General features: G+C 38.5%; 5 protein-coding genes and 1 pseudogene across 21 annotated transcripts in view; 2 read left to right on the top strand and 4 right to left on the bottom strand.

Moving 5' to 3' along the window:
* Nucleotides 1–6,779: 6,779 nt before the first annotated feature.
* Nucleotides 6,780–9,471, top strand: LOC103700824 (cyclin-A3-1-like). The gene is made up of 8 exons (XM_008782702.4): nucleotides 6,780–7,225; nucleotides 7,320–7,552; nucleotides 7,646–7,721; nucleotides 7,824–7,900; nucleotides 8,105–8,138; nucleotides 8,249–8,398; nucleotides 8,509–8,643; nucleotides 8,751–9,471. The coding sequence occupies exons 1-8, from the start codon at nucleotides 6,866–6,868 to the stop codon at nucleotides 8,823–8,825; spliced, it is 1,140 nt and encodes a 379-aa protein (XP_008780924.1). The 5' UTR covers nucleotides 6,780–6,865; the 3' UTR covers nucleotides 8,826–9,471.
* An 8,268-nt stretch (nucleotides 9,472–17,739) lies between these two features.
* LOC103700825 (TIP41-like protein) lies at nucleotides 17,740–28,332 on the top strand. Its single transcript, XM_008782703.3, has 9 exons — nucleotides 17,740–18,043; nucleotides 21,148–21,333; nucleotides 21,487–21,577; nucleotides 25,562–25,666; nucleotides 25,755–25,814; nucleotides 25,916–25,957; nucleotides 26,255–26,389; nucleotides 27,093–27,193; nucleotides 28,020–28,332. The coding sequence occupies exons 1-9, from the start codon at nucleotides 17,898–17,900 to the stop codon at nucleotides 28,039–28,041; spliced, it is 888 nt and encodes a 295-aa protein (XP_008780925.1). The 5' UTR covers nucleotides 17,740–17,897; the 3' UTR covers nucleotides 28,042–28,332.
* A 10,051-nt stretch (nucleotides 28,333–38,383) lies between these two features.
* Nucleotides 38,384–73,376, bottom strand: LOC103700826 (annotated as a pseudogene). Its single transcript, XR_005506596.1, has 10 exons — nucleotides 73,092–73,376; nucleotides 72,443–72,816; nucleotides 72,315–72,324; nucleotides 71,970–72,213; nucleotides 64,132–64,219; nucleotides 60,187–60,243; nucleotides 58,083–58,142; nucleotides 57,768–57,986; nucleotides 56,082–57,683; nucleotides 38,384–39,429 (listed from the first exon to the last, which is right to left on the bottom strand). The product of XR_005506596.1 is annotated as an uncharacterized LOC103700826 (transcript).
* Nucleotides 73,377–79,283: 5,907 nt separating this feature from the next.
* On the bottom strand, nucleotides 79,284–90,785 carry LOC103700828 (putative pre-16S rRNA nuclease). 16 transcript variants are annotated; one of them, XR_003384488.2, is made up of 10 exons: nucleotides 88,279–89,583; nucleotides 85,373–85,521; nucleotides 82,588–82,645; nucleotides 80,909–80,980; nucleotides 80,740–80,835; nucleotides 80,572–80,661; nucleotides 80,372–80,461; nucleotides 80,079–80,181; nucleotides 79,889–79,953; nucleotides 79,284–79,794 (listed from the first exon to the last, which is right to left on the bottom strand). XR_003384488.2 is itself a non-coding variant. In XM_017841295.3 (10 exons), exons 2-9 carry the CDS (start codon nucleotides 89,608–89,610, stop codon nucleotides 80,125–80,127), a joined length of 582 nt encoding a protein of 193 aa, XP_017696784.1. In that variant the 5' UTR covers nucleotides 89,611–89,672; nucleotides 90,594–90,785; the 3' UTR covers nucleotides 79,284–79,953; nucleotides 80,079–80,124. The 16 variants fall into 16 exon arrangements, 9 of the variants coding, with proteins under 9 accessions (XP_017696784.1, XP_026657928.1, XP_038970369.1 ...); XR_003384484.2 differs by having other exon boundaries at nucleotides 80,405–80,461; XM_017841295.3 differs by lacking the exon at nucleotides 88,279–89,583 and adding exons at nucleotides 89,608–89,672; nucleotides 90,594–90,785 and having other exon boundaries at nucleotides 79,284–79,953; nucleotides 80,405–80,461.
* A 1,188-nt stretch (nucleotides 90,786–91,973) lies between these two features.
* On the bottom strand, nucleotides 91,974–94,208 carry LOC103700909 (pentatricopeptide repeat-containing protein ELI1, chloroplastic). The gene has a single exon (XM_008782809.4). The coding sequence runs from the start codon at nucleotides 94,007–94,009 to the stop codon at nucleotides 92,093–92,095; it is 1,917 nt and encodes a 638-aa protein (XP_008781031.4). The 5' UTR covers nucleotides 94,010–94,208; the 3' UTR covers nucleotides 91,974–92,092.
* A 5,234-nt stretch (nucleotides 94,209–99,442) lies between these two features.
* Nucleotides 99,443–107,270, bottom strand: part of LOC103700829 (WD40 repeat-containing protein HOS15-like) — a 13,230-nt gene continuing 5,402 nt past the window's right edge. Inside the window, exons 8-14 of the mRNA XM_008782708.4 lie at nucleotides 104,948–105,106; nucleotides 104,722–104,843; nucleotides 102,774–102,848; nucleotides 102,111–102,164; nucleotides 101,965–102,038; nucleotides 100,040–100,114; nucleotides 99,443–99,945 (exon numbers count right to left, since the gene is read on the bottom strand). Coding sequence (XP_008780930.1) covers nucleotides 99,726–99,945; nucleotides 100,040–100,114; nucleotides 101,965–102,038; nucleotides 102,111–102,164; nucleotides 102,774–102,848; nucleotides 104,722–104,843; nucleotides 104,948–105,106 — 779 coding nt within the window. The 3' untranslated portion in view covers nucleotides 99,443–99,725. The remainder of the gene's footprint in view (nucleotides 99,946–100,039; nucleotides 100,115–101,964; nucleotides 102,039–102,110; nucleotides 102,165–102,773; nucleotides 102,849–104,721; nucleotides 104,844–104,947; nucleotides 105,107–107,270) is intronic.

Raw genomic sequence — 107,270 nt, 5'->3', positions numbered from 1 at the left:
GAGCAAGGGGATGCCGCCATCTTGGTTCAATCTTTGGGCCTCTCCTTTGTTTAGAGGATTTCATGGTTTGAATCTTCATCCAGTGATTGTTGCATGTGGAGTGTTATTGAAGCCATTCAATATCGGTTTGCAGGCTTTTGTGTCAATTCTTTAGAGCGTATCCTTCTTCTGGCATCCTTTCGGGGCTGCACATATACTTTATAAAGAGTCCGGTGGTACGATGGGTGGTCTCATATGTCGCTAGATATGCAGGCTCTGAGATTTCGGATTCCTGTCCATCCATTTCTATGCAATTCCATGATATCTTGTTGTACTAGTTGTATTTATTATGTGAAAATTGCTGCCAAAACACGCACAGACAGCTTGTTCTTCTTGCTAGGACTATACACTTTGTCCAGTGCATTACGTGCTTTTTCAGCTCTATCAGTTGATCAGAAGGCACTGGTTATAGACTTATTTGTCCATCAAATCAAACATTACGAATTCTTCTGCCTCAACAAAAGAGGATTTTGAAAATTTTGGTTCGTTTTGGAAGTTTTTGTATCTAAGCTTCAAAGCTTGTTCCCCTTGCGAGGATAATTCCGTCGTACGCACAGACAGTTGTGAGGCAGCTCTCTTCATTGATGAAAAAGGGCATTGGTTGTCAATTAATTTGCCAATTGGGTTGGATGATATGGAATCCATCTTAATAGAGGACAACATTTTTGGATCGGCTTGGAGGTTTTTTGCATCCACACCTTAAAACTTACTCCCTTATGAAGACAGTTAATCTCCCATGCAGGTAGCTGTTGGATGCATGATGTGCCACGTCTTCGTTGACCAAAGGGCATTGGTTGTCAACTGGCTTGTTGCATAGATTGGATGATATGGATTCCATTAGCCCAATGAAGAGGACTGTTTTGAGAAGAAAGATGGCAATAAAGCTCATCGGCAATTCATTTAATCAAGATCATGAAATAGATAAAGAGTTTATGTCATGCCTCGAACCCGCCGCCTGGGTCGGGCACATGACACGGCCGCACACTTTCTAAGGCAGAGCTTCAGAGGATATGCAAAGCTTAAAAATTTATCGCAACCTCAATATCACTAAATAATAATATATAACAAATTTAATCATTCAACCAGTATCAATGATACACTATCCATTCATCCCTTTTCAGGTGATCTCAACCATAATCAAGTACCATACAACCTACAACTCTAAAAAAAAAAGAGGAAAGAGGTTGTGAGCTTTACAACCTAGTAAGAATCTTGAATCACTACACCATAAGTAATAAAAAAATAATCAATTAGCAATACTAGATAAAATGAATATCATATCAATACTTAGAAAGCTTATACAAATAACTTGTACATAAATACTCATTATCAACTTTTCAAAGAAGCATATATATATATATACACACACACATACATACATACATACATACATACATACATACATATATATACACACACACACACATATCTCAAATGCAACTAATAATTCGACAACTTCTTAAGATATTTCATTTATTTCTCATTAATCTGATTTTCATGTTTCTCATTGATGAACTTTTGGCTTTGGACTAAGCAAGATTATGACTCAGTCCAAGACTGACAAAATTTCACGCGTAAGTCTATGAAGGCTATCCTACGCAGTTACAATACTACCAATCCACACCTAATATGTTTAGTCAATTTAATATCAATATAACACCAACTTATCCCTTATCAATAAATCACCATATTAATGAATCAATTATTCAGTAATTACTTAATTTTAGAGTTTGAATATTTGAATTACCCATATTCTCTATTCTCTTTTAATTGAAAATTAAAAAAAAATGGTCAGGGCCTTACCCAAATTTAGAACTAGAATACAAGATTTCGTTGGACTTTTTTTCTGCCCGAATGAACGTAGCCTCATATAAAATCAAGGCTAACTATGAAAAGATTGGTATAGAAAGATATACAAGGCCACCTTTATGACAATGCTCAATTGTGTTCGAATCAGTCAGTGCATCGTAACTCAATACATCTAATCGAAAAAGATATATCAAATTCAAAAAAAGTAATATATCAGGGGTTATCGATTATGGGTCCAATGGTAGCTGACAAAATTCGGTGCAGGATGGATATGGTCGACTAGGTCTGCTCTGGCCAATCAAATTAGTTAACTTATGAAACAAGAATCATACTATGGTATAGGTAATACAATAAAGATTAATGATGATAGAGTCTAACAATACTCGACGATATTCGGGCTAAAGCTAGCACTATAGATGGTCAAAGCGACATTAGTCCTGAACCCTTTATTGGGGTCAACCTTGGGTCCACAATGAGAATATCTGGGACCGTCCTGTTAGGTCTATAGGACCATATGAAGAGAGAGAAATAGAGAAAGAGAAAACCAAGAGAGAGAAAAGAGAAGGAGAGAGAGGAGAGAAGGAGAGAGAGGAGGAGGAGAAGACTCTCTTCTTTTTCTCCAAAATAGGGAAGAACCATTCTCTCCCTCCCTTCTTGGAACAGGGGTGATTGGCCAAGGCTGCCCAGCCCCGGCGATGGCAATCATGGGCGGCCTTCCACTGCAGCACCACTAGAGATGGTGGTCAGCCGGCGCAAGGAAGAAGCGAGGAAGAACTAAGAAAAATCAAAAGAGAACTCGGCCTAGATCATAGTTGATCTCCCTAGGGATTTTCTAAATATCTTACTACTTCATTCTCTCCAAACTCTAATTAGCTAGCAGAATAGATGCAAGTAAAATTCCCAAACTAGGTCTAGAGGATTCAAACATTTTCATATCTATATAAGCAATGATTTGAAGAACAAAATATGATTAAGCTTTGATGAATTTCTAGTGCTTGAACATCCAAGAAGAGATAATTTCGAAAGCTAGTAGTTGGATCGGTTTGGCCCTACATTTAAAAATTCTAGCATTTCTGTCCTTCCATAATTTCCACCAAATTGCAACAAGTAAGATCCTACCCAACTCCAAACTTTTTCTTACTTCTCTTCCTTCTCCAAAGAACCATCCCAAGTAAGCCGCGTGAAACTAAATCAAGTCCAGATGATCCTAGTTTGACGTGTTCGCGGTCTAGGTTTAACAATTATTGAAAAGAAGCGGTCTTTATAATTTCCAGAAGCGAAAGGGATAAGAAATGAGGTATGTTAATGATACAAAGATGCTACTTTTAGTATTTTTGAACAAAAAGAAGATCCAAAGTACAAAGAAGAAACTTTTGTTGCAATGTATGTTTAGAAACAAGGCTAACAAAAGAATAATACTTCCCAACAAATTGAACCTCCATTACAGCTTTCATGGAAGATGAATGACCTACTAAAGCAGGTCGGACCTCCATTCCATAGAGACAAATCAAAGTGGTTTACTAGTTATCTGTTGAGGAGCATGTTGGACCTTCACTTTTCTTGATTCAGACGGATTACAATAGAAACAATTGGGTCCATTAGTAAGTGCTAGTGGCTGTGAATAGGTGTTATGTTGAAAAGGTAGCCTCTTGCCATCCTATCCTTAGTGACTTCTATAGGTGAGCAATAAGATTTCATGTATTAAATGTGAAGATCCTCATAAATAATGATGATCTTGGACTATTTGAATCAACTCTTCTCAATCATTTTTTTTGCAATTTTGGTTCTCTCCACCAAGATGCTGATTGTGCCCTCCTCTAGTGCTTCATCTCTCAAGTCGAAAATTAGGGTAGCATATTCCATTAGAGGTGGCAATTTATGACTCGACCTATCAACTCTATCCGCAATCAATTTGTTTTAAGTAGGTTTTAGTTTAAAATAAATAGGTTCTGGTCATAAATGGGTCAACCTACCTATAAACCTTTGACCTGTCTAATAATTACATTGAGTGACCCTACCCTTTTAACCTATTTAAGACATATTTAATCTATTCAAAACCTACTTAACTGATTTCAAACCCTTTTAGCTTGACATGCTTAACTTGTTTAATCCGTTTAAATCTATTTGACATGTTAAAATCCCACTTAACTTGTTTAACCTATTTAACGTGATTTGTCCTATTTAGTAAATGTGTTATGCAGATTAGTGCAGGTTACCTGTTTAATAGAAAGATAGATTTGGATTTGGATGTTTGACTTGTGTAATAAATTGATCAGGTTCAGGTCGACAAATTTTTACCCAACTCATATTTGATGCAACTAGACCCGACTCAATTGCCATCCTTACTTTCAGTTAATCATTCCTTCATTAACCAAGGACCTCATATCCGTATTTCTAGGTACTTGCCAACATTGCCTTGATATCTAACAAGCTATCTTTTGTTGTCTTTCGGTTATCTTTTTCTATATTGGAATGCTTGGAGTTCAAGATCTTGACAGCATTTAGCCTACTAATTTCGGTATCTCCTTGCTTGATGGCACTAGAAATTGACGCGAGAGTGGCTTGTAACTTTTGATATTTAATACATCATTCCCGACATCAAGATCATATACTTGGTTAGTAAAGAAGTGTATTAATAAGATGTTGTAATTATCTCCAAGCTATGGCTCATTAATTATCTCCAATGTAGCCAACATTTGTTGCCACCTCTGGCTGTTGATGCCTCAATTTATTTTTGGAATGACAAGAGTTTATTATAAAAATGAAATTACAAAAAAAAAAACTAGGTTCATTAACCTAAAACTTAAGTTGCTGATAATATGATAGTGTCAACCATCAAGCTCCAACCATTAGGGACCATTTGGACAAAATAAAACATACAACCTAGGCATCAATATTGCCATGTGGGCTATATTAATTGAAAGTCGTCATGTCTTGTATGATTTACATATTTTTATGACTTCTTACAGATGTCTTGAAAGTCATACCAATATTTGATTGGAAATTAAGTGTTGCTAATGAATTATGTAAGTAAATTTATTTGGAAGGTCACTCACTAACTCCAAACCAAACTTTTATCTCTTGGACACCCCCACCCTGTGGTATTTAGTGAAGGTGAATTTTGATGCATCATGGAAAGAAGGGAAGACTGGTGCTGACTTTATTATCCAAGATTATTATGGCAATATCCTTCTGGCTGGAACTAAGTATTTCATAATATCCAGAGTCTCTAAAGTAGAACTAAGAGCGGCATGGGAAGGATTGACGACAACGGTCTTAAAACTTGGAGCTACAAGAATTTAGCTAGAAGGTGACTCCTCTACAGTCATTTATTAAATATTTATCAGCATAGCAATAGATCGTCTCCAAAACATCCTCTTCTTGTGGATATAAAGCAATTTCAGCAACTACTTGCATTCTTCCATGCGAGCCATGCTTGTAGAGAGGTCAACGAAACAGACATGCTCGCTGGAGTGGGATCTAATGAAGATTCTATTCCCTTATGTCTATTCCTCTAGATGATCACCTCCTTGTTTATGATGATTTATATGTTGTTTTATTTTTAAGAATGTAGATTTGTGGGTATCTTTACTCTACATCACCCAAAAAAAAAAAAAGAAATTGTTTGGAAGGTTTGAGTGGCTTATGCTGTATACAGAGAGCCTCTGCCTGCATGTGTATATAGTCTTAATGCTCAAACTACTTTAAATTCAAGATCTCCAGCTTGTTGGATTAAATCTCAACCACTAGAAATGTAACGAGAGTGATGATCGCAATTAGATGTTTCAACTAGTGCTTACAAGTAGAAAAATTATTAGGGATTCTAGAAGGCAATAAATATTTGATTTTGTAACAAGGACAATCACATCAATAAAATTGGATAATTTCACATAGCAATCAAACCAGCCAGTTTATATTGGGATCAAAGACTATTTATTTTGTAATCACTCCATAGAAGCAGCTTCTCTAGAAACGATCTAAAACTTGGTCTACCGACTTAATATATCATGAATCATAAATTGAGGGAAGCTATACCAATTCTCATGCTTCTTTAGGCATATTTTCTTTTTCATGCCAACAAGGAAATGTATGATTTGATGTGGTAAAGTATTGCTTATAACCAGGTTGTTTTTTTATCAAAACTCATGATGTCAATTTCTAATTAGAATTGTCTAATTCCGCATCTATCAGCTTTTTTTTTTTTTTTTTTTTGTTGCATTGACAGTTCATGCTGCTCTAACATGAGCACAATCTGCTATATTAGAAGTAAAAAGCCTACACAAAGCAAAAAGAAATGAGAACTGTTGAGTCCAAAGAAACTCTTCCGAATGGTGAGCAGCAAATGAGGCGATCCAGTCATTAGCTTGGTTCGCCTCTCGAAGGACATGCCAGATCTAGATAGCCCGGCACTCCCGTAACATCCGTCGCATGTCGTCCAAAAGCGGGTGTTCCATCTCCTCCTGCCCCTCCTCCCGAAGACGTACGACCAGCAAGGTAGAGTCTCCCTCCAAAATGATGCAGCCAGCCGCATCTATCAGCTTTCAAACGTTGTAAAATACACTGGTTGATGGAAATTTGTATGGAAAGAAGTACCTCACCAAATATCAAGTGAATCCGGTGCCCGGCTAATGCCGAGTCAACGCTATAGCCGTTTCTTAAAGCAGCCCCCAATCGACCCGCCGGGCGCCAAACGCGTCGTTTCTTCCGAGGCTCCAAAACCCCCAAAATTTCCAAATTCAGAGCTTTCTTTTCTCTCTTCATTTCAAACTCAAAAAAAACAAAAAAAAGAAACCGGCCTCTCCGAGCGCGCAACCCATTTTTTCCCCCTCTTTTTTTTTTTCGAACCTCTTCGGCAAATGCAAATGGCGGCCTCCCTCCCCTCCCAAACTCTCTCTACAAACCCCCCTCCCCTCCCCCTCCCTTCTCCTCACTCTCGACTCCTCCCTCCCTCCCTCTCTCTCTCTCTCTCTCTCTCTCTGTCGCCAGAGCGAAGGATTAGGAGAAGAGAGAGGGAGTCATGGCGGACAAGGAGAACATCGTCCCCCGCCTGACCCGCGCGGCGGCCAAGAGGGCGGCGGCCTCCGCCTCAGCCGCCCAGTCCCAATGCCAGGACCAGCCCCCGGCCAAGAGGAAGCGCGTGGCCCTGAGCGAGCTCCCGACCCTATCCAACGCCATCATCCGCCCCTCCGCATTTCTGCGTGCCGCACCTTCCAAACCCAGGCTCAGGTCCAAGAAGGAGGAGGATGCCGAGGTCTCGAAGGTGCCGCCGGCGGATCTCCCCGCCGCCGCCGCCACCAACATGGATTTCGATGCGGAGGATCCGCAGATGTGCGGGCACTATGCGAATGATATATATCAGTACCTTCGATCCATGGAGGTTTGTTTCTGAGCTTGGGTTCCACAGTTGGGCTATTATTTTTCTGCTGGAATTTCTGATTTGATTTGGAGTTGTGCTGCTTTTATGGATGTAGGTGGAGCAGAAGAGAAGGCCTCTGGTGAATTATATCGAGACGATCCAGACCGATGTGACGGCGAATATGAGAGGGATTTTGGTGGATTGGCTTGTCGAGGTTGCGGAGGAGTACAAGCTTGTCTCGGATACCCTTTATCTCACTGTTTCGTATATCGATAGATTTCTTTCGTTCAATGCCCTCAGTAGGCAGAAGTTACAGCTTCTCGGGGTGTCTTCGATGCTCGTTGCCTCGTATGGTCTCTTCTTCTTTCCTCTTCTTCTTCGGTAAAAATTGTTTTTTTTCCCCTCTCTCCATCTGATTGCTTTGGGCGTTCAATGAAACAGGAAGTATGAAGAAATTAGCCCTCCTCATGTGGAAGACTTCTGTTATATTACCGATAACACTTACACAAAGCAAGAGGTGATCTTTTGTGTTGTTTTCTCTTGCTTTCTCCATCTCTTTCTATCTACTTGCTTTGGGGAGTTAGTAAATTGTGTGTTTGCCATGTTTTTGGTTTTTTAGGTGGTGAAGATGGAGAGTGACATACTAAAGCTTCTCAAGTTTGAGATGGGAAATCCTACTACTAAAACTTTTCTTAGGTATGGGCTCTGACATTGCTTGAGGAATTTGATAACAGTTTTTTTTTTTTTTTTGGGTCTTCTTTCCCTGTGAATTTTCTTCAAAGTTAGATCCATGTGCCATGGTTGCTTGGATGCGATTTTGTAAGCTTCATAGACTCATGTCATGATTGCGCTCTTTAGCATTCGCTTAGGCTGATGGAGCTTTTATTTTGTCCTGTTTAGGCGATTCACAAAGGCTGGACAAGAGGATGGCAAAGTAAGTGTTTTTATGCCCCCATGGATTTGGATTATTAACAGCATGTTGGCCTTGGATGTTGCATTTGTTCTGGTCCCCTTATTCATAGTGGTTTTTACCTTCTATTGCAGTATCCTGCTCTGCTTCTGGAGTTCTTAGGCAGTTACCTTGCAGAGTTGAGCTTACTAGACTATGGCTGTGTCCGGTTCTTGCCATCAGTAATTGCTGCTTCAGCTGTTTTTCTTGCAAGATTGACCATTAATCGAGCATCACACCCTTGGGTAAGAGCATGTTGCTCCAAATGTTTATGGTTCCAGTTGTGGGGCTTCTTAGTTATGTACTGCCTGTGTCTTAGTTGGATGTGCTAAATCGTCTTGATGCAATTTTCCAGAATGAAACACTTCAACGCTACACTGGTTATAAGCCGTCTGAGCTAAAGGAGTGCGTCCATGCTATATATGATTTGCAATTGAACAAGAAGGGGTCTGCTTTGGTGGCTATCAAAGAAAAGTACAGGCAGCACAGGGTAGGTTCTTGTCTTCTTCCAAGCCCTTTGCTTTACATAGTAGCGTAAGGTTCAAAATCTCAAGTTCAATTGCATTGGGCTGACCTGCAGTAATTTTTGTCGAACAGTTTAAGTGTGTAGCTGCCGCATTGCTTCCTCCCTCAGAGATTCCTGCATCATATTTTGAAGACCTCAAAGAATAGATCTCAGAAAGAGAATTATGATGAATGACCCCAGGAATTGATGCTCCAAGACCAAATCGCCTGGAGCTGGGAAGAAGGATGATTCACAGGAGGTAGTTGAGGAAACAGATGAGATATACACAGATCTGTTGTTTCAGAAACCATCAAAAGTTACTGGGCAGTTCTCATTCTAACTTAGAAGTAATCAAGCATTGGCATTGACGACACTTAGTGTTGAGTAACATAAGTCTCACAACCAGGTCTTTGAGGCATAAATTTTGTATGGTTTCGAATCTTTCACTCAATTTTTCCAATATGAAAATGTACCAACTAACATCCTTGTTTGTTTAAGTATAATAATATGTTTAATCCATTTTCATTGTCTATACAGAAATTTCAAAATTATCTATTGAAATTGACTTGAAAAAGGCATTGAACGACTAGGGTGTGATAGTCGAGCCTGCTCAGAAGATCTCTCTTTTTCAAGGGTTTGTTTTGTGATACTGTTTTGAGAGTACTGAGGGTGTGAGGCTTAAACTATAGCTCATTTGCTGTTTTTGTATGTGCTAGTGTTTAATGTAAGGTATGCCATATCCACCCGAATTGGATGGTATGAGATATATTATATTGTACTAGTCTGGTACCGGTGGTGTACTGATATTTAGTATGCCAAAAAAAATTCTGTACTATATTGACATTATGTTAGTGTGGCACCAGTACGGGGTTTAGTTTTAAGATGGTGAATTTTGGTCCGAAGGTTTGGAACAATGTTTGTTTTTCTCAATGCCATAATCCAGTAATGCAACTTGAAGGTTTTAGAATACATTCTTTTTTCTTAATGCCTAGCAAATGATGCTCCTCTTAGGGCTCTATGCATTACTAGTACAAAAAAAAAGGTCTTTGAGATTGCTTGTGTTAATTGCCAAAACCAATTAAACAAAATGGTGGACACAAAAGTTATTTTTATCCTTGGTTATTGACGATCTAAATATAACTTTCAGCTGCATTATTTTGGCAGTCTTTATATCCCTGAAGACAATTATGAACCAAAAAGGTAAAAATGAACATTTTTTCTAGCCTAGTTGAACAATATTTCAATTTGGATTAAAAGTTCAAGACCTGAAAGGGCAAGCTTGCATGCCATTGACACAGGAAAGCTATGGCTTTTGATTGTTGATGGCGAACATGGTTAAATTATATGAAGCATAGCGCTGAAGAGCAGTTTCATAAAATTAAGTCTAGCCAGCCTATGGCATATTCTACAATTTCATCGTAGACTCTGCGGTTGTTTTGCTGAAAGTTTTAGAACTCTACTGAATTAGACTGATGCTTAGGTATTTCAGTGCAACTGTAGTAAGTAGTCGTGATAAGAATATTGAACCTAAGAATACCTTAAATGTAAAGCATTGTGAACCCTTTATTCTACAACAATGCTAATGGTGTTGTGTAGAGCTTTCTTGGGACTGATTGCACAGTGCTTTGGCTGGACTTTTAGATCAACCATGTCAAAAACTTTTGATATACCTTGTAGAGCGCAATACGAGCCTATTCACATCTTAGCGGCTAGATCAGCTTATAGTATTATTCCCACAACTTGTATTGAGAATGAAAAACTTTTGATATACTTTTTGTAGAGCACTGTAGCAGCCCATTCACATCTTAGCAGCTGGATGATGATGATAACTAGTGTTGAGAATGAAAAAAAATTGATATACCTTTCGTAGAGCCTTGTAGCAGCCCATTCACATCTTAGTGGCTGACTATTGCTGCTATTGTTGGTGCTGGTGCTACTACTATTATTGATGATATTGCTACTATTGTTGATGATGATGATGTTGTTGTTGTTGTTGTTGATGATTGGACGTGGTAACCTGAATTCGCTTAGCACTGGAGGTTGGAGCCTCCCACAGATCTCTTGGACTTGGGCTATCCACAATAAGTTCATATAACTTTTATGGTTTATTTGCATGCTAAATCTTCAAACTTCATAGTATTAATTAGAAGAAGTGAGTTTGAAGGTGCCAGCATACCTAAAAGTCCTTGACAGTCGTATCGAATGAATTTGGATCAAATGCTACCTTCTTGAGGATTTGGATGGTTAGGAATAGATTGGTGGCCAGAAAGAATTTAGTTCAGATGTAGGATACCTATCCAGAAGTTTTCGCAACTCAATCATGTATGATGGAATCATCAAAGAGCGGCAGAAATCAATGGATTCATGGTAAGTTCCTCGCACCAAAAAAAAAATCGACTACCCCTTTTTGTCTATCCCCCTCATAGAAGTATTATTTTTGTTGGGTTGACTCAAGTTGGTGATGCCCACGTAAATGAACAAAATTACATTATCACATGTTATAGTCTTGACATGTGGATTAATAGTTTATGGAACGACATGGAAAGAGGTCTTATTCCATGCACTTAATCCAACTATTTTTGCTTTTTTGTTGGGGTGTTAGGGTGGGGCAAGGGTAAAACCACCCTATCAATCATCAACTCATCTATGATTGTCATATTGTATGGTTGATCGGGGTATTTCTATCCTCGATCAACGGCCATTTTATTTATCAAAGAAGATGTAATAAAAAAAAAAAAACATATGTAATGATACTTAATTTAATGAAGTTGAATCTTGGTCCAATGATAACTGTTATGATCTAGATGTCATGGATCTAAAATATAGAACCAGCTCTCCATATATGGAAATAAGGTGTCATATATCTAACCCTCCCTTGATCTCACAGTAGCGAAATAAAAACACCCTATCAATCATTAACTCTTATATTATTGTCACAATTTGTGGTTCACCAAGGCATTTGTGTTTAGTTTTTGTGTGATAAATGCGTTGGATTGTGTTATGCAAAAATAACGCCATGCCCGATTTAAAGATATAACTATTGTTGCTTACTGTAACATGTGGTTATCAAGCTGTGATGCCCTGATCATTATGTTTTATACAAAAAATTGAAAGATTTGCAAACCTATTATAAGCCCTATGGGGAAGTTTAATAGCAAAAAGGAATTTTTTTTATTTCTAGGCCCTCCATCTAGAGAGCGCTCGGAAGGCAATGAAACAAAAGGCATCCGTATTGTCATCTAGCTATGACTATTTCATTTGTCAAACAAAATGCAATAATTAAGTTGTGTAATAAACATATGTAATGACACTTAATTTAATGTGGGTGAACCTTGGTTCAATAATAACCATCATAATAGAGGTGTCATGGGTTTGAAATACAGAGCTAGCCACGATAGCAGGGTAAAAACACCCATTCGATCACTATCTTCTATTATTGTACAATGTGTGGTTCATTGAGGTATTTCTATCTTCTATCTATGGCTTTTTCATTGGTCACACAAGATGCAATAATTAAGTTATGCAATAATACATTTGTAATGATACTTGATTTTAATAAGGGTGAACCTTGGTGCAATAATAACTATCACAACTTATGTGTTGCAGGTCCAAAACATAGAACTAGTCTCTCCATATATGGAGATATGGTGTCATACATCTAACCTTCTACAGATCCCAGTAGTGAGAGTCTTGTGCACCATGCCTGCCTTTTAAAGATATTTGATTTAATGAGGCATGTGTTTCATTGAGCTAATTATAGGAAATCAAACACTACAAGCCAACTTACAAGTAATGCTAAATTGACATATGTAATCCTTATGCGGTGTTAATGTGCTAATGTGGCTTGCTTATTCACCACTTGGGCAATCATTGAGACTAGGGAGACCACAACTGTTCCTCTTTATCTCCTTTCTCTCATGCCATCTTTGCTTTTGTTTTCACTACTCAAACTTTTTTCTTCCCCAGCCAAACTCACAACTGATGTCATTTTTGTTGCCGCCTATATCCTCCTTGACAAATCTCGAAACCGACCACAACTTATAGAAGGGTCGGCAAACCAAAGCTTGCCACGAAGCCTCTGATCACCAACTAAAGCCTGCCATGTAGCAAGCCTAGAAATGTGCAACTGACTTCAAATTTTAAGAACTTCCTACAGCTTGTGACACCTCGACCGAAATCTCAAATGACCTCTGAGATCATGCTAGCCAAATTTGCAGGATGCAATCTGCATGCAAAATGTCCGCACTTGATTCTCCAAATGTGTGGAGGCCTGCCAATCCTGGATGACCCACGTGCCTGAATTCTGGGGCGACAAGCTCTCGTCTCTGCCTATATAATCCACTTTTCAAGCGACCCTTTAGGTAAGTGCTTGTGTGCCCTGATAAACCATTGCGAGCTTCCTCTATTTTCTGAGCATTATCTTGACTTAGGCACCAGAGGGTCCTCCATCGAACACACTCTGACAAGAGAACTTCTTTGTCTTTACTGTTTCAGGTCAGAGCTTGACCATAGGCCAAGATCCCGACAGCAACTCTCTGTTTCAAATCATAGGCTTACATGACTGGAATAGCTCGTTGTCGAGCACTCCAGCATCTCTCCTGCTTGGCACCTAGGACATGACCGTTCTCATCTCTCTCGCTAGAGGAAGGGTAGATTGCATCATAGGAGGTCTCATCTTCAAAAAGCGAACTGGAATAGCTCGTTGTCGAGCACTCCAGCATCTCTCCTGCTTGGCACCTAGGACATGACCGTTCTCATCTCTCTCGCTAGAGGAAGGGTAGATTGCATCATAGGAGGTCTCATCTTCAAAAAGTGAATAACCCGTAGCTATGAAGTCTCGAAGGGCACAACTGGCACCTTTCAACACCCAATAGAATACACTAAAGGAGTCCAATGGCTCTTTGTAGAGCCCATATAAGGCTCCACCCCTGCCAGAATCGCACTCGGCCCGGACGGTAATCCCTGAATAGTTTCAACTGCTCATGTAGCAGGTTCAAGCGCTGACTACTACTTTCATAATTTGCAGCAGTTTGCCGCCACTCAACAGCATTAGTATGAGGCTCACGAACTTGGCCGACATGAAGTCTCAATGCACCTAGGTCATCACTCCCCTCCTCGGAGTGTGGGGCAGGCTCCTCCAAGCCAGCATGTCCGTCCCCAAAGTTCCAACAAGGCTCTGCACAGTCTCCATTCCTAGCCACGAATTTCTACATAAGATATTCGGCTCCAATCTTCTGATTTCTCCTCCTGGGAGGAGTCAGCATCTAGTCACTTCTCCCTTCACTGAGCTGAGAAGGCCTCCAGGAGGGAGGCCGACCTTGATTGTAAGTTCAAGAAGATGCACTGATGCCTTGAGGCTCTATGATAGCACCAAGCTGAGCTAGAGAGGAATGTGGAGTTTACCATCGAACCTCTATTCCCGGTAAGAATAATGGAGGAGCATGTTCCTCCTCACTTCAAGATGCCATAATTAGAGATGTGCGATGGTGCTATGGACTCTTTAGATCACTTGGAGAGTTTCTAAGCTCTCATGTACTCTAAGGAAACACCAACACAGTGTTGTGTAGAGCCTTTCCTGCCATGTTGCAAAAGATAGCTTCCCTATGGTACATCAGGTTGCATCCGGGCTCCATTCACTCCTTTGAGCAGTTCAGTAGAATGTTCGCTGCCCACTTCATGAGCGACAAGAGGCAAACAAAGGGTTTAGATACCCTTTTTGCAATCAAGAAAAGAGAGAATGAGTCCTTACGGGACTACGTCAGCTGCTTTAATACAGCCATGTTGGAGGTATGCAACTTGAATCATTCGATCGCCATGTCTACTATGAGGATATGAGGAGCGAATTGAAGACATCTCGATTCTTTTTCTCTCTAGAGAAGAGATTATCCAGGAAATATGCCGAACTCCTGGCTAGGGCCAACAAATATATCAATGCTAAAGAGGCCATGATGGCGCGGCGTGAGTTAGTAAGGGGCAGACCCGACAAAAGGAAGAATAATAATAAGTGGGCTCAAGATGATCCAGCAGAGCCTAGCAAGAAGCCAAGAAGGAATGACGACGATCCTTGGCAGTCAAAGAGCCCTTCTTGGAGGTTCGAGAGGTACATGAAATCCATAATTGGAGCTACATGAAGCAGCCTCGAAAAATGAGACTAGCAACTCATAAAGAAATGATTATTTTTAGCTAACGAATGAAATCAAGGCACTGATTCAATGGGACTACCTTAGTGCCTTCGTTCGTGACCTGCATGACCAAGCAGACGTTGGTCAGGAGCAACTCGCCCCCGAGACATAGGTTGACAACTGACCAATAGTAGGAGTCATCAATACCATAGCCAAAGGAACAGTCGCTTGCGGTACCAGTTCATCCGCTTGAAGAGCTTACGTGTGAGCTGTTCAAGCTAGAAGCTCATCTTCAAAATGACTGAGGACAAACGAAGTTATTTTCTTCTCAAATTTTGATGCGGAGAGGGTTCAAACCCTCCATGATGATGCTATTATAGTTTCTCTTACTATAGCAAATTATGATGTAAAAAAATAGTATATAATAGAAGCTTGATAGACATCTTGTTTTATGAGGCTTTTTCTAGAATGAGCTTACTGGCTGATTGATTAAGATATATCAGCTCTCCCTCGGTCGAGTTTTCTAAAGAACCAGCCCCAATTGAAGGTGTCATCATCCTTCTGGTTACAGCAAGCCAGGACCCCTATGGCAACTCTCTATTCCAAGTTGCAGCATTGCACGACTCGAATAGCTATCGCTGAACAGTCCAGCATCTCTCCTACTTAGCACTTGGGATAGGCCGATTCTCGACGGCAACACTTCCTAACTACATCATAATATCAAGAAGTAGCTTAACCATTGTTGACCTGCATTCCATGTTATTCATTGGGACTAATGTCCTTCCCCCGGGATTTGCTTTAGCAAGGATGAGGAGGGTTTTGGAGTAGCGGCGATGGAAGGAACTTGATTAAAGCCCTTTGATTGAGATAGGAAGATGATAAGAAAATAAGCGACTTTTGGCGAAGACGATGAACAAGAGAGAGATGGGAAGAAGGTAGATGGCAACAGTGGCGAAGAAGGTATAGGCAAGCAAGTGATGATGATCAAGGGGGCCAAGATTATACGAACAATAGGGGGAAGGGGAGATTTGGAGGGCTAGTAATCTGTCGGTGGAAGAAGGAAAGATCGGCCAAAGTGGCCAACCATAGCAGAGAGAAATCCACCATTGTGATGGTATCAATGCCTCTTGCTGATGGCAATAAACCAACGATGGAGCCAGAAAGAGAGAGTACAAGGCTTTCGTTTTCTCCATTAATTAAGTAATGATGTGGTAGTGCTTCATATGTATTAAATGGATGAGTGAGAGAAAACTATCCCCTTTCCAAAAATCAGAAAAATTATAAAAGAATCAATAGCCCACATCATCCATTGTTCTAATATATTCTTAATGTAATGACTCTAGCTGATCTTTATCTTTAGTTAGAGATATTAGTTACATGAAGAACTTACTACTTTATTAAGAAGTTTAATTCTAAATGTTGTTTATATTATTGAGAGACATCTCTTTTGGTTTGTTAAATGTAAAATGCAAGAAGACTCTTTCTCCTTAACAAAAAGAAAAGAAAAGAATATAAGATACTCTTAGAAATCTAAAAAATCTATTACCATATGTTTGCTATCTATTCCCAACAACTTAATGATGTTCATAGAATAATTTATTTGTTGGAAACTATTTATTTTTTTGTTTAAAGAAGTAGTCTAATGAATTAGATTAAGCAAACCTTCTTCACTCAACTCAATTTTTTGGCTTTATTGATCAGGAATTTAAAAATTGAAAAAAACCCTAGTTAGGATTCAAAAAATAAAAAAAATACTTTGATGACTTTTCTCTCATGGAATATTATCGGTAGAATACATTTTGGCTTCCTTAATTAGGACCTAGAAAATAAATAAAAAGTATGACGGGTTCTTACCCTTAACATGGTACTATCCCTAGGATTTCTTCCCAATTATATTACAGTTTTCCTCCATTGCTTTAAGCTCTCTCTCTCTCTATCTAAAATTTAGAGCATTATATCTCACCAACGTGCTCTCCCATTTATTGTTTATATGCATAAGAACATGTGCATCTATATAAAGTGCTAGTAAAAATAAAAGAGAAGTATGACAAACTCTTAAAATTTGAAAAATAAATTAACAGATATGTTCAGTAGGCATAGAAATAGATGCTATAAACATCATTCCAAATCTATATCAATATACTCTTTGAAATTTTAGAAATAGAAATATAGGAGAGAACATATTCCTGTTTATAGAAGTTACAGATTTCCTACCTTCACTATCTCATATGGCACATGCGATGCGAGTATTTTTCTTTTTAAAAAATAAAATCTATATGAATTAGATGGCAGAAGAAGGATTATAGTTAATAGTCACATATAAAAAAAGGAAAACATGTGAATAAAATGCAGAATAGGAAGAGGCAGGGTTAGGAAGCATATAGGATGGTAAAAAATGAGATATGGAAATATGAATGGTCAGATATACTTTGCACATAAATATATAATAAAATTTGGCATTACATAGGAAAATAGATATTATATTAAGCTTTTTTTTTTCAAACTTAGTATTTGCAGCCTTTAATGGTTATCACATTATACTTGTCAATTATTTTTATCATTTCTCAATTTGTTATATAATATCAATTTTTTAAAAATGATAAAATATGACATTGATTTCTTTCTTTATACGATTTATTTACTTTTCAAAATTTATTTTTTTAACTACTAAAATAGTTAATAATTCTGTTATTATTATGCTTTTTTGTTCACAAATATTTTTTCCTATATTAATTGTTCTATATATATATATATAGTTTATATACTATTTCAATTTTATATTTTTAATCTAATATTAATTTCCTTATTTCTTCTTCGTCGCATGTATATCTTACTACTATAATTATAATTTCTTTAGTACAAAACATCCATAATTGCTATGATGATGGTAACAAATAACATATATAGTTTTTTTAAAAAAAGTAACATGTCATTTATAGGCTTGTTCAGCCTGAACGAGGACTGCTTCAAGAAGCGGCGGTACCGCAGTGGCAATTGAGCCTCGTATTAACGGCTAATTTAACGCGCGCCGAAAAACTAAAGTAGGGTAGTTGGACGAGAGGATCACTTTCGGGTCTTTATCGAGTCTTCGTGTATCGCTCCGGGCGGTAGGGCGAGATGGCTGTGTGGGGCGGCGCGACGGAGAGCGATCTCAAGGCGGCGGGGGCAGAAGCGCTACCGGACGGGCGGAGCGGCGTTCGTCTCAGAGGCTGGCACATCGAGTCCTCTAGGCGGCCCATTCTTAACTCCCTCGCCCTCCAAGAGTATGCGATTCTATATCCCCAATCTCTTGCGGGTTGCCCATCGATCTCTTTCTCTAAAATTTTTTCTTCATGTCGATCAAGTCTTGAAATTTTAATCCAAAAACAGCTTCTTTTTGGGTGTTAATGTAATTGTGTTTTCCCCTAGTTCTTGGTTTGTATAAAGACGGCTTCGAAATTCTCGGCAAATCCTTACGTAGTAGTATTTATAGTGATCGTACGGGGGATAGCAAAGCTGAAATTTGTAGTTGTAGGCACACAAATGATCGATAAAATGCCATGAAGTGTTCACAATTTCGCCATAAGAAGTTGTTCTTCGAGAAATTGCTAAAAATAAAGACCTTTATGGATTTTTTTTTTAAATAAAGTTCTAGAACTTTCATGCGCCCATACGCGGGGTGGAGTTGCTGGGAACTATTTGCTAGTATTCAGAAAAACAACAACAAAAAAAATCTTAGCGCTTATAGAAGGGTGGGTAAGGAATGGGGAATTAAGGATCTGACTGACATTAAGGATCTGTCTGGATTGCCGGCCAACTCATTCGCTTGATATCTCCCATAGGAAGGGGAAGGTGTGGAGAGACCAGGTGGAAGAATGAACATAATCCAAAGATTTTCGGGGGCTGACAGAAGTTACCTGTATACGTGGATTCTGGTATCCTGAGAAGCTCAAGATCAGGGGAACAATGGCCTACATTGATTACTTCATCTGTTCTTGTCCTTACCTTTTGTCTATGTAGCAATTCGTGCCTGGAATATCAGATCTCAGGGACATGGTTGGGTGTCAAATAGGTCTTCGGTGCATAAAGAATATGGATGATAGAGTAAAATCTAATGAAGTTACAGGATGACAGAAACAATATCTAAGACCGAAAAGAAATGCTAGTATCATAAGTCAAAAGATGGGATCATCGATAATTGATATCATTCTGATAAGGTAGGAGAAATGATTTTAGGAACAATGATTAAAGATTAAACCTATTAAATCAGAAGAAAATATCTAGTGTAAATATTTAGGCCCTATTTGGATTGAAAGAATCGGAGAGAAGAAAAAAGATAAAGAGGAGGGAAAAATACAATTCTCCTGTTTGGTTAAAAGAGAAGAGAAAAGAAACCCAATTTCTCTCATTTGGTTAGAAATGTGAGGAGAGAAGAAAAGAGAAATTTAAAATTGCTCATATGGATAGAAAGTCAGGAAAGAAGAGAAACAGAGAAAAACAATTTTTCTCCAAACCTCTTTTTTGATCTCTCCAAAAGCGAAGAGATTCAATAGAAAAGAAAATCTCTTTTCTTCTCTTATTTTCCCTCATGTCCCAAGTCCGTTTCTTTTCTTTTCTCTTATCTTGAGCTTAGAATTCTTTCCTTTACTTTCTCTTCTTTTCTCTCTTTTCTTTTCTCTTCTCCCCTGTGTATCCAAACAAGGGTCTTAAGGATATGCAAGTGCAAATGCAAAAGGAATTGAAAAGAGTAAATGTAGTGGTGCTAGCTTACAACATTAAAGGAGATTTGTTTAATTGCACAAATAATTTTTGAATCAATTTGCGATATTTTAAACTTCTGAAAGAGGGCAACATGGTTGATCAATCAGCTATTTCACTAATTCAACTAATGACTAAATTTCAAAATCAGAAGGGGACATACACAAGCTCCCCATGGTTTTGAAAGAAACTTATGCTATAGTACCAAAAGTGCTAGTTTTGTGGGATATATGCATGATATGGTACCAAGAGTGCTTTTATTATGTGATACCAAGAATGCTTGTGTGATAGATGCACATGAATGTGCTAGTTTTTTTGGCTAACGGAGGGGCAAAGCCTCACTAGAATTTTCACAAGCATTGGATAAATTTTATCGTTAGGAGTCCACAAGCAAAAACTGTGTTTATAGTCATCGCCTTGAGATTTGTAGTTGGCACTACGTTGGTCATGTTTTAAGTGTGAGCAGGATTCATAATGTTGAATTTAAGAGGAAAAAGGAAAAGTCTTAGTGGATGGTAAGCTCCCATCTCTTGCTTCGAAAGGAGATGGGTAGTTTTTATTTTTTTTGGTTTTATATCAAAATCTTATGTGGCTGGGAAAATGATGTGGAGGATGGGGTTCTGGTGGGAACAGAAGGAGGTTTGATTCTTATGTAAACCCTTGACCTAGACTTCATTGTGAACCCAAGAGAACAATGGGTTTCAGCTACAGAGGCAGTGGTCTTAAAGAGAGCAAGTGGTTGAGTTGAGAGAATTACTTTGTGTCCCTTGTGAAGAATTTCTTTAATAAAAGTATGTTCTCTCTCACTCTATGTATATCTTTCTCTCTCTTCTCTCTCCTCTCTTCTTTCTTTTTCTCACCCATGTCACCCACATGTACACACAATTTTCTTTTTACACCATTTTCTCGAACTTAATCTTCTTCTTTCAAATGCATTTATGGAATGATGACATGTGATCTTGCAAGCTTGATGCCTGGACTTGAGGCTAATCCCGATCAATCCACAACACTAACTATAACTATGGTCTGGAGTGTATTCTAATTGTAGATGATGGATTGATGGAAGTAGCTTTTAGATGATAATATTTTGAAAATTAGCTGGACCGAAATATAGAGCACAATTATACTTGCAATGTGGGAGTTATTGAGGATGTAATTATTGTCATGAGCCTAGAGATTAACTAGCAAACAATCTTCACCACTTGGATTTCTTTTTCTTTTTTTTTTCGAAGGATGGGCATGAGGTATGCTTCAGATGGTTTTTACATATACATCAGGATGAAGAAAGAATTTTTCTTAAAGCTTGCTAACGTTCAATTCTTTTCTTGCTATGAACTCTCCCAGTTTCTCTTATGAGCATAGGATCCTTGAGTCCTTTGAACATGGGTATGTTTTCCATGTCTCAAATCATCAATTATTCCTTATATTTTTGGAAAAAAATTGAAGTTCGAATTTTTGAAATTTAAGGAAATAAAGATTCTGTATATTTAATAATTATACAAATAACAAACCCTATTGTATCATGTTCAATCTGCAGACCCTTCCCATGTTATATGACCAAGATGTAAAACTTTGGGCTGTTTCAGATGTATGCCTATTGCTTTAATTTTGTTCTTTTTATTTCCGGCAGGTGGGAAGAAAAGCTTGGGACATCACACTTGCCTGAGATGGTTTTTGGGGAGAGTTCTTTATACCTTTTACATGAGGATAGTGGTATTAAGTTGCACTTCAATGCATTTGATGCTCTGAAGGGTTGGAAACAGGAATCATTGCCACCAGTTGAAGTTCCTGCAGCAGCAAAATGGAAATTTAGGAGGTCCTTAAATTTTCATCTTTATAATTACTCATCAGAAGTTTCTCATATATGGAGAAAGTCTCGGCATGTTTGACTAACTCTGCGTCTGGCATAAGTTTAATACTGGATGATAACATTTTGTTACTCTGCCATATTTATTGTTGTTGGTTGCAGTAAACCTTTTCAGCAAGTGATACTTGATTATGACTATACATTTACAACACCATATTGTGGCAGTGAGGCAATAGAACCAAATTCAGAAAAGGTTTGAATTTTGTTGCACTATATTCTTAAATAGTTTCTATCTTTATTAGGATTATTTATGTATGTTTTTTCACGAATTATTGCTTGTGCTCTGTAGTATTTCTATGTCATTTCTGAAAATAATTGCTATCAGTGCCAAGCAAAATTAATGTTGCTTCAATTGTTGAATGCTAAATCATTTCAAGTTATTTTGAATTTGTCGCATGTCTTCAACTAAAAATAATAACATCATCTTGGGTACCAAGATTGAGAATTTTTTGCTAGGAGATTGGTGCTAGGCATTTCATTTCTTGGATAGAGAGGATTCAAATTAGATACTTGGGATTTTTCTAGCATTGGTAGAATGAAGAAAAATGATTATGATCCAATGGTTGCTAGATGGGTGGTTTGTGGGGTCAAGAGGGAAACAACTTGAGAGGAATGTCGCTTGTCGTCAAATTTATTATATTAAACATCCTCAGTAATTACTTGTCTTTGTTCAGAAAGACTGTGAATGTGGCAAATAATTAAAAAAAATAAATATTGGAGAAGATTTTGCAGAAAGGGGGTTAGAGGAGGCTATGATCTTTTGAGGTGGAAGGTCTTAGGGTCTAATAGGAAGAACCAGACTAGTTCGAGAAATGTAGTTTGCTCTAGATATTAAGTGAATTAGGAGGGTGGGATTCTTTCCTTCTTTTTTTTTCCTTTTTATTTAGGGGTAATGAGTCCTCTTTATATAAATTGGGATTGTGAGGATCATATTTATAGTGGGTTGGAGATTATATTTTTTGTTAGGATCCCCCTTTAGTAGATCTTTGAAAAATGGGAGGTTGTTTGGTGTCTGAGATATTTCACTTTTATTTTTAAATTTGATCACTTTAAATTCTTGCAGTTTGTGTCCAAGAGAATTTGTGAAGACTTCTGCTTTTTGAATGATTGCTAGAGCTTGATTACCCTAAGTTCCTTGCCTTTGTGTCTAAGAGATCGCTTATATTCTTGAGGTTGACCTTTTCAGTCTGTACACCTTATCTCCTCCCTTCAAGATACTCAAGGAAGCTTGATTGGAACCTCTTGTAAATCTCCATGGGTTGATGCATTTGTCATGACTCACCAAAACAACAGCTAATTTAGATCAGTGGCTACATTTAGATGATGATGTAAATTGAATTGTTGGTAAATAGTGAAAATGTTTAAATGATCCACATTCATTAGGTCTATCCATATCCTTGGCAACAGTTTTGGATTCTAATCTCTCCATAACATAATGTGGTTTGTACTTCATGATATAGAAAGAAAAACACCACATTGTAGTTACTTTAAGAAAAGACCCTATTCCCCTTTCTCACTATATTTGAGTGCCCTATGTCTTCTTATGCAGCATTCTGCTAGGTGACATGAGAAGCATCCTCCAATAAAAACTTGGCAATGTGGCTGCCAAATAGCCGGTGAATTGACAATGTGGGAAAAATGATCCGTAAAATAAAACTGAACTGGATATAGGTGAGATTTGCATGCCTCTTCTTTGTGCTAGAAGCACAACAAAAGCTTCAGACTCTCTAAAGTTTTTGGGGGTTAACGAAGAGAAACATTCCGTATTTGCTATACACCTTGATATGTGCTTGATAGTGCCTAGAGTTTTTTTTTATTTTTCATTTTTTTTTCATTTTATAGAAGGTGCCAGCACTATTCAGGGAGCAACATGGCCGTGTGTAGGGTCAGTCTTAAGTGCATTTACCTACATTTGTTTTGACAAGGGAAGAGCAATGTGAAACATGATTGAGGAAGGTCATGTCAGATTTGCAGAGTTAGGGAGGATAACATCTTACTTTATTTGGTATGAAAGAACTGGGAATATGTGTTTAGAAAATGCTACTTTGTAGGATGAAGAACCATCAAATGGTTCTAGGTCTCCTCTCAAAATAAAAAGGGTTCTAGGCATCTTTGAATGATACTGTGCCTTTGTTCTTGTTATTTTTTAAAAGAGATGACAAGTTTGATGTGATGGTGCATCTAGTAGAAATTCAGTCATATAATACATTCTTGCAAAGATGTCAATGGCAATGTAGGATGAGCAAGGTTCATTTGCAAGCTAATGAGAAGACTGATGGGCTGTTAAGTTTTATAGAAACAGGCCTGTATTTGTCTCTATTTTAGTGTATGATACCAGACAACCCTCTTTTCTTAATGGGAAAAGAGAGAAGAGGGGAAGAAAGGGGAATAAACAATGAATGGGAAGGCAGGATGCTTGGCCTGAGATACCAGACAACCCTCTTTTCTTAAGTTGGTCAGAATTGATGGCTAGATGACCAAGGTTGGTTTTTGTCCTGGCTACTAAAGGATTGTTAAATGAAGTCATGGATTATACATGCAAAGTCAAAAGCTCAGATTAAGGCCTGATAATGTGAAAAGAATATGGATCTCCAAGGACAGAAATTACATTGCTTTGACCCACTAACCAGTAAATTATAATACCTTCCAACACGAATTATAGAATCGACCTGAACAAGATGGTTCGGCCCATACCGAACTGAAACAGTCCCAAATCGGGATGATTTGGCAATGCGGATTGGTTCACCCCTCTCCACCCCATCACTGCTATGGATAGGTTCTCTCAATCATCCCCTAGCTCACATGAAGCTCTCTCTCTCTCTCTCTCTCTCAACGCCAACTGAGCCATTCGGAGATTCCGGTTGGTGCTGCTGATGAGGCAAGTCCCGACTCCTCTTTCTCTCTCTCCCTCTCTCCCCTTTTCTTCCTTTCCTCCTTCTCTGGCAGTGATTGTCACCTTTGACCCCTTCGACCCTCATTCTCTCTCTTTCTCTATCTCTCCCCCCTCCCTTCCTCTCCCTCCCTCCCTCCCTCCCTCCCTTGCTCTCTTCCCCTGTCCTCCCTTCCCCACCTATGATAGCAATCATTGCCTTTGTTCCCCTTCAATCCCCATGCTCCCTTTTTCCCTCCCTCCCTCTTCCTCCCTTCTTCTCCATCTCCCCCTCTCCATGGGCCCCTCTCTCTCTTCTCCTCCCTCTCCACTGCCCCCTCTCCTTCCCCTTGGTTCGGTATGCGTTGGATCGATATGGTACAGGTCCATACCATATCGAACCGGTGGCCGGTCGATACGACCTCCGATACTGGTCTGGCGAACCTTACCTTCCAATATAGTAGACTTTTTCAGTTTTGCTAGTATTGCTCGGTGAGGATGTAGAATTGTTGCTCTTTACTTATATCATGAACAAAAGTTTGAGAATTTGGAGTACACTTTATTTGAGTTGTTGCCCCTAAATTTTACCCTAAAAGCGCTTGACCTAAAATTGAAGGTTAAAACTACTTTTTGATTATATACCCTAAATCTTTTCATTGCATCTCCCCTAAATGTTTTGTCAACCTATAACTGGTATTATCTGGTAGGTTCACTTTGTTTCTTAGATGTTGGCATGCTGCCCGTTAATAACAATATTGCTAAATAAAGTGACGAAGTTATGAGAACTCAAAGTATATGTGAGTGGCTTGCTTTGTTCAGAACTTGTGAATAGATCATGTAGGAACTTGTTTGAGAGTTAGAACAGTTAAATGTCAAGGAATACTGCCCTGACAAGAATAGGCGTATATCAAGCAACTCTACAATTGTCAAAACTATGATACTTTTAATCAATAATATTTTCCATTGATAAATCTTGATTCACTCCTAAATACTATTTATTTTAGAAAAGGATGAAGCCTTGGTGCTCGCTTGTCATCATATCTAATGATTTTTCTGGATGCTGCCTCTCAAACGGACAGGACTCTTTAGTTCCATCAGTGAATTTTTTTCTTGTATCATAACTGTAGATGCACTAGATGCTCTGCAAATGGTACGGAAAAGAGATTCATTGCTCCAAAGAATACAAATATTGTATGATGAAACAATAATCATCTCATATGCTTAAAGCACCTTGACTTGTTTAGTTTCAGTACATATCTGTGACTGACCCACATTGGTGCTATTTCACATGAATATCTTGGAACAAAGGCAATTTCAGAAGGTGGGTGCTGTAGCCTGTGCTGGGAGGATTGTGATGAACGAATTGATCTGGCTGTACTGTCCTCAAAAGAACCAATTCTCTTCTATGACGAGGTTGCTAACTTTAATATAGAAAAAGTTGCATGTGCTCTTTCTTTCCTATGTTGATTTGGTCCTATTTTTAACAAGTATATAATTATAGGTAGTTCTATATGAAGATGAGTTGGCTGACAATGGAGTATCACTCTTAACTGTCAAAGTGGTAAACTCTGTGCTTATGAATCGTTAGATTACAGTTGCTTTTATGTTGTTAAAAACTTTAGAAGTTTATGGTTGATTTCACATTGTGTCTTAATCTTGTAGAGGGTGATGCAAAGTTGCTGGTTTCTTCTACTTCGCTTTTGGGTAAGTGCATCTAGCTTGCTTCATAATGTACATGCCCATGTAATGAATTTTTCTATCAGAGATCTGCGGAGTGCTGTCACGTAGTCTATGAAATGTGGTGTAATGAGGAGAAATTTCATTGTAACAAAAAAATATTACAAAATTGTACTTGTATAAATATTAGATTATCATGATGATCTAATGTATTCCTTTTTTTGTGTTAATTTTGTCTGTAGTTTTTCTTATGGTAGAGACATGATATTACAAGAATTTTCACTTAGTTGCTCTTTCTATCCACTGAGTAAGTTCTCATTTCAGCTCAGAGTTGATGGAGTACTAATGAGATTGAGGGATACTCGAGTTTATTGTGCATTTGTAAGTGATCAGAAGGCCATACCTGTCATTCTTCGTGAGAGCTGCTGGAGAGAAGCAACAATCCAGAGTTTGTCTGCTGTATGTTCATGCACTTTTGATGAACCGTCACCTACAACCATACATATTTTCTCATTTTAACATGTGGTTGAGCTGGTATTCATCAATATTCAAGAAAAGTAACTGTTACTTTTCTGTTAAAAAAAAAAAATGCTGTTGCTGCACAATGTTGATTACACTTTATCGACTAGCTTATCTAACATTCTCTAGTTTCATCACGTCATGAAACTTCTTATGTGCTCACTAGATCATATGTGATCACTGCATATTATGTGGCTCAATTTTAAGTTTATAATTCATGCCAAAGATTTAAATACCGCTGGTTTGGTACAGGATCGCTAGTAGAATAACACTGCAACAGAAAAATGGTACCAGGACACCAGTTCTCTCTTGAACCGATCTATACTGACCATACTGGTCCATACTGGTTGCATATCGACAGTCCATATCAACCATACCAGTTGCTTTTTATTCTCATTGATACCGATTGTCTCAGTTTGTCTCGAATGTACCAGTACCTTAGATTCCAGGACAAAACTGGTACTGGTATTTAAACCCTTTGATTCCTGCTGTTTATATTTTTGGATTCAATGACATAATTCTGTTGCATACCTTTCTCTGTCTTCGAATTTCTTCTCTTTCCCTTTCTTTCCCCTTATCAATTTTAAATTGTAAATTATGTTTGCATGATTAATTGTTTTGACATGCCCTCTTAATTATGCAGAAAGGTTTTCCTTCTGATTCTGCATCATATGGAGATCCAAATCTTATCAGTGAGAGGCTCCCAGTCATTGCACATAAGACTCAAAGGCTGAAAGTTTCCAGGTATTCTGAATTCCTTCTATGGCCAGTCAAGCCTTACATGTAATACAAATTAATTGAGTTGTAGACAACGCATCAAGCAGATCATATCATTTAGGAGTTTAATGTTCTGATTATGGACGAGCAGCTGAACTAACAACTCCCCAGGCATATCAAGTTCTAAATTTCTTAATCAAGCTTGTGATGTTCTTTGGATGGAAGTTTATGGCTGGTCTGTCATTCTTGTACTCTTTGGATGAAAGTCCTGGCATTCCCCCGTTAGTTTATTAAATCTATACTTGTGACACCCCAAGCCTCTTTTGCTCTTGCGGACCTTTATTAGTTCTGCTATACAGAGCCGCAGGCTGTGCCATTCAATATTGTACCAAGCTTGGCAGGAGAAATCTTTGCAATAATTTTCTACCATTGCAGTTGTTTTTCCTCCTTTCTCCATAATGCATGCCCTGTTTTTACCACATGATGACACATTTTAGTTATGAGCCTAAGTTTCTAGCGCCTCCACTGTGCTTTCCTTCTCAAGCATTAGATTTTATATTTTGGAGCTCTCATCGTATGAAACCTGATAACCCCATGCTGACTCGTTTACCATGTTTGCATTTACAAATAGTAATGTTGATACTGCTCCCTGACATGTCTCCTTTTGGGGAAGTGGTATCCTTATGGCTGATATTTTTGGTCTTTCCATCATGCTTTCTGTTTTCTGTATTTCCAACTCTGGTATGAATATTTTTATTCCCTTCTTGGATAGCTTTTTCCCCTTTTTCTCCATGAAATTTTAGATAGTCAAATGATTTCCACTAACTGTATCATTTCACTTATGTTTGCGCAGGTCTATCACAGAAGGAAGTTGATGAGACCATTCATAGATTTTGATGGCTTTTCTGCATGTATTACTTATATCTATACTTCCACAACATCTGTCTGAGTGTTCTCTGCATTACTGTTTCTAATTTCTGGAACTAGGAGAGGCCATTTGTCAGGTCACAGATTAATGATTGAATGAAAAATTTCATCGTCTAGTATTTGTATCTGCATTGACTATATATGCATGCTATAAACTTGCTAAAACTAGCCAACTCTTCATGATGTAAATATCTCCTTTTTTTGACCTTTTACAACCTTAATACATTGATGTTTGGATATTTCTAGTTCTTCAGAAGTTATGTTTTGTTTAGGTGTCACTATGTGCTGTTGTTTGTTATATCTTATTCATTACAAATCTTAGTTGTGTTGACTTTGTAAATGTTTTGCTGCAACAGCACATTCTAATTCTCCAAATTCTCTCTGTAAACAACATGTGCTTTGTTTTCAGAGGTTATTATGATAGTTTTCTAACATAATAAATATTAGAAAGGATGATACTAGTTATGCTTATTTAAGTCAAGAAGCACTTCCAAGTCCAATATCACTTAGAGTACGACCTTGGCTTCACTATTTTTTTCTTAGGGCTCCAAGGAGCACTTCCAGGTCAAATATCACTTAGATTAGGGCCTTGGCTTCACTATTTTTTCTTCTTAGGGTTCCCTTTTATGTTAGGACACATGCTTCCTGTGTGTTAGCATTGCTGGAAATTTTTCTCTTGCTAAATTGTCTAACCTATGGACAACACTTACTCCTATAAAGCTTCCTTTCGAGCTCTTGCTGAACAATCATTAGTATCTCATTAACACTGCTATCTTGTTGATTTTGTTTTGTCTTACCCAAGGTCTGCCGTACCGGTACCGGTCGGCGTACCGGTGGCCGGCCGGACCGGTACGGTACCGGTCCGGTCCGGTACGGTACCGGTCCGGTCCGGTACGGTACGGTACCGGTCCGGTCCGGTACGGTACCGGTCCGGTCCGGTACGTACCGGCCGGTACCGGTACGGTACGCGGTGGTTTCAAAAACCACAGCGCCGTTTCAAAAACCACAGCGCACGGCGCTGTGGTTCTAAAAAAAAAAATCGTACCGGTGCGAACTGTCGCACCGTTACGAGGCCGGTACAGGCTCCGAACCGGCCGGTACGGGCTCCGAACCGGCCCGTACCGGCCGGTTCGGATAAAAAATCGGAAAATACCGGTTTTTTGCCGTTCCGATACCGGTCTAGGACCGGACCGGTATGTACCGGCCCGTACCGGCCAGTACAGCATTCCATGGTCTTACCCATACAACAGCATGAATTTTAGTTTTTTTTGTCTCTATGGTCTATATGCATACATCCATCCATGCATACATTCATATGTATGTGTCTGTATTCCTTCCCCTGCTTCATACTGCTAAGTAAGATTATGTCTTTCATTTCTCTAATACAACCACTAGCACTATTGCTCTCACTTTCTTGTCTTCCTTGCTATGGCTCCTACTTAAAGCCTATTTATTTGCTGATCGGAGTGGCAATTTCCCATTATGGTGCTCAACATTCTAATTTCCTTGGGTATTTATGTAATTAGGGAGGCTAAGAAGCGAGGTGTAATTTATTCCTGTGGACCAAGATAGAGTATCTCATGGAATACAATGACTTTTTTGTACATTTATAAATGATACAGTAGTACATACATTCTAACACTACCATTTTGGACTTAACCTTGCATTGGATCATAATTAGTTTGTAGATGAGGCAGAATCATGTGAGAAGAATTTGTCAAGCTGCAATATATAAATAGGAGTTACACTAATACCCTAGTAAAAGAATGATGTCAAAGTGGTGCTCAGTCTTTGTGTGATTGGCATGGTCATGAGACACCAACTTAATGGTAACGAAAAACTTTTTGGATGCCACCACATGTTGAGCGAGGTGTAGACACTGCTTTGTTACCAGTTAAACCAGGAGAAACTGAAGTGAAATCTCAAAGGAAGTGTCATCCATGGGCTTGGTATTGTTCTTTAATTCGTGTTCAAGCATTATTGCACATTAATGACCAAGATGCTAAAGGCACTAGTAGTACGCGAATGGATGGGGCATTGCATAATGCCTGGGCAATATGCAGGCACTTAGGTGGGCACTTAGAAGAGGAAGATGAGGAGGCGAGGTAGAGCTAAAGATGGCAACGAGAAGGTGGAGAAGACAACATGGACAATAAGAGGAGAGGAGGGGGGGGAGGGGAGAAAAAGGAGATTGGGAAAAACAGGAGGGAAGGAGGTATAGTATGAGAGAGGGGGTAAAGGGGAGGAAGTGGGGTATGACAGTGCCTAACTTGCATTTTTCTCTTGATATGCATATCTTTTCTCGATTCATATATTTTTTGTGCCACAATTGCAGCCACCTAGGTACTTAGACAACTAGTACGCAATCTAGTTGTATATCTGGACCATCTATGCCCTATGCAAGGTGATTTTGGGGCTGCATATGTGTATGGGATCATAGACTATTTTCCAAAATAGTGCCAGTGACTTTTATCCACACTATAGTTCTTGTTCACGTATTAGGTTGTTTCCTAATAAGATGATGGTTGGCATGTGCATTGCTTCCAATACTCTCTCATCTCCATAGACATGGATGAACACATTGATCAAGCTTGAAATTGGCTATGGATGGCAATGAAGGTAAATAACTCAAGAACCTGATTTGAATTCATCTCATCTATTTGCCTTAGAATCTCTTGAAATCAAGGTTCATCATCTCGGCATTTGATCCCATACAGGTACCATCCTAGTATAGTGTCGATATGCCCGGTGGGGGGGGGGGGGGGGGGGGGGGGGGGGTCGACTTGGCATACCAATACTTGGTATGCCCTCCATACCATTACTGGTTCGATGTCGGTATAGTATGATATAGTTAGTATGTATTAGTACCGACCGGTACGACGTACCATGCTGAAAGTGATATCTATTAGAACTATTTTATTAGGTTCACATCTCAGTTTGGAGTTTGGAATGATTATTGTTCTGGGTTTTATGTAGGAGAATAACTCAAGGACCTGATTATTTGGCTGATATCTGTATTATATAATGAGCGGTAGACACATTCACTTGTTTAATAAATGCACCAATCTCCTCTTTAAACTATTTAAGGGAGTTGAGCATATATTTATCAGTGAAACGGAAATATTTCAACATCAAACATCCTCATCACTGATTTTCATTCTTCTATGATTGAAGATGAAAAGGTGATTGGCAAATCAAGGAAGATTTAGGTGGCAGGCAACAGTTAGCTAGACATTCGTATCCAACTCCAAAGTTTTGCTCCGACCAAGTCTAATATGTATCAAATACTTGGATATTAATGAAGCTCTTTGGTAGCCACTTTTAGAGAGCTGAACTCTTCCAACATTGAATGAGTTGGAACTCTTTCAACAATTGGTTTGATTCTCTAATTCGATATTAGTTGGGTAGTTGTTTTTTTGGAGATTTGCTCAGGATGTAGGTATTGAAACAACTGTATAAAATATTATTTTGCTAGTATCTTTAAGTTAATTGAAAAGTTTGGGTGAGAAACATGTATATTGAAAGATCTTAATTAACAATATCTTTAACATTTCTTTTTGAATGTTGTAACTTTAAACAGATAATATTTAAAGGTATAAATATATATTACTTAGTTAATTTATATGTTATCCTGCATAGCCCTGTATCTCTCTTTTCCCTATCATGCTGAGACAAATTCTTGGATATATGTCCAAATCTGATTCTCATATCTGTGTTCATGCAACACTGGCAGGCAATCCTTGGATAATTTATCCCTCCCTAGTCCCTACTAATATTGAGTTGGTGCCCTCTCTTTCCAACTTGTGCACCCCATGGGTTGTGAGGGCTTTGCCTGCCTCTATGCACTTGAATTCCAAGGCACCAATTTGTGAGCCCTTTATATCATCTTATACAGCATGACCAAACCCATCCCCTTTGCCTAACTTCATCTTGTTAGCTTGACCAATATTCGCTATGTATGCTCCTGTTACTCACTCTAGGGGACCAAAAACTTGGAAAGCGAAAGTGGTATGTTAGTTAGAGAGTCTGAATGCAGATCTATTTCATACCATACGGGGTTTGGATTCTAGGAAACTTATTTAAAGTTGTGTTTGGACATGTACGATCAGACATGTTGCCAGCACTAGTGGTGAAGTGCTCAAAGATGCCTGATTTACCACTTCCAAAATCCTGATGCATATACTATCTCAAGAAAAAATTCTGATCCATACAAAATTTGCATTTCACACAATTAAATAAAGATGATGTGTGGGGTCATTTTTGTGTGAATATCATTTTATATGATATAAAAATAAGTTCCTGTCCAGAGTTATTAGTATGTCACATGCAGGTATTTTAAGGCAATGTACATGAAATAATGATCCTTGTCGATGACATTTTGAAGACTGGTTATAGTTCCTTTCCTAAGCATGCCTTTCCCTCAGTTAATGTTGCATTTCTTATTAAATGAAGAATACTTATGTGGCTCTTGAGAAAAGGTGAACTGCTGAAAAATAGATGCTAAACAGGCTGCAACTCTTTGTGACTATAGTATATTTTCATTATTCTACAAATGGAAACATACTCTTCGCATGCAATTACCTTATTCGAATGCTCTGGATATTTTGTTAAATAATGGGTTAGTGAATTTTGATTAGCATTGCAATTAAGGTGTCTTATTGAAGGAATATTCTAGAAAAACACTTGTTTAGTGACTGTAGGACTCCCAAGGTTGGCTCACATTTCAATGGGGGAACTCTTCTAGATAGTCAGCCAACTTTTAAGATCAGTAAACTCTATTCCTCAAGAGTTCTCTTGCAGTTATCTTGATTCTTTACATTGATTTGGGTGCAGACTGAAGGTTACATTTTTCTTGGACTGGAATGGATGAGTGTGAATATTCTGCTTTTATTTTGGAGTGTTTTATTTTGATTAGAAAGATCAGTCCTAGAAGCAGACAACTGTCTACTGCCAGTGTCTAAGAAAATAAGGTATTCAGTGGAAAGTAGGATGGAGAAATTGAGCCAGCCGAGGAAAGGTGAGCATTTTTACATCTTGTTCAACCTAGCCTCTACCAAGCATTAGTTTTACACATTGGTTGCCTTTGCAATCAATTCGACTTGGAACTATACCAAAAACAGCCAGTTGCTCTATTGATTGAACTGATTATATGAAAAACCCATTTGCACCATCACCATTTGAAACATGACCCCTCTCTAAGGATCTTTATCATAATAATGTTGATCAAAATGACAACTGAAACAATAGAGGGATCTCCATTTCTCTTCATTGGTTAACCAGGACAAACATTGTTCAGTTATTGTGCTACTATGCTTTTTAGCATCTTTTCTTCCAATCTTGGAGATTACAATGTCTGATTAAGGACCATATTCGGATCATGGGTTGTTCAGAAAGATAACCACAAAGCTTATTAGGAACATGATGGCTGCTAATATATTATAATTATTCCTTTGCTGCCCGTTTAAATATGTGGATATTTGAATAAATCATACGAAATCAATGGATCTCCTTAACTGTGTCCAGAGTAATTATTATATCACATGCAGGTAGTTAAAGACAATGTACATAGCCTCACGGCTTATTAGTAACGTGATGGCTGCTAATGTGTTATAATTATTCCTTTGCTGCCTGTTTAAATATGTGGATATTTGAAATAATCATAGGAAATCAATGGAACTCCTTGAACTGTGTCATTACTTCAGTCAATTTTGGCAATCCATTAGTTGTCTCTTCAATTTATCATCTATCACTCATCTTTTTGTATTAAGGAAATTAGAGTAAATATAACTTTCCATAATTTGACCTCCATCTGCATGATCGCAAGAGCTATTATAATATTTATTGACAATCTTTCAATCAAAACGAACTGGAGAAAATGCATTGCAGTCAAAAGTGAACCACAAAATGATGGATACATCGTCTAAAAACCTTTTCCATTAGTGTCTGAGAAAAAGCTTAATGGTGGGTTTCTGAGGAAAAAGAACAAGTGGGGGCTGGCGAGTTGAGTAGTCAGACATGCTTGAGTTATCTGCATGAATCCTATAAAGCTCTACTTATTTTTGGTTGTTCATGACAACTTAGCTCAATGTTTAAAAGTAATTAAGCATTCAATGGTGGATTGAAGCTTAATGTAGCTAGTTTCTTCAACTGATTTATGCAAAAATGGGAGCTGAACGGTAGATGGGCAGCATGCATATGTGTACCGAATTGATAGATAGATCAAAGCCGGAGACTCAAATCAAGCTTTTTCAGTTCCGATGGTTGCTTGGGTGGCTGCAAATCTTTCTGATAGCTTGCAGGCCACCTCAAATTTGTTGCTTCCTCCAGTGCATAGGGTGGCCGACTCATGCTGACAGTGTCAAACCTGGCCGCTGTTGAGTGAGGCTGAACTTGCAGGGAGTGCAGGATGGCAGCGTTGAGGGGCAAATCCATCATCATTCGTTGGGAGTGACGGGATCTTCTCGCAGCACCTCTTTCTCTTTTGTGAGCATTCTGATGACCCCCTAATGCTTGTGAGCTGAAAAACTTCCTCATGCAGAAGTTGCATGAAAACACCTTGAGAGGAGCATGTTTAGACTGGGAATCCGAGTTTGTGGCTGCTGAAGAGATGCTCCTGCCCAAAGTCAGGTTCAACCATGTTCCAAAGTCGTCACCAACTTCCCCGTCATCGTAGTTGCTGGTACGTGGCTCTGATCTTCGATTTGCCGATTGTGCTCTTACTTCTTCCTCTTCCATTTGGAAGCTTGCAATCTCTGTGAAGGAAAACACAGAGAAGCTGTCTCAGAAAAGAGTTATTAGAAGAGAAGGGCTAGAATTCATAGGGGCTTTGCGCGATGTTGCTGATCTCATTTAAAAAGAACATGGTAGGAGTTTGGAATAAATGTTAAGGGAGAAGAGGAACGGGACGGAAAGGAAATGTCAGTGGATACCTTTAGCTGTCCATCCCTTTTCTATGTGGCCCACATTATGGTGCTTGTTATTCCAGGTGCAGTGGTCCTCTCATTTTCATTGTTGCCCATATCATTCTTTAGATTCCTACCATCTTTTTCCTCGTCAGGTCAATCCACTTTGCATGGTTCTCTTCTTTGAACCATAATACAAGGTTGACGATGGAGCAAGGATTCCATCAAGCAACATCTTTAGCCTTTTCTTCTATGCTGAGAAACCTATTTTATCAGCTGCTGTCACTATATCTAGAATAGTAGAATATGTAGTCACAAGTCTTCATCATGAGAAGCGGGTAGAAGTTTGTTATATGAAATGGTATTCTCCACCAATCAAAGTGCGAGAAAAGAGGAAAAATCTTTAAGAGCAAAGAATATAAGTGTGTATTGTTTCTTTGCCGCCCTCCTGGGCACTTCTACTAAGATCATCCGACCAGATGTTCACTTCTCATGACCACCCATATGATTTTTTTTACCCCTCTTTTTATGCTTTCCCTTGGGGACCATCTGATGCTTAGGAGTGTATCTGCTTGTTGCACTTATCCTGTTATTTCTCTGATATATGTGCAATTGGATCAAATAGTAATAAGAGTTACGGGAGTTACTTCTCTGGAGCACTTCAAACGTAGTTGCCTACTTTTCTCTTAGAAGTCAACAGAAAAAACTCTGATAATGCTGCATGATAGGCTTGTGCACAGACATCGAACTGATGCGATGACGTTATTAATGTTATTTTTTCATGTTAGCTCCCAGCATAAGTACTGATAATGCTGCTAAAAGTATACTAGAAGTGGATGCTGCTTTAATATCTTGCTGGGGTTGCTATGATGGGGTTTAATGCAGGGACTTCCCAGTAGTGGGCGGATGTTTGGGAAGTGCTTTAAGAACCACTTGCACTGTGGCAGTAGAATCTTGTTCCCACATAAATACGGCAGAAGATAATGAGGAGATCGGTTTCCCAGCACTTGTAACTTTGATGCTTTGATCCCATAGCATTGTAGAGAATATTCTTACAGTAATGGGATCGAGAGGGAGACACTGATCAAGATAGGAGAGTTCTCCAGCTCCCCCTACAGATAATATCTACCTTATTTGCGAACAGTATCGACCAGCATGTCATTTTTTTTTAAGATATCGGATCATCCAAGTTGTTGCAAGTGCATTGTGGTCCTATGGCGACCTGGCTTCCATGTCCCACCGTGGATGTCATCCATCTGATCTCGACATTGGAAGATTAAATTTAAACGTCGAGCTACAAGCCATGTCAGTTTCCACCATGTCTCACAACATCTTTTTACTTGTTGCTCCCAATCTTTTCTTTATAACTTTGTTTCAGAATATATGCATCATTGATGGGACGGGCTCTTACCGTGTGGCCTCCTCTCCGATTCAAGCTGGTAATTTCGTTTCAGGCCATGAACGATGAAGGGCCATGCCCCAATGAAAAGCCATTGATTCCATATGACATGCAAATGGAGGAAGCTATGCTTGGCCCTGCCACCAAATGATGCCTGATAGCTTTGGGGTCAAGCTCTTCACGAATGATACCCTGGTTTCGCGAGCTGTAAGCCGTGCCTGTCCGGGGACCTGGTTTAAATAAAAATGGCTCTTCTCTTACAGCAGCAGGAAAGTATAGCAGAAGCAGCAGCCAGGAATCCCCCAATTGCTCGCAAGCGACATGAGAGACGACCTCAGGACGGGTGGGTTCCTGTCCTCGTCGATCAAATTGGGGGGGGGGGGGTACCAAAGTCTTCTGCGTCAGTTGGACAGCTGCTCATATGTATCCGTCCGAGTCCCGACACCCAAAGTCCATGTATACCCGAGAATGGGTGAAACAATGAAGAGAGAACTTGCCTCAGTTACAACTTTTGTTGGGCCTACTTCATGTGCATTGCTGTGCATGGACATTGGATCTTTCACTCACAGAACAGGGATAGGGAGCGAGTACACTGCCACTGCCCGGAAACCAATTTCTCAGGGCATTTCGTCTAAAGAAGCCCATCGGACACGGGCATTGACGAGACCTGATATGTTTTTCTGATAGGTGTGAATCCCTTCCCCCATCTTTTATCCTCCCAGTCAAGCAGGGAAATAGGACTAAGACACGAAACAAGCGGCCAGCGACAGCCATGGAAGCCACCCGTACTGTTTCTGCTTTACCAGAGCAAGCAACTCGCCAGAATCGAGTGAGTGGTCCCAGACTAGGCTATCAGTCCAGACAATCAAATTGGAGACAATCGTCATGCACTGGACCAGTAGTTAGCATGCTCTGCCCTTAATTGTTGGTCATGTATCCTGCACGTCACTGACTCTTGAGCGTCGCATTCCTGAGGGTGGGGGACCAGACCTAGATTCTCTATGCATGAAGTTTCTCGGAATGATTTTTCCACCAGGGGATGGAACAAACAAAACTGTTTCTAGGCGACATGGTCTGACCAATGAAACCTAGGGCAACAGCCCTCTGACTATTATAATGCCAGATGCCGTATTACTAAATGAAATCCTTCCAATAATTTACTAGCATCTTCAATGGAGGCTTGCGTATATAAATTGTAGATACACATCAGTGTTCTGTTGACAATTTCTAGCCAACGAGCAAAATTGATGAAAAGTCATTAAAGCCAATGTCATGACTTTCGGATATCAATCACGTAAAGTACAACTAGTGCCCAAGAATATAGAACTGAACAGAATTGTCCATTTGCATGTTTAAACACGCATTCTAATGTTTTACAACTTTGAACCAACTGAGAAGAAACACAATATTGCACTCAGGCATGCTACAACATGCATTATTCTGATTATCACTCATCATGGAAAGCAACCGCTGGATTTGTGTGCGAAGAAATTATAGCAAGTGTTTGGATACCTGTAGTTGAGAAAAACATGCAGTCAGGTTTGTAGTGGTTTTTTGTCATTGCTTCTATAACAACATTTCTAGTATTTGGTTCGATTAGTTTGCAATCATAGTAAAATAAAATTTATGTTTGTTTGCCCATAAATGAGAAATATAATTGTACTCGGTTGCATTAGTAAAATTGTATTAATTATGTCTCAACCAACCACTGCCCTTGTTGGGATTTCAACCCATTACAAAATGCCCCTAAAGCCTTTTCTAGTCGCAACACCTTGTGTTACAGCCAGTTTGGCCGTCACGCAATGCTGTAAAAAAACCTCCAAAGGGATTCCGGTTAACTTGACAGTAATCCAAACATCAAAGAAAGATCACCTTCTGAAACATGGGTTCAATTACAGGCATCCAAACACCATCATACAACCAGAGTCACTCCAACTGCCGTTAAAAAAAGCTTGGACATTCGCTGCAGTATGAAAGTAGTAATCCATATTAAAGAACCAAAATTTTCATATGATTTTAAGACCAAATGGAATAACAATGACACATTGACAAGACCCTTTTTAGTATGGTTGAAATCCCCATCGTGCTTCAACCAAAACAAATGAATGCAGTCAGTGACAGACTTATAAGGCAGCACTCCTTTTTTTTATAATATTTACATGAAAACAAGAAAACCCTGCACAGTCATCTATTTGACTGATGGACACATGTTATAGCTTGGTTCATAACATTTACAGCAAAAACGAATGAAATTCATAATATTCAAGGCCTGTACATGATAAAGTTAATTAGCAAGCAGGCTGCTTCATGCAGAGAACCTGTAAGGAACTGCCCATTCTACATTTCTTAAACCATATGCACAGGTCTAATCTAATCTAATCTTTTACCATTCCTTTGGTTACCTTGCTGATGCACTTCATATTACGGCATAAAAATCGCTACTTAACAATACTTTACAACCCGCAATATTTTCTTTTCCGTCTGATGATATTTGAGTTATCCTGATTTAATGCCTTGTCGTAATGGCTGCTGCTACTGTTTGATGTTCTTAAAAAGGTGCACCAACCAAACAGCATATGTTCTACTGAATCACTGAGTATGCAACAACTATCAAGAATAGCAAGGAGAAAATAGCTATGCACATTGTCATAAATAGCCGGACTTGCCGGGGGTTAATTCAAAACAGAATGTTTTCTAGGTTTTCTGGAAGCAACAGTCTTGTGTTCATTAACTGCTTGCGAGTGGGGATGTTGAGCAGCTTTGGAGTTCTTGGAATTTCGTGCCTTGCTGGATCGTCCAGGATGGGTGTGAGGTGCATTTGGAGAACTTCTACGAGATCTATCCCTTTTTGCACTCCCATCTTTGGGCTTTAACTGTGATAATTTATCATGGCATGAACCTGGGCATGTCTGCATGGGACTAGCATAATTCTTGCCCTTACCAACTGATCCATGTGTCAGAGATCTTGACCGACCCTGGTTAAAATTGTGACTGCCAAGAATTTTTTCACCAATAGCAGCAATGGCTGGAATCCCCTGTTCACAAGAATAAGCTCCCGTAAGATGAAAGTAAGAAATGTCTAGAACTTGATTTTTCAATATTGCAGTGATCAGTAGTACAACATCTAAAAGCAAAGATAACAAGAAGCCAAGTGCCTCCAAAGCCATAAACAGACTTTGTGAAGAAGAATGTGTCAGCAATGATCTGTTTAACCACATTCAGTTTCAAAATAAACAAATTGGCCACAAAAAACCAGCAAACGTGATACCTGATTCAGTTACAATCCAAGATTTGCTTTTTTGTCCCCATGCTTGTATTATTTACTAACTGAATTTGATATTGGGTTCATGATTAAGATTTGTGCTAATTCTTACTAAGTTGAGACTACAGGAAAGTTTTCTGTGCAGGACTAAAGACCTTGTGAAGAAGCAAGGAAATCAACTCAAGAAGATCAATTGAGGACATCTAGTGCTAGCTGAACCATATATGACCACCAAGTTTTGTACTTTACGCTAAAGTTACCATTATTTCATATTGCACTATATTCTCCAGCCACAACTAAAGTTTTTCTGGACCTCTGTATTGTTAAGCCTAGAGGTGAGAAAACCTTCTGGAAAAAAAGAAACTTTGACCTCTCAGTTCAGGAAACTAAAAAAGAGAATGAGAATTTATTACTCCCGTTGCCATTCTTTTCATATCATTCTAAATCTGTTGAAAGCCAGTCCCCCACCCCTCTCTCTCATTCACATGCATACAGATGTGCTCATGCACGCGCACACTTGCACATGCAAAAGTAATCATCCCCATCTAGTTATCCTTCTCTTTTTCGATCTTCTTCCAGTTATTCATGCTTCTACAATTCCTTTTCCTTCTACATCCCTTTTACATCTTTGCCCCTATATTCTGCTTCCATCTATTTTATATTGTTGCTACCATACCCTCTTTTCTCTCATTTAGTCTATCCTCTAGGTTATATCCACTAAATTCATTAGCTCATTGGATGCGACGATTACTACTCATGTTCAGCAAACTCATATTTTTCAAGTTCTATTGTATAAAAAAGCACAACCTCTAACCAATTTGAATACTTCATGTGGTTTGAGGTGGATAATCCTGACTGGTGCCACACCAAACCAAGGCCTATTGTGCTGTCTTTTCCAGTCATAATCCTATGCTTTATCGGAAGCCCATGGTATTTCTGGTTCTGTGGAATCCTTCTGTTAGTCATGTTCTCCACCTCAACATTAATGTGTACTATTGAGAAAAATCTTGAATTATTCGCAAGTCCTTTTCTTCATATATTTCTCCAAAACATAGTAAACTGGCTTTATTAAGAATTGTTTAAGTATTCAAAGATCATGCAACTTTGTGGCTTATATACAGCTAACTTAGGCAACTCTCATTTATTGCAAACTAATGATGCTATGCTGCTTGCAACAATCATCTTTTGTTATTATTTGTTGTTTTAGTCTCCTATATGATTCTTTTTACATAAATAAATATATATCCATTTACTTTCATCTATCTTACATTATTTTTATGGGTTAATTTTTTTATAATTTATAGTTAATTAAATCTATTTGCAAATATGGTGAATTCTCCATCTTTGTCGAAATTTGAATATATGCCCCAAGTTGAATTGTCCTTGAACTTTGTATACATGACTAGACAGGTACAACCAAGGGGGGGATCAATGTTATGCCCGCTTCCCAAAATCTCGCTTTTGACCATTTGGTTACACCTTAATAGCCTCCCCTCCCTGCTCCCCCCAAAAGAAAAAGAAAGAAAAGTACACAACTATCCCATGGACTAAGGGTACAACCAAGGGGGGATCAATGTTATGCCCGCTTTCCAAATCTTGCTTTTGACCACTTGGTTACACCTTAATAGCCTCCCCTCTCCGCTCCCCCCAAAAGAAAAAGAAAGAAAAGTACACTACTATCCCATGGCCCCTTGGCATGATTTCTCCACCCCCTAGCAGCTCTATTTGGCACTGCCACACCCTATTAAATACATATTTTGATATCTTTGGATGCACTTCTCCATTTACCGATACAATTTCACAATACTGTTTCCACAGTCACAGCCCCAACATAAGTTGAGCTATGGAGCAAGGAATCAAATACCACTAAAACGGGGATAATTCCATTGCTTCCATGGAAAATCCGCACTTGTACCATACTCGGGGCGCCAAAATCGAATTGACTAGTATGCACCATCGTATCGGTCTGCATCAATACCTTTGTTATTCATTTTTATTGATTATGAGTGTCTTGGTGCAAGCTTCATACCGACGGTACAGGTATCATGCTGTTCCAGCCTTCCAGGACAAAACCGGTATGGTGTTCAATACCGGTATACAAAACATTGCTATGGAACATTCACTTGCTCACTCACTAGCTATCTACTGCAGAACAAGGGCATTGGTGTAATTCACATGAGAGGTGCCACCACGTAGGATTCTGCCCCCAGCTACACTAGCATCGCATCACACTAGCCCAGCTGGCAAATGCTGCATATCTTTCTTTCTAGAAAAATAAGAACATTTCACTTTTATTTCCTTACAAAGTGTCTATTCTAATTAAGAATTCATAACTTTTCATATCAATAAACAATCAACAAAGTTATAGTTGTATCTTTCCTACAGCTGAACATAAGGGATTCATTTGCAAAGGGGAAGGTTAATTATTTAGTTATTTGTTTAATTTTAACCTACCAAACTTGAGTACTACTATTATATCTAATTGAGATGTCTTGAAACAAAAATGAGATACATTTTTAGTTACATTATGCTAATATTTAAAATAGATTGGTTAGTCACTTAAAAAACATGTTTTGAGAACCAAGGGAAAAATCTAGGATCCGCCCTTGGATACAATTATTCAATGTGAATCATAATCAATATCAACCAATGTTTGGAATAAATTGGTGAATCAGTCAAAAGCCTTTTATGATTTACTAATGTTGATCCCCCAAGGGGAAAAATCCCAGCTCTGCCCTTGTATACAATTCCATATGAATCACACTCATTTCTGTGTAGTTTTCCATTGCAGCATGAATAGGTCGACTACAACATTTATCAGACTCAAACTTAGCACATTAGTTCTATAAAGCACTCACTGACCCTTAACATTCTGCACCCCCCTAAAACTATCTCTCATATTCACAGGGCTCATTAATCCCTCTCTCTCACACACACAATTACCAACACCATCTCAAGTCCTAAAGAGAAATAAACTCGTCATCAGATTCAAATTAGGGATCATATAAACAAAATCCTAAAAGAAAAAATAAAAATAAAGACAGCAAGATGCTACCAAATATTTAAGATCCTACCAAATATTTATGCATGTGTCCCAAGAACTCACACTAACTCGAACCTTCTTTTTAAGGAGAGATTCTTTTCTCAAAATATAGATAGAAAAAAATTCTGACGCTTTCCCCCCTTGAAACCTTTATGAGGCATATGCAAAAGGGAAAACATCACATTATGGACCACCCTCATATCCATTTCTTATGCAACCCCACTTGCATTGATGTATCAGTTACTTGTAATAAGCACATATACATGAAACATTCCTCAACCTTCCCACCCCAAACTCTATTAATTATCTCATATCAGAGTATGTGGATGTGAGCCTTTTAATTGTGTTGGTAAGTCCACTTTACATGAGACCGTCAAATCCACTGTTGGAATGAGCTTGGTTTCATCATGCGGATGTAAGTCCACTTTACACAAGACCCCTTGATGGATATATAACTTCCTTAAAAAACTATGTTATCAAATCAAAAATGCATAAAAGCAAATATTGATTACTTCCACGATAACTAACCCCAACTTTCCATACAACAAGAATTTGTTTCCTTTTGTAGTATCCTAAATAATTATTGATGCATATACCATTAATCTTCCGTATATTGCATGCATAATAACAAGACCACAAATAATAACTATAGATAGGTTTTTTGCTCTTATTGTGGAGCATTGAATGCTCACCGCAATTAATTTGCAGTGACTTGGAACTTGAAGCATCATCCTTCTACCTAAAAGTTCATGGAGTTTCCAAAGGAAACTATGCACAATAACATGACTACAAATAACAACTATAAATACATTATTCGTTCTATTGTGGAGCAATGAATACTCACTGCAATTAATTTGATGTGCCTTGGAACTTGAAGCATCATCCTTCTAGCTAAAAGTTCATGGAGTTTCCAAAAGGAACTAGTTTCAAATGAAAATTGTTATCCCTAAAGCATGAAATATTCATGTTTGAAGTGCCTTCAACGAGCATTTACCATGTTTTCAAGGAGTCTTTTGTTGGTGCATTGATACTTGTGATGTTCTTGGAGAGAATAATGGGTAACTATTTGGAATGCAATATTGCAAAGAAATCTTATGAAGTGAAAGATAAAGAATATCAAAATCTTTTAAAACTTTAAATTGACCTTTTACACTTCTAGTCAAAGACGATAGGTGCATGTGGAACTTCAACTACTATAATGTCTTTCTCTTTTCATTTTTTCTTTTCTTCTGATGCTTGCTGGCAAAGGTTACCTAAAATGCAGTACTTATTATTAATGGGCTTGGTTGGGCAAGGTCAGGCCTTGCCAAAAACATGCCAACAGTTTACCTTGAACCTTAGCTTGATATGGCTTGGAGTGTTTTAAAAACAGGCAGCAATAGTGCATACGCAGTATCCGGGCTACATATGCAGGCTTATGCGACTACTATTTTTTTAACTATTTAAAAATAGTTATAATATATTAAGTACAATAAAACAACAAAAATGATAGTAAACTTTACTGATGGATAACAATAATATTAACAACAACAACAACAACTAACAATTAGTATCTAATAACTCAATAGAAATAAGTATAACATAATAAACATTTTAGCACACTACAAATACCAGTATCAGGCCGACCTACAACGCACATCAAACCTAACCATCAGCTCGAACCCACTTCACCTACAAGGGCCAGCATAAGAGGTTGTGCATGTAGTGTCGGATTGGCAAGCTGGCATATGATACTAAGCAGGCTACATATGCCGCCATGTGCATACTAAGTTGACCATCATTTTTGTCTACATGCAGTATAACCGCATATAGTATTGCATATAAGCAATGTGGTGCAGTCAAGGGACCACATGCACATATACAGGTGCATATGCGACAGTATGCACCGCATTTTAAAACACTAGCCTAGACCAAGCTTGAGTCAAACCCGACATGGGGTACATTTTAAACTAGGCTGGGTTTATTCGAGATTCGAGATTCCTAAAAATAAGGTTAACTCTGGTACAAACCAAAGCTTCTAAGTTACATCAAATTTAATTCTCATGAGAGGGTGGAGTGTGATTGGAAAATGATGAATATGATGTTATTAAATGTTTGTCAACTGACCTTGTACATAAGATGTTAGGCATGGATGACCAGATGTTGGCTTTATTGGTCTAAAGAAGCATGAATCTTCATGTTGGACTGTAATCAAATTAAGAGTTTTGGTCCTCCAAAGCTTACTTAATTTTCCCCTTAAACTGCCAGATCTGTCTTTAATGGTTTAACATCAACACCAAATCATAGCTCTATTAATCCATCAAATATTGTTAGGGTGGTAAAGGTAACAAATTCATCTTGTTGGCCATTTATTTCGTTTCTTAGGTTGGAGTGGGTGAAACCTTCAAGAACTTGTTTCTCTTATTCGACATGTGGTTTGCATAATGAGATATAGAAAGGAATAGGAATTCTAAGTTTGGCCCCATTGCCATGTTTGGTTTATGGAACAAGGAAACACAACTCCTATGAAGTTATCATTGGCTCAAATAGGGGAATTATGATAGCATTCTTACATCGGAGGAATGGTCATTCCTATAGGAATGGAAATGAATGGCATTTGTGGACTAAACTAGTTACCAACATTTCGGGTATAAAATGAAAATAAATGACATATTTCGTATGAATCACTTAGCAGCATTTATTGTAGAAAATGGAAATGAATGACTTAATTAATAATAGAATTTTAAAATTATATTATTAAGGCAAGTGATAAAAAGCAAAATAATAGCTATAACACTACAATGACCACTACTAGAAGTCCATTAAATCAATTCTATTACTAAGTCAAGGATCTTATCAAAAAATTATTGCAAAACATTTTAATTTTAAAATATGATTAGCTAAATTAAATAGTAGAACGGAATTGTCTTTTATTTCTCATGCAATCCATTTCCTGCCTAAACGAATAAACAATAAAATAGGAACCGCGATTCTGATTCCTATCTCTATCCTCCTTCCATTTTGATTCTAGTTCATTCTTGTGGAAAACGTTATTGATTAACTCCCAAACAAGTTGAACTCATTTGTCCCAAGCATTACGGGGAGATAAGATGTATTTTTCAAATCCCTTTCTCATAATTCTTATGGTCGCTTGGAACCATGTGATAATTTCCATAATCTTTTTTCCATGAAACATACAAAAATTTAAGATAAGGGAGTGTCTCTACATTTCTGACAAAAGTTGAGTGCAGTCAGAGAAAATTCAAAACTTGGTTTAGCTAGTGAAAAGAAGTCTAGATTTTTTCATAGTTCTGGTTCTGATTTCCGCAATGTCAATTGAAATTATAAGAAAATATTAATTAGAATTTGCGGAAAAAAAAGAAATACAACAAAAGGAAAGAAAATACAGCAGATATACAGTATATTAAATTTGACTAGAAAACTATAGAATTGAGATGAATCATTTCAATTGTTCTGCAGAAACATGTAGAAATTTCATGACACTGCAGGTGCATGCGAGATTTAGTTCTTGGATAGCAACTCATGCTAAAAACAAAATCTCTTTGGGACTTAACACTACAATGTTTTAGAACTTTCTCCTCATATAAGTTTAATCTATTAATTCTTTACTAGGGGTGACAATTCACCTAGCTAGCCCAAGCTGCCTAAAAACCCAACCCGGAAAAAACCAGGCCCCAACTCAGGTTTTAGGGCTGTAGGACGAGCTTGGGCTTGAAAAATGTGGCTCGAATAAATTTTAGGCCAAGCACGGGACTAGATTTTTAGATCAATTCAGGCCATGGTATCTTATACTAAAGTCACTTCCTTTGAACATACAATCCAGGTTATATTTATTTATATTGAGAGTGGACTTCAAAACTTAGGAGTATACTTAACATCCCATTAACATCTAAAACCTCATACGAAGAAAACCCTAACCCTCTCCACTCTCTTCGTCTCCCCTTCCCCTCTCCCTCTCCTTAGTCCTCTTCTCTCCCTCTCTCCCATGGTTGATTCCCACGAAATATAGCAAAGCATCCTGGTGGCAGCGCATGAAACAGCTCTGTTTCCTCCTCCTGACAATTCTTAGGATATCATGAGACTAGTTTGAGACATCTTCATGTAGATCTAGCGGTCCTAGCCTTTATCCATGGATCCTCTTCGATCTGGCAGTACATCAACATTGATTGGCAAACATAGATCCACTTCCTAAATCTTTCTTCAATTTTTCCTCTCTTTTTTTTACATGAGAATATCTCTAGGTGGCCCTTGTGAGCAAGCATGTAATATTATATTTTCATAGGAGAACAGGTTTTTTTTATCATTTAGGCTTGATTAAGTTATGCGTTTAGTTTTTAAAAGAGCATGTTCGGTTCTAAGGGAGTTTCATAGGTTAATGGGGGCGTCCATAGATGAAAATAGGTTTTCATATATGTTTTTCTTTTTTGAATGGCGTATATGCTAGCATATATATTTTCAAAAATTGCAAAACTATTTTTTATTTTGTATTTATTTTCATATTATAATTTTTAGTTTTAAATAATGTTCCTGGTTCCTAATTCATACTCTTATTAATTTTGTTTGCATAGTTGTTTGTGCATTTGCTTCTTAGTTATTATCTTTTTCCAAATGCTTAGGTATGTCAAATGAAAATGAACTTGTTAATTACATTATGGAAGAAGAGGGAGAGGATGATACTGTTGAAAATTTTGTGGGTAGACCATGTAAAAAAGCAAAGAAAGGAAAGTCTAAAGTTTGGGATGATTTTCAAACAATCTTTGCTTATGAGAAGCTTCGTAGTGCTAAATGTAAACATATTTTAATGAGTATTCTGCAAAAACTAGTGGAAGGACAAGCCATTTGAAGGGGCGCCCTAGGTTAGTCCTAAAAATGTAGAGGTCACCAAAAAGCAGAGTATAATGTCATTTTGTCAATCAACATGCAGCGATGGGGCTACATTAAAAAATTGGAAATTTGATCAAGAAGTCACTCGAAAGGAACTTGCTAGGATGATTATTTACATGAATACCCTTTTCAATTATAGAGCATGATGATTTTAGAAGATTTTTTGCAGGTCTTAATCCAAAATTTAAGATGGTATCAGTAATACTTCTAAAGATGATTGTATAAAGTTTGCTGATGATGATCAAGCAAGCCTTATGGAAAAATTTATGAGTTCATGTGAGCAGGTTTCCTTAACAGCTTATATGTGGACTCCTAATCAAACAATAGGATATTTGTCCTTAATGGCTCATTTCATTGATAAAGAATGGAAGCTTCGAAAAAGAATCATAAAGTTTTGTAAGGTAGAATCTCATCACACTGTGGAAACAATGTGATTTAAAGGCAATCAAAGGTTGAAATCTTAATGGCAAGGTTTTAAGTATAATCTTGGATAGTGTTTCAGTAAATGATTCAATTGTTTTGTTCCTCAACGAAATTTTTTTGGAAAAAAATTGCTATCAACCAAGGGGAAATTGTTCCATATTTGTTGTACAGCTAATATACTTAATCTCTTTGTTCAAGATAGGCTAAAACATATTCAAGATATCAAGGTTAAAACATACTCAAGATATCATTCATAACGCAAGAGAGAGAAAGAGAGAGTTAAGTATATAAAGGGCTCAGCTTCACAAAAGTAAAAGTTTGAAGAAGTTGTTCAAGAACTAGGAATGCCATATGATAAACGTCCTTGTTGGTATATGCCAACACGTTAGAACACGACATGTAGCATGTTGGAGAGTGCTGTGCCTTTCGAAAAAGCATTCTATTCTTTGGCTTTATTGGACTATAAATATGCACCCTCTCTTCAAGATCGGAAAGTGACTGAAACTATTTGCAAGCTTAAGATCTTTTATCATGTCGTGGTCTTCAGATCCAATTATCCGATCTCAAACTTAATACTTTCAAGACATGTTGAAAATATGGAGACTCTTACAAACAGAAGCATGATGGAAATGCAAAGAAAAATTAACAAATATCGAAATAGTTAGTAATTCCAGTTATATTAGATCCTCAATTCAAGAAAACTTTTGCATAGTTTTGTTTCAAACAAGCATTTGGTAGTGAAGCACAAAAATATATTTGTGAAATTTATGAAGTTTTACAAGGGCTGTTCATTGACATGCCAACACAAGTATTGAGCATGTGATGACTTCTAGTTTCAGTAGAGATGACAGAAGTGAGAATCTGAATGATGATTTCAAACCACTGTCGTTTGGGACCAACATGTAAATATATAATCAAGTAATCAGCATGTGACGGAACTTAATAAATACTTGAAAGAGTGTGCCTTTCCTTGAAAAGATGATTTCAATATTTTTAGTTTATGGATGATGAACACACCAAAATACCCATATATGGCACATGATTGACTAGTCCATTTAGAAGCTCAATGAATACTAAGACAGCCAAAGCCCTCAATTGTGGTCAAGATTGCATTAGAGCTGGAGGTATGCTATAATGTATCAATTCTCCCATTTATAGTTTCTATTAGTTTGTTTGCATTGATTAATAATTTTTCTTATATATGGCATCTTGTAGCACTGGAGTGGGATCTATCAATGGCTTTGACAATAGCTTTGCTGATCTTCATGGCTTTGATAATGGTAAATTTTAATTTCATGTCCTATTTTAACCTTGATATAACTGTTATTACAAACTCTCTTACTTCTTTGGTTAATTTTAGTAGGATGCAACTGCAAGTTTGAAGTCTTTCCACTTGAGAGCCACTGCAACAACTACTTTCATCAATGCTTTAGCTACTGCTTTTTCATTGATTAATTTTATTTTCTGATTGTGCATCTAAGATGTTTTGTATTATTTTATTAACTTTGGGCAAGTATGACCTACTTGTTAATTTTAGACATGGGAACTATTGTATTTTGAATTAGAAACACGACTCAATTTTTAGTTGTTGGTATGGTTTTGGACATGAATTTCAAGGCTAGACATCAAGAATTTAATTTTAGTTGTTGAGTTCAGCTTGCTCTCTTTCTCAAAATCATATATTAACATTTTGGTTGCTGTTTATACTTTATATTACATACATATATATTCCGAATGTTTCTATTTTTATTGTTATGGTTCATCTTTTGCTATTATTCTTGTATATTTTTGGATATTGAACAATCACAGGTTATGTATGTTTCTGTTAGATATCCATAAACTGAGCCACGAATGATTTTGTTTAGATAATCACAGGTTATATATGTTCTCCCATAAGCTGCGCCAAAAAAATGTATAGATTAGGGCTGGGCCTCATAAATTGATCCAGGCCAAAGTCAAGCCTGTTTTGAAACATTCCATTCTGAGCTGGGCTTGGGCCTAGAAACTTGGGCTAGGTTTGGGCTCAGACATAAGGGTTTAGTCCCTAGCCTGCTTCAGGCCTGACCCGGCCCATTGACACCCCTATTCTTGACATTTATAGAAGTAAAGAAATGGTAATAAATTAGCATATATTACTCATATATAGACTTATTTTGGCCCCATAAATCAGTTTTGATCAAAACACTAAAATTGAAACTGGATTAAAATCAATTCCATCTAACTCTTAAACATTTCAATTTTTTTATGAAGTTCAGGTGAAACTTCAGATCATGAGCCTAGATTTATTAAGGATGCGGACACAAATTTTGATCATTGGTTGGACTCATCACAAAGTTTTAAATTAAGGAGATGAATGATGCCACAATTTTTTTTGTAGTAATAATGATGATGCAATAAATTTGAAAATGTTTCATGACGTAATTCCACTTCCCAAGATGCACTGGTTTTCAGATATTTGCTAATAATAGCACTTAAAGGTCTTTTCAATCTTTCCAAAACTGTACAAATTACCCCGTAAATCCACCATTGTCTATAACACCAAGTGCTGCCTCAAACTAAAATATGATTGGATCCAAGGTCTGTCGTACCGCCCGATATAAGGCATACGGTACCCATACTGGGAGAACCGGAATGAAACACACATTCAAGGCGGTACAAGCCCCGTACCACCGAGGCGTACTACCCCATACCGAGACGTATCGACCTGAACTGAGGTGTATCGAAGTGTGTACCAGTCCGTACCAAGGCGTACTGAGATGAAAATTGAGAAAATAGATAAGAAAGCTATTTTGGCACAGAAGTATACCATACCGTACCGATAAAGTACCAATATGGTACCTAGTACCGAGATTGTAGACCTTGATTGGATCACTATTCTTCAAAAATGTATCAATGATCATCCATATGCCTTGAGCTCAATATATTTACATTATACAGATCATAATATCTATATTCCATAGTCCATACTATATATAAAAAGCATAAACAAAATTTCTGCCAGAAGCAATCATGGCCTTTGAATCTAATTTAAGAAATTTTGGCCATCTAAACTACTCTCTGGACTCCTAATATCACATAGACTTAAAAAAAGGGGAAAAATAGACACTAAATCATAGATATAGCCTTTGGCCACTTTTTGATCTAGAAAACAATGCTTTTTCATCCAGGGTCATGAGGTATCAATTATGAACATCTTAGACACATTTCCAATGAATCCAATATCATCAAAACTCAATATTTCTATGATAAATTATACCTTTTGAAAAATTGTACGACCTGTAGATTTTGGCAAACTTCAACAATTTGATCATTTGATTTAACAAATCTCCAAATCCATCCCACATCACTAGTTACGCCAAATCTAGAGGGCTACTAGAGAGGGACCATGTCACCTCTCAAGAAAATAAAAATGTCACATATAGCACATGGCCCCCCTATTTGCACTCCATGGCTTCCTTCGCTCGAAGCTGTTACAAGAACCTCTTCTAAGGGGCATGTGAGAGACAATAAGAATCTCGATACTCGTGGGCCATCCTAGAAACAAAGCATGTACCAAAGATAGAGTTCCTTCTTTCTAGGATTGATGTCAATATGTTAACCCCTGTTAAAAATTCAAAATTAAATTAATTAAAATTAGCATATATGTAAATCATATGGTTACAGGTTGTGATTTTTTATGATTTTGATCAAACACTCAAATCGGAATGGCCCAACCTTATATGCAATAATGCAGTAATTGTATGTTAAACATTTTTATTTTCAAAATTACGATTCTAAAATTTCAACAAAACAAAAAAAAACTACAATTCAAACATAAGCATATCAAGAATATACTAAAATTTTTGATGAATAATTTAATTATAATCATTTATAATTTTTGTTTATATTTCCCCTTCTACAATGTGCATCTGCATGTAGACTTACTAGTACTAACAAATGTACAAATCATTCCATCTCGTAATCAACTAAAGCAACATAGAAATCAAGCAAGTTGGGCGAGACAAGTACCTATATTCTAACAATCAAGGTTGAAGAATTGTTGGGATGCGAGAAGGCTCAGCCATCTCATCCTGTTCCTATAAGGTAACAAGAATTGGGACAAGGGTGGGACCTTGAAACCCATGCATGTGGGGTGTCTCGCCCGTCTCGCCCACATTCGAACCCATCTTATGGTCGATGAGGGCTCAGACTCCCAATCCACCGGTGCGACCCAATCCACCGGTGCGACTAAATGGATAGAATTCCTGTGGTTTCCACCTCCTCCGATCTCTGGATAGAACTCCCCCATGGACCAGTTGGATCTGGAACTCAAATCAACAAAGCGAAGCAAAAAAAGAAAGATATAAAGCAATGAAGGAAGAAAGGAAAGAAATAAAGAAAGGAAAGAAGGAATAAAGGAAAGCAAGAAGAAAAGGGAAGGAAGAAAAAAAAAAGAAAGGAAAACAAGAAAGAATAAGAAAGAAGTGAAAAAAGGATAGAAGAGGAGAGAGACGGAGGTACCTACTCCGCTTGGCTGAGGGCATGCCCTCCGCCCTCATGAATTTTTTTGAAAAAGTTAAGCGGGACTCAAGACCTTGAGGTGTGTCTACTTGCCTTTAAGGTTTTAGGATTGGGGTAGACTGATGCCAATCAATGATCAAAAGCCATCTAAATATGCTTAAAAACAAATAGAACATTAAAAAATTTAAAGAAAAAAATAGAAAAATATAAAAAGGGCATTCTAAGCAAGTAATGGGATGCTCGATCTAGATGGCCACTAGGACGGGGCAGGACACGAGGCATCCCATTCTATGGAAAAACCAAAATGCCCTTATCCCATAGGAATTAAAATGCCGATAGACCATGCAAATCTAATAGGATAAATTAATAAGGTTGTATAAGCACATCAACTCTCACAATCCACTACATAACTCTAAAGCGGTGACCTACATGAGTCTACTTGATTCTCATATAAAATTGTAAGCCATTCAATGAAATACGCCAATAATCCAACCATCAGGCCCTCAACTAATTCTAGCAACACCAAGTCAAGCAAGACTTCTCGATAGTAAATCAAACTCAAAACTCCCATTCCTCCATATATAATTGCTGCTTCAAGTTTCTACAAGCATTTTCCAGGAATACCATTATTTACCTCCAAGAGGCCCACGAACAAAATAACCTCTAGTACGTTCATTGAAAGTTCACACTGATCAGCATTTCCCAAAAATTGGGATTTTGCCAAGCTTGTTTCTTTCGCAGGAGAGCTTGTTTTAATTTCTTTGTAATAGACTACATCAACTTACAACTACATCCAAGTATACCCCAGGATTCAATCTTTTTGACGATCATATAATCTTAAATTTAATGCAGAAGGATCAAGGAAAGAGCAAGAGTCATTTCCTTCCTTATTTCTCTTCAAGTAAAGAATTTATTCTCCTTTTTCTAGCCCCTTTTACATCCATTTTCTTTGCACACTCAAACCAAAACAATTTTGTGTCCTCATCCTTCAACTAATTACATACAGTATGTAAGCATGACTTTGAACATCTTTATTTACAGTTGGAGTCACCTCTTCAGGGATAACTAGCATCCCTTCCACGGTTCCACTCATAGAATCTCTCATGGAAGCAATCCTATTCCTATGTGATGATTCAATCAGAATCTCAGTGAAATCTTCAAATTAAGCACCTCTTCATGCTTGCTACAAATCTCCAATCATAATATAGATTGCACTCTCCCCAAAAGATGTTCTTCCTACCATCACGCTTATCTTGGTTCAAAACATGAAGAGAAGGAAGCGGAAGACAGGACCATTGCTGCGGAAAAAAAAATGAGAGGATAAACAACTAAAGAGCAGTGACGTATAGTGGAGCAAACAGCAGTCATCAAACCTACAATCCTAACAGGCTTAGCCTTTTACACATTTGAAACAACCACCAAAGTCAGAGATTCAAAAACAGATGCTCATACAACTTTTCACTTGCCTCATAGTGAAGGAGATGAGGACCCATCGAGCTTGCCAAAAGTCTCCTTGTTAACATACAAAATATGTTCAGTTCCACATGCTTCTGACTTACCAATGGACTCAGCTTAAAAAATGAACCACTTCTCACATTCCATTTTCTACTCCTTATGGCAAAGATTAAAAGCATCCAGTGTATTATCACCGTCAGTCAATCAAATTTCAAATGCCCAATAGCTCACATAAGAGTTAGTTATCCTTGTGAGCATCACCACTACCATAAGCAATATTTACCCATTATTGTTTGCAACATCTTCATGATCCTCCTCTGCTCTGATGCAGAGGGAAGATATTTCTCTTGTAACATTTATTACATTTCTGGATTCATTTTCTGGTGGTACAATAAATTATCAAGAACAACTTGGAGAACCTTTTATCAGTCAGATCATAGTTTCTCGCTTCATTCTGTTTGTTTTACTCACTAGGCAAGGTCCAGGCACTAATGAACGAGTTTATTAAGGTTACAGACTAGCTGGTTAAGTGTCGTTATTGTCTCTTTTTAGATTAGAGTGCAAAAAGTAATATATTACAAAGAACTGGCTGATTGGGTTAGTAGATAAGAGGGCTACAACTGGCTTGAGAAGTCCTTTTTGAGTTATATTTATAGAAAGAACTTCAGTGCAAAAACTGCTATGGCCATAAACTCCAATTCTCTACAGTTTTTTAATTTTCTCTCTTCTTCCCTCTTTAAGCTTCTTTCGCTTTTTCATTTTCTTTAAACCACTGGTTCTCTGCACAATAGATAGCAAATGAGATCAAATCTATTTGAATATCCTTTCCTCCCTTTCTAATAGCCTGCTGCTTTTCTTCTTCCATAACTGCTGGACATCATCACAGCCAAACAGATCAGAACTGAAATCAGATCACTTCTGATCAGAAAGCTCCCTTTTTCTCTGAAATTTCCTCCTCAAAACCCTTGAAGTTTTATAATCAATGTCCGATCTTAGTAGATCAAGTTACCCATTTCTCTTCCCTTTCTTTCCATGTAAATTTCATTTTTCTGTTGGGGTATCAGAAGCTACTTATTATATCCTTGAAGCATTAAAACTCTTCTCTTGCTTCTTTAACCTAATGTCCTAACTTATTTCTAGTCTCAGCCCATCTTTCAAGGACTTATTAAATTCCTACAAGACTCTTACCTCATCAAGCCTGCAACCTCTCATAATTATCTTTTTCCTTCTCAAAGCCAAATCATGAAAATTCGAAACTCACTGGCCTTGCATTACTGTAACATTGTTTCCCACCACCCTCTTCTATGCATCTATTTTGGTTCCTTGGCTTGAAAATCCTACCATAATAACTACATATTTTAACAATCTGCTTAAGCCTTGATAATGGACTTTGTACCAGTACCCAACTAGTACACACCATAGCGAGTGTCAGTACATACTTTGGTACCAACACGTGTCATGGGAGGCATACTGAGTCTCAATATGATATGATATGCCCTGTACAGGCTATATGATCCAGTATGGCAAACCATGAATTGAACTAGCTCAGCCAAATCCTTGATTATTTTGAAGAAAAAAAAAATCAACTTTGGCTTCTGATGGCTTCACCATGCTGTAACCACCGCCAACCTTTTTTTTTGGCAGTCACCTCCTTTGCCCCTATAACATCAAGAAGCAGTTCATAAGACCCCCTCAAGCAGGAAAGAGCATCCGATACCACTAGTGACAAACAACCCCAACTTTTAGACATCTATCCAATGTCTCCAAAGCACAAGAGAAAAGCAAACATGTGCTCAGTCTTTTTAGTTTTTGATATGTGATATGGCATTAGTATGTTTTTATCTCCCGTAATAAAACTAATTTCAGCACATGTGTTACTTATGAGTTAAAAGTCATTTTGATGTCTCCAACATCAGAAGCAACATGAGAATACCATAAAAACTTAAATAGAACAATCAATTATTATCAAGTCCTTGTGTCTAAGTAGCCAATTGTAAATTCACATGAGACAACACTCCATCTTACTTGGTGGCAATAACTCTGTTCCAGCATCAAGCATAAAATTTTTGAAATATTCTTGGCAAATAGGCGTAGCAGATAGGTACAAGGAGGAGGATTACCTTATTATGAATTTCAGAAGGTTGTGTGGCGCCCATCTCGTCTTCTTCTGAGTCATCCATCTCTTCACATTCAAACTCCACCTGTTCACTTTCTTCCTCAGAGTCACTTAATTCCTCCTGTTCCATTACAATCTCTGGAAGAGACTCAACATGAAAATCTCCTCTGCATTCACATGCACTAACTTTGCTAGACTGTACTGATACGGAATCAAAATCCTTTTTAGAGCATGCTTGCCCACTTATAATTGAAACTGAAGAAACTAAAACATCAGGACATTTATCTTTACAGTGGCTGATTGATAAATCAGCACACATGCCACTCTCTGTCGTTCTTTGCTCCAAAGTAGGACTGTCTGACTCAACATGCTGATGCTCATTTGTACCTCCACCTCCTGTTGTATTTTCCTTATCCATCACAGAACATAAGTGGATGTCCAGATCAAGTTTATTTTCCTTTCGATAATGGCATGGAGCTGCTCTATTATTTGCTACCTCACCATCCTCAACCAGCGGTTCTCTCAAGAGACATTCAGATGGGTCAAATCTGTCGCAATTACCTTGTGCTCCCGAATCACCAGATAGGGGATTGATGGAAGATATAGTAGCAGGGTCTCCGCTTACACTATCAGTTCTCTGCAGTAGTGGATGAAAGTCAATAGTACATAAATCTGATGGTGGTCCTTTTGGATTTTGTGTTGCATCAACATAATTAGTTGTCCTAACTAACTTTTGAGACTTGAAGAAATTGGGATCGGTTTGAAGTTGACTCCTTGGGAAGAAATTGTAAGTGCTTGTAGTAGTGTTATAACAGTTCATTGAATAATATGATGAAAATTGATCTTCAGAAGCCTGAAAAAGTAAAGGGTGCATCTGGAGATCTGATTCGGACATATTTTCTTCAGCCAATTGATTCCCAGAGGTCCCTCCATCTTGCTGACAGCTAACTTCAAGACCATTATTGGAGGACATATGTAACTGCTTACTGGGATTTGACATAGTAGCATCTGGTTTAACAGCTTGCTGGAAACTCGAAAGGAGCTTTTTTCTTTCATTATTACCAATATCAAAACAACATGGTCCCCCACGATAATTTTGGAAAGTTGACTGAGAGATCACACGAACAGATGGGGGAAGGTTTACAGGAGGCAAATCTGGAGCCAACTTGACAATTCGAGCACCTTTTCTTCGACGCCTTTGGTAAGGCAGCGAACATAAATGACTTCTAGCACTTGATTTTGAAGTGGAAGTCAACTGCTTGGAAAAAATCAGATAAGACGCACTGTATTGGCTACCGGAGAAATAAGATAAAGGAAGCATACTCACTGATGGATTTGAAGATGTAACAAGTTCACACACAGCTCCACATTCCTTCCTTGATTCCTCAAATTTATTTGTACCACCAGCAGAATTTTCACAAGATTTAGTACCCTTGTACAGCACCATATTAATAGGCTGCACGTTATTTTTGTTAATGTTTGGAAAAGACATATCATTTGATGTGCAATTGAAGCTCCCCCGTTCTGAGCCTGCCAAGAATGCTTCATGAACAAAAGCTTCATCTTCATTGTCCATGTCATCTGCACTGTTTCCTCCATTATCAACCTGCTAGTAATGAAGCCAACAAAAATAGTGAAGGAATGCGCAAAGATACACAATTTCTTTGGCTACCAACTTCAATAAACTAACCTCCAATCCCAATGAAGCTTGCTTATCAGTCATTGAAGCTTTAATTTTTCTTCGCTTCGCTTCATATAATCGCCTTTTCTCTTTATCATCTTCACTTTTCTTATAAGACTTCTGTGTTCCAGTAGCAATCCTCCACTGTCGGGGTAGCAAGGATGGATCTCTATGGGGAACAAAGAATTTCCAAATTGACAACCAGTCATGTTTAAAGAGTTTGAGTCCCTGGTTTAGTCAGCAAAAAACAATATGATGAGATATAACAGCAAAACTGATTTTCTATCAAAAGTTGAAGGGGGCAGTATAACCCAATAAAGTCACCTCATAGATCCGTGCTTTTTCATCTGTAGTTAATGGAGAGGTCTTCATGCGTCGTACAGCCTGCATCAAGTTAATATATGAAACAAGACACCACACAAAACTAAAATACAATAACACCCCATATTAAACAGCATAACATGTAAGTTCAGAAAACAATAAAATCATAAATGTCACAATTCTGTATTACATCCAAATGCAAGCTAAAAATCATGATATAAATTAAAGTATTTGTGAAAAACCTAAACTAACATTTAAAGAGGCCTTCCTTTATCCAACCCCATCAAAATCAATACATGGTATTGAAGCTAGAAGTCATGTAACTCCAGAGTAATTCTTCCATTACCATCCAAAAGTTAAGCAACAGAACTGTACACATTATCCAGGCAGAAAGAAGTCTAATGCAGTTTTTGGCTCCATTTTTCTTGGGCATAACTCCCCCATACTGTGAAAATACTCACCTGTTTAAAACTCTGAGCAGGCAGCCGTGCAATCATTAATGATAAACTATTAAGAGTTTGATTAAACAATATTTGGAAGGCATCAAGTTCCACCCCTTTTTTTCATTCTGCTCAAAAGTCTACAAATATTACCAATTGAACTTCAGTTTCCAAGCCTAATTTGGTGAAAGCAAGGATGAGAAATAGCTAATAAAATGAAATTCAAACTTTTCAGCCTTCGAATTCTCCAATATATTTGCTAGACTTAGAATACGTTCTCCTATGATTTCAATTACATAAAAGGAAGTAAAGAAGCTACATTTTTTCACTATGTAATGGCAACCTTAAACTGTCTGGAAGCCTTGTCCAAAATTATATGGGATCTATGTGGTTTTTAATATGTGTCAAAGTTTAAAAACATTTTGCATCTGACCTCAACCTGACATTGAATTCCTAAAATAACATGGAACTTCAAGATAAGATAAATTCGGCAAGGAGAGGAGAGAGGAAGCTTTTATGAAATCTAGAATGTCCATTACTAGCAAAACCTACCCATAATGGTGATGCAAGTTGGAGTCATGAAGCCAAGGAGCAATCATTTAAAATGTCCTTAACAGTTATGATGGAAGGAGCATAGACAGAGGAAAAGAACCAAGAATTAAGTGCCAAAAGAAAGGCAAGTTTTAGCTTAAACTGATTTAATTGAGAGGCTTAACTGAGCCAACGAAGAGTACCATATTTTGCTTCTTTCCAATTCTTCATCCATCAAGGGCAAGCTAAGACACCAATGTTCTGTATAATCATTGAAAAAGGAGGTGGCGTAACAAAAGAAACCAGAACCGAAAGGAGGCCCTAAATCCACAGGAGAGAATCGTGTAAAGTAGTGGGCAACAAATATTGAGCAAGGAAATGGTCTGTGGTAATTAAGACACAAGCACTATAAAAACTCATACACCAGTATCATGTCATTTATTGGGATTTAAAGCCAATAACCTAAGACTACCCAATTATCTTGGGAATGCTCAATATTTCCTGCATTTCACATCTTTGATGTCCATGTCATTTGCACAATAGGAGCATCAACCATGACATTGATAAAATATAAAATGAAATTCTCAAAAAATCCCAAGACCAAGCACTTTTTAAACACATTCTGTTGGGATATGCCCTAGAATAACTAAAAAAATGGCTATACTATTCTCTGTTGAAGTATGCTGAGGACCAGTATGTAGAAAATTACCTCAGACCAACTCAAGCAAAGCTTAATATGCAGTCTCCAAATGGAAATTTAAGACAAATAAAATCTCTAACTGGGAAGACAAGGATCAAATGGTCTTATTGGTCAGCAAATACTGAACTAAATGCCTTCTGGGAAGACACGGGGGTCAAAAACCTCTAGCATATTGACCTGAGAACAGGGTTGGAACTTATTTGAAAATAGCCAACATGAAGGGAAAAATTAAGATTTAGACGACATTAAATACATAAATAATCAACTTATACTTATCAATTATTTAACTTCTAAACCAGCTGCACTATACAAATACTGGTGAAAAGAATAAAAGGACAAATATGGTGTTCAAAGAAAAAGAGGATTATAAGTAAAGAAGGAACATAGATAAATTATCTGGCATTAGATTCACTCGTCAAAAGTTTTAGATACTTACTTTAATTGGATTCTCAGGTGCTTTGGAGGAGCTGCGATTTTTCTGTCTCACAAAAATCTTGTGTCATGCAAAGACATGTTAAAAATTTAGATTACAGCAAAAAACTAGAATAATTGCAATTACTCTAGTAACAGAGATGGCCCTCAACCACATATTTTGGATACATAGGAATTTATAAGAATTATCAGGCTTTAGTCGAAGAACACTGACAACTGCAAATATTCAGATATATAAGCAACAATAATTCATAAAGTGAAAGATATGCACAAATACAACACACAAAAAACCATGATGCCAATATCATGGCAACTAATTGCAAAAGCCACATTAGGTAAGCAACCATGATAAAAGTCCACTTGAAAATAGTTATCTAATCAGCTAAACTTATTTCGATGGTCTATAAACACAGTGAATCACACAAAGTACTCTACAACCACCAAAGATAAGCTTTAATGCACAATGCAATTGTCTCATTTAAGATATCAGTGCCACATCAAACAAACAAATAGGAACACATTGTATTTCTATCCCTGCAAAAAACTCAAGTTAATTTTCGGTTGGGCAATAATGAGCAAAGATCATAATAAATCATAAACAAAAACTCTTTTACCCGAATGCACGCCTCAAATTCTGTAATCCTCCATGCTGAAGTTTCATACCACAATCTGGAAGCTGGTTTACATAAAGAATGTGGGCGCCGAGGATCACTCAAAAAGTAGCAGAAACACATGTTTTTTGAGTTCAAAAGGTTGGACTCAAATGTTCATTTTCCAAATCTTAGTTCTAAGCTCGTTGTGAGGATTATGTAATTTTTTTAAGAAATAAGTCTGTTAACTAGACATGGAAGTCAATCTCCTCACGTATTTTACGTAGCAATAGTGTATATTTTGGACTAGTTTTTCGAAAAGGATCCTAATTATTCCAACCATGCAGTGGCATTACAAAATTGATTAGGTTATTACAAATTTGCATTAAGTATGTTAATATGGAAATTGGATACATTATGGCCATTCCCTTATAAAAACTTCATAGTTAGGGCTTCTAGAGATAGTTGATGTAGATTATTGAATGAATAATTGTCTTTCTATGAGAACTGCAATTCCCGTATATCTTAAAATCAGTCAGCAAACCGATCAATGTTTTGATTTCCACCAAAAGTAGACAATGTGATCTAAGTGTTATTTCCTGCAACAATGGAGTTTAGTAGCAGAAAACTTCTAATTAAGGAGCCGCACACATTCTGGAATCTATTTGATAACTCATTTCTGCACCTGTTTCCTATGCATTTCCTTATTTTTAAACATTTTTGAGAGATTTGCTGCTGTGTTAACTTTGCATGAAACTGGCTACTGCTTCAGCTAACTAAGGTGCAAGTACTATTGGCAGAAAAGCAATGTTAAAAAAAAAGATTTAATGTAAGAAAAATTTCCAAAACAGCCTGCAATTACCACATGCATTGGAATTGCATGAGTTTTATTATAGTTAGTAAAGGGTGAAAATCATTTCACTAAGCAATATGTAATATTACAGAGAAAGGTTCTTGTACTATCAAACCACATAACTACGAGTAGGACAACAACCATGAAACAAAATAATAAACCCATAAAGAATTTTACATCTTCTACTTATATCCAAAGAATCCACTCCCAGTCCCTAAGAAATGTCCAATATAAGAAAAAAGATTTTCAACGACTATAGACAATAACCATGCCCTAAAAGACTTCTTTCCAACCAAATGGCCCAGAATCACATGTAGAGAGGATCATGCTCCATAAAAAGTCATATGTAAGGAGCTAGACACCACCGAAACAAAACATGTGCCATCTCAAAAATTAATGATACTCAGATAATGGTCATATTATTCAAAAAATAATAATTGCAAAGAATTGAATTATGGATAACTTGGAGCTTGTCCCTCTCTTTTCCCTTCGCTCTTGTAAGCAAAGTGAATATGTAATTGGAGGGACCAAGCCTTGCTTTTGAAGAAGAGTGGAATGTCTTGTTGGACTCCTGATCAAGGCATCATAGGACTACCTAGACGTTTGGAGCTTCTCCCATCAAACTAATAGCTAAAAGTTTTCACTTATCAATCAATGACCATAGAGCCCATAGTCTTTGTCTATATATCGTATACACTGACCTAAGAGAGTTCACGTTTCTCAAACATTGTCTGGGAACTTGTGGCTCACCCTCTTTCTCTCTCCAAAATGTCTTGAGACTCAGAAGCAAAAATATGTAAAATGATGCAAATGCATAAATAGGCTGATTGAAGAAGATATTTTATGCCTTATGCTGTGCCTTTCATTGGCACATAAATATTAGGCTTTGGTTCCACTATTAATAGGAGGAGGTGATGCATGGTAAATGTCTTTTAATGTTGTTGTTTATGAACTCAGATGCTAAATTTGCATCTGGTAAAGTTGTCATTGAAACACTATAAGCTTTGCATGGACATTCTGAGGATTTTAAGCCAACTTTGATCGCATTTCCTTATGTTCTCAATATTTTTGTGGCACCTTGGATTGCCCAACATTCAAAAATTCTAATCAGTATTCAATTAAAGTAGCAAAATCCAATTTAAGATTTCTACTATATAAAAGAAAATCCATGAAGCTTATGCCTAGTAATATGACTGGCCTTTTAATGATGGTCTTAGACAAAACAAATTGCAAATATGTGAAATAGAAGAAAAAGAAAAGAAAAAAACAACTCTAAAATCTCAACTTGTTACTAGGTCAAAAGAGAGATTCCATAAATGATACACCTTTAAAGAAAAGCGATTAGGGAAATCACTTAACCTCTTTGAAAAGCAATTACATTGCCTGATTGATGATTCATTATCTCCTCTTTGCCGCAAAGTTTGCATCATTTTACACCTAAACTTTGATCTTCTCAAACTTATTAATTACCAACAGTTCCAACAATATGCTGAGTCAGTTATAAAGTTTGAACCCACAAGAACACTCCATTAAGACTGTAAAACTAAAAATACTTATCCACTTTCATGGAATAAAGTTAAAATCTCTAAAAAGGCAAAAGCTAACCAATATCAAACATACAAAAATTTAAAAAGAAGAAATTTCACTAGGCCCCTAAAGTAAATTTCAAACCCAGCAAGAGAAGAATAGGTTAGAAAGACAAAGAACTGCAGGGAAAAAACCAGTATGTAATGATATTATTGAATTGACATCTTGTGGCTATGAATTTCTTTCAGTGGAGACCCTTCTCTCTACGTCTCCCTGATAACAAATTCTAATGTAGAATCATCCAAGGCAGACACCTACCCCAGAAGGTAACATAAATTGAACCTCCAGATATGAACAAGATAAATAAAGCATAATTGGCAACTTTGCGTCTCACATATAGTAGGACATTTCACATTTGCTTATCACATAATCAGCAATAAATTCATTACTGTAAGAACACCAACTATTCTTCTCATCAATCATTTCCCATCCATACAAGGGAGAAATTTTATCATCCCACAACAAAAGAATGTTTCACTAAGAATTTACCCCTATGTTGATGCCTCATCATGACCCACAAAACAGGGCATTTTCCCTAAGAACTGCAGTATTTCATTCTTTCATAGTCACTATGGAAATGCATATTATCATCTTTTATACTTCATAATCTCTAAATGCTATTGTCCCACAAACTCTTTGTATCTATCTTAGTCACTTCCGAAACCAATTGTAGCAACAAAGAAAGAAAACTTTACTAAAGTTGAAAATGTAACTTTCAGTTGAATATAAAATAATCAAGATAAAGGCTAATAAATGAAAAGATAACAAATCCAACAAAATTTGCTAGTTGATATATAACGGCTCTTATTATGATCACAATGGCTCAAAAAATTAAAGCAAAGTAAATGAGTATATATATATATATATATGAATGAAATTTCCTTTTTTCCTGGCACTATAAAGCTAGAATGAAAAGAACCTGATGCTTCGTTTTACAAGGAAGAAAATGACGCTGAATTGCCCCCCCAGTCATTTATTGTAACTCCACCAATCCCATTGCTAATAATCTGCGCATTGACATCAAAAACCGAAAAGCTTGACATTCCAACTGTTCAGTTCAACTTAATGAAAATACTACTAATCAAGATTATGCAGAAGACTAAAGCATTATATGCATGGAGGAGGATATTCCACAAGAAGAGGCAATACAGTGATGGAAGATTTCGCATCCCTAAAGGATTCACTTATTTAAGCAGTGTCGTGTTACTTTCTCAAACTCGTAAGCTTGAGATGAGTCCACAATTTTTCCTTAGGCGAGCCTCAAGAATCTAAGCTTTAAAACATTGAATATCTGAGTTACATGAAATCACAATTTTGTTGATTAGGAGAAGGTTTTATGAAATAAAGAACAAAGATGCACCTAAGGAAGATTTAGAGTTCCACCAAAGGAATATAGTTATATCCATGGTCTGTCGTACCATCAGTACGGGAGCGTACCATACACGTGCCAGGAGGATACCGGTACGAAAACTTAATTTCAAGTTGGTACAAGCCCCATACCGCCCCATACCAAGACGTACCGTCCCGTACCGAGGCGTACCATCCACGTACCGAGGCATACCATCCCGTACCGAGATGTACCGAGGTGTACCGATCTGTACCACATTGTACCAACCTTGTACCGAGGCAATACCGAGGTGTACTGAGGTGTGTACTGACCTATACCAACCTGCATTGAAGCATCCGAGATAAAAATTGAGAAAAATGGGTTAAAAAGCTCTTTCGTAGAGAGGTGTATCATACCGTACCTTAACATACCAAACCAATAAAGTTTCAATACGATACCAGTACTAAGATTGCGGACCTTGGTCCTATCTAATTCTTGTCCTGCTAAGATTTGCATGTGATATTTATATACCTGTAAATGTCACCTTACAGATACAAGTAATGTTAGCATTTCTTTCAGACAAAGGGAAAAATCTAGTTCAATTTAAGGTATGTCAGATTGCAAGAAAGATGATTTTCTTGGAAAAATTAGTTTTCCATTTGTTTGTTTCCAATAGAAAATCAACAGATTTGGAAAGCTTATTACTATACTTCTAGTTTTTCTTTCCATGAAAAAACTCTACTGTCCTTTTTCCTTTTCCACTGATCTCCTTGTAACCAAATATACCCTTAAAGCACCAGATCAATTGATTAGGAAGTTGCCCATAGGACCAGTCCAAGATAACATGAAATGTCCATGATATCCTTCCACAGAAATAATTGGAACCTTAGCTTTATAGCAGTGTAGGACATGTGAGTGATTAAATCATAGTTTTATAGCAGTGTAGGACATGTCAATGATTAAGGCCCTGTTTGGGGGAGCTTTTGGAGGGCTAAAAAGCACTTTCTGGCCCTCCAAAAGTACTTTTAGATAAAAATAATGTTTGGTAAAAATTTTGGAAAGTTGTTTCAGCTTTTGTGAAAAGCTGAAAACAGCTTTTGGGGAGAAGCTCTAATTTGGAGCTTTCCGAAAACATTGTTTTCAACTTTGTCGAGAAGCTTTTTTGGACCAAAATACCCCCATTTAAATCATACTTTTTTCCCCCCAAAATCCTCATCCCGACTCTTCCTCTCACCCATCCTCTCCATCTCCCTCTCAACGCTGCCGCCTCTGTTCCTTCTTCCTCTTCTTTTTTTTTTTTTTTTTGTTTTGGGAGCTCGTGGCTGCCCACGGTGGCAGCCACCATGCCGACCACCACCCATGGTCGGCGACCCCTCTATATTTCAATGAAATAAAATAATAAATAATAAATAAAATAAAATAAAAAAAAATAATGAGTGAGTGGCAAATAATCTGATCTAAATAAATAAATAAATAAATAAAAATATTAGTAATTATTTAACCAATTTTATCACCTAGATAGAAAATTTATTAGAGAGATAAATGGTCATTAGAAGGATGAAAAATTAATTTACATAATTATAATTTTATATATTTATTATTGTATTATACTATAAAAATAATATTATATTACATTATATCATAATACATTGATATGTTATGTTAAATAATTTAATATTATATTAAATTATTATTCTATAATACATAATGTTATAGTACTATATTATAATAATATTATATTACATTACATTAATATTATGTAATGTAATATTGGTAATACTATATTTTATTATGCTCTGTTATAATTGATATGATTGTCCTTTATGGTCATTTTGTCACACAAAAGTATTTTCTCAATTTGTTTACCAAATACATGTTAAAATGCCACAGCACTTTAAAAATGTAGTTACCAAACAGCAAACAGCTTTTTATAAACACTCTGCTTCAGACAACTCTACTTCCAACAGCTCTACTTCCAAAAGCTCTATTACTAACAGCTCCCCCAAATAGGGCCTAAATCAGTCTCTGGTGTTTGAAAAGTCCTCAAGAGCCAGCCTAGATTTAAAATTTGGGTTATGTTTCAAAATACAGTGCAATCTGCAAAGAGAGGATTAGATTCTGGACAGATTTGTGTCTGTAGTATTTTAGCAGTTACTTTTCCTACATTTTTCAAGTCTTGCATGCAAACTTTGGCTTGAGCAGGCATCTTTCCAAGGGCTGATGAAACTGCAGCTTGGGAATCTACCACTTCATGCAATGATTCGTTCATTAACTGTCAACCTTCTTATGAAAGAACTGATATTACACTAAATCAAGAGTAGATTGAAAAATATTGTTGTTTTTAATCAACTTGATCATTACCAAATGTCAATGAGGTTTAGTAGCACGAACTTTCTGCACGAAGATAATCTCACTTAGTGCAACACAAAACCTCAATCTATCAAGGTTTCAAATCCCATTGGATGGGCAGCCCCAGTTTTCCCGTGGAACAGGACGAAGCCACCGTCCTAGCACCTGATTTGGTACCCCATCTGGTGGGACGTCTAACCTGGATTTGAAACCATGCAAACTACCACTCTGTTGACCATCTTCTGCTACACTTTCCAACGATGCAAGAGAAGTCTAGCCACAACGCCCACACCCCCTAAAAAAAAGGTGAAGAATGTGGTCATCTCAAAGTTGGCAAGGAAACTAAATGGCATCTATAAGTCCTAATCTTTCATATAATGAAATCAGGTTTGTACATCATGTTTCAGTAGAGGTTTAATCACTAACTTGTTCCTTGCCACATAAGGCAAGTGACATATTGCACTGTTTTCTACAAAAATTTAAGCATTTTCTCTGTAAATTAAAATCATGCATAACAAGCTTACTGTTTTATAGGTCTCCTCTTGGATAAGTAATGTATGAATTATATAAACATTTATAAATTAGTTATAAGTTGTTTTCAAAGGTTAACACATTGACAAACAAATCAATTACCACTTAGCCTCATCACTTTGTAACACTTCTCATATTAGCACTTTTAGCTGGTTCCTATGATCTGTTATAGATTCCCAACACTAAGCAGGTCCCCGTGGACTGACGTCACTGACCCAGTATCTCAAAGCATCACTCCAACCCATGGTTTGTTGTGCTGGAACCGGGGCCCAGACCGGTTGCCCGGCGGCACAGAGCAGTACGGAGAGAGGGCAAACGGGAGAGAGGAAAGAGAGAGACAAGGGGAGAGAGAGGGAGAGAGGAGGGTGGTGGAGGCGAAGGGCCGGCGGAGAGCGGCGACCTATGCGGAGGAGGCAAAGGAGGGCTCCGTGGTCGGGTCCTCTGTTTCGTTTGAAACAGAGGACCCGACTCTTTTTTTAATTTCGCGATATGTGACTTTTACGTGAAGTCCGCAAGCGATTTGCCGATTTCACTTAAAAGTTGCGAATTAAAAAAATTAGTTGGACCCCTGTTTCGAACGAAACAGAGGACCTGGCCGCGGAGCCCTCCTCTGCCGCCGGCCCTCCGCCTGCCAGCCTCCATCTTGCTTTCTCTTCCTTTCTCTCCCTCTCCCTCTCCTCCCTCGCCCGCTCTCTTTTCCTCTCTTTCCTTCTCCTTCTCCTCTCCGTCAACGGATTTCGTTTTCGTTGCCGGAACCATCCCAGTCCATTGCCAGTACGGCTCAGTATGCCCTGAACCGTCCGGTTCGGGACGGTTCCACCGACTCTGGTCCAACCTATGGCCACCTAACCCAGACCCTCCAAAAAACATCATGATGGCAGTTATCAAGTCAGAATTAGTAGACCAACATTACCTCACTTAACAAGCAATGGATCACCCATCCCCAATTCTTAAAGCCTCATGTCAAAAGAATGATGGGATCCCCATGCTGCAAGCACTCGTTCACATTGCTTTTTCACAAATGAAACACCTATAAAAAAATCAAACAACCACCAAAATATGTCCAAATATCTTCTAGTATATCAACTCCCTTCTACTTGCTATGCAGCAAGCCATGCCTGACCAAAACACCCTTAAAAAAATCATCTCCTCTCCACCGTTACAAGAGTCCACACGACTTTATAGGTATACCACACGATCCTAGTCCTTTAAACTTTAGAGAGCTTTTGGTACAAGCTCTGAAGATGGTTTCCGTTTCAGTATTGCTAGGCTTCTGGAGTCTAGCTTAAAAATTTCACTTCAAGTTTCAAAGTTTGGATATAAAAACTAGAGAGAATTTTAAAATTTTGAAAGAATCAAAAGAAATAAAAGGACAAAAATTGCTATACAACATTTAGATGTTTTGTGATGGGTGGGTTATATCTCTTGTACTTTCAACAATTCTAGGCATAAGTTGATGTTGCATAAAAGTAAAATTCATAAAGCACCGGCACTCTACCAAGGTTTGCCATCTTGGACGAACCCCATACCGGTATCATCCTATTATAGTATCGGTACGTGGTTGATACAGTATAGCTCGATGTAGCGAGTGTCAATATGGTATGTCAAAGTACGCCGAACCGTGCCAATCGGCATACCGTTGGGGATGAACCGGCCAACCACAGAAGGAAAAAAAAACCTATGCACGCGGTACGCGTTAAAGCCAATGCCATCTATGGCATTAAATGGCCCACACGGCTACCCACGTGGCTCGCTGCCGCGTCGGGTAACCGGCGCAGGAGCAGTTCCCTGCGCGTGGAATCGCGCACGGCACGAGCTGGGCGGCGATTCCCCTCTCGCGCGCACAGGCGCTCCCTAACTGCTCCTGCGCGTGGAATCGCGCGCGGCGCGAGCTAGGCGCGCAATTCCCCTCTCGCGCACATGCGCTCCCTTTTTTTTCTTTTCTTTTTTTTCTTCTTCCTTATTCCCGAACATTCTCACCTTCCTTCTCCTTTTTCCCCTCTCTCCTCCTCTTTTTCCCTTCTTCCGCGAGCAAGGAAGGAAAGAACAACGAGCAAGGGGGTGACCCTCGTCGGGGTGCTCGGGAGGGTCAGCCTGAGGCATGTGCGAATCGGTACTCTTCTTCTCCTCTTTCTCTTCTTCTTCCTTCCTTCTTCCTTTCTTTCTTCTCTTTCTTCCTCTTTTTTCTCTTCTTCCTTTTTTCTTTCCTACGATGCGAACCATTTCAAAGATTGTACCATACAGTCCCAGGATACCGGTATGTACGGCTGAACCGGCCAGTACAGGCCAGTTGAACAGACCTCGGGTATGGTACAGCGTATCGGTATGGCAAACCTTACTCTATACATTTTTCTACCAAAAACATATATATTATCTATTTTTTAACATAAGATGTTCAAAAAATTAAATATTCAATGATTTTAAAGCTTGTGAATACTTGTTATGACTACCTTCATCATGCTAAATTTAGACATTTCTTTATCTTTTAAAAAAAAAGTTTGACTATTTAATTAAATGAATGTAATTACGGAATGTCATGTTTATTTGATATAGGAAAAACCATTACAATGTATAATGGTGACTTTTTTGGTGATTATGCTCTAATCTTTTAAAGTATTGTGTTAAGGGTCCTTTTGGATGCCTTGGCCATCAATTGTTAGGTCTATCATCCTTCTCTTTTAACTCAAAAAAAAAAAGAAAGAAATATCAACAAGTGACATCGTATGGCTTATGTACTTAAGGAAAAAAAGAGAGGCCCACTTTGATAGTCGACTGTTTAGCGGGTAGGCCGGGCCGAGTTCGAGCCAGACTCAAATCCAAGATATAACTAAAATTTATCAAACCTGGGCTCGGCCCGACCACCATCGGGCCTACTTCCTAGGCCCGAGTCCGATACTTACTCAGGCTTCGGGCTAGTCCTTGGGCCTCCTAGATTTTTCTTTTCATTTCTATTTTTTTTGATAGAAAGCATCATTGCTTTAAGATTTTAGAACATACATCCACTTCCTTTGCTTCATTTTACAAACAAATCACTATTTGTTCACATCCCAAGCAACTAGAAGGCAAAGAAAAGGGAAAATTACATACAAAGAGGCATAGCATTAGTTGGGGAAGGATGAGGCCCTCTCGCCATAGATCCAATGGGCAAGTTGGATATCCTAGGGCACAATGGTGATGCGTGGCATGAATGGCGCAAGGTTGGTGTCCTCAAAGAGAGCAATGAGGTAGACCTCAGCGGCAAGAGAGCTTTAGAAGCGAGCGGTGATCTCCCAACAAGGTGTTGGAAGGGGAGCTTGCAGAAGAGGAGCTTCATGCTCCTCTTGTACTTTTGGATCTCCGCACATATCGAGGCGGAAGCAGTGGGGTCGACTTCCAGCATGGAAGGAGAGCTTTGCATTGTCGGTGCCTAAGGCCGCCTTCGTCACCCACTGCTTTCGTGGGGCTTGCCACCGATCAACTTTCTGGCCATCACCATCTCCAACGATGAGAGCAAAGTTTGGGATTCCAAACAAGGGATTAGGATTCGAAGAATGGACTAATATTTATATAGAATCTAGGTTGGGCTAGCTCGAACCGGGCAGACCTAAACCGAGTCCAGTCCATTCAACATGCAGGTCATATTTTACGCCCACCCGCCTGGCCCATCAGGCCTAAAATTTGGTCCCAGGCCCGTCAAAATGTTATGGGCTTGAACAAGCCAAGTAGGATTTTCGTCCATTAGCAAGTCTATTTGATGTGAACACCACAACAAATATTTCAAACAAAATATCTATGCTAGATTTGCTTAGGTTCAGATGAAACTAGCAGAACTAAACTGGACAAACTTACCATATTCGGCCAAAATTGTCCCCACCCACTAAAAAAAAGTGGGGATAAGTGAGTTATGACTAGGTCTTGTTCCCATCAAAAACCTAGCTAGCATATCATTACATTTCTCGGCCATGATTCCCACCCCCCTACAAACATGTGCATAAACATGAAGTTTCAAATCAACTGCATATCTTCTTGGTTAGAATTATGTTTCTTCCTACTATAAATCTTGATTAAAAGGATGAAGGCAATATGAAATGGAAAAGCAAAAAAAACACTACTTTCCTGCTTATTCAATGCAAATACTATCCTCCAAATCAATACATTTGGTACTCTGCAGCACAAATATTGATGATTGATCTTTATAGATAAAAACCATGTGAGACAGCTTGAAGCTCCATTCCTTCTTCATTTGCACTGGTCCTCTTTCTTAGACGATCAAATGTGACTTACCCCTTTGCTTGGTCATAGCATACGATCAAACTTCATGATATATCTCAGTTAACAGCTAGAGTGCAGATAAGCATTGAACATTTCTAGACTACCTAAACCTTTGAACGTATTAAGCTTACCAAAGTAATTAGCAAAACTATAGTTTCATAAACTATCATAAACGTGAAAAACAAGTTATATAGGAGCTGCAGAGTAATATAAACAAAGTTTCAGCAAAGAAATAGAAAGCAAAAGAAAAGTTCAATTCATTAACAAATGTCATTACAAGACTAAAGAATCAAACGCACCCGTCCTCAGCATCAGTGAAAAGCACACGATTGGCAACAGCGGCATGGAGGCTTATGAGGAAATAGTGCTGAATTAACAGAGGAAAAAACTCTGCACTAATCTGGCAATATCCAGTGGAACAAGAGCAACTGATTGCTTCATGGTACTTTCTACAAGTGTAGCAGCCAATGACTTTTTAGGCTGTACTTGAGCAGGTGGTGAAGCCGTCTTTGAAGAAGTGGTAATGGCACCCCAAGGTGAACGTTATTTGTTTCACCATGAGAGGCAAACATGGAAATGGAAAAAGTGGTACTCTTTTCAAGTGACTTTTGTCAGAGACATCTTGCACGTGATTTTGTCTATACCTCAGAACAGCTGCCAAATCAATCATCAATTATATGAAATATTTAAAATGCCAGGTTGTGAACAAGCTATACAGATGTACACAATATATTTGGTCGCTTACCCTCTGAAACATCAGTCATGTAACTCTTAACCAGCGAAGTGGAGCAACATCAAGAATGATAGCACCAGGTTATCAAGTAAAGGTGTCCAATTAGAAAATTCTGGAATCTGATGAAAATCAACATGCAGTGATGAACAAAGATTTGAAGGCTGAAAGCAAGAGCGAGGATAAGGAACTTTTCTACAGGCTAATGCTTCTTCATGCTTATCAACCATCTCCATAATCATCTTTTGGACCTGAAGTGCAACTTGTTGTCGCGATGGATCAAGAACACAAACAGAGAAGACCTGAATAAGAAGTTGAACATGCTCATGAATTAAGCAGTACAGCTGACCTATTTGCTCAGTTGTAAAACCATTAACTAAGTCAGCTCCGAAAATGATGGTGGGCAATGAGTAAAGCTTTTATGAGAGGAGAACTGCCACCCAGAGCTGGGAAAGGAGCTACTTGTGCATTTGAGACAAGTGGCAATATAGGGCGTAATGATCTTTGCCTGCCCTAGAAATACTTTTTGTTTTCGGAGACTCCCTTAAACGTTTGTTCTGCCTGGTTACTGGTCTATGAGCATCTCCTTCTTGCTTGTCACTCAACCTCTGTTATTATAGTACTTTCATCAACATCACTTTCTAGTGAGTCCCCAAGTCAATCTAAATCAGCAGCATTCTCATCTTCATCTACATTTTACATCCTTCTGTCCTGTCTGTTTATTATCAGCTCTTCCAGCAACAGCAGCAAGAAACTTGTGGTATTCTTCTTCATCATCAGCATTTTGCATGTCGTCATCATCATCAGATTCCTGAAGGAACGCCTCCAGTTCTTCAAGTGTATAATGTGCAAGGGAGTGGCGGGCTCTCGTGCGTTTGCAGATGGCATCCTCATTATTTATCTCCACAATGAGCTCCTGGAAATTTCTTGGATCTAAAGAACTTGTAGTCTGCTCCAGCAACTCTCTTTTGTGAAATCAGCAGCATCACTTCCCATCTCTAGAGTCAGTTCATAATGCATCCTTCATGACAAGTCAAACCTGCCTCCCTTGCCTCCATGGGAAGTAGTTAGTTCTCTTGTGCATTGCGTTTTACTGAAATGGACTCTTTTCCCATAAGAATCTCTAATGCGAGTCTAGTTTGCATCACAGTCTCCTCATCTTCATTTGCAGAATCTGTGCTACAACAGAGTATCTCCACATTTGCATCTTGCGTCGCGACTCCATAGATTTTTGTCAACTTATTAATTAGACCTTCATTGTTCTGAACTCAACCAGATGATGCTTCTGACAGGGTTTCCCCTTTCAGAAAGGGGGTTGAAGTCTATATCCTCTTCTTCCTCATCATCCTCTACTTCCATGTTCAACTCACTGCTTGCAGATAAATCGTCAAAAGGAGTGGTGATATTGCGTGTCCACAATAACTGAATTCTACATTTTCAGTGGCAACAGATAATGACATCCTGAAAAAAGAGGGAAAAAATTGTAATAACTATGCACAAATGCTGTGGAAGTTGCAGCAAAACAGCTTTGAAGGAAATGGTTGCTTCCTTGGCAAAATATCGGGCACCAAAACAAATACCATAAAACATGTTAAATTATGAATGAGTTCAGCAATAATCAAAAAAAGAAAAAAAGAGAAAAGGAAGAAGAAGAAGAAGCTACTTGAGAAAATAGCTGGAACCAGCAGCGATATCTAAATCAACTGATATTGCTGAAACTTGAATTCTTTGTGCGCATGTCTATGATTGTTCTAAAAATTGTCATCCCATAATTGGGTTCAAGTTGTGAATTCCATTAAATCAGTCATTTTTTTATTCAAGTTCATAATCTCCAGCACAGCCAGCTTTTCCACTCCTACATCTGTCAACAACTGCATTCATACCTATATCCGTCCAAGCCTAGTGATATGAATTACATACCATGGCTACAGCTACATTCTTCCTAGAATCTAAAAAATTGACATCTTACTTGATGGTTTTCCCCTTTTACTCAACCTTCCAAGCAGGTATGTTTCAAAATATAAAAGTTATAAGCACTTGAACAGTCAAGAATTACCATTACAGAAAACATGTTTGAGTTTTATACGTGCAAATTTAGATTTCTTTTACTCCAAACAATGGATGGCAAATTCCAAACTAGAAATTGACCCCTAAAGTATAAGAGGACCCTTTTGTCATTTAATTAAGAGTTATGAAGAAAAATGCTTCATGAGTTATTCACTAATAGCATAATCATCTCAGAAATTGTAAACTGTATGAAAATTGAATACCTACTCCAGCCTTAGCATAAACCTAGTCAATTGTGAAACTAAGATTCCTACTCCAGCTTTGCATGAAAGCTAGAAGAAAATTGACTACACAACAAAAGATGTGGTTTAGAAAAATCTACAAATGCCAGGAAAATTTACTATAACATGATGTATACTCAAGAACCAAGGATAACACGAATAAAGCGAAAGAAAGGAAGGTTTCTTCCCTTTGCTTCTTGAAAGATCAACTCTCAGATGTTCCATTCTGAAAGTGCGAGCTAGCATATTTCAGAAAAGCATTAGCGAGTCACCAAGGAAGGCAATGACTTAGGAAAAACAAGTCTGCTCAAGTCAAATTGACTATGATCAGGTGTTGTTAAAAATAAATGAACTAATGCATCAATATACACTCAGAAGTGGCATCTGCCATATGGCCTAAATAACCTTAATAAGTGGGTTATATGTTTTCTACAGTGACATCTAAAACTTAAAAGAATGTCTCATTTCCACAGTGACATCTAGAACTTTTTTATGCATGAAGCAAAAAGTTTGAAAAAAAAGGGGCCTGATTGTGCTTAAATTATCATGACCTGTGTTAGAACTAATTATATTTGTTTCTACATTTCTTTAAAATTTCTTTAGCAAATAGTAGATATCCTTGGAAAGGAATTTGATCTTGTTGAAACATTGTGAAGGCAAAATTAGGAAATAGGTCCCAGTAGCAGATGAGAAGAAGCCTGAATAGAACCAAGTCACAATGGGATTCAATAATCAATCCAGAGAGAACAGATAGTACTCATCTGCACAATAGCAAATTTACCGAAGAAAGCAAAAATGTAATTTAAAACTCCAAGTGCAGTTTGATCCAGTGTTTCCGATATTACCCATTTTTTTCAGCCCTGCCAGTTAATAACTGCTGCTACTAAGAAAATAATCTTCCTTGTGCAGCGGCACTTCTATTTGAAATTCTAACCATCTCCTAAAAAAGAGCTTAAGTGCAAAAAAAATAAAAACAATAATGCAATAAAGAAAGGAAGAGAGAGGGGGGAAGGGGGGAGAGAGAGATGGAAACTTTCCGCACCGAAAACTAAAAGAAAGTAGCTTAACCACTTCAGTATGTTTTAAACCTAATTTTTAGAGGAAATGGTAAAAGATAGCAAAACCTCGAAGCTTGCCCGTTTAAAATTAAAAGAAAGAACAACCAATTGCTCTAAATTATTATCAAAATTAACAAAAACCATTTACTACGTTTGCCCTAACCCGTAAAATAGGGACTTTGACCACAAACATTAAAAGAAATGAAATTTAAAGCGGGACGCTGGATTTAGATGAAATAATTCAGCCATTATTTAGACCAATTAAATCTTGGAAACCGTATTACCAAGAAAAACTCACCCGAATAGGAACGATACCAGGAATTAAACATTAAATACAAGAAACGCTTACCATGATCGGTGGAACCTCCGGTTTGGGCCGCGCCGGCTTCGACGAAGACGGCTAGAGCTAGGGTTCGAGAAGAGAGCAAGGAAAGAAGGAAAGGAGGGTGGAGTTTCTTCCTATTCACGACGTGGGACGATGGAAAAGGGGGGAGGAAAGGGGCGAGGAGAAGGGTTTTAGTTCATTTTCGAGAAGAAAAGAATGGGGAAGATGGGGAGCGGGAGCGGGAACGGGACCGGGGGGTGGAAGGAAGAAGAGCTCTTTCCGGTCTGGCTCGGAGACGCGACGGAGTGCGGGTTCAGAGAGAAACGGGAGGTTTGAGTTAGCTCCTTCTGGTTAACTCGGACCGGTTCCGGTCTAATGTCGTATTTCATGGAAACCAATGGCCGCGTATCGGGGTAGGGGGCAGCCGAGCCGGGTTGGAGACGGTGAGGTCCTTCCGTCCCTCTTTTGTTTTTTGGTAAAAAATAGCAGGGGAGGGGAGGGGAGGGGCGGAACCCACCAATGTAGCAGCCCCTACTAGGCTTCCTTCCATTAGAGAATGTTCAATGCGGGTCACAAGTTTCTGCATATCTTCCCAACTCATAAAAAATCCCACTCGGCCATCGACGTATGAGTACGTCACCCCAGCACCACCTCAGTACTGATAGAAGAAAAGTATATCCACGCAAAGCCATCCGAGCATGGGGCATGCGGTCCCCTGATTTAATCGACGCCCGCGCGTTTCAAACCCAAACAACTCGGATGGAGTTCAAGCTCCATTACCACCAGGCTACCATCTTGGTGGCCTTTCGTCCCTCTTTAGTAGCGTCGCGTGGCTCTTGACATAGCGATACTTCAACTACACACCTCTATACGGCTAATGAGTGCAGCTGAGGCATGCGGACGATGACGACCGGAAATACAATTAGATGGTCATTAGGCCTTTTGGCTATGGAATCGCACTCCGGTACCATTGGCCTTTCCTATTGCCCTGATCTTTCCTACATCTAGAATATTGTCTGGGCCAAGAGCCATTAGTAGTTGCTATTTCATTTGATTGTTCTTTCTTCTTGTTGATATCGGCAAGATCCAGCCCTATGATGATGCATGGTGAATGGTGGTGAGAAGATTCTTAGTACCCACAAAAAAAAAAAAGCACCAGAGAACAAATAATTATTTAGTTTCTTGCTCTCCCTTAGCAACCGAAAAGGAAAGAAGCACGAGCGTTGACAAACTTGCACAAAATCCGGTCCTAGGTTGCCGAGGTGGATTGCCTCCGTAGACTTATGAGGCAACAAACAAGGGTGAAAGCTCGTTGGATTGGCTCAAACCAGACCCTCTGATGCTCATGTCAGAGAAGATTTTATGTGAGAACGAAGGAGGAAAAGAAGATAGACAATTTCCTTTAGGTAAGGCAATTTTTTTGTTATATTTTTCAAAGGATTTTTAGATCTATTGATAGCTGGATCTCGGATCTTCTATAATCGCATTCAAACAAACTTGAGGTCGTGCCACAACAAATTGCTGATACAGTATAACAACCTTGGAGACGTGTTATAACAACCAGGTATGTGGTGGAATTACGCACACCTTTGAGGTGAAAGGACTAAATTGTTCACAAGAAGGATTCTGCTTGATTTGAAATAGTAGCTAAGGTCATTGAGTTGAGAGGTGCCGACCTCAGAGATCAGTCATTTTAGGTTTGCTCAACCTGGCCTTCAGGTTAGCCTGAGAGGATCCCATTAGGGTGTGTTAAAGAATTTCTAGATGTTCTTGGATTGCCATGCAAGTTATAGGCTAAACGAATTTCTCAATTTTCTCTTATATTAATTATATTTTAAAATCAACCATTCAAAACTTTGTACAAACTCCATCAAGAACTTGTGCATCCTAGATTGAGGTTGTGGATTAGTCGGTTAGCATGAAAGGATACTCCTATCCCTTCTAGGTTGCATTTTTCAGTCTTGTTGGTATATTTCATAATAGCATCTTTTACGGAAGTAATAAACAAGATTTACATAACAAACAAGGATCAAAAATATATTAAAAATTTATCAATAATAAATACATAAAATAAATAAGCAATATTATGACTTATTAAAGTAAACAAAAACAGTAAAGACAACAAAATTATACAAAATCCATATAAATTTTTTATTATACTAAATAAATTCTAGAATCAGCTCCTCACAAATTTGAGCAAATTCCTTCCTGAACTTGTACGATCTGAACCAATGTCATAGATTAGTGAACTTTGTGTAGAGGGGTCGAGAGCAATTTTCTCCTAGCCTCAAGAATATTGTAAATTGAAAAAGTGACAATATTTTTTCTGCAAAAATCTAATAATAGTAGTAGTAGTAGAGCGATAATAGCAATTCCACTGCTTACTGATGATGACAATGGCAATCATAATGATGATGATAATAGGCCACTTTATCTAATAGCCTAAATTGGACAAATATTATATCTTTTTATCAGCATGAGATGCCATATTAGTTGCCAATAAAAGTCATTTCATCAGTATTTGAAATAAATTTCTCTAAAAAAAAAAAAAGTATCTGAAATACAAATTTAAGTTTAGATGAAAATGTTGTTGATTTTAACCTTGAGACGCATGTTGGCTCCTTTTAAATTCATCACTGGTCAACATTATTCCAAAGCTGGATATATGACATCCATAGCCAATGGAAATTTATGATTTCTTTAAACCAACAAAGCCGAGCACATATCTTGCTTGCGAATGGAGAGCTTCTAATTGGTTGTGTATTTATATTAAGTTTTTGATCACCTAGGAACAACGCTGAATGATGCATAATTACTTTATGAAACTTCAAAAGGCACAAAAACCGTGAAACAGGCAGCCATTGATTGTGCTAGTGTTGAACTTTTTTTAACCACATGGAAAGGGAAGGGAAAAAAAAAAGTAACCGCACTGATGAGATACCTGATTCAAGATCCCAAATTTTTGTCAAAAAAAAAAGAGAAATACACTCTTACTTTTGGTTGCTAAACTTGGTTCTAAACTTGGATCTTTACTTTCTCAGGAGTACAAAGTCTAGGACGAATTGAGATCATTCAACAGCAAAGCACTTATTGATGAAATATGAAATACCCTTACGTTCGCGTAAATAAAATGTCCAGTTTGGAGCTTGCTTGGTAGAATAATAAAGCAACTAGTTAGTTCTCTCGATCTCAGAGAAACACAGGCACAATAGTGGAAATATGCAGTTTTTATTTCACTAGGTTCCATGAAAGAAGACATTGAATTCCATAAACATTATATAGATCCCTTTGCAAGAGGGAGATCGGATCTACTGCTATCCCAAATAATATTCTCGGGTTTCCATCAAGATAACAGAGCATCAAGCCATTGTCCTTGCGTTGTTGACAATCAGCAACATGGTTTGCTTCCCGGAAGGCATTCACAAACTTTATAATTAACCTGCAATGAAGCCTGCCAAATCCCTCATAATAGGAGTTGCACATCAGTCATGTTTCTTTCCGAAAATTTTGGGCTCCATGCTAAAATGGCTTAACCAAAAACAAAAATAAGAAAAATGAAGATGCAATAGCAGATGAGCAGATGGTCAAAATTTAGAGCCACACTTGGCACTCGAGATGAGTTTTGAAAATTCAGCAACACTGGTTTTCCTCGGGATTGATTTTTGATAAAATAACAAACTTCAAGGCTGTCAGGAATGCTAGGCCACCAAATCCATCTCGTATCTAAAACAGTGGGAAAAAATCAGCTTAGAAGACGAGGCAGTGGAAACAAGAAATGGAGGAATCAGGAAGGTTGTTATTCAGAAAATTTTCGGACATGAAATCCATCAGAAAGATGATTTCTGTTTTGTCGGAATTCTTGCTGCAACGACCATTCCAACCCTGCGTACATGCAATCAGTAAGTACAGAATATGAAACCATGTAGCAAATTGTAACAAAACAAAATTGGGTTAGATGGTCCAGATGGAACTAAAATTAGACATTGTAAGTTCTTAATGTTACTTACTACTCATTTTCCATCCACCATTCCTATCTGCTTCTGACCCATTGCATCATTCTCTAGGCATGTCTTCTGACTTCAGATTCCTATTCATGTCATCGAGATATCCCTGTCAATCCACCAGCCACAAATCCTGGTCACAATCATACTCCACTGTGCTTAACTATCCTCCGTTCAGTCTCAAAGAAATCCAGCATATTTGTCTAATAAATGCATATGGTTATCTTTGCAGAGTTGGCAAATCTTCCATCTGAACTGGGTTTGGCAAGAATAACAATAAAACAAGCTAAAATGAAAACCTCAAACAAATCTTATATAATTCAAGGACACACGAGTAGGCTATGGCTGTACTGGTCCACAAATACTCCTAAAAAATGGGAAATGAAATCCTGTGTCAAAGAAATAACACCGAACAGACCGTCAATCACTAAAGCGTTTAAAATTAAAAAATCAAAGAGGCGCAGGCCGCCCAGCTACACCGAATGCAGCAACAAAGTACCTGGAGTATACCAACAGCAGCGAATTTGTCCATGATTGTCTTGGACTCTACTGGATGTAGATTCAAAGGATCTAACAGGGCTTCTACACACTGAAACAACCAAGCATCAATATAAAAAAATTCCTTCTTTGAAGCATCACCATAAACAAAATATTTTTCACAAGTCACCTTTGAGGTATAATTTTCATTCCAGTATGTATAACACAAGCCATCAAGTCTCCCTGTTTTGCGAAGTTCCTCCATAAAAAGCTTCACTTGCACAGCCTATTGCAAAGCAGAAAATAGTAATAAAGGAGAACATGAGTGGAACTTTATGGCCATGAAATAGATAACGTACCTCTACACTAGATTGACCCTGTAAACTGAAGGGGTAACCAACAACAAAGCCAATGAGAGAAAGTTGAGAAACCTGTGCACAAAAATACAATGCAAACAAAAGATATTAAAGAATAATTTCTTACCCAAAAAAATAAAAATGTTAATTTCAAGCATCTCCAAGTTTTCAAGCAACTTTAAAGAAAAATATTAGCAGCTGATTGTCAAAGCAAATGTTGTCAAAATCAAGATCGAATCCCATTAACCATTCTCAAATAACCACCATTTTGTGAATGACAACCCGTTTAAATTGAAAAAAAGATTTGAAACATATGAAAGGCATAAAACATATTGGTGGTAGACAAACCAAAGGTCTAGTCATAGATAACCTAATCATTAACCCAATTTGTGATAACAATTGTTCTTTTCTTTTTATTTTATTTTACTGGTTGAGAAACAAACATGAAATGACAACTCTTTAGACTAGTCGAAAAAAGTTAGCCAGATCCAAGGCAGGTGAAGTTTATTCTTTTCATTATATATGCAGCGGCAGCATAGTGATGTTGCATGGTCGAAATAAAATGGATGAACAAAGTATTCTGAGACTCAAAAATAATGACCGAATAAAGCATTGACGATGAGATGACATACCCAAATGTAAACATATACATAGGCAGATCTCTAGGAGACATGCCTAGAAGAGAATCCATTAAAAAAAGGACTGAGAAGGAAAAGGCTCACAATCCACAAAAACTAACTCGACATCATTAGCAGCCAACATTCTGATACTGCATGTAGTTTTCCATTAACATCACTTAGCCGTCTGCGCTTTAAAAACTTTATCTACTGGAGTGAGCATTGCCAGTTAGAGCACCTTGAGAAGCCTAAGGTTGATTTGAATGAAAGCTTCTCGGCCTCTGAGTTTTAAAGCATCACTGCTACCGATGGTTCTTTGACAGGGCTCTTTCACCGTAGATTTTGCACGCCCCCAGATGATATTCCTCTCTTGGGAGCCACCACAGTCTTACTTCCTCAAGATCAACTTTAATGCAATGTACATGACAATGAAGCCTATGGTGGAGTGACCTTCATTATTAAGGACCATAGAGGGTCCTTCCTTGCAAGCGTTGGAACTTGGTTACCTGATATTGCTGTCCCAATGGCGAGTTGTGCAGAGCATGGGAAGGGCTGACCTACAATGTTGTAACCCTGAGAGCATCCAAAGTTGTCCTAGAGGGGAATTTAGGTACTTCTATTAAATGGCTGTCCCTTACGACCCCTAAGAATAATGGTACACACCCCCTCATCCTGGATTATAGGCGGATGTGGAACTCCCTTGATTCCTTCATGGTGGCTCACACCTTCAGAGAGGGGAATAGTGCAGGGCCGTGTATTATATGGCCAACCACACTAGTGTTACCTTGTGGGATTCTAACTCCGTTCTTCCAGCTTCTTTCCTAGAATTTTGTATGCTGACTCTCATGGATGTATTTATACACAATATGTATAGATCCAAATCACCAAAAAAAAAGCAATGCCATTAGAGGAACGACAGCAATAGGCACGCTTCGTATATTAAGGGCCTTCGGTCATAAATTCATTTGTATATGCTTTACGAGAGGCAAAATAACAATGATTCTCATATTATTCAACTTTGACCAAGGAAAAAAGATAAAAAGACATGATAACTATTAGACATACCAACATTTGAAGATCTCTGGCCATCAAATCGATGTTTGTTTTCTTCCTGACCAAGACACTGCATCATATATCGGAGAACCATATGACTACTTAGGACGGTAAATCATTAAACAAAGGATGAAACAATAACATCATATATATCGTACTTTTCTTTTTGATGCAAATTATATATATTGTATGAACACAAATGTGTGATGCCGATTCTAGTACTTTTATTTGTCTTGTTACTAACTATTTCTACTCAAATAAGTAATAATAATTTCCAAAGTGCATTTAATTAACAAATGAAAATAATCTAATACCAAATGAACCTATAAACAAAGTTTTAATGAAGTTGTGCTACCGTGATAAGATATAACCAATCAGATCAATGTAACCGAGCTATTTTCCCCATGCTCAAAGGCAGAGAAACACGACTTCTGCAGGAGTGACATTTTATAATTATCATGATGAAGCTAGCTATTATCCAAGGACAGTCAGCAATGACACAACAGCCAAGGTTATCATCCACAAGAATCATCAAAACTTGAATTATTAAGGTATTGCATGTCTGGTTGTTTCATATAGTCACCCATAGCAATTGAATTCATGTTCTTCAGTCTTCACATATATAAGCAAGGTAGAGATGCAATAGATGATTTGACAGCAGGATTCAATGTATCCAGAAATTCAGAACATGAACAGAGGTTTGTGTTTCTTAAACAATGTGTATATATGTGCTGATATATTATATGCATAGGTGGACAAAATGCTTGAATACTTTCAATGAATTATCATTGTTACTGACAATGCCAATCTGATAATGCATTTTCAACTCAGAGAAGAAGACCTAGATTAAATCATTTATAACATGTGTAAGTACTAGAAGAAAAACAAATTACAAATATAGAGTATGATTTTGCCATAACAGTTGACATCAAGCTTCAAAGTTGGTGAGTCAGAAAGCCTGATTATCATATTATTAGTTTTTTCCTGATATTTCTAATGAATATTTAAAGATTTCTGCACCAAGCAGTTTAATTTTCTGCGAGATTATCTCATTTCCTAACACAGACTTTGGAAACTGGAATTGAAAGGCTACCAGAGAACTCCTATCATCACATAAAAATCTTCCAAACAAAAATGAAGAAAAATTTATTAAACAAGTAGTTATTTCTAATCCACTCCAATTTTCACCAAATTTCAAATTTTACTGGAGAGGACACTAGTAAGCTTAGGATTCAGAAATAATTTTAGGACAACAGTGACGCATAAAAATTAGTTAAGGTGGATCATATTCTTAGGACACATTTCAGACATGACACGGAGCCCAAACTTGAGAGGAGGATGTGGGAATTTTAAATTAGCTGCTCTTCACATTTTACAGCTCTCCAACACCCAACATGATTATTATGAAGTGAAGAATAAGAGGATCTAACAATGAACTGTCATGGTCTGAACTCTTATCATTCCTCTCAAAAACAAGGGGAAAAAACTATAGATGGCTGGTAGGCTCTCCTAAAACTATGTTATGAAATTTTGAAAAATTCCAACATGTCTTGGGAAATGCTGTTTATTGTATAGCAGCTAGCAATCAAGTTTTGAAAATTATGGGCTTAGTTCAGTTATAAGAAGTCCAATTAATGCCTCCCTGCCTTCACAGCCCACTGCAATATTCCGGACATTTCACACCACAGCTGCTCAATGTCTCCCGCATTCTCTGCATCAAATACCGGGTAACACGATATTCAGTTGCATGACCCTCCTCTCCCCCTCACCTAGGGACCAGCATATGCTTGAATACCAGAATCTTCACATTTTTAATTTGCAAAAAGAGTAGGAATGACAATGGGGGAATGAGATAGACAGTAGAGAAAAAAATATTTCTTCGACTTACCAGGCAAGGAGGTAGACAAACACATGGTGCAAATGCTGACAGTTACTTTATCTAAAGTCAAAACTGAAAAGCCCATAATTTATAAAATTGATGCTATAAGGAAAATCCAAAAACTGCATGTCTAGAACATCTTAATAATTTAGATACTAGATGAAAACTTTAAATACTAGATAAAGAAAAGAAGCTAATTGAAGTGGCAAGAACAGCAGAAAAATAAGCATCGTCCACAATCAAAAGATTGCACCCAATCTAGATCTTTTTAAAATTTCATCCTATGACATAGCAATGCAAGGGTTAAGCAAAATAAGGCATTCTTGGCGTCACTTATTGCCCCAGAACAATTAACGTGGCAGTCAGATCATCAGATCAATTTCAAAATGTTTGCAGTTTCAGTATGATAATAAAAATAAAGGAAGAAATGCTGTTAGTTTCTAAACTTCACATGACGAATCCTTCCATTGAAAGAGTAAAACTTTATTCACAAAATTCACAAGGATGTTTATGATTCTTCAACATTGACCATCAAAGTGTTTGTTGCTTAGCAGCATAAAGCTTATGGATTCACGCAAAGCAATAAAAAATGAAAAACAATTTTGTTATCTATGTTAAGAAAAAAATCTTTCCTTGCCAATCAATTTAGAATTTTTACTATGATCTACTTATTGCATAAGTTAGCATAAGGGGAAAAGGTCGATAGTTTCTTGAGCTTGTAGATCTCTTTTCCCTTTCACTAGCTTAACCACTTACATCAACTAACAGGCCAGTTAATAAACAAAGAGTCACTATAACTTCTGAATGCTAATTTTTGTTCCCCCAAGTTTAATATATGACATATGGAGAGAAAGAGAGAGAGAGAGCGAGAGAGTAGAGAGCATGTATGCGCCTACATGAGCACCAGATTGCTCATACCTTAAAGGTGACGCAATTTTGTTACAAGTATCTGAGACAGCCAAACCAACATATTTTTGCCCAACATCTAGTCCAAGCAGCCGGCCTTGCTCCTTAGAGCCCGACTTGAGAAACTTTTGAAACAACTCAATTGGCTTCACCAACTTCATCTGAAATTGCACCATGCAATTAGATTAAAAATTCAATATGCTAAAAAATGATTGCATGATATATGCCTACTTAATTGTATTGCTATGATATTTGAAGGTCCTGAAAAAAAAGCATCTACTCTGGTTCCAGCATACAATTAAGTGGTTGTAATGTATGAAACAGTCCATTGTTCAGCTAGTTAGTTTCTTGGTTATTCCATTCCCACAGTTCATACATTGTAAATGAGCAAGATGACTAATAAGACTGCTTAAAGAAGCAGCAAAGTAATGCCACTTTCAAAACATCAATCCATGTAAACATGAGAAAACCAAATAGCACAATAGGGAAAAAACATGTCCATAATATCATATGGTAAAAGGAGCCACAACATAACATCCCTGACTTCCACCATGTCAATATAATAAAGGAGACAACTGCCGTATCGCCCCATACTGCTTGGTACGGGGCATACCATATTATACTGAGAGAAAACCAGTACGAAACACCCCTTCAAATCGGTACAAATCCCGTACCGCCCGTATTGAGATGTACCGCCGCATATGGAGACGTACCGACATGTACCGAGGTGCATACTGGTCCGTATCGAGGTGTACCGAGATGAAAATTGAGAAAATGGATAAGAAAGCTATTTTGGCACAAAGATGTACCGTACCATACCGAACTGATAAGGTATCGATACAGTATCCGGTACTGAGATTGCAACCTTGGAGACAACAGTACGTTCTTAAGGAAACAACATTGATCCTTGACATCTGTTTCAAAAAAGTAGATAATCTCTGGAGGACACGAGGGTCATCATATCAATATCTGACAAGACCTCAATACAAAAGGGCCCATTTCGACAAAGAACAACCACCATGATTGAGCTTGGTTCTATTAAGTCAAAGAGAATATGATACTAGGATAAGTTTAATCAACAATTTCGGCTTACAAGGATGCATTCGACTTGCTAAAAGTAAAAGCTGGCAGCCATGGAAATAAGGTTCTAAATACAAGCAATAATGAACAAGGATACGATTTTGGATCATTTATATCCTCTTTCATCTCCCCACACAAATCCTTGAAAAAAAAAGGCTACAACATGTAATCGATGGCCCTAGGATAAACCATTTGTCAAAATCTAGACTCCAAATTTTGATCAAACAAGTAGTATGCTCTGCAAAATCTGAAATATTCTTCTAAACCAACTAAGCCATTGGAAAAAAGATGAAGTGTGATTTGGTTGTATTCTGGTATGCGCACATTAGTCATATGGTTAGCCTCATTAGCAGATCACAAGCATCAGTCTTCTGCCAATCAATTCTCCAACTAAAAATTTCCAATCTTGTGGATCATGTCGTACCAAATGTGAAATGTTGTGCTATTTTTCAATGAAATGACACAACAATAGCCATCCCAATGAATGCGTTACACCTTCATAGATTCTAGCAAGTGCTACGCACATGATTATTGCAAGAACATCCTTAATATGAGGCTTATTGCAAGAACATCCTTAATATGAGGCATGTGAGAGGTAGTGAGGATGACTGTAGTTATCCAATCTGATTAAAGCTTTTTGTAATTGATATATTTTACTTTATAATACTCATAGTTTTGAGAGATGCACACCTCTTGTTTCCCTCTCTTAAGAGAAAGCATTGGATCATGTGAGTGTAAATCTATTTATTATGGAGCATTTATAATGGGGATGGAGATATAGGGACAAACAAACACAGGCCGGCCCCAAAAGTTCTGATTATATAGTAGAATAGATGGCTGCAGAAACCTGGGCTCAAATCCCAGATCCAAATTACTGTTGTCCTTCAGATTTCTTGAGAATCAGATGTATAACTGTTGTACATGTTGAAAAGGTCATGTAACAAGCATGCCTAGACTCACCTTTTGCTAGGCAAGCTTTGTAAAGCAAGATCAGAGATCAGTCTCATCACTCTTCCACTATTGTACTTTGAGATTGATTCTTGATAGGAGGGAGAGAAAAACCTTTGTTTGTTTGATCAAACATGATTTAAGATTTTAAAATTTTTCTCCTTTCTTCTAGAAATGTCTTTGAAGAATCTCTAGCTTTGTGTAGCACAGCGAAGATAGTCATAAAACAGGTGGGATTTCAACAATAACCAATTAGAGTAATATAAAAATGGAACAGTTATCTCATTGCTCTTAACTTCAAAAAAATTCCAAACTGTAGCTACTGTGATCAAATATCTTACCAGCAGCCTCACCTCTTTAGATCCATGTGGTAGAGACTCAAGGCAATATCACTTTCAGCTGATAGAGAATATTGTGTGGAAAAAGGCTCAAGAAGACTAATTGTTGTAAATGAAGCAAACAGTTAACTCCATGACTTTGGGACAAGTTTAGTGACATATGGAAGTCTCAGATGTTTGCTTTTGGAAATCCCTTAGAAATCTTTGATGCAAAGTCTATAGGACATCCCTTCTTCCCTTGCCAACAAAGGAAGCTTCTTTAGCTTATAACTCATGGATTGTTTATAATGGAGTCGTTAAGATACTATCTCCATCTTTGTAATCATTGTGCTCATAGACAACTGTATAGAGTTAAAAATGAAATGTTGAACCATTGGATTTGGACAGATATTTCATGAATAAATTACAAAGCAAACGCAACAAAGCCGATCATGCTAGTTGTTAAGCCAAATCCCAATTGGTTAAACACTCCAAATCCATTTCAGAGAGCTGACGTATCAAGCTAGCAAGATCAAAATTTTTGATCGAAGGACTAAAGGTAAGAAGCAGTACCTCTACATATCTAAATGTGCACTTAAAAACCAGAGACATTGAAGCTCAAAAAGCATCAGTGCTAACCATTTATACAATACAGTTCCATATGCGAACCAACCAGCCAAGCTACCAAACAAAGCCAAAGTCGAATTTATCAAAAAACTAGAAGTTTGCTCAAAATGTCTTGACATTAGATACAAACACCAAATTTTCAGAACTAGGGTTTAATCTATAAAGAAAAGAAGAGGAAAGGGATTAGCTTGCAGACCTTCAGTAAATGATAAAATTGGGTTCTTTACCACCAATTCAGCATTCAATTTGGAGTTGTATGCTTCAGGGAGGCAAAACTAAGCTGAAAAAATCGTGATCCGAGGACACTTTCTCTTAGCCACCTTGTTGGCCGATCGGGAGGGGGCGCTGGTTGGAGCTCCTAGACCGGAGGTCTTGAACTAGAAGGCTAAGAGAGAGTGGCGGCCATCATGACCTAGAGAAGAAGTAGAAGAGAAAGAGAAGCAGAGGGGGGAGGAAGAAGGACCAGGAGAGATGAATTGTATTAAAAGCCGCAACTTTCCTTCGCAGTCGGTTTAGAGTTATTCTTGAAACCGAAACGATTTAAATCGGTTTCCTAAAATAGAAACTGAACCGATTCAAATCAGTTTCCTAAAATAGAAACTGAAACCGAACCAACTATTTTCAAGAACCGGTTCAAACCGATCGAAGAAATTTAGTTGGATACAATTCTGTTTATTTGGTTGAATTGGGCTGGACTAAATAAGCTTTATCAAATGCGCTAGGCTAAATGGGCTTCTATCAAATTACAAGCCTGCATACTTTAAATTGTTTCTGTAATATCTAAAACCAAATATGATTTATAGAAAGGTCATCGCATCAAACTTCAACGAACAGGCTCCCATCAGAAGGCAAAATTTTAGTACTTGCCAAGTACAGCCAACTATTTTTCATAAGAACTTGGCTTAAAAAAAGACAATGCCCACGAATATGAAACAAAACCTGTATTGGACCAGCCGACGAGAGTAAAGGCACATGAAAAAACACCAGTAGCACATTTCTAATCCACAAAAGCAGCACCATATTTCTAAACCATCCATTCTTATCCAAACCAGAAGGGAAAACATCTGATGAATTATTTGAATTACTTTTCCATATGCTGGTTGTTTTTACTGTGCTCAGCCAGAGAAAAGGGAATGCATGACAAGATTTATTTTTAAGTTTCTACAAAACCCAGAAACTAGAAAAGCAGAGTACAGGAAGAGGTGGGTCAGATTGAAACGGCCACAAATCGTTGCCTTCACAAGAAAAACAAAAGACCGTGCAAGGTTGCCTCACCATTTAGAAAAGCCATTTTCCCACTCGACAATTCAGCAACATCCTCATCCAAGAATCACCACAGCCTCCTCGTATAAGACAAGATACCAATAAGAAGAACAAAATCCAGTGAGAAAGAAACAAAAGGAGAGAAAGAAGCACAACTTCACGGCCATTACCGAACAAGAAGAAGAAGACCACCAGCAAACCGTGAGAAAGAAAACCAGCCGGAGAACTACGATTTGAAGGCTTAGAGGAGATTTGTGAGGATCCGTACAGGCGTGTGTTTAGTCCCACATCAGTTATTTGCTGCATAGATCTTGAGTACTTATAAAGGATCAAAGAACCCAAATAATACCTTCTAGCTAGCCATTTTGAGTGAGGTCCTGGGTTGTTACAAAATTCTTGATTCGATGAGATGGAAATATCATTCCTTCTCTTCTTCTTCTCCTTCTTCCCCAATGACCCGCCCAGCTGGCAATGGCTGCAGGTCGGTTGTCTGCGGAACAGCAGACCTTCCAGAGCTGCCTCGTCTATTGCTCAAAAAGAATACATCCATGGCAATGAAGAGGAGAAGAAGAAGAACCCTTAAGGAGTCACTCATCATCAATTCATCATCGCCTCAATTTTATACATGCATAGTCGGAGAAGAGGAGGAGAAGGAGAAAGCTGAGAAGAAGAAGAAAAGAAAGAGCAGAGCTCGAAGAGTAGAAAAAAAATCCCCACAGATACTCCTCTCTATGACGAGAAAGAAAGCGAAGAGATGAAGAGAGACTGAAGGCAGAGGCTTCTTTATCGATGCCCATGAACTGATTCCTGCGAAGGGCTAGGGCATTCTTTAGCGGCTGTGCTGGTGGCCAGGGAGGGGCCCTGGGCGAAGATAATGATGGAAGAAGGCTCGCCAAGCAGTGTGGTTCCATGGTTCCATATTTGTAGCAGCAGAAACTAGGGTTTGAAACTTACAATCTATTTTAGAAAGAAGAAGAGGAGAGGAGAAGAGATCTCACCTGAGCAAGGGTTGGAGGAGGAGGGAGGTGTGGGAGAGCGGGCGGATTGAGATTCGAGATTCGGCTCCGGCGAGGAGAGTCGACGAAGGCGGTCCCGAGCGGCAGAGTAGGAGGAGAGCGCGAAGACGATACGGATGCAAATAATATTAGTCACGCGGACGGCATTAACGGCGGGCCACACTGAGTTTTTTTTTTTTTTTTTTTTTTTGGGTACAACAGCCACCCACACACAAAAGCACAAAAGAGAATATAAGAAAGATGGAACCATGATGTAGTTGTCCTAAATAAAGCCTCCAAAATACTGAGTTATGAAGGATGCTATCCAGTCAGCCATACTATTTACCTCTTTAAAAGTATGAGTGGCCCGATAGGTGATGCACTCACCCAAAAATCGGCGGATGTTATGAATCAAGGGCATCCCGCTGGCTGCATTGTACGAATCGTAGGTCCACTCGATCACCGTGGCAGAATTTCCTTCAAGGATAATATAGTCTATGCCCAGCACTCGCCTCGCGTAGCAGATGTCCTCCCACGCAACTCTGGCCTTACCACCGCCATAGTCTGCTCAAAGATCCATCGACTTCTGACCGCCACAAATTTGGCCTCCTGATCTCTGATGACAAATCCGACACCTCTATAGCCTCCAACCTCGTTGATACCGCCATTGAAGTTTATCTCGAGAAAATCAGAGATGGGAGCTCCCAGGATACAGATATAGTTTCGGGCACTACAAGAACGAAATGAAAATCCTAGATTCTCCTAGCCAGCCCAAGGGACGATGCAGCGGCAATGCCGAAGGCCTCCACCACATGAGTAAGAGCCTGGTCCACCACCAGCCTCGGATGCGCACCGCTGTCCTCAAAGACTTGGGTATTCCTATCTAGCCAGCAATGCTAAGCCAGATAAGCTGTCCTAATCTCCTGCTCCACACTGGCAAGCCTCTAGGAGAAAACCCGCAGGAATATCAAGAAATCCTCTGTCGACGACTACCTCTGTGTCAGACCGGAGGAAACTGCTGCACACTCCCAAATCTGAACAGGTTACTGACAGCCAAAGAAAACATGAAAGATGGACTCCTCCATCGTCAAACAGGCCCAGCAATCTGAAAAATACCAACCCTATACTAAACTAGCACTCATCTGTTAGGTAGGCATCTTCAGGCTACCTTCCATACAAACAGGGCCACACCTGGATTTGAGGTTCAGACCCACCCTTTTTCTTATTTGTTGGGTCAGGAATGGTAGCCCGTTTACTCCTTTCATTCATTAGGATACGTTAAAGCTTTATAGTTAAGTAAATGAATGCTATTCGGCTATTTGAGCTAGGCACAGTAAGAGTGCCTTGGGATGCTTGCTAGAGACTTGTTGATGCCCAAAGCAAGAGGCTAATGACAACGTCTGGGATATGAGAGAATATGTTCATAGTGGTGGCCATCCGTTACAAATTACAAGGATAATTACAAGTGAAGGTGAGATTAATCTTACAAAATTAAATCACAATCACCAATAATCCCCACAAGAGCATAAGCCATCAACAAAATGGTGGAATCTATTCCTATCCCTTACAATAATCTTCCTCCCACTTATCTTAGAGATCAGTTTCGTAACAGTATGACAATCAGTGCAAACTCGAAGGTTCTTGACAATCTTAATCGCCGTCCCTGGTTTAGTGCTGATCAGCCCAAAAGCTATAGCTAATTTCTCGCTGTGAACCCTGAGAGCTCGCTCTTTCTCCGGCTCCTCTAAATCATGCAACACCAGCTCTACCTGGGGAACATATCCATGAGCTTTGAGCAAGCCATTCAACTCCTCCAGCATTGCATATATCTCTTGGCTCTTGGCATGACTCAAGTCCCCCACAACAAACTCATACACCTTATTGTCGACTTCAATGGAGCTACAACCAGGCTCCTTTTGAACCCCACTCCCCTTCATCAAGGTCCTCACTCTACCCACCTCCTCCCAATTCCCCACTGCTGCATAGATATTGGACAGAAGAACGTAAGTCCCAGAGTTTGCAAGGCCATTGCTGACCAAATAATTCGCAATCTTCTCTCCCAAAGCCATGTTTTTGTGGAGTCTACAAGCTGCAAGCAATGAACCCCACATTACTGTGTCCGGCTTAAATCTCAGGCTCCGAACAAGCTCATATGCCTCATCTACCAACCCTGCACGCCCGAGGAGATCAACCATGCATCCATAATGCTCAACTTTAGGCTCAATTCTGTAATCATTTTCCATCATGTGGAAGAGCTCCCTTCCTTCACTCACCAGACCTGAATGGCTACAAGCATTCAAGACTGCAATGAAGGTGATGTCAGTCGGTTGAAAACCTTCAGCGCGTAATTTGGAGAAGAGCTTGAGGGATTCCTTGCTGTTGCCATGCATTGCGTAACCGCCGATCATCGAATTCCAAGCAACGACATCCTTGTCTTTGATGCTGTCGAACACCAAGCAAGCATCCTCCAAGCTCCCACATTTGCAATACATGTCGATCAACGCGGTCCCAACTTTGGCATTGAACTCGATTCGATTGTTGATGTTCTTTATGTAAGAATGCACCCATTTGCCTGAAGCCAGCGAGCCCAGCTGGGCGACAGCAGAAAGCACGGAGATCACCGTGACTTCATTGGGCCTAGCGGAGGACCTTAGCATCCGCCTAAAGAGGGCCAGAGACTCGTTGGGGCGGCCGTGCTGGGTGTACCCATCGATCATAGTGTTCCAGCAGACGCAGTCCCTGTGGTCCATTTCGTCGAACAACCGGCGGGCCTGCACCAAGTCGCCAAGCTTAGCATAGCAAGTCATCATAGCTGTGGAAGAGACGAGCCGCCGCTCGGGCATGTCTTCGAAGAGGCGGCGGGCAGAGGCGACGTCGCTGGCGCGGGCGTACATGTCGAGGAGGGCGGTGGCAACGTAGGGGTCGGCGGTGAGGGAGAGCTTGAGGGAGTGGGCGTGGAGGGCGCGGCCTTGGGGGAGGGGGCAGGATATGAGGGCGGAGGAGAGGGTGAAGGCATTGGGGACGACGGCAGCGGAGAGCATCTGGGAGAGGAGGAGGAGGGCAGCCTGGTGGAGGCCGTGGAGAGCGTGGGCGTGGATGGCGGCGGTCCAGAAGAAGACGTTGGGGTCGGGAGTGAGGCGGAGGAGGGCGAGGTGGCGGTCGAGGAGGCCGAGGGAGGAGTAGGAGCGCTGAAGCTTGAAGTTGACGATCGGGTGGTGGTGGTGGCCGGCGCGGAGGACGGCGGCGTGAATCTCGAGGAGGCGGCGGACGGTTCGGCACCGGTCGATCAGGGAGGCGGCGTGCTCGGGAGGGAGGAGGGGATGGGGTGCGGGGAAGGGCGGAGGTGGCGGAGAGAAGTGAGTGGCGGCGGCGGAGGCGGTCGAGGTGGCCGCGGCGGCGGCGGCGGTGGCGGAGGACATGGTTGGGGGAGGCCAGTGCAGAAGTTCTGGTCACCTCCTTATCCAGAAATAACCATGGGCATCGTTGAAGCATGGGACTGCGGAGTGAGAGAAATATTAATTACTTTTTGGCATTAGTGAGGAGGGTGCGGAGCCACAATCCTTGGACATTATCAGAAAAATCTATTGAAAGATGACACTACTCCCGCTCCTCAAGGCTAAACGCTCGTTTGGAAGCTGCAAAAGGTTTTTATATATTGACGCAACAGATGCTACAAGATTTGTGATACGCAGTAACGCAAATCAACGATTTGCCCTCTTCTGCGCAAATCGACCATCGGATCGACCACTATTAACTTTGAGATATGTGTAGATGGATAGATGGTGAGCACAAGCACTTTGAGAGCTGTGTGGTGGGTGATCCAAATGTGGATTCGTGTGAAGAAAGGCGAACCCTTCTTTCGCGCCAAAGATACAAACCCATTCCAATAGCTAATATATTTTTTTATTTACAAAAATTCCTCGGTATTAATCGATGAGAGTCTGCTTTTCTCTCCTATCATCCTCGATATTAACATCGACGACTATTGTCATGCCCTGTACCTAAAACGCAATAGACGCTGCATACTTCTATGACGGACCATACAAGCATGCAAGGTTATGGCCACGTAACCCAATGGCATGAGTCAGATACAGAATGCACAAAGTATCAGATACCACTATTCTAATCACCGGTGGTTCGGTGTCGAAACTAGTTTCTTAAATTACAAGTTGATAGAGTCAAAAAATAATCTCCATTGGCGGAGCCAAAGTATAACCGTACTGAAAATACATACATATGAAACAGATTTCATAATTTATTTATTCATGTTTCTCAAATTTGGTAACTGTTAAAAAAGAAGAATGAGAGAAGATTTGTATTTCTGCCTATCAATTACAATGTACAGGAGCATTCTTTATCTAGTACTAGGAGGTTGATGTAGTTTGGTAAGGTCGACTAAGTTTGGCACAATCAGCCTTTATTGAGGTCGACTATGTTTGGCACAATCAATGGTCCTACAATAATTCTAACGTGTCCCCTCAAACTCAAGGTGGTAAAGTATACACCAACTTGAGTTTGGAAAGAAGAGATCTGAAGATGCCAGAAGGATAAACTTTGGTGAAAACATCCGTAGCGAGGATAGATCTTAGAGAGAAGACAATTGAAGCTCAACGATGCTCGTAGACGAAAGCACCATAAAAGAAGAGCAAGAGACCTCAAACTAGATGATGAAGGAGCTGGAGGCAGCAAATAAAATCGGAGATTGAGGACTGGGGCTGCGCCATATAGATGTATGCCTTCATGATCGAGAGCGAGATCGTACTTGCCAAGTTTACCTTTACCAAGCTTCTGACGATACGGTGTGGCGCGCTGCTCCTGCGTGATCGAGAATAGAACTGCACTTGTCAAGTTTACATTCGCTAAGCTTCTGACAGTACAGTGTGGCGTGCGTCGCCTCTGCCTCCATAGAGGAACAAGAGCACCAGAAGCGGGTGCTCAGGGAGCTTAACTCCCTCATCTTCGGAGGAATAGGAGCACCAGAAGCGGATGCTTGAGGAGCTTAAATTCCTTATCTCTGGAGGAACAGCAACATCGGAAGCGGGTGCTTAGGAAGCTTAACTCCTTCATCTCCAGAGGAATAAAAGCACCGAAAGTAGGTGCTCGAGAAGCTCTAATCTCCAGAGAAACAGAAGCACCGAAAGCGGGTGCTCGAGGAGCTTAACTCTCTCATCTCTGGAGAAATATAAGCACCGGAAGCGGATGCTCAGGAAGCTTAACTCTCTCTGATTGAGGCACCAGACCTCTCTTGGACCTTGTAGTAGATGCATGGTAGCATCCTGCGATGCGTGCTACTGCGTGAGTGCGAGGGCCCCTCTCGAACTGGCCCCATTGTTGCTCCAACGTGCCACTATAGCCCATGGACATACGGATGAGGCCTGGGGAGATGCCGGCCTGAGCGGCTGGGCCCTTTCCTCGGAACTCATCTCGCCGCTGGTGCTGCTACGAGAGCAGGACATGAGGATCTCATAGTAGTCGAGGCTGACGGCCATGAGATTCTGGAATTTGACGCGGGCCAAGTTGCTAAGGATCCGCGCGTCGGCCTTCAGCCCCGCGCACGCCAGCGCGATGTGGTTGTCCAGGCTCACGATCTTCCTCCCCGATTTGGAGTCCTGAAGCTTGAGGTGGCCTTCTTCTCAACGCCGAGGACGATGGTGTCGGTGTCACTGACGCCGACGGCGGCGTTGCCCTTGAGGACGGCCTCGAGGGCATACTCCACCTAGAACAGGTGGCCATCGGGGGAGATCTCGCCTATGAGCTTGCCGTCGTCGGGGACGACGGCGATGGAGGTCTGGTCGGCGAGGGCGCAGCTGATGAGGGGAAGCGCAACGAGGGCGGGATCGTGGGGGCGGATGGCGAGTGCGGCCCCGAGGGAAGAGATGTTCTCCTTGGAGCAGAGGCACCAGAGGACATCATCCACCATGCAAACTTTGCCGACGCACACCTTCTTCTCCGGCGACGCCCGATCAGCGACCCACATGCTAACAAAAGTCTCTCCACCTCTCTTAAGGGTGAGGAGGGCCTCTCTAATGGTGGCGGACGGCGGCAGAGACTTCATCGTCGGCTTCCCAATGCAGAGGGCAGACACCTCATGAAACTGCAGAAGGCTCACTGCCATGCACTCGCGGCGAAACCCTAGAAAAAATCTGGCCGGAGCCTTAGAAAAAGCTAGTCGAAAGACGATAAGAAGGGTTTTTTTTTCTTTTGGGGGGAGGGGAAGAGGGGAAGAAGATGAGGTCAAGAGGTAGTTACCGTCTTACGGAGAAGCGGGGTGGGTCGGGATTCGGGAGGCGTCAGATTTGACATGAGCGTGCCGGGTCAAGCGCTTGCACGGAAGCGCGTCTTGGCGCGCAGGTCGCCTCTCTCGGCTTTGTTGTCAGGCAACTTAGAGAGGCTTGGGCGGTTGTACTCGGAGGTGGAGGACAAGATTAGGAGGAATTGGGAGGTGACAATCCTGAAGCTAGAAAGGCCGCTACAGCGCCTACGCATCTCAAAAAATAAGAAAAAGAAAAACTAAATTTTTCTTAGATTTGAAGATGGGAGCTTTAGAAGTTGCCGGGGACAGAGCCTCGGCTATCCTCCAAACGAGACAGAAGAAATAGAGGATCTGTAAATGATGATGACGACGACCACAGCTAAAGCGAAAGAAATGATGACAACAAATTACGTGATCGGTGACTCTGATACTGCATTGAAAAGAAAGAATGGGAGAAAAGAATTGAATTTCTGTCCGTCAATTACAATGTATAAAGGCAGCCTTTATATAGTACTAGGAGGTTGATGAAATTTGGTAAGATCAACTAAGTTTGACACAATCAATCATAAATCAATCAAAAAGTAAAGTTTGGTAAGGCCGACTAAGTTTGGCACAATCAGCCTTTATGGAGGCCAACTATGTTTGGCTCAATGGTCCTATAATAATTCTAAGAATAACATTAGTACATAATATATTTAAAAAGATTTACTATTGTAATAATAACATGCTCAACCCATTTGACCAAGTATAAAATAGGTATTATAATCATATATAATAAACTAATTATCATTTTACCAAAATTCGGAAAACACACATGGAAGCATTAGGTTATTTACCTCTTTTTGCTTTAAAATTCTACTTCAGGTAAGCGAGTCAGGTTCACCTATTTTAATATCATTAAAATCCAATTAATTTCATCATCACCTTAGAAGCCAAGTGAAGTCAAAAAATTAAAAATATTATTGGGAATACAGCTTAATACCCCTAAATCAGATTGGTCAAGTGATAGTGCTGGACTGCCCGGGTCGATCCGATCAAGATGAACTCAATTGATCAGGTTCGGATATGATTTACGTAACACAATGAAGATCAATAGTAGTCAAATTTTAAAAAGATCCGATAGGAGAATAAAGTAATGAACTGGTCTACCGCCTGAGTACCGGAGCGATTCAGGGCCTCCATACGGGGCAACTTGGATCCGACCAATAGAAAAGCAAGACTTACACTAGGATCCCTGAGCCTACCTAGAGAGAGAATGAGGGAGAAGAGAGAGAATCTCAATCCGGATTCAATCAAGGGTCTAGGTTTGGTTGTCAATGGCATGGGCCAACTTAAATCAATCAACATAAATGACCCATGCATCAAGGGAGAGAGAAAAGAGGATTTGAGAAACTAATTCATAAGTAAATAAATAAGTAAAGTGAATAGAAATAAAGAATGAGAGGAGGATGAAGAAAATAGAATGGAGAGAAGGATGAGAGGAAAGAGAATGAAAAGAAGAGATGGAAGAAGATTCGATGGCTAGCAAGGGGTCGATGGCTAGCCGACGACATCGGCAATAGAGGAAGAAGGCAAGGACATCTTCAGTTTGGCTTGGAACAAAGGAACAAGACTTAGTTTGGGAAGAAAAATGGAAAAGGAGTAGGAAGGAAGCTCACTGGAGTTGCAGTGGCAGTGGACTTCACGACGGCAGCGGCTTCTAACGAAAAAAGTGGATCTTGAAATAAGAAAAAAAATAGAGAAATGGGCTTTAGAAGAAATTAGAGAGACGCGGAAAAAGTTTTGGCAGCGGTGCCCGGCTGAGATGGTGCGGTGGCTATCAGAGAAGAAGAAAGAGGAGGGAGAAGAGCTTGTGGTGAATCAAACCAAAAGGACTCGAGTATTTATAGAAGACTTTTGGAAGAGACAATAAGCTCCAACGACCGCCGGCCGTTTACACCAGCCCGACAAATCCCCACCGAATACAACTGCAGGCAATCTTATCCCAACAGCATGGAAATCCGGCAAAGTAAAAATGCATCCTCCTCAATTTCAATCCCAAAAATTTCGAACATCTCGATTGAAGTCCGTGGGCAATGCTGGCACCAATCTGAAATGGCCCAATTGGGCCAATTCTCACAACTACGTAGCAGTAACTTGCTATGTTTCTTAAAAACTGTCTTGAGTCTAGTGTCTAAAAGTCTCCAAAGCAAATAATAAAGACAGCAAAAATGTAAATAATAAAAATTTGTAAAGCAGAAGATCAAGCAGCATCACAAAATTCAAATAAAAGGGAAAAGAAAAAGCATTAAGCAATATATAGCGTCCGCTTGGCGCAGCCAGTCACGGATAGCCACGGCCGGTAAAATTTACAGATTAATTGAGAAGTAAAATCCCATATGCAGCACAGAAAGACAGTATAAATTGTGTGTGTTTTTCAAAGAGAAAAACATGAGACGCAACCATGAGATCTGTATGTATTCAAGCCATCCACATATTTCGTGAAACGCAATCAAAATGTACAGATATAAATATACTAGATCTCCTATCAGTCCATGCCATTTACTCTCACTAATTGACAAACTTTTATAAACAGCAAAAGGCCGGCCGGAAGCCTATCAAAAGCCAACCAATCATCAGTACTACTCATGTTAAAGATAAATATCCAGAGCATGAGTCCAGCTTGAAGAATAATCTTATATACACTTTCTTCCTTAAACATGGAGTTCTCAAGCATTTTGCATACTTCAGTCAGAGTGCAACACTGATTAACATGATCAGGTTAAAATGAAGGGTAACAAATGAAACAACATGCAATTACAAGGCATATTCTTAGATCTGCCATCCTCGAAAACCCTAAGTCAAGCCTCTTAGTAGATTGTTCCTAGGATACCAACAGCCGCCTACATTCTGAAATCCATTACACATACTGTGTTATTGGAGAAACAGGCTGCAATTTTGTCGCCTTCCCTGTTCCAACAGACTTCGAAAATGCCACCACCTCCCCTATATGTCTTCAGAATCCTCCCTTCTCTCACTGACCATATATGCAGGCATTGATCCAAGGACCCACTTGCCAAATACTCTCCATTTGGACTAAATGCCACAGAGTATACCTGTTGCCTGGTATTTATATAATTAGAAATTGATGGTTAGAAAAACATTATCATCACCTTAATTAAAACATCAATGTCATGCATTGCGTCTGCAGTCGTACCTGTGACCATCTAAGCTGTACAGAAGGCGTCCTAGCTCCACATCCCATAGCTTTATCGTCGAGTCAAAGGATGCACTGTATATTTGCCAAAATCAGTGATTAATAGTAGCCAGGAGAGAGAGTGATATTGCTAGAAGCGATTGTGAATTTGCAATACATAGTAGATATGTAAGGCTGGTATCATGGCTCTGGAGAGGCTTATTGAGCATATCATTTGCACCTTAAGATTTCTTATGAACAATTTCTTGAAAGATCAAAGTATTTACCTCAGTGCAAAAAAAATCAGTTCAAGGATGCATTGTAGCCATTAGATGCAATAAAAGCACAATATATTCACCAGTATAACTATTCAATAAAAGCAATATAACCTAAACAACCTGAAACTAATGTGCAAGTTGTGTTGGTGGATGTGCTGGTATCCATGCTTTCATATTTTGTTCTGCACCTTCCTGCTGCTGAGGGATGCCTTTCTACAGAGTCATGATCACAGAAATGTTTTTACAGAAAAAATGCAACATGCTGGCAGTGTCATATGGATTTCGATGGTAGGAAACCAGGACCAAGGGAGGGAGGAGGGGGGAACTCAGATCTGTTAAAAAGGATTCTCAAGCAAGGAAGTCTTCGATGACCACCTTGACTGCAGATTACCTTTCAATATGATGAAATAACAAAAACAATTATAAAGCGCCAAAAAGTACAGTGTTCTACACTAGTTCATTGGTCATGGTATAAGTTAATACCGAAACCTAAATCACAATTTGAAGCACTTGTTTCATGTGGCAGAAAGTCCACAGAGGTAAAGAACACATTAAGAAACAGAACACAAGTTAACTGGTCAGGTTAGCACAGTGATAACTGATATCTGTAGGTCATAAATAGTACTCCCAAGTATCGCGCGACATTCTTCACATATCTTATACTCTGAAATTCCTAAAGCAAACTAATTACTATTTGCCAGCATGCCAGACACTGTTCAAAGAATTGCAGTCTAAAAGCAGATAGTCAAAAACTAGCAAAAGAACATTGTGACCACCTAAGCTTGCCCCCAAAAACATTATTCTAGTTTACAGATTGATGTTTGGGTTTGACACTATTTGGACTATATACCATCAATTTACCAATTAAAGAAAACATACGACCAATACCTAAATTGATTTTGCTCTTCAACTCCATATAAAATGTAAGTAGTTACACAGGCTGTAAAGAAAGGAATAGCTGACAACCTCTCATTATATCATCTCTTCTACATATCTGGTTTTCCATGACAAAGCATAAGCATACTAGAAAGAGAGCCGAGAAAAGGCCCACATAAGTGAAAAATAAAACCCAAAATCAACAAACAAGGGAACAGTATTAACATGTCCCAGGCTCCAGCCATAGTAGAACTAATCCATAGCTTTGCGAAAACAAACTTTTTAATTCATGATGAGGTCATTGATTAGGCAGGGACTGGAAGCTCGTTATTTTACGGGCAAATTAAAAAAAAAAAAAAGTGCCCCAACAAAAACAAGTCACACTTAAAATAATTACACTTAACCAATAAGGAACAGGATAGAGATCTCAAATTAGTTGATTTGGGATAATAAACCAGGTTTAAAGAAAATACACAATTCATCTCTTTGATTTTTTTTTTTTTTTTTGCCACCAAACATGACAAGGATGGATAATTAGGTCCTTCCTAGCTAATTGTGAAACCCATGGGGTATGACTATGCATGGTAATATGAGGCACCAGTACACATTTAAGTTCTGAAGCTACAAACCAAAATATGCTAGCCTATTCATTAGGGGTCAAATACACCTAGATCTAAAGCTATAATCCAAAATATGCTAGCCTATTCATTACGGGTCAAAATACTCCTAGTAACAAGTGCTTGAGACATATATAGTCAAACTCAGTATTAGAAATATTAAGAAAAAGATCACCTTGCCAGCACCAATTGCTGATTGGGGTTATTTGTACCCTGACCTGTGGGGCTCCATCTAATAGTATATATTTCCTGAAAAAAAAATATTCAAGATCTGTAACAAAGTTGTCTAAAAGGTGTTATGTTAAGCAAAAGATCCAGAACCTTGCTATGCTCCTTGAAGTCGTGCAGACATTTGTCCTGCTTCAGACTCCAAATCTGTCAAAATTTTATACAAGACATCAGATTCAATCTCTAGTAAAAGTTTCCACTTATCAAATGGAACAAGGAGGCTGGTTCGAAGTAAATTTTCTTTTTAGGTTCTTGCACCAGACAGCTACTTATATTCCACGTCAAATATCAGGGACCATCGAGTAAATTCAAGGAGTTGGGCATAATGTCTAGGAACAAATAGTACAATACCATATCGTGGCAGATGATGTCCCAAGCCAAGATAGAAAAAGTAAAATGGTTGAAGCAGGTTGAAAACCATTCATAAATTGAAGCAGAATTTTTAGAAAAAAATTGAATTGTCTATTGAAAACAGCATTGTATTAGCTGCTTATAGATAGCTGGGACAACATTTGATAGTTGAGATTATGTTTACAGTTATCCTCAAACAATAAGAAAATATGGCTCTACACAAAATAAAAGTGACACCTTAAATTGACTAAAAGAATATAACTTAAGAGAAGGATGTACAAATGTTGACTATAATATATTTTAAATCTGGTAACATATGGATATGATGGACATGGAAAGACATCCAAATGACACGTAAAGCTAAGCCATACAGAAACAGTTCTTGCTTCAGGGATGTTCAGTTACCTTAGCAGTTCCATCATCAGAACATGAAGCCAACAGTGAACCAGTTGGATCCCATTTGATGGCATTAACTTCACCCTGAAATGAATAACTGATGAATTATTCTCTCATGCCAACTGAATTTCACAATCTCTATTTCAACCAGCAGAGAATATTTTCAATTATAGCTGATTATTTTGCACTAGCATGCGCTATAGTTTATAGAGGCTTGAACTCTGAAATGGAACTATAGTTACTCAAAGAGCATGGACATATTAAAAACCAGGTATCCAATCTTCAACTAAGGGCAAGCAGTAACTTTGCTGGTACAAGTGATCACTTTATCAAACTATTTCCCTAATTTATAACTATCTAACCGTTTAAAAAAAATCATCATATCCAACATAATTATGTTGAGACAGGAGGCTATCAAATAGCACATCCCCTAAAGAAAGACTCAAAGAGAGGTGTTAAAAATTGTTGATTTATTTGTTATGCATATTTGTTGATTTATCAGAATTGACACAAAAATGCAACATAGACAATAAGCATTTTCCATGTAACAAGTGATTTCATCCTAAGAAATTAAAAGTTTTTGAGATCTATGGCCTTGTTAGCAAAGCATGAACCCTTCCTACTTACTAGTGTATCACTTGATTTTAGTATTTTTAGGCTCTCATCTATTACATCCTTCTTTTCTTAATATATCAACGATTATATGCATAAGATATTTTTAACTTTATGGAAACTTTTCTATAACCTCTACTAGATTGGCAATACAATGTAGCAATCGCTGCTATATTTTCTTTTATAAATTTCAAATTTTTGATATTTTTTCTGATTTTTCCACTTCTCTTTTTTTTTGAACTAAGTTTATTTTAAATAATTATAAATTTGGGCTGAAATGCTCAAATATGGATTTGTTGGTACTGAATGATGCTTCAAGCTTCTACCAGTCATAACAAGTGTAGCTCAATAGTGGCCGTTCATCTCTTGTTTACAACATAAAAAAGATTCCATTTTTCAAAAGAAACTAAAAGCTCCGGAGCCTTGGTATGCCACTGTAGAGAATAATCATGATTTTTTAGGATAGAGATGATAGTTTTCACTTCAAGCAGGAGTTGATCCACAAGACAGCCTGAAAAAAAAAATACTTGCAGTGGCCCAATGAGGAATTTTTTCGTGTACAGGTTTTACCTATATTCTACAAGATCTTTCATTAATCAGTACTAAAGTGACAATCATTACAGCATTGGCCTTCCATCTTTTACCCAAAGCACCTTTCATTTTTTAAGCCAAAAAACTTTGCATTCCTTATTTTTTTCCTCTGTAGTTTCAACGAATCATCTAGCGGGCTCTGCAGTATAAACAACCCTGTCTAGTTCAAACAGTTCTTCCATTATATTGCTTGCTTTGAATTGTTTTAATTAATATAATGAAGTCATCCTAGTCTAATCGGCAATGGATCTGATCAAGCTGGCTAGACAAATAGAGACTTGTCAACACTGCCCAAGAAGATACACTTTGACCATACTCCACAAGATTAAAAGAAACCTTAACTAGAATTATAAGAAGGCACGGATATGCCATGTTTTTAAATTGCATATATTTTAGTTTTTAAAAACCCAAAACTTAACAAGTTGATGATATATAGGAACTGATACTTCATTGCTTACAAGCACCAGCAGACTATAAATCAGTCTTGAAACTTTTTATCAAACTGACATAGCACGTGTCTGGTTAAGAGCAAAGGTTGACTTCAGAGCCACATGTTCCAGGGAAAAAATGCACAAGGATTAAGGAGAATACAGTTAGATAAAGCTATGAAATTAGCTTGTTGTTTTTGTAGTTGCACATATAATGAAGGGAGATGCGCATCACATTGGCAGAATGACAATGGAACTCAAATGAGATTTAATCAAATTATTAGTTAAAGCACACCATGATTATCAATAGATTAAAATGGACAAACCTGATGCCCAGAGAAACCCTTAATTGGACGATTCTCACCAATCTTACAAACATAAATCATATTGTCTGTTGAGCATGTTGCAAAAGAATTATTGTTTCTCCAATCAACATCAAGCGTCGGAGCTGAAAAGATAAACATAAGTCAAACACTTCAGTGCTGTCATATTTCACTAACGTTAGAAGCAACGCACAAAAACATATAAGTAATTATAGCAAGAACACAGTACCTGAGTGAAATTCAAATTGTTGCTTACACTCCCATGTTTTCGTATCCCACACAATAGCAGTTTTATCTACACTTCCACTAAGGAGAAAATCACCCTTCTTATTCCATTTCAGGGAGAAAATTGGTCCTTTATGTTTAATTAAAGTATTCCTCAATTCCCCTGTTTAACCCAAAGATGGCAAAAACAAAATTAACAGAAAGGATTAGATAATTTAACATTTTGGTGCCTTATAATACACATGATTCTGAAAAGAGTGCCAGAAATAGTCTCGAGATGAGGAAACAAATCATTTTTTTTTAATTCTCTATTCACCATTCACCATAAAACTGTCACTGAAATATGCCAAAAACAAAATATCCAAACAAAATTTATAGAAAGGATACAAAAATTTCATTTTTTTTTTATTCTCTATTCACCATTCACCATAAAACTGTCACTGAAATGTGCCAAAAACAAAATATCCAAACAAAATTTATAGAAAGGATACAAGAATTTAACATTGTAGAATCAATAATAAAGTACTAACTTTATGATCTTTACATAAAAAGGTACATATCATAAATAAAATGCATGTATTTATGCCTTAATGATTTGGTTATATCGTACAAATTACTTTATTATACATAATTGTTGATGGGAAGCTTAACCTCCAAAAGAAACCCTAAAGTTCGAGCTAAGACCTTTAGGCTAGAGACCAAGGTTCGCCGTACCGGTACCGAACCCCGTACCGGTGCCGCACTAATATAGGCGTACCGAATGTCGGTACGGTACGGTATGCGGTATGCCAGGCGTACCGATACCGGTACCCATCGGTACCGGTACGGTACGCTCGGTACTGACCAGTACCGACCAGTACAGCATATCATGCTAGAGACTAAAATTAGGTTACCAAAGTTACTTGGTTTTAGGTGATTATAGTATGAAGCATCTCCACAATGTTGCTCATCAAAGAAAAATGTAAGTTAACCAACAATATGTACTAAATTAAGTCTGAGAGTTCAATGATGATGTTAACTTAATTAAATCTTAAGATATGAATAGCATTAAAGCTTTTCTTGGTAAATACTAGGCCTCCAATTGATAATCTTATGATATTATTCTCGGAGTTTCAATTGGTAAGGTGGCAAAGAGGCAAACAAGTTTCCAGCAAACATGGGGCACCAAACAACCTACTTCTTTATGGCAAAACATGAAAAGCATAAAACTACTATAGTCCATGTATTCTGCTTCACTTCAAGAAAAAAAAAGAGCATGTAGAAGGTACTTTAACACTCTAGATGTCGCATGTTTTTGTCATTTTCTAAAAACCCTCCTTTTACCTAATACTTTTTAATCCTATCGTTGTTCTTAATAATTTAAGTGTTTCTAGTAGGAGACCAAATATTTTAATCCAAACCCTTGGTTAAGGATTTGTCCAAAGCTGAAACAAGAATTTTTCTAAGATGCAAACGAAGTGCAACATTGAAACAAAATTGTAAAATAGCCCAAAGAACCTGAGGTGATATACCTAGCTTATTGCCCAGGCAGTCCGTCAAAAAAAATAATTGACTTTGTACAAGATCAGTTCCCAGCTACCAACTTAGTGCAAAATTAATCAATTCTTAGTTCAGCCATATACTAATTTCAAAAGATTAATGTTTAACATGCCTTACATGTGATTGTTATATTGCAAGATTCATTGACGATTTAAAACAATTCTATCATTGTTGTCATAGCTCGGTGTAAATTGCTGAAAATGACTGGAACAGCAATTAGGGTCACTTGTTTAACATTTCTATTAAGTTATATTTGTTCTTTTCAAAACAATTTGATCCCTCTTTGATTTCAAATATACTAGACAAGTAGATATCATTCAACATGTCATGTGCATGCGCATCCACGTGTATACATATATGCAAATCTGTCAACAAATATGTCACATATGAATAAATATGTACGACCGTGGCAGTCTTGGTGATGGTGACCCCAGCATTTTCAGATCTTCTGCTAGTCAAAATCTCGGCAAAGTGCCTAGGAACCACTCATAACCGCAGCTCATCCAACAAACAAAGTTTAAAGAAGCCCACAAAACTGATATACCTTAGCAGGCAAATAATTATGGTCTCAGAAAGTGGAGACAGACATCATTTGTAATAAATAGAAGGTGTATATGCTTGTCATGCACCCACGCATCATGATTAGATCTTAAAAGAAGAAATTGACCTGAGAAAATGTTCTTCTGATACAACTTTCATCTAGAAGGGGGAAAAATCTAACCTTACAGTGTAGTAATACAGACAATAGTGACAATATATAAAAAGTGGAAAGAAGCGCATAAAAATAT

This window comes from Phoenix dactylifera, chromosome 16, assembly GCF_009389715.1.
Source record: "Phoenix dactylifera cultivar Barhee BC4 chromosome 16, palm_55x_up_171113_PBpolish2nd_filt_p, whole genome shotgun sequence".
In the NCBI taxonomy this organism is placed as follows: Eukaryota; Viridiplantae; Streptophyta; class Magnoliopsida; order Arecales; family Arecaceae; genus Phoenix; species Phoenix dactylifera.
This window is presented reverse-complemented; position numbering and strand designations above follow the sequence as displayed.

What these genes read in the sequence shown, in the direction of transcription:
- LOC103700824 (XM_008782702.4), top strand. Translation starts at nt 6,866, where the DNA reads ATGGCGGACAAGGAGAACATCGTCCCCCGCCTGACCCGCGCGGCGGCC. An exon ending in AGTACCTTCGATCCATGGAG is followed by an intron (nt 7,226 to 7,319) that starts GTTTGTTTCTGA and finishes TTATGGATGTAG; the next exon opens with GTGGAGCAGAAGAGAAGGCC. An exon ending in CTGGACAAGAGGATGGCAAA is followed by an intron (nt 8,139 to 8,248) that starts GTAAGTGTTTTT and finishes CTTCTATTGCAG; the next exon opens with TATCCTGCTCTGCTTCTGGA.
- LOC103700828 (XM_026802124.2), bottom strand. Translation starts at nt 88,317, where the DNA reads ATGTCTCTGGTTTTTAAGTGCACATTTAGATATGTAGAG. An exon ending in ATGAAAATTATACCTCAAAG is followed by an intron (nt 80,662 to 80,739) that starts GTGACTTGTGAA and finishes TGGTTGTTTCAG; the next exon opens with TGTGTAGAAGCCCTGTTAGA. An exon ending in CTGCTGTTGGTATACTCCAG is followed by an intron (nt 80,462 to 80,571) that starts GTACTTTGTTGC and finishes TCTTTGACACAG; the next exon opens with GATTTCATTTCCCATTTTTT.
- LOC103700909 (XM_008782809.4), bottom strand. Translation starts at nt 94,009, where the DNA reads ATGTCCTCCGCCACCGCCGCCGCCGCCGCGGCCACCTCGACCGCCTCC.
- LOC103700825 (XM_008782703.3), top strand. Translation starts at nt 17,898, where the DNA reads ATGGCTGTGTGGGGCGGCGCGACGGAGAGCGATCTCAAGGCGGCGGGG. An exon ending in CACTCTTAACTGTCAAAGTG is followed by an intron (nt 25,815 to 25,915) that starts GTAAACTCTGTG and finishes TTAATCTTGTAG; the next exon opens with AGGGTGATGCAAAGTTGCTG. An exon ending in CAAAGGCTGAAAGTTTCCAG is followed by an intron (nt 27,194 to 28,019) that starts GTATTCTGAATT and finishes ATGTTTGCGCAG; the next exon opens with GTCTATCACAGAAGGAAGTT.